The sequence below is a fragment of the Dermochelys coriacea genome, chromosome 4 (genome assembly GCF_009764565.3).
Source record: "Dermochelys coriacea isolate rDerCor1 chromosome 4, rDerCor1.pri.v4, whole genome shotgun sequence".
NCBI lineage: Eukaryota > Metazoa > Chordata > Testudines > Dermochelyidae > Dermochelys > Dermochelys coriacea.
The window spans coordinates 74,808,325-74,952,503 of NC_050071.1; the positions used below are offsets into that span (position 1 = coordinate 74,808,325).

At 38.9% G+C, this 144,179-nt stretch overlaps 2 protein-coding genes and 2 long non-coding RNA genes across 17 annotated transcripts; 3 read left to right on the forward strand and 1 right to left on the reverse strand.

Annotated features, from left to right (window-relative positions):
• Positions 1-8,957: 8,957 nt before the first annotated feature.
• LOC122459835 lies at positions 8,958-26,142 on the forward strand. Of its 2 annotated transcripts, none has more exons than XR_006280790.1 (5): positions 8,958-9,130; positions 10,450-10,544; positions 18,522-18,646; positions 19,284-19,397; positions 26,071-26,142. It is a non-coding gene; the product is annotated as an uncharacterized LOC122459835 (long non-coding RNA). The 2 variants fall into 2 exon arrangements; XR_006280789.1 differs by lacking the exon at positions 8,958-9,130 and adding an exon at positions 12,825-12,934 and having other exon boundaries at positions 10,381-10,544.
• Positions 26,143-39,218: 13,076 nt separating this feature from the next.
• On the reverse strand, positions 39,219-64,680 carry FBXO8 (F-box protein 8). 4 transcript variants are annotated; one of them, XM_043513440.1, is made up of 7 exons: positions 62,036-62,934; positions 60,421-60,458; positions 54,526-54,862; positions 52,562-52,688; positions 42,122-42,240; positions 40,760-40,956; positions 39,219-39,858 (listed from the first exon to the last, which is right to left on the reverse strand). In XM_043513440.1, the coding sequence occupies exons 3-7, from the start codon at positions 54,852-54,854 to the stop codon at positions 39,671-39,673; spliced, it is 960 nt and encodes a 319-aa protein (XP_043369375.1). In that variant the 5' UTR covers positions 54,855-54,862; positions 60,421-60,458; positions 62,036-62,934; the 3' UTR covers positions 39,219-39,670. The 4 variants fall into 4 exon arrangements, with proteins under 4 accessions (XP_043369375.1, XP_038255100.1, XP_038255099.1 ...); XM_038399172.2 differs by lacking the exons at positions 60,421-60,458; positions 62,036-62,934 and adding an exon at positions 64,425-64,680; XM_038399171.2 differs by lacking the exons at positions 60,421-60,458; positions 62,036-62,934 and adding an exon at positions 64,403-64,620.
• An 18-nt stretch (positions 64,681-64,698) lies between these two features.
• CEP44 (centrosomal protein 44) lies at positions 64,699-107,456 on the forward strand. 10 transcript variants are annotated; one of them, XM_038399155.2, is made up of 12 exons: positions 64,699-64,940; positions 65,346-65,706; positions 71,527-71,677; positions 79,329-79,479; positions 83,267-83,413; positions 85,235-85,342; positions 90,405-90,536; positions 91,192-91,401; positions 97,716-97,791; positions 100,199-100,326; positions 100,585-100,622; positions 101,487-107,456. In XM_038399155.2, the coding sequence occupies exons 3-12, from the start codon at positions 71,589-71,591 to the stop codon at positions 101,533-101,535; spliced, it is 1,128 nt and encodes a 375-aa protein (XP_038255083.1). In that variant the 5' UTR covers positions 64,699-64,940; positions 65,346-65,706; positions 71,527-71,588; the 3' UTR covers positions 101,536-107,456. The 10 variants fall into 10 exon arrangements, with proteins under 10 accessions (XP_038255083.1, XP_043369370.1, XP_038255091.1 ...); XM_043513435.1 differs by having other exon boundaries at positions 65,346-65,634; XM_038399163.2 differs by lacking the exon at positions 65,346-65,706 and adding an exon at positions 67,971-68,053.
• LOC122459918 lies at positions 97,800-100,175 on the forward strand. Its single transcript, XR_006280902.1, has 2 exons — positions 97,800-98,213; positions 98,375-100,175. It is a non-coding gene; the product is annotated as an uncharacterized LOC122459918 (long non-coding RNA).
• Positions 107,457-144,179: the final 36,723 nt, after the last annotated feature.

Here is a 144,179-nt window from a genome sequence, read left to right on the forward strand (position 1 = left end):
TTGTTAAGAGATAAAGTTTTTATGCTTATTTTATAAATCATTGCAGAAACTTTGATCATTTCAAGAATAATGATTTCTGTTTATTGCTACCATTCAGTTCTTTAATATTAAATTATCATGACTGGGGTAAGTAATAAAAACAAGTGCTAGAATATTTTCTGAATACAGATAGTTGGATTTGATTATATGCAGAAAGTCAAAAGTTTTATACACAATATTTTTTCAGATCCCTACCTGGTTGGTTGATTTTGGTTCCCCAGTTGGCTGATGCTGTGCAGTCACTTTATGCACTATCTAAGCCAGTCAAAGGAAAACAATGGTCAGAGGTAGGGAAGAGCTGCATGCAGTCCCTATTACAATGTAGAAAGGAAGGTTGTTTTTGACACTTCTCAAATATTTATGTGGGATATAGAGGTCAATACTCACCTATGGTAGTTCATCAAGAATGCTGAAGAGAAGTGTGGGCTATACATCAAAGCTGTCAGAAGGGTAGCAAGCCACCAGTTCTTACCTTTCCTACTCCTAATACTTTTTTTAGTCATTTATGTAAGTAGTCTAATTTTCGGAGGTACTGAGTCCTGAGAAGTTTCATGTGAAGTTAATGGGAGCCACTGATATAAGGCATTTTTTGAAAACCAGACCAAACTTATTTAGGTGACTAAATAGGGTCTTCAGGCCCAGCTTTAGTCATCCATTTTGAAAATGTTGGCCCTGCATCTATAATATTTAATCCTATCTAATGGACGTGTAGGTCATCTTGTTTATGCATATAAATGGCAAATTCTTTTTTAAAATCCTGTTAGCCTCTTGGACTCAGTGATACCCTGTTTCAATGAGTTCCATAGACTGATTATGTATTATGTTTAAAAGGTTTTCTTTTTCAGTTTTAAGTTTATCTTCAGTTTCATTATTATTATTATTATTATTTATTATTAATCAGATTTATTACATTACTGCCTAAAGGCCAGCTGAGAAGGGGACCATCATTAGTTGTTCCCTTGTTCTTGTAATAGGAAAGAGGGGTGAATCTTATTTTCTGCATACCATTCATTAGTTTATATACTTCATCAGCTTCTTGAAAGGTTCTACCAGTTCTAACAGAATTCCCTATTGTAAAGATTGGGAATATTCCAAAAACTAATGGAATCTTACAAACTAGTGGAACTTTTTAAGCTGCCCACTATATTGGCCCCCTGATGGCAGGAAGAAAGTTTGACTTAATAGGTCAATGATCTAAGCCTCTATTCTTATAAACAAATTAATAGCTGTTTTATAGTTTTTAAAAATTCAAGCTCCTTTCTGTCCCTTAATGTAGTTGAGCTATTTTCATGTCATTACTTTAGCTATTTTCATGTCATTACTTTAGCATTTGCCTTCCTAATATCAACAAGAAAGATAAAAATAGACTGCAGTTAACAGAATTCAGGAAGAATTTTACACAGATGGGAAGAACTGTGTCCTTGCTGTGTCTATGCTTTAAAATTAACACTGATCCAAGAAAGACTGGGGTCACATTTTTTAGGATTAAAGACTTTTGTTGTCATCTGACAAAAAAAATATACACAGGAAAAGCTTTTTACTCTCACATTTCCATCTTTCTTAGATTTTGAAGTAGTAAAAATATGCTAGGAATTGTGTACAAAGCCATTCACCTCTAGTTCACCTGTATGGATTTGGCTCAGGTTTGTAGTGGTCAGAAGTTCAATGGCCTCTAGTCATTCTTCCATCATTACCATTGGTGACTGTCAATGATCTCCATGCATTTCCCACTGGACAGGTATCCATATCTCCCAAACCATCACAATCATTAGGATTAGATGGCACCTTTGGGCCCACTCTCAACAAAATGACTAGTGTAAAATAAACATGGAGATTGAACTATTGTCTCTCCTGTCAGAGTGCTCCCTCCACAAAAGGGCTGATGGCTAATGTAAAGAAGTGTGCACTGTTCAGTAGATAAACAAAGGACTTGCGCTGTCAGTTTGGCACTTTTCATACACTGTGTTAAAATGTATTTCCAATTTACTATATTTGCAGAGAAGCAGAATATTTTGTTTGTATCCAATATTAGTATAATAAATAATAGACCGTGCAGTCTCTGTGATGATTTAGAACCAAATTTTCAAAAGTGTTGTTTCTTTACCTCATTCAGTTTTGCCCATGCTCAGCCTACATACAGATATGCTGTATGTATTCTTCTGACTCTCATGTACATATAGGTATGCGGTGCATAAACCAGCATTATACACATCATCATTAGAAAGAGCCAGCTGCCAACAAGGCCAGGGAATTTAGCATATTCTAAAAAAGGAGCATTAAGTATATTTATTTGAGGGATATTTGTAAGAGATGTTATTGCCTGAGAGAGGTATGTAGTCCTGCTTGCTCTCAGCTTTCCAATTCTTCATCTCAGCATCTTTCAAATCATTAATCATGTATATTTATAACAGGTGGAGAGGAGAGGCTTTAAAAGTGCCATTTAATCTGAAGGATGGAAATAATGGTTGGAAAAATGATTGGGTTCATTTTGGACCCTGGTATTTGGGTAGCTGACTTTATTCACTTTAGCCAACACTGTTTTTTACACAGCAATTTCTATAACTAAGACCCAGTGTTGTATGCCCAGTGGTCACAACAACTTGACAGGATCAGGCCTTAATGTGTAGTCAAATTTGTTCATGCTTAGATGATCACACAGTCCCATGATTCCAGGAGTATTTATGGATGACTGTGTTTATAAACAGAACTGATAACGTATTTTCATATTATTGATCTTATCTTTCTAAAATTAACACTTCTTAGATAGAAAGCTATTAATCATTAATAAACAAAGTTGTTTCTCGATTTCTCTATTTTTGTGAATACCTACTTTTATGCTGGAAAAAAAATCTCTTAAAATTTCTGAAGACAATCGTGAATTGTGTGGAAAATTATCTGCACTATGCTGGATACATGGAAAATAAAGTTGTAAACATATTGGGTTATGTATGCTGATATTTTTTGTTCAGAATTAGAGGAAAAAAGATCTGATTATTAAAATAAATTACTCTTAAATATCACAGCTGATTTGTTTATATTTTGCATTTTCTAGGTCTCTTAATTCTATAAATGTCACACTTTTTTTTTCTTTTCCAAACCTTCTAAAAAAATCTGTCTTCTAACTGCTTTGTCACTTCTAAATGTTTGAAAATTTGTTAACAAGGAAACACAAGATCACTTTACTGTTAAATGTGTTACTGAAGTGAAACATTAAAATACCATAACAGTATGTTGGAAGCATTTAATTTTGATAGGCATGATATATAGCTAGGGAAGTAAGTCTACTCAAATAATTATGCTTTCTTTGAAAAACTAGGCTATTTAAAGGTAGATTAGCCAATGAGACTGAAGTAGTAGTTGTCAAATTTTCAGGAAGTAATTAAACAAGCAGAGGTCCTCTCTTTTTACTGGCTGTTTCTGGATTACATAGGGATTATGAAGAGAGACAGGAAAAATGACAGAGCAGGCTAAACAGCCAACCCCCACCCTCACCCCAAAGAAAATTGTTTTTTTTTTCTCAGTAGATCAGCTTTCTCATCTACAAATAGTTAAGAAACATTTTGCAATATTTTGATCACAGGTGTTTCAGAATATGTGCCCTTCTGAAAAACAATAATCAGATATGGGATTTTAGATGCTACACAGTGAAATATGTGACCCCCAAAATAATTATTCCCTGGTTCTTTAGTGGGGGGTTATTTAATTCTCTGTTCTTTTGGTTGGTTGCCATTTGGCACTCTGCCTTTCATTTCAGAAATAAGGTCCCCAATTGTTTCTACAGCTGTTGTCAGTATTGCATAATTCCTTGCAAATTCTGTGCACAGTTTCACATCTTTCCTAGGATATCTCTGGCAATGTCCCCCTCCCCCCGCTTCACGACATTCTGTTTTTCAATTCACACAGTGTAACAGGCAGTAGCTGCCTTTGGGCTCATGGCAAAAGCAGATCTAACAGTAAAGAATTGTTCATCATCATCATCATCATGTTCCCATTACGTCTCTGGCATTTAGGGCAGTGACGAAGCTTCTCCACTCCTGTTTCTAGCAAGTCTTTCAATGGTTCCCCAGCTGTGCCCCAGGTTTTCCAGCTCGGCTTCCACAGCTCTTCGCCATGTTGTTTTTGGGTGGCCTCATTTTTGCTTGCCTTCAGGTGTCCAATTTATTGCTATTCTGGTGATGGACTCAGTTTCCATCTGTAGCACATGGCCAATCCATCTCCAGTGCCTCCTCGCAGTGATAGTGCTCATATCCTCTTTGCTGCACTGTGTCAATAGATCTTGGTTTGAGATTGTTCTGGGCCAAAAGATACGGAGGATTTTTCTGAGGCAGGTTGTATGGAATGTTCACTTGGTTTTTATTCTTTGTTTGCATGGATATAATGATTCAAGAGCCACACAGCAGAATAATAAACATGGAATTATTCATGCCCTTGTTTAAATTCATAGTTAGCTTAGCATAGGTACTTAATCTTGTATAAAAACCTAAGATAGGGCATTGTGACTGCATTTTGGTCCCACTCCTACACTGTGACCTCATCTCTGTTTGGGTTGGAAGCCACAAAAAACATCTTCGGAGGGACCCAACATCACTTGTCTTTGGGCACGCTGGGGCTACCCCTTTCCACAGACCATGTACTCTGTCATCAATCCCCACTCACCCAAGTAGAAGGCCCCCCTCTAACACCACCCCGCAGAGCCATGATGGGGCACAGCAAAGAGAGCCCCCTTCCACTCACACAGAGTCCTTTCCTGAGGTGGAGTAAGTAGGGCATGTCCCCCACAGTGAGTTTCAGAGTGAACACTACATTAAGATGAATGGAGCACTCACACCTGTGATTTTAGACTTTCTGCAAACTCTGACAGACATCACTGCATCAGTTACAGTCAGGTCATGCTTTTAAGCTTTTTTTCACGGTCTTGAGGGTCACAAGGTGGTGTCCCTAATTGCCATTTGTGCTTCCATGACTACTAATTGAGTGGATGGGGCAAATTGTTGGAAGGAGGGATGCAGATGAATAATCAACCTAATTGAAATTGTTGGTGGGCTAGTAGAATAGAATAGCAAGACTGCTCACAGACCACAGAATAACAAGACTCCTCACCTCCCCACAGATCCAAGTTAAGTTTCTATCTATCTAGAAGATTCTTACATGGTCCCCATCACTATAATATCTGAGAACCTCAGTCTTTTATATGTAATTAACTTAACAACAAGCCAGATATTCTCCACATTTTACAAATTGGGAACTGAGGCACAAAGAGACTATGTGACTTTCCCAAGATCACAAGGGAAGTCTGTGGCAAAGCAGAGAACTGAACCAAGACCTACACCCAGCCACTGAGCTATCGTTTCCTCTGTTGATATGTTGATTAAGATCTGGGAGTGCAGCAACTAGACCCAGGAAACTCAGCTGCTGAACTAATTACTGGTGGCAGGGAAGGGATCTCTCTTTATTTCCTAATAGTGGTAAAAAGGCATTTTTCTTCTGTCTTTTGGATGCTTCTCATTTTTGTGGGAGGTGAAGTCTCTTTTTTTTTTATGTTAGTTGTAGCAGTTATGATGTGATGTGTTTGTGCTGTTTCTGCTAGAAACAGACATATGAAACTGCAGAGCCAAGGCTCTCTGAGCATGAGCAAAGTGAAAACCCAGCCATCAGCATATGCTTACCAGCATGACATACACTTGTGGAGATATGGTGCATCAGCCAATGTGTTAGCTAACATCTCTCCTAGGTCTCTGGTGTTATGGAATGGAGCTCCTGTGCTGTTTGTGCAGGAAGAAGAGGCTCTCTACCCCTTTTTTCCTACCCTTTCAAGCACTAACACAAGGCAGGATTTATCCCTAAGATTTTAGGAGTGGATCTTTATTTAAAGAATGCTCAGATAACAATCCTACCTTCTTATTAATTGCCTCTTGATTGAATGTGCCATACCTTACACTACTTGTAGTAAGTTCCTGATTAACAGAACTCACTTTATTAAATAACATTCTGCATTATCAGTTATGGTGATTGGAGGTCACTGTTACAATTTCTTAAGAGCAATAGACAGACTTTTGTTGTCCAAAAGCTCCTATTTATACTATAATTATCTCTATTACAACACTGCATGTTAAGATGCTGAAAGCATTCCCATAGTTAACTGAAAAGCCCATCAGTAAGAATTTAACTGTACAGATTTCTTATCCTTGATAAAGGTTGGCATTCAAGAACTTTGCTCAGGAGCAACTTTCTTTTTAAATTTTCTAAACAATTTGTTTCACCTTAAAGTTTAATGGTTTCTCTGTGCTGTAACTTGATCGTATTTAAGTTGTTTTGTTTAAAGAAAAACTTAAAGTTAAATTGTTATAACTTTTTATGTATTATTATTTTTAAAAGAAAAAGATTTTCAAGATCAGGAAAATTGAAGCATAATGTAATTACTGTACATACAAGTAGTAGCTATTTTTCATAAGACTTTCTATTATTTGTTTAATTTGAACCTGTAATATGTAGATTAGCCCTGAGCCTGGGAGCCAGGTAATCGGCATTCTTTTATCTTCGCTGTCACAGATATTCTGTGTGGCTTCTGGCAAGACACTTATTCTTTCTGTGCTGCCGTTTGCTATCTATACATTTGAAATAATAATACTTCCAAATTCTTTCACCACATGGCATAGCGAGGCTGAATTAATTAACATTTTAAAGCACTTTTTGCTCCTCAACTGAAAGACACTATACAAGTGCTAAGTATTAGAATTACATTTTATATATTACAGTATATACATACTGTATATACTATGTACAACATTGTTTGTGGTCAATCAGATCATAGGCTATAATGATTCTGAAGAGAGACATGTATGTCAAGAAAAGCACACAAACTGTACTCCAAAAAAGTGTATGGATGTGTATACTGTTGGTAACTGCGAATTACCTACAGAAAAGAAATTAAACCATTAAGGTTAAAATGGGAGTTGAACACTTAACTCCCTTTGGCTTCTTTGAAAATCCCAGCCTCAATATATGTTAAATAATGTTAAGGCTGTAACCTTAACCCAAACAATGGGCCCTATATGTACCAAAGAGGGCTCAATCTACATTTCAAATGAAGGTTTTGGTACACAGAGAATGCGGGATAGAAACCAATAGGTAACAAAAGACAAAATGGTGCGCAGATAATTCAGTGAAGCTCTTTTTTTGTGGTGATGCAGAAAATGTCTTACTTGTAAATTTTCCTACAATTTAAAACATAGATGCTTGGGGTGGGTCTGTTACACTAGTTTCTATTTTTAAAAACTGATACAAGAGTAGGGGATTAATCTTGCTCCTTTTGGTTAATTTTACCCTTGACTTTAATGGGAGCAGGACTGAGCCCAAGGTTGAGATGGATGGACAAGGTGGGGCTGTCCCACAAAGGGGGTGAGCCTGTGAATACTTTGCAAACAGAATTCCTTTTGGCTCCAGTGGAAGTTTGGAACGTGTGCGACTTGCAGGATCGGATCAAAAAGAGAAAGATTTGAAAATTGCTTTGTCAGTGCATAATAGTAACATTAATGCAGATTGTAAGTATTCTGGATAGTAGCTTAAATTATATATAATTATTGCAGCATACATTGGAAGAATTGTTTTCCCATAATCATCTATAAAATTATAATTGATTACAATTACTTCACATATCTATAAAAGGGATTTGAAAAAAAAGAGAGAACTATATTTTCGGTTGGCTTGTAGATTAGCATTCTTCTGGATTAGTTGCAGCTTAATGTTGAAATGTAGGGCTACAATCCTGCAAACATTTGTGCATTGGAGTAACTTTATGCATGGGAAGAGTCCCATTTTGTTACCAGTTGTCTCAGTGAAGATATTCATGCACATACATTTTTTTACAGGTTTGAGGTCTTAATGTACAGAATTGTCATAATTATATAGGGGTAAAAAGGGGGTTGGGTAAGAGAGAGAGTATACATATTTGCCTCTCCAGGCGAGATCCTGTAGTCCTGATTCATAGGAAACAAGGAATTGCCATATTGGAGCAGAACCAATGGTCCGTATAGTCCAGTGTCCTGTATCTTACAATGCAGTACCAGCTGCATCACAGGAAGATGAATAAAGCCCTGCAGGGGGTAGTTACGGAATAACAGTCCCCAGACATATTTTCCCCTAACACTCAGTAGTTAGTTTGACTTATGCCCTGAGCAAGACGTGAGAATTTGTATCCTTTCCAAAACATTTGTCTATTTTTGTAACCCTTACTGTAGCATCTCTCAGAGTAGCAGCCGTGTTAGTCTGTATTCGCAAAAAGAAAAGGAGTACTTGTGGCACCTTAGAGACTAACCAATTGATTAGAGCATAAGCTTTCGTGAGCTACAGCTCTAATAAATTTGTTAGTCTCTAAGGTGCCACAAGTACTCCTTTTCTTGTAGCATCTCTGTGTATTCTCCTTATGTACCGAGCTGTTTAGTCCTTTTCTGAAGCTCCTTTGTTCATTGTCATCTTGAGTACAACAGACTAATTGGGTGACAAAGTATTTCCTTTTATCAGGGTTGGGTGGTTGGTTTTTTGTTTTCCCTGGATGTTCCTTTATTGTATGATGAGACAGGGTGAATAGAAGTGCCCGTCTAATTTCTCTATACCCTTCTCTTGTGCCCCTCTTACTCCTATCCCTTCTTAAAGCAATCAGTCTCCGTTTTCCCCAACCTCTCTTCCTATGTCAATTGTCCATGTGTCTAATCCTTTTCCCCCTGGTCACTGAATCCTCCCCACCCCCATTTCTCCTGAATCTTTCTCTGCGGTGGATAGAGCAGAAATAGAGGGTGGAGGGGAAGCTCCCAGCGAATTCAGATTCCTCTGTGAAAAGGCAAGGTTCTCATCCCTCCGTAGTAATCGCACAAAGTAGGCTTCAGCGGCCAGACAGCTCTTCGTTACCTTCCTTCTGCAAATGGGGAAGCGCCGTGAGGATCGGAACGAGCCGCTTCCACCCCAGCAGCGCACGGACGTGCTGTGTCGACACGCCTGCGTATGCGCTGCCAGTTGTCTCCTGTCCTTTGTGTTCTGGTTTTCCTCTTTCTGAAGCACTATTTATACAAACGGCTTTCTTCTTCCTTTCAATTAGGTAACCAAGATTTATTTGCTTGTCTGTTCTATCGTCCATACACGTATTTGGAGTTGTAGCTCTTGTCAGGTTTATTTTTTAAGTTATTTGTTTCTATTCCTGATGAGGCAGCTTTAAATCAGAGGTCAAAAAGAAAAGGAGGACTTGTGGCACCTTAGAGACTGACAAATTTATTAGAGCATAAGCTTTCGTGAGCTACAGCTCACTTCATCGGATGCATTTGGTGGAAAAATTAGAGCATAAGCTTTCGTGAGCTACAGCTCACTTCATCGGATGCATTTGGTGGAAAAAACAGTTTTTTCCACCAAATGCATCCGATGAAGTGAGCTGTAGCTCACGAAAGCTTATGCTCTAATAAATTTGTTAGTCTCTAAGGTGCCACAAGTACTCCTTTTCTTTTTGCGAATACAGACTAACACGGCTGCTACTCTGAAACCAATCAGATGTCAGTGTCACGGAGTCGGCTGTCCTGCTAACGTCATAAAATAAGCAGACCTCTCAATATTTGACTTAATTTGCCCTGTGCGACGTGCGCGGGCTGGAGGTTGCTTTCATAAGAGTTTGAAGCTAGGTGGGCATTAACATTAAACAAACAAAAAACAAATGCCTTTATGCAGCAGGGGGTCATGATAGCCGTCAGCAGAATGAAAGGTTGGATCCCGCTGCAAAATAACAAAAGCCTCAGATCCAGTGTAGCGATGTCGTATCATTAAAATAGAGAACCCCCTCCAGAGCAGAGCTGCTAAAATTCCGGGAGTGGCAAAGAGATGGACACCGAGTTAATTGCCTGTGGCAAGTGTCTTCAGATTTCTGAGACAGGTATAATCAAGGGAGCAGAACAATCCTTGAATCAGAGTGAATCAGTCGATACAATTGTTTAAACGATCTTGAAGATACTAATGTATGCTGGGCTCTGTTTTGATGTGCTGTTGTTTCTCAGCACTTTGGAGTCGATTTAGAGTCAGACGAATGAATTTTCTCTGGGCTGCTGCAGCTGGACAGGGTTTCCTACAAAAGGAGGGAGCATCAGCCAGTGGAAAAAATAATAATAAAATATTGCTAGCAGAGTACCGGGATTTAAGTGCATTTGGAATATCTAAACAGAAAGGAACAGCGTTTGTGACAGCGTTTGGCATAGACTTGGTTGTGTAAACAACTGATGGGTTCCCAGAGTAGGTGCAGATTGTTTTCCAGGAGTGCCATATATGGGAAAAGGAGGGGGGCTTTTGTGCACTGTCAAAATGCAATGAACAAAAGTGTAAGTATGTGTGTAGTGGGAGAAGCTGTTAAACATTTAATTTAATTGTGCGTCATTCTAGGTGACAGAGGGACATTCTAGAGGACAGAGGAGATCTCCAAGGACAGCAGATGTCGCAAGAGAGGAGAATAGTGACAGTGGTTCCAAAGAATAAAGGTAAAAGTGATTTCTCTCGACCATGGTCTCACTCAGAATTTTTGGTATAAAAGAGCTAGCGCGAAAGTGAATTTGCCAGTGAAGACTGTACATAGTGATTTCGTCTAGTGCTAGTGCTAGACAGCTTTAATACTTAGAACAAAACTTTCCCTCCTTTCACCCCACCCAAAAGAAGCACTAACTAAAGTAGCTCCATGGTTTGCAGTCTACAATCTGATGCATCATCAAAACAAGTTTATAGCATAATTGTAGCGTGCAGGGAGCTTGTTAAAGAGCGAAATGTTCCTTCATGGAAATATTATCTACTCTCTATTTGAGCTTGTTTTCCATTTTCTTCTTCTGTCTGACATTTAATGTGATGATCCATTGCATAAGGGACGGGTAATATAATATGGAGCAGCAAGACCAACTCTCATTTTCAAATTGGAACATAACCTTAAAACCTGCTCTAAGTGAATAATGGGGAAGGCATTCAGATTCTACATGATGTCACTTATCTGTAACAGACAGTACTGCTTGCTTCAGTGCTGTTGAGTGTATATTTTCTGATCCTTTGAAGGAGGAATTATTGCCAGACTTTGGGGTTTTTCGGATTCCATGTTCGGATTACCCTAAACCATATAAATAAAACTGGTGGAATCAGAGTACACAATCTTTCTGCTCAACAGCCCCAGTGTAAAAAGAAAAGGAGTACTTGTGGCACCTTAGAGACTAACAAATTTATTAGAGCATAAGCTTTCGTGAGCTACAGCTCACTTCATCGGAAATGCATCCGATGAAGTGAGCTGTAGCTCACGAAAGCTTATGCTCTAATAAATTTGTTAGTCTCTAAGGTGCCACAAGTACTCCTTTTCTTTTTGCGAATACAGACTAACACGGCTGCTACTCTGAAGCCCCAGTGTAGTAAACTCTCCCCCCTCCCGCCCCGCCCTTTCCCTGGGAATTAATGTAGGATTTGAGAGGGGGGAAATAACAAAACCCGGGCCATGATATTTTGAACATGTTAGCTTTCTTGATCTCCGGTTTGGCAGGCGGGCGAGAAGAATACTCTGTTCTGATATTGATTTCTGAGGGCTTGGTCCTGCACTATTAAAGCTTTGCCATTCAATAGGAGTAGGATGGGACACAGAAGCTATACTCAGCAAATACTGAGGCTTCAAAGATCCGAAATGCTACAAACACCGTCCAAATGCAGAATATTCCCCTGCCCCTTCAACGCTGTGTTCAAATATTTTCCTTCCTGAACAACAGAATATTCTCTATACTCACCACACTACAATTAGACTTCAGTAAACAAAATGCTTGACATACATACACATTGTTATTTCCTCCTTTGTTTTCATGGAGCTTCGTTCTCAGCAGCTGTACACGTGGGACACTGGACCCTAGTGGCTGTGATGGGTCCTGATGCCAGTGATTGATGCGCGCCTTGAGCAAATCATTACCAAGAATGGAATTAGTTCTTTATTACCTATAAACATTAAAACGGGAGCAAGTAATAATAAGATCAGGAAAGGAGGCATTGAGAAAAATAGCATGAAAGTACCGTTCAGATACAGTGTGTACTCCAAATACACTTTTAATCTAGCTGTAGTAACGTTTTATTAGTAAATGAGAAGCAACTAGCACCCACATATTTGGCATTAATGAGCCAGTCAGTGGATGGAAAATATACTGTCTAGCTCTAGCTTATGGACGAGACCCCCTGGGTAAAGGGTATTGGTCAGCAATAAAACCTGTTTAGTAAACTGGCTGCTGGTAAAGGAGCGCAAGGATGGAGGATTTGGTTTGCAGAGTAAAATCTTTAGTCTAACAATTGTTATTGAGGGGAAAAAATATTTAAAGTCAGTAACCTCTCTAGTAGCCGAAAAATAACTCCTGACCAAATTGGGACCCCCCCCCTCCTCACCTCTCCCCAAACGCACTCTTCCCTTTTGAATCAAGAAGCTTCTGTGCTTAGAAATAGAATTTCACCCTAAGAAAGCTACTATTTTAAAAATAACAACCAGATCAATTGAGGCTATTTAAAAACGCCCTTTAAAAAGTGTCAGGACAGAAATCTAAGCAACTTGTAGATATTTCAAGCAGAACATCTGTAATGTTCTTATTATCATTGTCAGCTGCAGAGAGTGCATGTTTCATGTTCTCTATGTATATAAATCTCCCCACTGTATTTTCCACTGCATGCATCCGATGAAGTGAGCTATTGCTCAGGAAAGCTTATGCTCAAATAAATTTGTTAGTCTCTAAGGTGTCCTGCTTTTCTTTTTGCGAATACAGACTAACACGGCTGCTACTCTGAAACCAGAGATATTACTCTTTTGTAGCTGATCCTGCGGCTTTTGCAACAAGAACATTATTGCTATTTTATTTGTTCGCAGTCAGACAAAGTGAGCACTGATTAAAGATTTATTCACATCTAATTTCTGCCTGAAAATATTAGACTAACAACAATGTGGGCCAGCAGTTTTTTGCAGGGTTCCCGCCACACGCACATTGGACAATTTAAAATTTGAACATTATTTTACATGTATTTTGCATCCAGATTCGTTGAAAGAATTTAGTTGGTGTCCGTTAAAAATAATCGGTCAGTTTTATTGTGTAAAATACTTGGAGACTTAACAGTTAATTTTGCAATGTTCCTGGAGACCTACTACTATTACTACTACTAATAATAATTAATAAACCCTTCCTATTTTGAAAGCTCTAACTGTTTGGAGGACTTGTGTTTAGAAAATAATTTCGGGCCGTAAATATAAACACCTTCCAGTATTTTCGAACCAGTAGGTTAAACAAGAGAGCACTGGTCTTGTGATCAAAACTATGCCATATAGTTGTCATAATACCACTTTTCTTTCTGATGGTCTATATAGAATTGAAATAGAGTATTGAAGGTCGCTGTTAATATGCTCATAAAGTTAAAAGTTCCCTGCGTGTGTGTTAAACTTTTGAAGTGTAAATATATCTCGGTCGTTGTTCTGCATTACAGAGGCAAATGAAAACACTAACGCTCTTGAGTCTCCGATTCAAACGTGGCCGTGCATTTTACACTTGTTTAAAACCCTTTATTTGAAGTACAGGGGGACGAAAAAGTGTCAACGAAATGGTCTGTAATCAAATAAAGGGGAAAACTATCTGCTTTTAAATGCCCCCCTTGCCCTTTGGGATTATTGCTTTGATCAAAATGAAAAATGTGGCTTGGCTTTGCAAAAATAAATACACACATATATAAAAAATCCCAGTGCACCCCTTCCTAGTTTGCTTTCATTGTTCTATGCCGAGACATTACAGACGATTACAGGTTGGAAAACACATTTGAAAACAGTAAAGTCACATTACGACAAAGCTCTGGGCAGCATTAATGTGATGTTTGGAAAACAGCTGACAGTTGAACCCCCTCCCCCATTGGTCTTTAAAAAAAATAAGGTTCCCCCTCTTAAAAATATAAAATAAAATTCCGCCCTGCTTTCCGTCTTGCAATCAGTGTGAGCATAAAAAGAGTTGTTTGTTCTTTCCATTTATACTCTAATCGCCAAATCCTCCTCCTAGTGGGAACAAATTATCTGAACAAAGTCCACGTGAAAAGATCCTATATTTCTTGCCCATTTAATACTCTCAGACAGCCGGACCCAGCGTATTGCTCCCTAGTCCCTACTCTCATCTGGTGCTCAGCACTAAGCAGGATAAAGGACAGTGCACTTCAAATAGGACTTTTTTAGGGCGCGCAAGGGCTTCACCTTATTGGGCCCCTTATTGTAGAAAACTAAGAATAAAATCCTGCTGTCTTTACTTGGTCCTTACTCACTCAAAGTTCCTAGTTGTCCCAGTGAAAGCTTTAGTAAAGATCACAGGCTCTGGTCCTTTATGTGGAAAAAACCCAATATATAACATGTTTCTTCCTCAGAACCCCAGATGTGCCCTTCCTGCTTTTTTGTATGGGACTGCTGGGAAATTGTAATAATCAAAACTGCATCTTGAAGACCTCAGTATTTGGGGTCCTTTTTTTTATCACGAGGGTCTCCCCCCGATCTGGTAGTGGAGATTTAACTCCTGATTGATCCGATTCGGAGATCCTAGCTTGTCCTTCTCTTCTGTGAAGGTGAAGAACCTTTTCTCCCCTTGCCTGTGAAGGCAGCCCCTGGGGCGGAGAGGGAGGTACTTGTAAGGTTATCTGGTGTCTGGCACCCTGATATGTAGCTATGCTTGCCTGCGATTCCTCTTATCTAAATTCCTAACCTGGAGACTTCAAACAACCCACCCGAATGCAAGAAAAATGCAGGTTTATTTTGTATATTCTCATTTCAAATAAAGAGATAAACACTCGAGACATCGCCAGATTCCCCCGTTCATTTACACAAGGAAAACAAAGAGGAGATGTAATTGGCTTTGATAACTGCACCAGGAGTGACGCTAGAATGCATGGGATGCTTTCGCGGCTTGTTTCTGTTGCAAGTTACACGTGCCCTTTTTGGTCGTCCTGTAAGACAACAGGATCGCAAAGGGGCAGCTTGCAAAAAGCTGCGCGGCAAATAATCTGGTGGCAGTAGCCCAGGTTAACTCCAACCCCAACCGTGCCGAAGCGGTTTGCCCTGCTGTCTCTCCATCCTGCGGCGGGAACCCAGACAGTGATTTACGTGCTGGTGACACAGGCGAAATGACCATAAACCTGATGTTGTTTTACAATAGTTAGACCTGCAAAGGATCTAAGCAGGCTGCATCCCATGAAGTGAGCTGTAGCTCACGAAAGCTTATGCTCTAATAAATTTGTTAGTCTCTAAGGTGCCACAAGTACTCCTTTTCTTTTTAGAGAGGACTTGGTTTTTCTTTAATCCAATCTGCATTTGTACCTTCACAAATTAAATAAACTGTGAAACTCTACATCGCTGGTGCCTAATAGGTCAATTATTTTCCCGAGGCGTGCAAGTTATTTCATGTCTTACACTGAATCTGCAGAGCCAAATAATGGTAAAACACAAGGGAGTTTAGGGGAGAGTTTTCAAAAAGTTATCGTCAATATCACCTGTGAGGGACAATAATTGCAATATAATTTACCCTATTTCCAGCCACTTAAATGGTACTAGTTGAGGCCTTACATTTGTTCTGAGATAAAGACAGAATAAATTGGCTTTACATGTGAAATTTATCTACCGAATAATCTTCGGGGATAAAATATCTTTTACTACTCAATTATGCTGTTCGGATTCTTTTGTGGTTTACATCTGAGATCAAACAGCAGCTCCTAGGGCTCTCCCCTAATCGCAGTGAAAAGATAAATGTGTGCTGTCTGCTTGGAAAAGGAAAATGGTTCCAGTAATTCATTATTGCTAAATTTCACTTTCACTGAGAGGGAAACCAACAGATTTGCATCTCAGACCAATTTTGACTGATGCCTTCAGTGGGATGGGTAAATCTGAATTTAGTTTGTCTGACTCGCCTCAATGACTGAAATGCTCTTTTACCATCACTAGCATTGCACACAAGTCGGATTCATTTTCATTTTTATTTTTGCTGTTTTGCAATTTTCTCCTAATTTGACTGAATTAGTTTCAGTCCAAAGGTTCTGTGCCCCAAGGGGTGACAGGATCTCTCTCTCTCTCTCTCTCTCTCCCTCTCCCTCTCCCCATTATTGCCTTACAGATGAAGGGTGGCTCTTTTCTCATGCGGTGTCTTGTATAGAAAGAGTGCGTTCTCTTTCTATGAGCGGGGACAGCCCGCATTGCATTCCTTGGGCAACCGAACAGTCCACCGGATCCAGTTCTTGGGTGTCTTGTCGCAACTAGATTCCTTCTAATTATTTTCGGGGCAGATCCTCAGCTGGTGTAAACTGCCATGGCACCATTGAATTCAGTGGACGCTTTACGTCAGTTGAAGATCTGCTGAGACTTGAGCTGCTACAGCACTTGTCCACGACAAGATCATAGGAAAAGATGCCATCATGCCCTGACTCCGCGGGGAGAAAAGTGTACAGATCCCGCCGATTTGCATGGGAAATGGGATGTTTTGCCGGAGTAGGGAGTGAACAGGCGGGGCCGGAGAGGAGGCGGCAAGGGAGCTCATTTCAATGATTCCCCTGCACAGGAGGAGCAGCGAGAGGGAGGTGCAGTTGCAAATTGTGATTTCCTCTGAACTGGGAATCGGGACGACAGTCGTGCACGTGTAACTCCATGGATGCGCTGCCGATGAGAAGCGTACTGGAAATCCTTCATTGTTAATACATTTATTCCAGTTTCCATGGCTTAAAAAGTGCTCCAGCTCTCACCACCTAGGAAGATCATAAGACCCTCCAAAAGAGAGAAATATAAAGCGAGAAGTCCTGCACCCTCCCCCCATCAATTAGGGGTTCCCCCTTCTTTATTCTCCGGGAAGTGCCCTGCCGAAGTTTAGAGTTTGAGCAAGGACAGGATGATTAATTTTTCCTGAGTCACCCTTTAAATCTCCAAAGGTTGCTTTGCTTAACTCTTTACTTATGGCAACTTCTCATGTCTCTGATGCTACAGCAGATAACTGGCACAGACCCTCTCCTCTTAAAGGTATAGTACTGTTTGATAGGGAGGCAAAGTTCACACCATTTCAGCAATATTCTGTGTGTCTTCATAGAATCATAGGGGTAGAGAAGACCACAAGGGTCATCAAGTCTAACCCCACTGCCAAGATGCTGGATTTGTTCTGTCTAAACCCTACAGAGGAATACGATCCACAATAATGTAACTCTCCTTTTGATTCTCTTTGGGAGTTCAGATATCCACAGGTAACTTACTTGTAAATTAGTACATTAAATTAAAAAAAACCCCTAAAATATCCTGTCCTGAGAGCCTAAAATATACTTGGGGCATAAGCATTATTCTGCCCACCCATTTAAAAGTTCTAACAATATTAGCATTTTCCCCTCTAAAATGATACACCTTTCTAGAAGAAACACTACATAGAAAGAGCCAGAGACAAGCAAAATGTACAAATAAATAAATAAATAAAATTCTTTATTATGAAGTCAGTCTTCCTTAAATGTTTTCCCTCTGCTAAGGTATACACACACACACACATATTTGAGCAGGTTTTGCCTTTTAATTCTCAGTGATATCTGTATTGGAGAAGACAGGAATTCAAGAATAAACTGCTGAAAAACGTTAAATCTGGGAATTGTGAAATGCTTTATAATATCACTAGAACTGATCAAAGTTTACTGGAGATTCCAGTCAGAAAAGGAGTCTTTGTATTTCAGTCATCTGTAAATTTTACTTTAATTTGAAACATATTTGTAATTGAAGGCTATAGTTCTTGCTAAATATAATTCTCTGTTTTTTCCATTGAGAAGATTCAATGGCAAAGAAATATATGAGCCTTAAAGAAAACTTGTGCACTTCTTGGAGTCAATGAGAGGTTTTGTCTGTGGGAGGACTTCAGCATCAGGACTCGGTTTACCAAACAGAAGTCACAAACCTGTTACGTTTCTTATGGTGTGAAATCACAAGAGCACTGGGATAATATTTTTCCTTCTCCAAATATGAAAATAATTGACTTTGATTTGGGGTTAGAGTAGAGGGCCAGATTTTCATCCAGTGCAAATCAGTATAGTTCCACTGATGTCAACAGGCCTGTTAGTATAAACCATTTTAGGATCCAGCCTATATGTATATTACTCCCAGTATGAACTAAATAATAGAAATACATGAGGAGGTGCTATTCATGAGTTGGTTTTCTCTTATTTGAAGTAACTAAAACTTTCTTTACTTGTTTCAGAGTAGCAGCTGTATTAGTCTGTATTTGCAAAAAGAAAAGGTGTACTTGTGGCACCTTAGAGACGAACAAATTTATTTGAGCATAAGCTTTCGTGAGCTACAGCTCACTTCATCGGATGCATCCACTGAATGCATCCTATGAAGTGAGCTGTAGCTCACAAAAGCTTATGCTCAAATAAATTTGTTCGTCTCTAAGGTGCCACAAGTACTCCTCCTTTCCTTTCTTTACTTGGTTTCCCAGTTGTATATACTCTGAAGATCCTCGGTAATTGCACTGCAATATGAGCAAGAGAGAGAACAAGTGGCACACCCAATGTGAGCTAGCAGGAATAACTGCAGATTTCATGGTTGTGACATCCCCACCAGGTAATGTTTAATGGCTGTAATGTTAGTATCATAAAATCCAACCAATAACATTGTATTCTATACAGTATATTGCTATCACACAAAAATGAAAATGTGAAGAGAAATGGGTTCTTGGGCTAAATTCAGATCTGGTATAAATGTCTTCCACTCCATTAAAGCCAATGAAACTGCACATTGTTCCACCATTTCTGAATCTGTCCCCTTGACGCTACAGGTACAATTCACAAATAAAAAGCACCAATCCCATACACTGTCAGAATGCGATATCTGCTCTTGTAAACTGCATAAAAGTCACACACTACTTCAAAAAATAATTGCTTAACTCCCATTATATTCGTCACAACTAATCCCCAAAACGATGTCAACATGCACGTCATTTTTTTTTAATCTCATCTGCATTGTCAACCAGTTTCCTCAGTCTCTTTCTACATCTGAGGATCTGAGACCAAAATGGTTACCCCTTCGACACATCATATAATTATTTAAAGAGAGCATGTCCTATAATAGTTCCTTTATATCCCTTATAAATTTTAGCTCCCTGTTACAGTGTGATCATGGTCATGTATATTTTTCTCACATGCACCCCAGTTAAATATGCCAGTTTTAAAATCATAGGAATTCCATTTTCTGCTTTCAGGGTCATTAAGTAAGATATGACAACTACAAGCCCCAAAATTCACTAGTTCCATTCTCCAGAAGCTTACTGCATAATTTAGACAGAGATCACAACAAATAATGAAGGCTGATTATGGTGAGTAGGAAGAAAAAATAGAGAATATGTCAAAGGGAATAGGGCTTTTGGGAAAGCATTATCTTACAAGGAAAGCAGTTTACATAAGTTGTTCCTCTTTGAAGATTTCTTGTGTGTGTTGTAGCATATATGGATAGATAGATAGATGTTTTGTTGCATATCGGGTGCCTCAGAAGGAGTGGACTGTGCCACTGGAAAGGTTAGAATTAGATTAGTAAGGATTTGAAGAGGGACTTGAAGGGGAGCAAGTTACTTGGCATTCATGAAAAGGGGGTGCTGTTTCAGGCGCAAGGCACAGCACCTAAAAAGGCACACAGCACTGAGTGGTGAGGGAGAGGAAATAAGAGCTGAGGTATTTCTATTTTTAGATATTTATAGAGGACAGATAGAGTGCATTATTGTAATTTCTGTGCACTGGGGCATGCATAGGACAAGGAATAAATTGAGTAATCAGTAGCAAAAATTGAAACTGTGAACTCAAATGTAGAAATGAATTTGTTGTGTCTTGTTCATTCTTTTTGTGTTCAGTTTTGCAATATTTGAGCAATTGAATTTTACTTGCATGAATGCTTTTAGAGAGCAAATTTTATACACGTATGCCTGAGCTCTTTGGCATAGGACGTTTTAAACTCACATTAGTATTTGCTCTGGAGAACACTCCCTCACACAATTACTTTGTGTGAATATGATGACAGAAAGTTAAATTCTGCATCCAGATAATTGCTCTTACCGTGGTTTCATATTTATAGGAATGATGCCTTGGGGAAGGCCTGCATGGGCCAGAAAGGAAAAGGTTTAACAATGTCTCTCTAATCGTGTTTATTCACTATCTCAAATTCACACTGGCTTCAAACCCTCTTGGCTCCTCCTGGGTATCTAGTTGAGGAACAAAAACAATACCATGTGACTTACATAACTAGTCATGACTAACAAAGACAGACTGGGCATAGCCTTAGGCCCTTTGTTTTCAGCTTTACCACATTTATATGAAAATTTCCCCAGTTTTTAAAAAGCAAGTATTTGGGGTTTACCCACTTTTAACCCAATTTTTGCAAGTACTGTCTGGAACTCCCTGCACCTGTCTCCTCCCTTGCAGAGTCCTCACCGAATGGCACAGTGTAGAGTAACTTCTGCTTGATGTTGGCTGCTGTGCAGAGGGGGAGCAAGCCAAACAATGGGCTGGGTCCTGGCAGCTGGGAGGGGCTCCCTGCCTGTCTCACAGTGGTTGAGGGAGGTGGGTGATAATTTCCAACTGCTTTCCCTGCTGGACAGAGCCCCTTCCTGACACCAGCCCTTCAGCCCAGCCCCATCTATTTCTTCTGTGTAGCAGGGAATGAGATAGGTAAATAGCCAGATTGCAGTAGCCAAGACCATCCGACCACTTAAGCAACAGACCAACAGGGAATAGAAGACACCCATCAACCCCCTGCCCGTTGCTCCTTCATTTTCAGTTTTTGCTGATTTTCATCCATTTTTAATTTTTTTTTTTATAAACACTGATAAATTCCCAGGAAATGTTAAATAAAATAAAAACCAAAAGGCCTTACCTCCAGAGCACTATGGCTACTCTTGTGCCATGCTGCCACTATCATTCCCCCATGTGACCCCCAGGAAGGATCACACCAGTGCAAGGGAGATCCTATGGTTGTGTAAAGCTAGTTTAGGGGCTGGTATGCCACATGTTCTCTCTATTCCCAGACTAGCAGGGGGAAGGGGATGTTGCTGCAGAAATGAGGGATAGGCCCACCTAAGTGATCTGAGGCTGTGTTTTTGACATTCACTAGCCATTAAAGGTTGGCATAAATTAGAGGATCCCTCAGGCTGCTGTAACCCAGCCCAGGAGGAATAGCATGCATAGAGCAGCACCAATATTAGGGCTATGCAAAGGAAAGATTTAAGCTACTATTGCACACTACATTCTGATTTGTGTTCTATACATTCTGGCTGTACCCAAATACCTGGCCCATTGAGTATCAAATACTTCCAGTAAACTCTTTACCATCATTCTCTAAAAATAAAACAACAAAACAAAAATACCAAGAAAAACCCCCCATAACACAACTTACAAAAAAATTAGTCATGTACACAGTTGACTAGTGAGTTAATTAGAAGAAATTACAATATACAGTCACTGCTCTGAGCTGCAGCTTTCTCCTTTTGTAAAATGGGAATGGTGATAAAGAGTTTTGAGGAAAGTACAATGAGAAGTATGGTCCCATCCTGCAAGCTGTTCCAGGTTCTAGAAGAACTCTTGAACTCACCCAAATGGAACTATTTGCAGGATCATGACCTACATCTACAACTTTGGTTCTAAAAGCAGTTAATGTGGTCTAGCTCCAGAAGGACTCAGGCTACTGCCCATAGACTGGTACAAACTCTATTTCTTTGTGATCATATTCCCTGTATATAGGCTTTGCCTGATTTGTTCTCATTTCTTTTTATTTAATTCATTTTATGGGCATTTCTATCACTCTCATTTGCATACTGTGGTCACCTTTTGTAATACAAATCATAGAGGGCCTGATTCAGCTCCCATTGATTTCAGTGGGATCTGCATAGGCACTATAAACCCAGCTGCAGCAAAGCACTTATGCACTTGCTTGATGTGACGGGTTCAATCACAGAAACCCCCTTGGGACTGTCACCTGATGTGCTGAGACTATCTCTGAGCCTGTTTTCTCTGCCAGTTTGTGCCTCCAGAACCCTGCCTTGTTGAGCCAGACATGCTAGCCTGCTGCAACATAGACTTAGGGTCTGGACCATGCACCCCAAAGCTGCAGACTTGGCTGAAAACAGCTTAAGAAGTGCTCCTGTCTCCAGCTCGCAGACACCAAACTTCCAGTGGCATCCAAACCCCAAATGAATCTGTTTTACTCTATATAAAGCTTATACAGGGTAAACTCATAAATTGTCTGCCATCTGTAACACTGATAGAGAGATGCACAGCTTGCTCCCCCGGGTATTAATTACTTGTTCTGGGTTAATATATAAGCAAAAGTGATTTTATTAAGTATAAAAAGTAGGATTTAAGTGGTTTCAAGTAATAAGAGACAGAACAAAGTAAGTTACCAAGCAAAATAAAACAAAACACACAAGTCTAAGCCTAATACATTTAAGAAACTGATTACAGATAAAATTTCACCCTCAGAGATGTTCCAATAAGCTTCTTTTACAGACTGGACTCATTCCTAGTCTGGGCCCAATCCTTTCCCCTGGTACAGTTCTTGTTAGCTCCAGCTCAGGTGGTAACGAGGGGATTTCTCATGACTGGAACCCTCTTTGTTCTGTTCCACCCCCTTATATAGCTTTGACACAAGGCGGAAATCTTTTGTCTCTCTGGGTCACCACCCTTCCTCCTAAATGGAAAAGCACCACATTTAAGATGGATTCCAGTACCAACTGACATGGTCACATGTCCTGTGAGAATCCAAGCCTTCATTCTTCCTGGCCTGACTCACAGGAAGGCTTGCAAGTAAATAGAGCCATTTACAATCAATTGTCCTAGTTGATGGGAGCGATCAAGATTCCAAACCACCATTAATGGCCCACAATTTGTATAATTACAATAGGATCTCAGAGTTATATTTCATATTCCTAGTTTCAGATACAAGAAGGATACATTTATACAAATAGGATGACCATATTCAATAGATGATAAGCTTTGTAATGATATCTTATAAGAGACCTCTTTCATGAAGCATATTCCAGTTATAGTATATTGACATTCATTAGCATATTTCATAAAATCATGTGGAGTTCAACATCGCACTTGAGTCTTATTGGCTTCAATGGGCCTTAACCAGGTGTTTAAAGCTAAGTATGTGCTTTACTGAATAGGGATGGGATTATTCACATGCTTAAATCTAAACACATACTTAAGGATTTTACTGAATAAGGTTATGATTACTCACATGCTCAAAGTAAGCATATTTTCCTATGAATAAAATATGCTGAATTGAGGCTATGTACATTTTGTTTTGCTGACGAAAATGTATATCTGAGACTCTTTACCACTCAGCATCACATAAGGTAGTGTGACAGAGTTCAATGTATTATTTACCGGTCTTGATTGCTGTAAACTTAGTTAATGATTGCTTTAATATTTACCATACCAATGGATTATATGGCATCTTCTTAGTTTTTGTTATAAAAATAAATCCTTTGTCTCACTCTGCTGAGGCCCAGCTGTGGGACATAATGTAGGATGAAAACTCATATTGAAGGATGCAATTAAAATAGTAGATGAAGACTCTTGAAATAATTAATAGCTTTGACATAAGAGATGCTTTATATAAGCACATCACTATTCAGCATTCTAATTGTCGGTTGTTGAGAATAAAAAGGCTTTAGTCTGCATGTGAGTAGAATGGAGATAAATTTGTGTCTAAAATGAAGTACATAGTCCTTATCCACAAGTATCTTTGTGACAATTCGCAGGAATGGAATTTTAATATATTGTGGGAAAATAGTAGCAAGCCATGTATCTTTCACCATTGTAGAGAGAGAGAGATCTTACTTCATTAAAGATAAAAGATAGACAAGAATGATAAAAATAGGGCAAGATCTTGGAGTTATTTCCCCTGGTATTTCCCCAAACTTTAAAATGCTTCTATCTGACAGCATGGAACCATATGGTGGATGGCTTTCATGATTTCAGTATGTTATTAACATGTACTGATAATGTGTACAGTTTGACTGTTAACAAACCTAGTCCAAACCTGCTATGAAGAGATTTAAGACCCAGATGCAGGGTCTGACTTTCCTTCAGGAACAAGAACAGAGGCTTTTTCAGAAAGACTAGGAGATTTGAAAACAAACTGTTCAAGCCCATGCTGAATAATTTATGCCTTGTCCTGTCAAATTTTCTATGGGACTTTTGGGAGTAAAAAAAAAAAATGGGTGAAAGGTGAATATTAGATATATCCCACAGCATAAGAGGGGGAATCATATTTTTACCCCACTTAAGTTCTCAAGCAGAAGCTCTAATACTTTATGATGTGGCTGGTGGCAAATACCTCTCTCGAAGATTCTATTTTGTAAAGATTCATTCAGAGGCCATCTGGTAGTCAGATTGTCAGCCAGAGTGTGCATCATACTGGTCAGATATACTGCTCATTAGAGTGCTCTGTTTGAGCCACAACATTTCCACAACATTCCTACAGGTGACTTGTTACTGAATACAATATGCAAGCCTGGTAATTTATGCAAAAGAGCACCACTGTGTTGCCTGTGAGAATGTGTGTCAACTTTCTTTTGATCAGAAGAAGGGTCAGTCTTATAGTCTGGAACTCCAAAATGTGTGTGTGAGATATGGGTTCTTTTGGCTTTTGATATTGGGTTATCAGCACCCATCAAAGCTGGATGCTCTTACTAAGTGTGATATCACTCACTTTTTCTTTCACATTGGCCAGTGTGACACTGTACGGAATATGTAAGTGCTTTATAATATTATTAATATCAATATTATAAAATTGCAGCCAATCATGCCAGATATGCCATCCAAGGTATCTGTGAAAATGTTATAATTGACCAAGTATGCTAATCTTGTTTATATGTTTGTATCACCTTTGTATTATGAATTATAGATATGTATGGTATATCTCTATTTCCAAACTTGTGCTGTATTTCTTGGTGATACCGTCAGACAGATTGGCATCAGCACTGACCCTGCTGGATGGCCCATCCAGAGTCATCAGCTGTATAAAGAACCCATTGAAAGAAGCTAGGGGTTACACTTTATGACTCATCAGGACTTGTAGGGGCATGCCTCTGGACAGGGGACTCCAAGGTATTTCCATGCCATGTGCTGTGAAGCTTGTGTTTGGGACGCAGGAAGTACAAACCAGATGGCAAAAGGACTATAAAGGGAAGCTGTATCATTTCCATTTTGTATTCGTTCCTGCTTCTTACCTCTGGAGTGACTTTTATACAAACAAGGTCTGAACAAAGGAGTGAATGACCCATCCAAGCTGTGGATGTATTTCAGAGAGACTTTCAAGCCAGCAAACTCACCAATATTGCTAAGAACCTGATATATGGACTTTGAAGTCTCTCTATGTATCTGAGTGCTGTATCATTTAACAACTCTCTTCTAGTTCTTTCTTTTTTCTTTATAATAAAGCTTTAGTTTTAGACACTAAAGGATTGGCTGTCATCATGGTGTTTTGGGTAAGATCCAAACTAATATTGACCTGGTAACATGGCTGACCCTTTGGGGTCAGAAGAACATTTTGAATAGTGAGCAGAGTTTTTAAATAACTTCTCACTGTACTGGACACATATGCTGCTTGGGAGCCAGAGAACTGGAATGCAATAAAGGGGGCTGTGTGATTTCTTTTTTTCATTGTCTCAATAACCAGTGTGGGGGTCAGAAGCAGTTTGTGACTGGTTGGTGAGTTTAACTTCAGTGTTACTCACAAAACTAGTCATTATCTGCTCTCCCTTTTGCAGCCTGACCTGACCTTGGTATTTTCAGTGAGTGCTGCCCCATTCACACAAGGTCATAGCCAATACACTGTTCTGTCTGTATCGTTTCACATAGTTTAAGACCGGAAGGAACCATTAGATCTAGTTTGATCTGCATAGCATAGGTCATTACAAATTTCACCCAATGACCATTGTATTGAGCCCAATAACTTGTATGTGTGATTAAAGCATATCTTGGGTTTTGCAGATCTTCCAGAAGAACATTCAATATTGATCTGAAGACATCAAGAGATGGAGAATCCACCCTTCCCTTGGTAGTTTGTTCCAGGAGTTAATCACCCTCACTGTTAAGAGTTTTTTTCAGAGGGTGCAAGAAGTCTGGTTCTATAGTTACTGAGATTATGGCAATGTTCATCTGCTTATATGGTATGCAAAAGAAACAATCTTCAAACTATGAAAGGAATGCTGTCAGGGGGACAAATTCTTAAATTACTAATCAGCTTTTACTCACTCCAAACACAGAGTGTATAATCCCTACCCATTGCAGACAATGGTAGTTTTGCAATTGCCTTCAGTGGGGCCAGGATTTCACTTGAGTAGGTTTTTTTATGCAGCATAAAAACAACATGGTTTTGTTGCGTTTAATTCCCAGTTGTTAGCATACTCATCCTCTAAAGTAGCACAAATTCTACACAAGATGCTTCAATGTTGCTGTATTTTACAAAGTAATGGACAATCCTTTAAACAGATAAAATTAATAATCTTGCATGGATGATTTTAATGAGATATTCTTGGTATAAAACAAATTATGTGCATTTTATGGTTATTAAATTTATTAGACATAAAGATGCACTGGTTGCAACATTTATTTGTATGATTTTGATATGGAGTACTACAGCTTATATCTGTAATTTAACTTTCCAATACTCATTGTAAAATAATTTTACATTTCTAATTTCTTATGTTTGTTACCCTGTACTCTGAAAAACAAAATATATAGAATACAGTTTGTATTTTAAAAGGAGCAAGATTGTTGATGTTATATATGTGTTGTGTATTCTATGCCATTACCCTTCTCCGTATTCAAGCTCACTACTTTCATGATACCCATAAAAAGTGAACAAACACAACAATCTTGTAACTCAAAACTAATCCTTCTTCTAGGCTTTCCAGGAGTCCAGGACATCCTGTCTTCTCCATTTTGTCTCTTAGGATTCATGTTTATTCTCTTCAGTAACATTAAACATGACTCATTTTAGAGGATCAAGCTTTTATACTGTAAGCATTTCAGGTTATTTTGGGTGAAATTCACTACTATCTAGAGGGCCAGTACAAGGCCTGTTTGGTATTTAAATCCTCAAATTAAGTCTTAAATACTGTGAATATTACACTATGTCTTATATAGCATTGAGTCAACACTTAAATAATAACAATAATGATAAATACCAAGAAAAGGAAATAATATTTAATAGGTTTATAAAAAGGATGGTTGAAACAGAAGTTGCCAAAAGAGTTAGATAACTATAAGTTCTCTATTTTATTAATTGTTTAGACCTTATTAGTAAAGATGAAATTAGTCAATTCTGATCATATTTCTAATTAGACAGTTCTAGTGTGTAGTACTTTTCCTATACACAAGTTTTTCATTGACACATCACATGAGAAATGGAAGGTACCTACCAGTTATAAATATGACAGATGCACTTAATTAAGTGGAGTCCATTAATAAGAGTGTACATGTCATGTTACCATATGAAGAGTCTTAGTCATCATCAAGGAATATATGAAAGGAGAAATAGTTTTGCAGTTGGATAGTTTCCTTGTTTTTCCTTTGTCGCACAGATGATCCAAGCTGTAGAATGCAAATGTAAGTCTTGCAATGAAAAGTGTTTTTGCAATAACTGTGCTGTTTAGGATCTTCTCTGATTATAGAAGGGCCAGATTCACCCATGGTATAAAAGGCCAGCTCAAAGCCCTGTATCGTGCTTGGCTCACATGGGGCTGCATGGGGAGACTGGCCAGCTGAGTGGCTGAGAGAACTGGTCTCTGCAAGGTCAGAACAGAAGGTCCATTTTGTGATGGGTTGGAGGTTGGGAACTGTTGATGCATACACATAAAGATCTAATGGTTTCAGTGCCCCATACAACTGGCCAAAAGGGGCTGCTGTGTGGGTGCCCCTAACCGTGGCTGTGGAATGAATTTTACCTCCCTAGCCTCCTCACACCTCATTCATAAAGAGTCCAAACATGCAGGCTTTGTGTGGGCAAAGTTAAATTTCTGCACAACAGAAAAAAATCAAATCACAGAAGGTGAGAAAAAGAATTTTCTTAAAAAACAGAATGAACAAACAAAAAAGCACCTCCCAAAGAATTACTCATTTTCTTTAAATGTGGTTATTGCATAAGTGATCTTTATAGGATTATGAAATAGATTCTGACCACAATGTTTGGGCATGTATAAATTTGCCTAACTTGGGGCCTTATATGGCAAAACTTGACTTATGGTCAGTAGTTCTTTTGGCTGCAATAACCTACTCACATGAATTAGGGGTTGTAAGGATGAAACTCTCAGATTCATTTCTGATTATAAAACAGGTTGCTCCAGAAAAACGTATTTGAACAAGTTTTTGAACCATATTAGCTTGTTCACCCTTCCTTTTAATTAAAATATAATTTCTGGGATCTGATTTTTTTATATACATTTAAAAGTAAGTTAAATGTCTGCTATGAAAACATTCTAAAAAGAGTATAATTGTATCCATTTTCAAAACCAGACTATTTAAATAATGAATGATGTTCACTTCCTCAGAATGTGTAAATGTCCTAACTTAGAGTTAAACTGTCAACAGCTGAAAGACAATACCATTGACATGTACCTGGCACTTGTTACTCAGGTTTATTTTTTCCTGGAAAGCTGTTTGGGGCGACAGAGTGGCGTCCGGGTTTCCCAGGTTGTTGTGCTGACAAACTGCAGTGGTGGTAAAGGCAGGGAGTCTGACAAAATCTCATTAATCATTTTAAATTAAATCCAACATTCCGCTCCAACACTGCCAAGAAGAAAGCTAAACTTTTACAAATGAACATTCCCTCTGAAAAGATTTGATATCCTGTCCTTGTTGCTCTCTAAATAAATATATTTCACACATACACACAGAGAGAGAGAGAGAGAGAGGAAATAATATTATTTCTAACCTTAAAAAAACAACTTTGGGGCTGATTGTCAGACATGCTGAGCTCCTTCAGGTCCTGCTGATTTTAAATGGAGCTATGAGTGCGCAGCATCCCATCTGAAAAGCAGACCCTGTTTGTTTAGTTACTATTTCCCCAGAATCACAGGAATAAAAACTTTGAAAAACCTGTTAAGCAAATATGGAAATTTACTTTTTTTAAAAAAATGGAAAAACTTCCACACAAGGGTAGGAAATTTTCTTTGTAATGGTTTTATATCCCATCTATTCTTTTTAGTTTGAAGGAGTAAGAAAGGAAAATTACAAACCAATTAACAGTGCTGGCAAACACTATAAAATGATGTAGTAACAGAAATGTGTACATTTCAAATACAGTAAAGACATTTTTTCCACAACTAATGTTAGCTGAAATCTATTATGCTTTTATTCATGCATATTCTATACTAATAAAATATATCTTTAATATATTAAAAGATTTAGATTTTTTTACTTTAGTTGCTAAAATCACTATTGTAGGATTGTAGGTAGATCATACCGTTTTGTAGATTATTGCTTTTTAAACCAAAATGAAACCATAGCATGCCTATGGGAGATGCAGGAAATCCTTCAAGTCTGTCCTTTGTCCATTTTAATAGTGCTTTTGAGATTAGAGCGAAAGATTTTACAATGGCAGAAAGCTAGTCATCAACCTTAATGCTTATTAGTTTTGATACTTATTTGAAATATGTTAAAAGAAAAAAAAATAAAAACCTTTACTTTGATTTCCAACAGTAATTCAATAGAAGGGAAGTAAATCTGATTTTTAAAATACTTACAGCTGTGTAATTGTGTGCCTTTTCTAAATGAAAATAGTGCATCAGTGTTGCCAAGGATTGAAAATGGTTTCAGATTTGCTTCTTATAATGTAGTTCACTTTACAAAAAAGAGTGGATTCCACAATGACAAGCTTGGACACAAAAAAAATCCACCATTATTAAAAGAACAATTCTTGCTGACAAATTAAATAGTGTATATAAATCTATTGTGCATACATTAGAGAGAGGAGCTAGTGATGCTGATTTGGGCATTTCATGCTTCTAAATGCTTATTCTCAAATTGTTTACAATTTTCTCAATGATTTTCAGTATGGGCCAATATTGTTTTATAATTGGTCTCACCTGAAAAGTGATTTTTATTTTAAAGTTTCAAGAAAATTGAACTGGTTTTGACTGGCAATGTCTATTCCCAACTGCAAAATAAACAGACCTATTTTATACTTAAAATATGTTTGGTTTTTTTGCATCATTATATCTCAGACAGCTTCATTTTATTTTAGAATGTCAAATTTGGCATAAATCTGTGATCTTCAGTGATGAATAGTAGCTATGCAAGTTAGTAACAAGTGGTTTTGGAAAAAAAAACAAACCTTTAAACATTAGGAGAGATTGAAGATGACATACTGAGCACGTGCAGTACATCAGATTCTTTGATGAAATAAATACACAACATTCCACACTGACACACACACTAATTTCATCTGGATATATGCAGAACAGTTGTGCTTGTGTCACATTTGAGTATGGCTGAAGCCACCATGGTGAAAGATTTAAAACGTGGTCTCTTAGAGTATGTTTTATAGGGCTCTGACCTGGGTGTTGCTCTGAATCCCCTCCCTCCAAGTCCATAAACCAGAACTTTCACTCAAATTTCGTGGCGCTTTCAACCTGGTCTAGCTGGCAGAGCTGGGCATATGAATTAAAGAGAGGTTTACTCATCCTGTGCAGTAACTGAGGTTCTTTAAGATGTGTGTCCTTATGGGCGCTCCACTTTAAGTGCAGCAGCACCCCCCGCACCTGGGAACAGAGATCTTCACCAACTGTGCATGATGGACTTCACATGTGCACCTCCCCTCTCCCGTGGTGTGCGCGGGATGTGTATATAGTACTGTATGGTCTGACTGCCCCCAGTTCCTTCTCTGCCGCAGAGCTTATGTTTTTGGCTTCAAAGCAGAGGGGAAGAGGGTGGAGAGTGGAGCACCCATAGCGGGACACATCTTGAAAAACCTCAATTACTGAACAGGGTGAGTTACTCTCTCTTCTTCTTTGAGTGATGTCCCTGTGGGTGCTCCACTGTAGGTGGCTATAAAGCAGTGCCCCTAGTTGGAAGGATGGGCTTTGGAGTGACATGTACTGCCAACGATAGGACAGCATGTCCAAGGAGAGTGTGCATAATAGTGTAGTGCCAAGTGAAAGTGTCTGTCGATGCCCATGTGGCAGCCTTACAAATGTCATAAATGGGAACATTATTAAGAAAGGCAATTGAGGTAGGCAACGATCATGTGGAATGTGTTCTGACTGAGGTAGAAGGTTTTCTATCGTGGAGTTTGTAAGATAAACGTATACACTGTGAGATCCATTTAGAGAGGCATTGTTTCAATATAGTAGTGCCTCTGGATCTTTTAGTGGTGGAGAGGAATAATTGTGGCAATTTCCAGAAGGGTTTAGTACTGTCCAAGTAGAAGGCTAATGCGCACCTCATGTCTAGGGTGTGTAGAGCTGCCTCCTGTTGATTACTGTGTGGCTTCAGAAAGAAGCAAGGGAGGTGTATTGGTTGGTTGAGATGAAAAGGTGTTGGGACCTTAGATAAGAATCTTGGGCGTGGTAGTGTAACTTTGCCTTTATAAAACACTGTGTATGGTGGATATGCCAGGAGGGCCATGATTTCGCCCACTCATCTAGCAGAGGTGATGGTGACAAGAAAGGCCATTTTCACTGATAGGTAGATGTAAGAACAGGTTGCCATTGGTTCAAAGGGGGCCTAGTCAGAGAATGTAGGACCAGGCTTGGGTCAGGTCTTGTATATGGGGACAGAGATTTTGAATACCCCTCAAGAAGCGCTTCATGAATGGATGTGTGAAGATGGAGCGACCATCAATGGGTGAGTGAAAAGTAGTGATTGTCACCAAGTGTACTCTAATTAGAGCTACTGGCCAATCCTGACTGTTTGAGGTGTAGAATGTAGTCAAAAATAAGTGGCAACAGAGCCACTGCATCAACTTGGTACATCAGCAGTGAAATCTAGTCCATTTGTGAATGTAAGTGCCTTTGGTCGAGTCATGCCTGTTATTCTAAAGTATCTTTTTGACTGTGTCTGAGCAGGTTATTTCCAGGCCCCAGAACCATGGACCAGCCAAGCTTTGAGGTGAAGCATCTGTGGATTGGGATAGAGAATGCATCCTATGTCCTGTGAGAGGAATCAGTGTTAGGTGGAGAGAGATCAGTTGGCATACCATCATGAGTAGAAGATAAGTATACCAGACCTGTTGTGGCTATTTTGGAGCTATTAGTATGACATGACCTCAAATCATCCTGTATTTTGTGAAGTACTCAGACTAGAAGGGGAAAGGGAGGGAAGGCATAAAGGAATGGTGTGTCCCAGCGATCCGCATCCCAGTCCCGCTGTGGAACAGAATTGAGGGCAGCAGGAATTGTGTTGAGCAAAGAGATCTATGGTGGGATGGCCCCATCAGTTGAATATGGGTTGAAGTGCTCACATATCCAGCTCCCACTTGTGATTGAGTGAGAATGTCCTGCTAAGTGCATCCGCAGTGGTGTTCTGGTGTCCTGGGAGGTATGTGGCTGACGTGAAGATGTTGTTCCTGATACACCAGTTCCATAGTTTGATTGCCTCCAAGCATAAAAAGTGGGACCTTGCTCTGGCCTGCCTGTTGATGTAATACATGCAGGCAATATCGTCAGTCAACACTCTTATGGTATGATGTTTGAGAAGAGGTAGGAAATGTTAGCAGGCATTGCGAACCGCTTGTAGCTCTAGGAGGTTGATGTGTAAGGTGGATTCAATGGACGACTCTGCACTGCACCTGCACTGTGGATTCGATGCATTACACAAACACACAGTGCAGGGTCGAGGTGCTTCCCAAACAATCAGGGAGGCATTGGTGGTTAGGATCATAGTCACTGATGGCTGCAGGAAACGATCTCCAACACAGACGTTGCTGGGCTGTGTCCACCACATTAGTGAATCCAAGATTCATCTCAGCATGGATAAAAGTTTGTGAATTTTTGTGAGGGGAGGTATACGGTACGGAGCCATTGTCTGCGGCTTGAAGACATTGCCTGACCACAAACATGTCTGCTGCCATGTGGCCTAGAAGCTTGTGCAGAGATCTGGAAGCAGACCCGTGTGGTGGATACCAGATCCGTGATAGCTGAGAATCTGCAATGTGGTAGGAAGGATCTGGCTTGTATGGCATCCAACTGTGTATCAATGAATTCTAGCTCTTGTACTGGCATTAGAGTGGACTTTTCTAGGTCACAAGGAGGTCCATTGTTACGTGGATGGCTCGGAGAACATCGATTTCAGGTCAGGCCTTGAGGAAACAGCTGCCCACGTATGGAAAAATGATATCTTGTTTCCTTAGGTAGGCCATGACTACTGTGAGGACTTTGGAGAACACCCAAGGTGCCATGGATAGTCCAAAGGGCAGTACTTTTTACTGGTAGTGGTTGGTGCCCACGACAAATTGGAGAAATTGTCTGTGGGAAGAATGTATGGAAATATGAAAGTATGTATTTTGGAGATTGAGTGCTGAGATCCAGTCACCCTGTTGCAGTGCTGGAATAATAGTGGAGAAGGTAACCATCTTGAAATGTTGCAGCTTGATGAATTTGTTTAGATTGTGAAGGTCTAGGATGAAACGCCATCTGCTGGACTTTTTCTGAATCAGAAAATAGTGGGAGTAGAAACCCTATCCTATGTGCTGGGGAGGGACCTGTTCTATGGCCCCCAGTTGCAGAAGATGACTTATTTCTCCTCATAGAATGGATTCATGAGAAGGGTCCCTGAAGAGGAATGTGGAGGGGTGGTGGCAGGAAGGGATAGATAAGAAGGGGATGGAATATCCTTCCTTCACTATCTCTAGAACCAACTTGTTTGAGGTGATGAGTCTCCAAGTTGGGAAAAACGGAGTTAGTCAGCTGCCAAACTCTTGGAATGTCAGAGATGCTAGGGATGACTGGAACAAGGAAAAACTTCTCGGGGCCTCGACCTCACCTTCAAAATTGTTGGTGCCGGTGCGTGAGAGGTAGCTCCTTGAGGAATTAGCTGTACGTTTAGTCGGAGGCCTTTGTCGATGTTGTTGGGTGTTGTAGTGCTGTTGAAGGGTGTATTGTTGAGTTCAGGATTGCGGGTGAGCTGGTACTTCCCTGAGCATCTCTTTGGTGCTGGCGTGTATATCCTGAGAACACGAAGTGTAGCTCAGGAGTCTTTAAGGGAGTGCAGACAGTTATCTGTGAGCTCTGAGAATAGTTTCTGGCCTTTGAATGGTAAGTCCTCTACTGTGGTTTGTACCTCCTTAGGAAAGCCTGAAAGGTGCAGCCAGGATGCACGCCTCATGACCACAGCAGTCCCGACAGATTGAGCAGTGATGTCTGCAGAGTCTAACAAGGCTTGTAGGGCTGCATGGGCTAGGAGCTGTCCCTCCGATATCAAGGACTGTAATTGCTCCTTTTTGGTCTCTGGTAGATCATGGCAGAGTTCCTTCAATTTGGAGTAGTTCAGATAATTATACTTGGCCATGAGAGCTTCATAATTTGAAATCCTAAACTGGAGTGTGGCTGAAGAATATGTCTTGCATGCAAATAGGCTGAGGCATTTCCAATCTCTGTTTGGATGGCTAGATCAAGATTGGTACCTACGCCCTCTCTCTTGCACCACATTGACCACCAAAGAATTTGGGGTGGGGTGCGAAAATAAAAATTCAGCATTCTTTGCTGGAACATAGTATTTTCTGTCAGCACGTTTTCAGGTCCGAGGGATGGAAGCCGGGATCTGCCACAGAACCTTTGCAGGTTTGAGAAGAGCCTCATTGATCAGTAGTGTGATCTTTGAGGAAGAGGATGCGGAGAATATCCAGCAGTTTATGCTGCTGATCCTTGACTTCCTCCAATGGGATCTTTAGGGAGTCTGCAATCCAGCGGAATAGATCTTGAAAGTGCCTGAAGTCATCAGCAGATGTAGGGGATGGGGCATAATTGCCTTGTCAGGCGAGGAGGAAAAATGTAAAGTTGTGGGAGCCTCCTCTTCCTCCTGTTCTTTCTTCTCAGTTGGTACTGGTGGCAGTTCAACTTCCTGAGGGTGAGACACCAATGGAGAAGGGAGAGGTGTAGGTCTCTGGCTTTGCTTTCTGGGAGGGATCCTGAATTGTGCCCTGTACATGGCCCAAGGGTCCCCCTATGGGGAGTGGCACATGGGCTGCATCCATGGTGGTCCCTGCCAGGATTGGGGGCCCACAGGTAGTCTCCATATAGTGAGGATAAGATGGTGCAATTTGTCCAGTAGGGAACAATGGAGCCCTGTCCTCCTCGTCACTGGGGAAGGGAGAGGCCATCCTCAGCGGAGAAAGGGAGAAATGTCATGAGTCTGGAGAGGTGGGTAGAAATGCAGGGACTCTGGAGTGTCAGATACCAGCAGGTCTTTAGGGTATCTGAAGTCTTGTAGAAGGGGAAGGAGCATCATTGGTGCCATTGTAACACATGGTGGGGAGGGGAGAGTTTATGTCCCTGAAATTTCAGAAGATGGTGCTGAAGACTTGGCTGGTGCCAAAGATTTCTGTGTCAAGGAGTCGGTCATTGCTGGTGACTTGGTCGGTGCCGATGATTTTGATGGTGCTGAGGTCTTACTCTCTGTCAACGGCTTCATCGGTGCCATAACTCCTGCTAATGGGCTGCCTTGGTGCCCAGAGCTGGGGAACGATGCCGAGAGCTGAAGGTCTCCGCAGATAGGATCTTCAGCCTATTTATTTGAGCAAGTATACTCAAATGAACCCCAGAGCTATGTCCCCTGTTGGATGAGGTTTAAGCCACTGACCTAGCCAGGGATGATCTGGTGGGCTGCGCCTCAGAGTGTGAGGAGGAGGAGGAAACCCATTTCTTGTCATCTGCATGATCACAAGATGACTTTCTCTTCACAGGGCATGTGGGGGAGGCAGCAGACGACCTGGCAGAGAGTGAGGGTATCTTTGGGAAAGAATCTGGGCCCAAGCCTGATGCTGGACATCGCATTTTCTCCAGGAGGAGAAGTTTCAATCTAATGTCCCTGTCATTTCTGGCTCTGGGTTTCCGGCAGTGGGAACACTTTTGTGGGATGTATGCCTCTCCCAGATACACACTGCAGGTGGCCATCTGTTATTGAGAAGGTGGCCCCACATGAAATGCACCTCTTAAACACAGGAGAGCCAGGCATAAGGGCGAAGGGAAAAGGCTTCCCAGTTGGGAAGGACAGGAAGTGGGAAAAATGGAAAGCTAAGCTATGAGAAGAACTGCAAAGATAAAGTTAAAACAAAAACATTTGTTTTAAATAGAAGGAGAAAGAAGAAGAAGAAAAGGAAAAAAACTAACTACACTATCAGGTAAGGTACTGTCTATGAGGGAATAGGAGAAGCAAGCTCTGCTAGCGGATTCCGTCCCAGATGAAAGGCACTAGAGAAGGAATTGGGAGCGGTTAGACCACACAATGCTATATATTCATACTGCGTGTAACGAGAGAAAGAGAGGGGAGGTGTACATACATGGTCCGACAGGCACTGCTGGTGAAGATCTCCAATTCCAGGCACAGGGGTGTTGCCAACCTCCAGTGGAGCACCCATAGAGACATCACTCGAAGAAGCAGCCTGGGTTATTTGCAGTGAAGATGAAGATTAAATCTGCTGCTGCTAGTCCTCTAATCCCTCCCACAATTCCTCCTGTATACCCAGAAAGACAGACAAGTTCTCTTACAATTCATGGGGAAAAGAACTACAGAGTGACTTACTGCATCACGAAGAACCATTGGATATTTCCCCAGAAATCCTAGTGCTACTCATGGTGGAGTCGCAGGACCAGGGAAGACACAGGGTGGGTTCTACAAAACTCATATTCAGCTGCCACATAACTCTGTAGGTGCTTAAACTCAGTGCTTAAATTTCTGTAGTAAAAGTTCCCAAAGCACCTATGTTCCTACCGCTAGGCATTTGATCCTAGGCCTGCCACCTCTCAGATCAGCGTGCTACCCCTTGGGCAATGGGATATTCTGATGTGAGACTCCTTCTGTTTCTCCTGTTGAAGTTGTTCCACTTTTTAAATAACTGAGTGATTATTAATTTGACCTGAGAGTTAAAATAACTCTCTAGCCCAGTGGTTAGGACACTCACCTGAGAGGTAGCAGATTCCTGTTCAAAGCCCTTTGCTTCATTAGGCAGAAGGGGGACTTGACCCAGGGAGCTCTCACAGTCCTCCAGTCCCGTTTTATGAAGTTAGGCAGCCTGTGAGCTCACCTACCAGATCAGGCCTACTTGACTCAGACAGTGGAACACCTATCTTTCCCCAGTTCGTGGATCACTAGCAGCAATAGGCATCTCCCTGCAGCCCAGACTTAGACACCTACATCCCAGAGAGGGGAAGGGCGTAGGACACTCCCTTCTCACCAGCATCTCCCAGAGGCTAGCTTAGGTGGCACTGTGCTTGTGTGCTGATTTTGTGGATTGCAGTGTTGTTCCTGTGATTTTCTAGGTGCCTATTTTCTTTTTTTTTTGCATCCAGGCCACTGTAACTTGAGGTTTCTTAGTAGAGTTGAGATTAACCTGTCATTGCTGCATCTGCTCTTAGGTCTTCTGAAAGAGGATGTGCTAATGGACCTGGCATACAGAGAAAAGTAGTCATGTGGTAGAATAGAGCAGTACTGTGGAACTCAGGTGGAAAGACCGTCTGCAATACCAGTGGTTCTTGTGCTCTCTGATGTAGGCTGCACAAGTACAGCTGGAGTGAAGACTTGTTTTGAGGTACTGTACTTGAACCACACCTGCAATATCTGGGTGCATTTTTGTATGTGGATGAGAGATGTATTAGAAATACTATAGGCACTAAATACTGCATTCACCAATAGCAGAACTCTCTTTACTTCAGTTTAAACAGCCCATACACAGCTTGACAGCATCTAAAGAAAGTGGCACGGTGGTTAAGGCAGTTGACTAGACCTCAGGAGATCTGAGTTCAATTCCTAGCTCTATCATGGGCTTCCTGTGTGACCTCATATGTAAAATGGAAATAAAAATACTTACAGATCTCACAGTGGACCCCAGGATAAATTCATTAAATGACTAACACAGATACTGCAGTGATGTATCTCTACATGTATCTAAATACACATCATCAGGAAAGAAAATTAAGGAATAAGTAAACCTTGTGCATAATAAAGAGAAATGCAGTATGGAGAGTTACTTGGCTAACAGCCATACAGCTCCCCATTCATTGTAACAGAAGCTGCAAAGCTAAAAGTACCCTTTAAATTATAAGTTAGTATATAACTGAAACTATGTTCCTGAGTCTAGAACCTGCCTACATGACCACTAGACTAGGAAAAAGGTGCTTTTAAAAATTGAGTTTGCTAATATATCACCTCATGTAGGCACAGTTTAACAACTTCAAAATTGTGTTCATTGGCTGTGTTTATCCCAAATTCTCCATCAATGGAATATCTAGATTGGAAAACTGTTCGAGGTAAGGTTAAGGTTAGGAACAACATGTTAATTAACCTCCATCATGGGCTAGTCTTGACATGCTCCACCTTATCACACAATGAACTAACACAATTGTAACTTCATCTCTGTTATGTGTCAAGGCTGCTTTAAACTTGAATTTTAAAAAAATCAATGTTTCTAGTCTATTCGTCATGTAGACAGGTCCTCAGGATTTGTCTAACTACAGTTTGTGGTCCCATTTTAACTTGCATTAATAACTGACTGCCAATTAACTTAAGTTAGTTAATGCAATAGTAAATGCTAGTTTAAACACTCCACAAATGTTCGGTGTGTCCTGAAACAAACATTGATGGAATGTCATGGCCAGCATTTCTCTTTAACTCAGAAAGAAAAGGAGTACTTGTGGCACCTTAGAGACTAACAAATTTATTAGAGCATAAGCTTTCGTGAGCTACAGCTCACTTCATCGGATGCATCGTAATGCATCTGATGAAGTGAGCTGTAGCTCACGAAAGCTTATGCTCTAATAAATTTGTTAGTCTCTAAGGTGCCACAAGTACTCCTTTTCTTTTTGCGAATACAGACTAACACGGCTGCTACTCTGAAATTTGTCTTTAACTCAGGTATCTGAGAAAACCAACATCATGAAAACAAGAGCAAAGTTTGCAATGTAAAAGGAAGAAATACAAGACTATTTTTAAGAGAGAAAAAGGAAAAACTTTAGTTAAAATATTTTACAATAAAATAATTATGATTATAAATCTCTTTAGTTAAATATTTACACATTACATGGTATTTTAAAAAATAATGGAACTGGTTAAAGTTTTCAAGCAAATCTAATGCACAAATCCACCATCTTGTCAGCTTTAGATTGTAATGTTAGTTTAACATTCATAAATGGCTGTGTCAGACTAATGGCACTGCTTTGTGCAAAACAAACAAAATTAAGAAAAAAATTCAGCAAAATCCTTCCGTTCCCATGGTAAATTTTTTAAAAAAGGTAGTACATACAACACACAGTGTGATTGTATACAGAGGTTAGAATGACCAGCACTAATATAACCCCCATATCTACAAAATAATTAACTCCTTGGGTAGCTTTAGTTTTTGTAAACTACAAATTCTTAGTCCTAGCAAATTGTGCTTTTAGGCAGCCACGTGGCCAATAAGGTAGATGTTGTCATAAAGGTGTCCTACAAAATCTTCACTAATGTTCTGAGCAGCACGTCGTGTGTTTCGGATAAATTCTCTCTTTGACATTTTGTTCTTCACATGAGGGCTGGTAAGATCAATGGAAAGCAGAATCAAAGAGTAGCATAGTACATAAACTGCATCTAAAGAAAAGAGAACATTATGAAGTTATTGTTTACAGAACCATAAGTATGGATGGCACTTTACAGGCAACTAAAATGACCAGTCCCTGTTCAAGGATCTTACAATCTTAAGGGCTTGCATGAATAAATATGCACATGAGTAACTTTACTCACATGAGCAGTCCATTGAAAACAATTTATTACTACTAAACAGTTATAATAATGCAGTGCTAAAGAAACATCCATGAATTTATTAATATTTATATAGTATCTAAAGTGTGCAAAATTCTTTACAGACATGAAGGTAGACTGATCCCTTCTCTGAAGAGATTTCACTTTAAGGCCCTGATCTGGCAACTGCGAGGTACATTCTGAACACCGAAGTATGTGAGCAGTCTCACTGGGTAAAATCCTGACCTCACTGAAGTCAATGGCAAAACACCCATTGACTTCAATGAGGCCAGGAATTCACCCTATTTGCTTCAGTGGGATTATTCACAGGGTGTAAGGTTAAGCTTATGTGTAAGTCTTTACAGGATCAGAACCTATAGAGACCACAGAGATAAAGGGCAGACAAGGGTGAAGGGAAAAGATGCAACACAACAATTTTTTAAAATCACTTTTTGTACATGGAAGTTGTTTGCCTGTCAGGTATGTACAAGAGGAAAAACAGTAAGTCAAAAGGTTTTTGTTTTTTTTAAATTACTATTACTTATCTGTATTACTGTAGCTCCTGACAGGTGTTTGTTTGCTTATTGTGTACAATATATGCAGACCTGACCCTCTCCCAAGACTAATCTTTCTACTTTTAGAAAATTTTAATTGGACCCTGATTTAAACCCACTCTGAAAAGTAAGATTTTTCCGAAGTATATGTAGATAAATATAGACTGATTCAATGCATAGAAGTCCTCTCTTCTTACCAGGGCTAAGGCCAAGTTCTCTCATCAAATCAGGATTACAAGCACAGAATCTGTGTGAGAACTTTGTTATAAGAGTTTCAAGATACTCCCCACGCTCCTCAGGGGCATGAATGTGCCTGAAAAACTCTCTCAGTGCATTTGGCAAGAACTGATTTCTGAAGTTGTGCAGTGTCACAAGGTCATCCAAAACATCTCTCCTGGTTGGGGGGGGGGGGGGGAGACAAAAAAAACATTTAGAGAAATTTCCTTTCTACTGTTTAAACATGAAACAAGGTTTCACAGATTAAAATGAAGATTTCTTAAAAAGTCTGAATTACAGGTATTTTTTGTCATGAGAAAATGAAGAAAAAAATCCAACAATGATAAAGCAAGAATAGGAAACACACGTTCCTCAGACTCCTACCACAGCAGCGTACAGTTCAGCCTAATTCTTTAGATACATTATAATAAAAGCAGTATTTTAAATTTGCGCGCGCGCGCACACACACACACACACACACACAGAGTACAGAGGAAACTGAGGCTGCAACAATACCTGAGAAAGCTAAGGAAACCATAGTAAAAGGAATAAATATACAGTATGTCTTTCTGGGCCTATGTACATTAACAAGCAGTTAAGGCAGTACTCTCTTAAAACCAGGCTCAGCTAAGGTGATATTAACTCATGGTGCATAGGGCCGGCCGCAATGCTGAGCTTCAGTGGGAATGCATGCTCAGTCTATTCCCTGAATATCAAAACAGCTTGGTGTGCAAGGGAAACTTGGAAGCAAGCCAGGGGAGAGGCAAGAGTCACAAATGTACTGATTCAGCGGCTGAAACGTCCCAGCTAGGGGTTGTGGAGCATCAGCATCCAGAATTCCAGTCTATGGTCTACTCTTTTGCACATCTACGATTTCCACACCCCAGTCTAAACATAGTGTCTTGCTGAAAGCCTGGTTACTCATTCTTTGGGGAGGAAAGGTGAATTTCATTCTTAAGAAACAAGAGAAAATATACATAGCAAAATATTAAGAACAACATTCCAATGCTAGAGAGTGCAAAGATCTCCTATGTAAGGTGACATTCCAATTAAGCTTGGAACTGAAAATGTGGAAATAAGTACACTATCTGACCTTTACTAGATAAACACAGTATGCTTATATATATAGTGGTGCATATACACACATGCTAGAACTGAGTAAATGTTCTGTTTTAGGAATAATATATTTTAGCTGAATCTCTGTTTGCGCTCTTAATTCAAATTTTTCTAATTAAGATTATTTTTCATTAGATTAGTACACGTAAGAAGAGTGATTACAGAAAGGTGCTACAGACTGAAAAAAAGGAATATACCATTTTTTCCTCATTACAGATTCAAATTACCTTTCATCAAGATAGATCCTCAGTTTCTTCCAATTTAGTGTTCTTGTACAAAAGATAAACTTAGCTATTTCCTTTGGTGAATCATCCAGTATACCCTTGGACATAAAGTAGTTAACTCCCTGAGACAAAAAAAGGACATTTGTATATAAATTAAATTGGTCTTAACAATTCTTTTATGGGCAAGTATTGTAATGAGTAATATTGGAACATAAGCCTGCTAACGTTTTAGCATAATACTTCCTTTATCCTCCAAACAGCATTTCAACATGCACAATACAATCTAAAATTAATATAAATCAAATGCAAATAAAATTAATGCAACATTATGGTTGAGATTTTACACGTACTAACAGTAGGAAATTCAAAATTACATATCCCACAGCAAGCATAATTTGATTCTGTTTTATTTTCTTTTACGATTTTTCTGTCATCATATGTATATACATGGTGATGAAATTGTTTGTTGTAGGGACCATAATTTATAATTTCCTAACTATGGTGCATATAAAAATCTTGGCTTTTTGCCTTTAATTTATTTTTATCTAAAGCATTGATATCAATGTTCTTCCATGTTTATGGAATCATATTCAAATAAATGCACTATATACATTTAATTAAATGTATAATAACTCAAATAATGCAAGTGTGGTTATTCAAAGTGCAGATCTAGATACACACATATATACATATAGTATATATGTATAAAAAAAAATCCAACAGCACTCTGCCTCTCCCTAATAAAAAAAAATAGTTTAGAAAGTGACAGAATGAACATATACCATATGCTATCTATACAATTATTTATTACTTCTACATTATAACCATTTTTTCACACTTTGCCAAGCACACACTTTTCACTGAGAAGTATGTACATGCCAAATTTGTACAATATTTAAAATCTTTTTGGATGCTTTTCTTGAATTCAGATATCTCAAAGCATGAAAAACTACTTTTGTCATGGTCTTATAATTCAAAAGCAGCTTACTAGATTTTAACCAAAAATTTTGGGGAGGGGTGGGGAGAGGGAGAAAAAAGGAGAAAAATCATGACATATTTAAATGCAGAGCGTAACTTTTTTGGGAAGGGGCTTAAACTCAAATTGCATCTTCAGCAGTAAATATGGCATCACTACAGTGATAATACAATGTTGAAATATGTACAAATGTGCAATCTAATGCATTATCTTAATTTGATTTAGACATGAGCGTATCAGTGCAACTCCCTAAATCACCAAATAAGATAATCCTTACAATTTTTTTTTTCATTATAAATCTTCTGATTCCAGGTACTTTACAATATATTGCAAATTTCCCCTTTTGGGTTAAATTATATCTATAAAGACACAGTGGGGGAAACCAAGCACTTTGTTTATAAGCAACCTTCCCAGTGATGTCAATTGAAGTTTTGCATAAATAAGGAGTGCAGGACTGAGCTTTTAATCTGGAAAGTTATTTTATAAAAAGTGAAACAGTTAAGTAAGACAGAAAAGCTGAACCATGTCAAGCAAACATGAAACTAGAAAATACACCTTGAGATAATGATAAGGGACTTCACTTAAGAGATCTGAAAGACTAGCACACACATACACAACACACATAATATGCTACTTAGCCTTTTTTTTTTTAACTGGTTCATAATTTGTTTTTATATTTGTGGAAATTGTTACCTGAAGTAAGATAGTTCTTTAGTTATAATCAAAACAATGTTTTAAATAAATATATGCAAACAATTTTCTATTAGGAACAAGGAATCTAGGCAACTTTAGGGCCTGATTCAGGTAAGCATCCCTATTCAGGGCAGCATTTAAGCATGTGTTTAAATTAAAGCATGCACTTAAGTGTGTGCTTAATACCCATTGACCTAATTGGGATTTATCTGGGCTTTTTCAAATAGGAATGGCCTTAAACACATGCTTACGTGCTTTTCTGAATCGAGGCTTAAATGGGAAACTAAAATGGATTTTCAAAATGATTAAACAATTGCTCACTGATGCCTCAAGTATTTTGACAATTGCTTAAATATGACAAAAAGCAAAACATCAACACTACAATATCTCATTACATCTTCTGTTTAACTCTTTAACTCTTAAACTTGCATCCTGATTCAGCAAAACATGAGAGTATGTGCTTACCTATAAGCATGTGCTTAAAGTGTTTGGGTGAATTGGCGCCTTGAGGAATATCCTATTTTTAAACAAGCTGTGTCCTCACAGCACTTACTCTTCTTACTACAGAGTGTTACTAAAAGAGGGAGACATTGGACAATCTGAACAGAAATGGATTTACCATCTACCTTCACAATGACAAAAAGTCACCTGTTCTACACAGACAATCTGAACTTGTTCTCCCAGAACTGGGAGATGCTGGGAAATATTTCTGTGCTACACAAGGCTCTTTATAACCAACAGTGTGTTGTTGGTACTCATCATACAAGCGACTAGCTCCTCATTTGACATCCTCCACCCACCCTAGCTCTGCTTCCTTCTTTTATTGTAACTTCTTATGTCACTGCCATCTCCTCACTCATTTCCCTTTCCTCTTTTACACACACACACACACACACACACACACACACACACACACACACACACACACACACACAGAGTGTGATTGCATATTCATTCCAACACAGTAACAGTGACACTTTTGAGTTACTGTTATTTCTCCCCAAATCACAAATAATTTGAACCAAACTTAAATTGTTTCTTTTTAAAGATTTTCCCCATTTTTGTTTGCTCACATTGAATGAAGAATATTTATAAGGACACTGGACAATCTGCTCGCTAAATGTGTCAACTGTTGTATGTTTGTGGCATCTCCATCACCTTCCTCCCCAACAAAATAAATCACCTTTGTTAGATAAGCATGTTCAGCTATGAATGGACACTATTCGAAGGGCATAATTCTACAAGGAAGCTAAAACGAAATGTCAGATAATCCACTTTAAAGTCTCATTGCACTGATCCATCTTAAGGGGAATCCTTGGCTGGAGTAAAGCTAGTCTATTGAGCTTTATGTCACCTGTTTCTCAACAATTTTTGGGTAGGAGTGGTTTAAGGCTAGTGGGGGCACACTGGGGGTGGGGTGGGGTGGTGGAACAAGGACAATATACTCTGGCAATCATGGACTAGTGAAATGGTCCTTAGAAGACCTTTCCAGCAGCCATGATTTACAGCAGTTTCATGGCTGCTCTAAATTGTGTTTGTGGCCAGCTTTGTCCTTTGGCTATCCGCAGGACTGGGGGCTTAGAAAAGGTGATTTAGAACTACCTGTGTCTTCCTTCCCCATTGTGCTGTTTATGAACTCAGCAAAGCCCAGGATGCAATCCTAAATTTAAGAAGGGCTATTTGAAGTATATACAACTAACAGTCATCATTGTGGGCTATGCTTGACTAGGGAGGCAAGTAACTATCAACAGGTTCTAGCTTAAGTTCACTAGTTGTTCATGTCACCCCTTTCTCGTGTTACCAATTATTTTGATGCAGTTCACCAGTTCTCATTTGCATTCCATCTGATCTCTCCCCTTTGTCTTTAGAATGCCTCCATCTTTCCTAAATGATGTCTGAAATTGTGTAGTATCGATTTAATTTTTCTTCATCACCATTCACTTCACTCCATATTACTGCAGTACTCCTGTGGTTGTTTTCTTCTCTACCCATAATATTTTCAATATGCATGTTAAACCTTTTTAGCTACTTTTCATCCTCTGCCTTAGGGGTCCAGCTTCCATCACACGTATACAAAGATGCAAATTCCATGCTGGTTAACCTTTGAAAACTGTCTTTTCCTCAAATTTCGTTTCAGATGTACTCAACATGCCAAAGCTAGACTATTCAAGATTTCATTGGCATACTATTTCTTGTAGCACATGGAAATGGATTAAAAGTAATAGATGCACAGCAGGAGAGTGGACAATTTACATGTGTGAGGGGGCTCAGGTGCTCTTTGAAGCATATCGAGGTGATTATCAGACTGGATTGCCAAGGATGTGTCTTGAAAGAGGGAATATCAGATTGGAGGAATTTATTAGAGATGTCACTCAGAGTTGTAGAGAATTTGGTTACTGGAAAGGGGCCAGTGTCGGACAGCTTTTATTTTTATCATTTGTTTACAGCTATATTTCTTGTATATCTATTATGGTAGGTATCTTGTAGCAGCTATTACAGATAATTAAGGTTGCAAGTGGTTTACATTATAACAGCTCTGTTTTCATATGCCAGTAACTTTCTGCAACTATTCACCTTTTGGGCTGAAGTTTTCTATGCTTATGCCTGATGATAATTTGTTTTGTTTAAAAAAAGTTTGAATAAAATTGACAGTTCTGAGTTATGGGACAGTGAAACACATTTTTGCCAACGGCATTAATCACCCTCCCCTTCCCCAAAAAACCCACCCTAACTATACTTTTCTGATCAGGGTTAATGCAAAAATTGGATAAAGTTTAATGTTTGGCTTACATAGTTCTGAGTTTTGTGTATTTTCTTAGCTTGGGATAAATACGTTTAAAATACAAAAAGATGATTGAAATAAAGAATCACTACTGAGCAGGTCAGTGACCATCTGCTAAGATTTTTAGCACATTTTCATTAACTACTCCCGTATGTGACAGCATGGGACATTCTCTCTGCTGGAACTCATTAGAGAGTTCATGTAGAAGCAGGGGCTGCTGTTCTCAGTCTGCTGCTAACACTATTAGTATGGATTAGTATAGATGCATCATTGATACACATAACAAAAACGACAAAGTATGTTCTCTCCAAGTTTTACTGCACTCTACAATTTTCTACAGATTGTAATCTTTTGCTTTACAAAGTCTCTAAGAATACCAGACTGGGAATCTAGTCCCAGTTCTGCCATTGGCTCACTATGTAAAGCTAGGCAAATTGCCTCCTCTCTGTGTGCTTCCTCTGCCAAAAGGGGATAATAATGTTTTATCTGCCTTTGTAAAGCACTTTGGGATCTATGACTGAATACTATATACATATTAAGTATTATTCTACTGCACTATAGCAAAGATACAGCCAGTATAAAATAAACAGTTGCAGTGTGACTGCTCTCTTAGGTTTCTGCAAGAAGGAGTTATCTTCAGCTAAACGATAGGCCTGATTCTACTTAACTCAGCATGCCTCCTTCACAGTGCCAAGCATTCTCAACTCTCACTGAGGTCAAATGGGGGCACTCATGTCACCCCCATACCATTCACCTCAGTATGCTGTATATTTGAAAGCCTAACTGGGAAAATGGAAATAGTAAATCCAGGTATTTTCCTTTTTTCACTTTTTTTTTTTTTTTTTTTTTTTAAAGAAAAAGATTTCAAAAGCAACCCCATCTTAAAACTTTATGGTGCAGTTAAATTTTTTTTAAAAGTTAGAAAATAGAGAGGTTAAAGCTTCAACAGTAATGTAAGCTCAACTGCTTAGATTGTAAGCTCTTTACGGCCTTGTGTACGGTGCCTAGCACAGTGGAGTCTCTCCCTTACTGGAATTTCCAAGCACTATTTTGTTCTTCTGGTTAAATGTTAAACTTAATACATGACTGTTTATATACTAAAACGTATTCCATTAAACATATTAAAAGGCATAATGTATCCACATTACTATGGATTATTTATATGAGCATATTAAGGTTCAGAAACCAATCAATCATTCAGGAGTCAAGAAATGCAGAGATAATGTTGAACATTCAATTTGAACTCTACCTCCTGGAACATATGCCTTTAAAACACTGTCTTTCAACATGGGAGGCAGAGGAGGTAGGGTACTAAAGTGGGATTCATAAGACCTGGGTTCTATTCCCAGCTCTGTCACTGGCTTGCTGAGTGACCTTGGGCCAGTCATATCCCTTCTCTGTGACTCAGTTTGCCCATTTGTTAAATGGGAATAATATTGACCTACTTTGTAAAATGCTTTGAGATCTACAGATCTATATATCACTTTTTAGCTGTAGATCTTAAAGCATTTTACAAAGTAGGTCAATATATGTATGTTATGGATTATTTTTAGCCTAAAAAAATTAGAAGTTACACAGCTTCCAGAACTTGCAATCAGAGCTTTTTGACTTGACAACTCTTGAATATAGACTTTCTAATGTGGTTCAGCACTCTAGACCACTCTGCTTTTCAGTGTGACATATGCCATTATCCTGCAGTAACCTCTACAAACCTAACTGAGTTAAGCTTAAGAATTTTAGGAGTTCTTTGTATTAAAAATGCAATTTTTAATGTAATATTAAGGGATTGTATGTAAATCCACAGAGGAAGGAAATTACAGCCCTCCAGTAACTAAGAACAGTGAGGGTGGATAGGCAAATTCACTCAGGTTGTAACACCTCCAAAGAACTTCACCACCTGGAGAGATACTGGCACATACTGGTTCAAATTGGATTCTCCAGGCACCAACAAACCAAAACCAAACAAACAAAAAACAGATTTTTTACTAAGTAGGCTGATTTAAAACTGACTCCAAGTCCTCTTTCTGATACAGCAACTGGACAGGACCTTTGGTCCAATGGGGAGCCTAACCCTAAGGGAAGGGTTGGAAGATCTTTGGCCCACTGAGACCCCATAAGACGTGCATACTATTTTTGAGCTGAAACGGTGATGAATTTATGACCACAGGAAATACCCGGGTGGGGTTTGAAGGACTAATCACCATCCAAAGCTTTTGTTGGAGTTAGGGGGTCATCTCTGGTCAGCTTATTAGCATGCATGTAGGGGGTTTCTATGGTTTTTAAATTTTTTTCTGTCATGCTTTTACCTGAGGAATAAATATGCTTGCTTAGAAAGAACTAAGTGTGGTAACTTTACTTTGGCAATTACACTGAGTTCTGCCTCTGATTAGAGAAGTGATTCAGGCCTGCTTAGGAAATCTGTCTTTTGCTGCACAATATAGTATGGGGACTGTGCAGCCTGGAAACGCCCTGGTCAGGAGGGACAGAGATGTATGTCTCCACTCAAGAGAGGTGACATCTGAGGAGCCTAGAGCCTAGCGTGGGTGCCCTTGTGGAACCATAGAGAGGTAATACAGGTGCAGTTGCCCTGAAATCTGACATTCAGGTCAATTTAAAAAATTATAAACTATATACATATGATATTCCACTTCCAATTCTCCTAACTTTAAGGCAGCTGAACATTTTCCTCTAGCTTAGCTTATTCCTTAAAGATGTATAAAACAAGCCAATTTACCAATGTTTTTACCATGAGCTGTTAAATTAACTTTGCACAAGAATTTGGACAGAAACAAATGGGAAAGGGAATATTTTCTGCACATAAGCTTAACTCTAAAACGAACAAAAAACAAAACATACTAATCAATTTTGCTCAAAACTTCTGAAAAAAAAATCACTTCTAAACTGGAAAGCATAGAAAATCCCCCTCACCAACCAAATCATGAATTAGTCTGACAAAATTAAGAGCAATTGAAAAAAAAAAAAAAGAGGAGAATGAGAAAGTAAGCTCAATGTCCAACTTAATTATAGACACACTATACTCACTACAATTTAGGACATTATTATATTGTATGGGTGAAATCCTGGGCCCGCTGAAGTCAATAACAGTTTTACCATTGACTTCAGTGAGGCCAAAATTTCACCTTTTATCCACGAAGGAAAACATTAATAAAACAAGGAATTCAGTAAAGACTATTAACGTTAAGAGTAAAACAGAAATTGGGCATCTTTTCTGAGGCAAGTGTTCTCCCTGCCACCTCCACTTATAGTTTAAGTGCATAACTGTGCCTCATAATAATTTTGGAAGCATACTTTACAATTATGACTATTTTAGAGAGAAAATTAAATCTACCCATTACACCTCCAAACTTTGAGTAATAACTCTGCATGATATGGAATGAGTATTGTGCGGGAAAGTTTCACACACTGTACATTATTAAGAATAATATATGGCAGAAATTAAGTTGGCTGATTATAAAAAATAATTCTCAAACTCTTAAAATTCTTGATACACTTGGAAGTAAAAAACAAAATAGATTTTAGCTATGAGGATGCTGCCAATGGAATCAAAATAACAAATAAGTTTTGCACATGCATAAAGAGGTTATGATACGTGTAAACATGTGGTCAGGCACATCTTTCAGTAGAATGTGGTCACCTGCCATGAATTATGCAAGCTCATGCACACAGTCAATACAGCATATACAGCAGATTTCACAACGCCATGCACACAACAATGGCGAACCAGATAATCCTACCACAAAGTGTGCAGATGCTCTCCCCCACCCCGTGAGCCACTGCTAGCTCTGGAGCTGTTGCTGTGGAGCTTGGTTACCCATTTTCATGACATGGGCGTGGTCCTTTGGAGAATCTTGCTCCTGTGGCCGTAAGTATTCTTATTTTTATAATATTTTAATCAGGTCTGTTACTAAATGTAAAGCAGAGTTGGGCAGGAAGTTTTTAGACACAGGATTTGTAATAATGGAAAGTCATTTCATATCATATCATATATCAGTCACAGTGTCCTTATAGTAATAATTCTGCCAATATCACAGTTGTAATAAAACAAACAAGTGAATGTTCTTGGAACTTTCAGACCCAGAACACTTCCTGCCAGGCTATGGTGCTCCACAAGGAGAGAAGACCAGAAGCGCCTAGGAGATACTATGAAATTCCAGGCTCTCAAGGGACCTGAAGTTGACTGTTCATATTTCAATTGACAAATGGACCACCATGAATTCTGAAGTAGCAAATGTATTATAAAAAAATTTAATATATAAATTAGCCTATTTTATAGAATATTTACAATTATTAATATAAAAATTACTTATTTGTATATAGTACATTTTATTCTGAAGAATCCCAAAGTGCTTTACACTATATAAAAATTACTTTACTGCTAAATTGGAGTGTAACTGCATATTGCAGTTTAGGACAGGAAGCGAAGAATAATATTATATCCAATTAAAATTGCAGGGGGAACTGTACGTAGGCAGAGCTGTTACCAGATTTAGGACTTGGCCTGGCCTTGGTCTAGGGTTAGCACTTGTACTCTTGTAAACAAATCTTAAATATCTCAGTGTAAAGTCTCATTTGTAAAACTTCTTCTCTAGTAGTATCTCCACTAAGATTATTCTGGAAATAAATATATGAATCATTCTTAACCTGAGCTGCAAGATACCGATAACTTCAATGGGAGTCTAGAGTATTCTGCCATCTTCTTGTACTGTATCAAAAGAACTGAGTATTATATTTTGTCATCTATAAAACAGGGCATGGCTTTCAGCAGTCAAAGAAAAAAAAAAAGTGTGCGCCAGGGCAAATGAGATTCAAAGAATTTAAACCAAATCACTTTGCTGTATTGGTTTATATGACTGCTTTAATCATTTTGTCGAGCAATTGTACATTAACATTATCTGTATGATACTGGCATAGTGAATCATTTGTTTTTAAACACAAAACTGATTTATCCAATTATCACTTGTGTGTCTTCATTATATAAATATACTTAGAAAGTGAAAACTCAGTTTTGTTCAGTGTGATTTACCATCTTTTTGCAGGAAATGTTATGCATGAGGAGTCTAATTTTATACACAAGGGAATTTTTTCAAAATGCTGGTGGGGTTTTTACCACGTATATCCTAGGTTAAACCTGGTTCAACTCTCAAATTTCTCCTTACACAAGCAAAGATGTGGCGAGATTGGGAAAAAGCAGAAGTTAATTCATATAACTAATCAAAACCAAACTTTTGTTTAGTTCTGAGATTTATTTAAAATAAATGTACATAATTAATGTAACAGAATGAGTTACGTTTATTAAAAAGGAAGCATTCAGAAAAATAAAAATCAGTTTTATTTACAAAAGTTCAGTCTTTAACAGTTTTGTTCCATTAATGTAATTTTATAGTATATGTTATAGGCAGGGTAAGTTAACAGACATTATTTCAACATTTGCACCTTGAAATTGGAGGACTTCTTATGAACAGTGTCCCCACTATCCTAGATTCAATCGGTGTTCTACTCTATGGCAGGTTTCATCTGCATTTAGGGCTTGATCCTGCTCCACTGAAGTTAATGAGAATTTCGCCATTGACTTCAATGAAAGCTGGGTAAAGGCCATATTACATAATAAGATTTTTTAAACATTTATTTTTGTGGGCATATCACAACCATTTTTGAAACTGCCCAGGGTCTTATTTACCAGGATCCCACCCCCATGTCAGGATGTGGTTATGAATTTCTGACATCTACCTGTTAGACTGCTGGGCAGAGTACTTATGAGTCAAGCAAGTAAATGATATGCCTGGGAATTGTAAGCATAAAAGATCAGTATAGGGCCATACTTTAGTATTCAGGATTCACACAGTACAACACAGTAGCCATTAAAAATCAACTTCTAATGTTGCTACAAGTTCAATGGTCTCATGTACAGTTTTTTTTTAAACTGTAATAAAATTACTGCAACTGTTATTAATGTTAGCAATACTCCACTTACCTCATCAGGATTGGCATTAAAGGTAAGACTGCCCTCATCCAGCTGCATATACAATCTTCTAAAAGAAAACCCTAGAGGTGGATTCTTATTGTATATAGAGCAGTGTCCCCAAGTGGATTTGCACAACCTACCAAAATAGGAATAAATCTAGTAAGAAAATGCTTGGCATATTGAACAATGGGGATAAAAAATATTGAATAGCTGCTCATTAATTGATAACCAGTTATCCTATGCACTAAATGTGGCAAGGTCCTGTGAAAAGTTATATGGGATCATGTAATTAATGACAGTATTATAATCCATATGCACAAGGGAGCTGAACGAAGACTGCACAGATGATGTTAATTCTGGCATTTCCTAACATTTGAGAGCTTCACTTTGTAACCTGAACAACATTCTTACATTTTTTTTTCCATGTAAATGTATAATATACCTCAAAGGAAAAAACAGAAGAGGATTCAACTATACAGTATAGACTGAAGAGCTGATTTCTTTTTTTCTTCCTTTAGTCTTTATGCATACACTTTTATTTTAATGGGAATATCTGTGCCTAGTCTAAGATTTCTATGGAACCAGGACAAAACAACAGTAATACCCAGTCACAATTGGACTTCATGTTAGGTCATGTGAGGAGGCTTGCAAGTTTTGGTATTTATACATTTACACAGCATCATTGGGTGCTAGAAGTGCATCACTGCACCTTTTCACTGTAAAGTATGAAATTGCCAGATGTTTAATTCTTGTGTCCAGGCGTGGTGGTGGTAGTTGGTCCCTTACTTCTTCCTGGCCAGAGGAAGATAAGATGGCAAACTGTTTTTAACAGCTAAAACAAGTTTTAAAATCACACAGAATACGAAACAACCAACCAACCCAGAATGGAAAGGAAAGGCAGAAGGAGCCCATTGGCTCAAGCAAAGTAGAATGGACCATGGCACTATAAACCTGATCCTCAGCCTCTAGAAGCTCAGTCCAGGTCAGGACTCAGTGCTGGCCAGAGCCTGCTTGCAGTTTCAACTACATGTTCATTTAATTTGAAACTGGGTCTTATCTAAGGATGACTCTTATCTGAACTTTGTAAAATCAATTTTTATAGAGTTTTAAATGTAAGTTCTCTATTTTTGATGGAGACAATGGATTCCTGACTTTTCTTCTCATTACTGACTACATAAAGGTGATGTGGAATGTAGACTTACTACCACTGCAGTATGACAATTCTGCTTTACTGTATTAATCCTTTCTCTTTGTTGATGCTTTTCCGTTTAGATTCTATATGCTGAACTTAGACCCACTATAACACTTTGCACAACAAAGGTTAGCATTTTTGTTGTCCGGCACACAGTGGGCAATGAAAAGCACCTGTGGAGACACCAATGTGCTCGAGGGCTTGTCTTTATTTCAGTGCTAAAGTGAGCGTAGATAACTCAAGCTAACTCCTTTCTAGCTTGAGTGAGAATGACAACACTGCAGACAATACTTGAGCAGCACAGACTAGCTGAGTTACCTCTACATTATCAACTCCAGCATTGCAATCACTTGAGCTTCAACCACTTCTGTTGATGCGCCAGCTAGCTCGAATTTAAAGTACCACTGAATCTGAACTATAATATTTTGTGTGTGCATGGGGGAAGCTGGATTAGGGGCAACCCTTGAATTACATTGCAGGGAAGACAAGCCATTAGTCTTCTTTCTGGAAGTGATACCACAAACAGAATGATAATTTTCACATGGATCTCTATTTGCACTGGGCTCAGATTTTCCCGTCAAGTCTGAATTGATCTGGGTAATATTTGTTTGGAAAAAGACAAACAGGAAATCCTTAAAAATATATAGAACAGCTCATTAGCATGAGTTAAACAGTAACTTTTCACATTTGAAATCTTGTTTAAAAGGGTAAACAGTGTGACAACCAACAATCAATCTAGTAATCCTCTTTATCCCATGCAGATGACCCCACATTAACTTACCCTTGCCAGAGAAGCTCATCATTAGCAAGATCCTGCCAGACACAAGAAGCCAGGCAGAGGTCAGTTGCATTCAGATATGACAAAATGGTAAAACTAAGCTCAGGGGGCAGCATTTCCAGGTTAATGAATCCTTCTTGTTCTTTAGATTTTCTTGTTTTCAGCAGATGATAGATGTCAATTCCTCCTTGGGCTTGTTTACGATGGCTTGTGTTTGAAATGCTGTTAGTAGCTAATCTTCTACCATGCTCTCTGGTGAGATAGCCTTGCCCACTGTATCCTTGTTGTTGCAGCTGCTGGTTCCTAGCCACTCTCCACAGCCCCTGACCCATCTGCGAGCCTGTGGGTCATAAAATCCAAACGAAAGGTTATTTAGAAAAAAACCTCAACGGGCATTTTTATGGCTGTTAAGGAAATTAGCTTATAAATTTATAGTTGCATTGGCAATTTATGAAAGGTTTTGGGAAATATCTAATAGGTATTGAGAAGCTGAATAAAAGCAAAGATAGAACTGACTTTCAAATAGTAAGAAAAGAGTAATCTTGTCAATTATGCCATAAGTTTATCCTCTGTCCCCAGTAAAATGAAAAGCTACAGAGAACAAAAAAAGTTAATGAAAACGTAGAAAATAAAATTTGCCAAACATTATTGCAGCTCTGGATAGAATTACAAAATTCAGGGCCTGATTCTGTAAATACTACTGAGCACAATGCCTACTAATAATGCTCCATTCAAGTCAACAGGACTTGCAAGAAGAAGCATGATGTTTGGAACTAGTGTTTTCAGAACTATTTGCAAAATTAACTCAAATGGCCTGTCTGGAAACAATGTAATAGAGACTGAGATTATAATCAAGAGGTAATGATAAATGGCAGTGCACTGTCATGTGGGGTAGTGTGTAGAAAAGGCAGGGATTGGTAGTAAGGTAAAATCTAACAACTTTGGAATTGATTCTAATTTAGGAAGATCTGCAATTATTGGAGAAGACAAAAGAAATAATACTAAGATCAACTACTATTATTAATTTATTTAGACACAAACAATACATTGTTTCTTTGTCTTCAAAATGCTCCAAAAAGAGAAGGTGGATTCATCTTTAGCTCTCATGGTTACAGACACAAAAATTTAATTTTATGTGTGTGTTGCAAACAAAATAAGATTCCTATGTATTCAACCGAGTCCAAGAACTGGGCTTTTTATAGCAGTGGTTCCCAAATTTGTTCCGCTGCTTGTGCGGGGAAAGCCCCTGTTGGGCCGGTTTGTTTACCTGCCGTGTCCGCAGGTTCGGCCAACCGCGGCTCCCACTGGCCACAGTTTGCTGCTCCAGGCCAATGGGAGCTGCTGGAAGCGGCAGCCAGTACGTCCCTCGGCCCTTGCCGCTTCCAGCAGCTCCCATTGGCCTGGAGCAGCGAACAGCGGCCAGTGGGAGCCGCGGTCGGCCGAACCTGCAGACGAGGCAGGTAAGCAAACCGGCCTGGCCCGGGAGAGGCTTTCCCAGCACAAGCAGCGGTACAAGTTTGGGAACCACTGTTTTATAGATATACAAAATACTGTCAGATTTGTAATAAAATCAAGTGCCGACAACTCTGCAACATACATTTGTAATGTGATATGGCTATAAAAAGTCCAATCTTGAGCTGCATTTAAAGAAACATTGTAACACAAATTAGGGAGGTATAGTTCTTCTCAGTATAGCTCAGGTGTGACTGCACCTGGATTAGTATGTTTGATTCTGAGCATTTTACTTAAAATATATTGAATGGGAGTGAGTTCACAGAAAAACAATTAAGATGTTAAAAAACAAAATCAAATGGCTAAGCTGGAGAGTCCGAAGAAATCTAGAAGAGCTAATCAATGTGAAAAAAAACTTTTGAAGAACTAAGGAATGATTAAGACAAGAAACATGGTAAAGGTCTACAAATATCTGAAGAATGTATTCATCATGGCTAGTGAAATTATTTGATGATTATTATGAAAGGGGGTATTGTTAGAAGTAACAGGATGAAACTAAGAAAAATGTAGGCTGAATTTTCAGAAACATCCTGACAGTAAGATCTGTTATGATGTGGAACAGTTTTCCAAAAAAGTGACAGAAACCCCTTTGCTTAGAAAACTTAAAAAATCAGACTATGCTGAAACACTAGAAAATGTCATTTTCTGTTTTCCTTCACTCTCTCAGCTAACACAAGTTACTTTCTTTCTTTCTTTTTTTTTTTTTTTTTTAAAGATTGCAATATATTCTTCTATGGCAAGTTTTAAATATCATGAGATTTAGAAAGGGTGGCTAGAGGACTCTATTTTTTTTTTAAAGGTGGAATTTATGTTTTAGTAATAAAGAGAATCTTCATCACAACACAAGACATTGGTCAAAAGGCATCCAGGCCTTTCTTTTTATCACAACCAACGTTGTACTTGGCTGTGCCCTCTTTTTACCAGCATCTCAGCTGTGCAGCAGTTGTGTATGTGACTTCTTTTCTTACTTATTGCTCATTAGTTATGCTGTAGAGTAGTAAATGCAGCAGATTCTGAAATCTAATTCAGCAACCTTCTAAACTAGACACTTGCATCTCAATGACAAATATTTCAGTAATAACTTGTATTTAATCAAAGGGACAAGGAAAGTAGTTAGCTCACAAAGTAGGCAACACTTGAACTCACAACCCACATCAGGAATATTCTTTGAATGCTAGTATGTTTTAGAACTATACAGTGAAACAGTCCAATTTTTATACTCCTGCTATGATGGCAGAACATAAATTAATAAGCACTCATTCCAGAACTCCGCAGTCTCCTGTTGCTGGTGCACTCTCTCTCTCTCTCACACACACACACACACACACACACACACACACACACACACACACACACACACACACACACACACACACACACACACACACACACACACACACACACACCAACCACACATCTGACTTGTGCATTTGGACACTGGTCTAGTAGGAGCTCACATACACACTATTATTCATATTCGGGTAGCACTTAGAAATCAGAATCAGGGATCTATTATATTAAGGGCAGACATATGATGAAATGACCCCAAAAGAGCTTAAAAAGGTAACCAGTAGGAAACTAACAATAAGAGAAGATGGCAGGAGAATGAGGTTAATGGTCACAAAACTAAAACATTAAAATTATTTTAGAAGCTTGCAAAAGTGAGATATTCAAACTATTTTGTTTTTTATTTCTGCCATTTCTACTTTTTGAACTCTTGAATGCTTTCTATTTCTACTGGAACCTCTGTTCGGATTTTTTTTTCCTGTTTAAACCGCTCTTATTTTTACATAAACACTTTTCTCATTATATATCTATATACACACACATCTTAGTGGGGAGTGGGTGCTTTTAGGAGGCTAAAAAACACCGAAGGAGGGAGCGAAAAATGGGGAAGGAGAAATGGATGGGAAGAAAAAGCGTAGGCATGGAGAAGAGGGAGTAGGTGAGGAAGAGGGTGAAGTTCTTGTGAGGCAGACCAAGTAACTACAATTAAACGTCCATTGAAAAGTCTATTAACTGCAGCTGAAGGAATCTAAGGTCAAAATAACAAATTCAAGAAATTTAGTTTGTATGTCAGGTGTGGATAATGGTGCCTTCCTCCCTCGGTCTTGCTCTTGCTGAGGCTGGGGTCATGAGGAAATGTGATCCTTACAGCTCTGCGATTATGGGGTTGGGGTGGGCTGTATGGTGGAAGACACTTGCCAGAATCTAGTATCTTGTGCCATCATTTAGGCTGAATTTTGAAGGACAAATCAAATTGCCTCAGATCTGTCAACAACCTGCAAGATTAGCTGGCACGCTTAACAATTCCAAAATTGTATTTGAGTGAGAGGATCCTGTCACAATGTCAAGACACTGCATCAGAATGTGATGACCTGTCATGACAACACCAAAGCTATCAATGCAAACATTACATCACTTCCCCAGGCTTTGTGAGAAGGTGTTTGTGAGCAGCAGCAAAGCTTAAAATGAAAAGGAGTAGACTGAGACAAGAAATCTGGTGAGACAGGGACTGGAAGAGGAGGGAAGAGAGACTGGAAGTTGGAGGGAAGAGGACTAGGACTAGCTGGGCAAGGAGACTGGGACTGGGAGCTGCAGAGGAAAGACTGGGTCTCGGAGCTGGTGAGGGAAATGGAGGCAGGGGCTAGAGACATTGGCTGCGGGGTAACACTGAGATTGGACAAAGCTGGGGGAGTGGAGAGAGACTGGGACTAGAAATCAATGTGCAGAAAAAGAAAGATCTGACAAGGATCTGACATAAGGGGATAACTGGGACTGGCTGGGCAAAGACTGGGGCAAGATGCTGGGGAGGAGGGGAAGAAAGAGATATGTGTGTGTGTGTGGGAGAGAAGACTGAGATGGAATATGGAGCCTGGGGAGGAAGAGTGGGAGGCAGTGGGGGAGGGAACTTTGAATTGGACAGGTTGGGCAAGGGTACTGGGTGCGGGGGGAAGAGGCTGGGAGTAAAGAAAGGCATGAAGATTAGGACTTGGAGAGCAAGATTGGGGTGGGGTGGGGTGACTAGGACTGACTGGCCAAAGTGGCTGGATCTGTGACAGGAGCCAAGAGTGGGAAAGAGACCAGACAGGGGAAGGGTGGAGAGGCTGAGCAGAATGGGTCAAGCATGGGAAAAAATAAGCCTACTAGAACACTCTCTCGTAGGGCATGAAATGGAACCCAAGATTCCTGAGTCCACATTTTAGTCGTGTCAGTAAATATATGGGAAATCCACTGGCAAAGTGCATCTCTCATCCCCCTCTAGTACTGGTCCATACAGGAGATCACAACCTACTATTACTATGAGTTACTCCATTAGTTTAAGTGGCTGAGGTCACTGCAGAACATCTAAAGGTTCTAGCCATAATGATGGCTATGTGGATGTCAATATGACAGCACGTAATTACATTTCTGTATCTTCAATTTACTTTTTTAAAAATCTAGGAAATTATATAAAAGATCCCCTACAGTAAAAGATCATTATTAAGGTTGCAAAGTCAAACACTCAAATATTATAAGATGCCTGTGCAACATTAATTTGTCCCCTTTAATTCAATCACTGGGAATTGTGGATGAAAATATGAAGTACTATATAATGCTATAAGTACACTGAAAACTCAGGTCCTATCTGTCTCAAATTAGGCGCCCAACATTAGGGGCTACTTTTGACTTTAATCTCTCAGCGCATCAGTTCCCCACTTGTAAAATGAGGATAATACCATCCCCTCACATCACGGGGTAAATATAAATTAATTGTGTGTTAAGCACTTATATACCATAGCAATTAGCACCATAGAAAAGACCATGAAAAAAATATCAATAATTCTGTCTTCAGAGCAGGTTTTGAATTCAATAAGGCATGGGGTCACACATTGAACAAAAAAGATAAAACATGTTGAACAGCTACTCATTAGTTGAGTACCATTTCCATCACTGTACACAAAAATGAAGTGTAACAGTAATGTGTTTTCAAATGCATATTTAAACTGAAATATAATTCATATATAGCCACTACCATTAATTAATCCAATTTTTCTCTCCACTATTTTAACAAGTTGTTTCTATGAACTATAAATATCACTATATCCAATTAAAAGAAAAAAAAAAAGTCCTCTAGCAAAAGGACCAATCTAGGAAAGACCTGAAGTTGACGACATGAACATTCAACACAGATTTGTTCTTCTAAAAGTGACAGGGTCATCAACATTTACAGGAAGGGCTCCACCAGGTTTTGGGTCACATACCTAATTCAAAGACAAATGCACAAATAGCAGCTAGAGAGAGAAGTCTCATGGATTTGAAGACACTGCTTCCCTTTTCCTAGACAGGTTTTAAAGCAACTAAAAACTGAATGAGATTTGTTTTTCAGCTGTATTAAGTACTTGCCTTCCCATCCCTACACCAGTTTTCTTCTTCTTAAAAACCTTAATGATAAAAGACAGTCATAGGTAATTGCTGTTTGCAAGTTAGAAAGTGAAGATTTCTAATAAAACTAATTCCAGAAGTAAAATTCAGAGAAAGTTGGATTTTAAATTTCCTGATTCTGAAAAATTCTAAGCAGTTCAATATTTCCACATAAAAGCTTCTTAACTAGGTAAATCTAATTTGTTTCCTCACAGAACTAGAACAGCAAGTTGTATATTTCTCAATTCAATAATATGAAAAGTTTTCCCTTCCTTGATTACTCTCTCAAATCTGTTTACTGAGTTTTACTAGACTGGACAACAGATTAAACCAGCACATGACCAACTAATCCTATTGTAAAATATTAAGCACCTACTTTAAAACTGCTTAATCACAGCATGTATAAAGTGACACAATCAATCGCATGCATATGAGAAAACAAGCAATTTACTTCTGCCTTTCTTTGAGAGGAACACCTAAGCTTAAAACCAAAAAACCCTCAAGGTTGTTAGAGGCTTCAATCTAATTCAATAGCAAGTAATGATCAAATTAGGAAGGAATTTTTCCTTCTTAATGTATGTAACGCAAATATAATTGCAACCATGAAAAAAAGTTCCCAACTTAGTGCACGTCAATATTTTAAAGTGGCCAGGAAATAAGTGGGTTGATGGGAAGGGGCTTATCCAAGAGTTTCTGGAAAATTTAAGTTTCATTTAGAAAAAGCAAGTTTTTAAGCTCTTAACCTTGTAATGATAACCTTCTGAATGTGGAGAGAATATAAATGTAAATGTATCTTCCTCACTCTGGAGGTAGATTGAAACAAGAGGTAACAGCTGCTTAAGGCCTAAATCCTAGCCCCAGCACACAACCTAGGCAGTTGTGTTACGGAGCTCCTCTGGGATGGAGACCATTCTGAAGGGTTGAGTTGCTCAGTGGCTATAATCTCTTCCACATGGTGAAGAATAACTGGTGGTTCTGTACAGTGGCAGATTCACCAACTCTGCTGCTTCCTGTCTTGTGATTTAATGAATATTTAATTCACAGAGGCTCTAGAGTGGAGCTCTGTGGTGCCTTGTAGGCTATCAGAACCCTGCCCCCTCTCCTGCTGCTGCACAGTCTAGTGGAACTCCATTTGTTTTGTGGTCACAAAGGACAGAGAAGGATTGACTCTAAGAGGCTTTAACTGTTTCCATTAATCTCTATACGGCATTACTGCTGCTGTCTGTATTATAGTAGCCCTTAGATATGCAAACTATGGGTCCCCTTGTGCTAGGCAGTGTACATGTACAGGTCTTAGAAAATTGGTGTGTTGCTGGACCTGTGGGAGACTTCAGCCATCCCCCATCCCCTGTGTGTAATTTGAGCATTGGCAGCAAGTATTAAACTTGCAAAAATTGTAGATGCAAATGTTAGAGGCTCTTTATGTTCAGAACTTCTGATGGTTTTTTGAGTGAATAGATTACTATACTAACAGATAAACAGTAATGTTAAACTTAAGTTTTAAACCCATCAAAGTCTAATAGCCTCTTGTAGAGTCTAATATATCCCCACCAGTACATATATCCAGTGACCCTGTCCTCTGAGAATATCTTCTGATCTGTAGTTCTTTGAAGCAGCCATTATCTTTATTTTTGCACTTTGTACAGTGCTGAGGATATTGTTGGAACTAAATAAATGATAAAATAATAATTAGATAGCAGGAGATCAACAACACTATTGAGGTGTGAAAAAGGAGAAAGTAGGGTATGGGAGAAGAATCCTCTGGGCTATGAAAAGTGTGAGGAGAATCCCACAAATTAAGATTGCTAACTCAAACTGTCATTTTTTCCAGTATTACAAGATGTTGAAAGACCATTTTTTTCCCCAAGTCCGAGTATTCCAGACAGGTTTACAAGTGAGAAATAAAGAGCATTATCAGAAATAGGGCATGGAATGATCACACATGCTGAATTATCTAGTGGACTTTAACACCACTAGGCAAACTCTCAGTTTTTTTTTTTTTTTTAATACTAGCTTCTAATCCTCTGCAAAATGGATTATCTGTCTAAAGGTAGTACTTGTGTTGCAGGTGATTAAAGCCTTCCCTTTAGCCGTAAGTAAAACATGGAAAAAGCAGCTACACAGGGTTTTTATACACAAAAATCAGTCAACACTCATTTATAATTAAAGAAAATAAACATGTGCTTCCTGCTCCTGATAATCTTTTCACCTCAGAAGTCAGACCACAATCACTTCTAATCAATTTCATATTAGAGAGTAATTGTGGCTGATATCCAAGGATACAAATGCAAGAAGTACGACAGAATATTTAAAAAAGCAGGTTCTTTGTGAAATACTCCCATACTTTTATGGAAAGATATAAAAATCTGTTTAAAAATCAAAATCCTTTACTAAAATCGTACTCATTATAGGAATGATAAAACAAAGAACAATAGGTATTTTAAATTAAATACCAAATGAGCAGATTTCAGAGATACGACAGACTGAGACACATTTTAACTAGCTAAGCACTCACTGATCACCATAAAGCCATAAGATGCAATACATTTGTAACTAAGAGCTTATCTGCCATTTGTTAGATCTGGTGTCTTATTTTTCCCCCCCATCAAGCAATTATTTTCAGTTTTGTAGTAATCAAGATGAACACTTTAGAAACTCGCTATTACGTGATGGGTAAACCCCTTTCTGGGCATAAAAACATCTGAGAGAAGGAGTAAATAAGAGTAAATGTAATTGTATTGTATAAAATAGTAGCCAGTTTAATTTTCTAGTTGAAAGTCTCCATCTTTAATGTTTATACCAAAATAAATCACTTAGGCATATTTCCAAGACCCTCAAAATTGTACAGTGTTCCCTATCTATTGAGACTCTGATGGATTGGCCTGCCCTTGTGAGTAGAGGAAAGCCAATAACATTTGTTTATATATTCACTATTCTATCTACCTTTTTCTGTACAGACTCTATCCCAATCCTGGACACAGCTTCTGTGTGCTACTTTATGGTAAGTATTACATTGCTGGTGTGTGCTGCAGAATACTAAAAGTCAAACCAGGGTCTCATTGATAGAAATACCATGTTGTTTGAACTGTGTGAAACTGCAGTGACATACCCTATAATGCTACTGGCCTGTGCTTACATCAGTGACTGTTTTGGTTCAAGATAAATCCCAGTTCCTTAGAGCAAATTTGAAAATCCCACCACTTGGTGAGCACAAGGGATGCGCACCTTCCCCTCCAGTCAGGTATGCAGGTCATGAAGCATCATTAACATTACTACTGAACATGGATGTCTGGAAGCCAAAGGTGCATTTATTACAGAGTTTTTCAAAAGTTTTTTAAATGACTGTTTTAGTTACTTAAAAGATTATTCAGTTTCCTCATGTCCATGATTGTCAGAACTGTCACTATCTCCTTGGGAAATCCAACGCGCCAACAGCAGCCCCTTTCCCTTGCTGGGGACTCCAGGTAGCCCCCATTCTTACACGTTACTCACACACACGCTGCTCCGAGCAACTCGGAATCACGATCAGCTGTTGTATCGTCACCTATCTGCCCCCGCCTTCAACCCAATAAAGCTCCTACCCATGGACAACAAAGGAATAAAAACCATCACCCCCCCCCCCCCGTCTCCCCCCGCAGCGCCCTAAGGAAGAAGAGGAGGTGGAGGAATTACTCGCCCATAGGCAGCGAAGGGGGCGTGTGCGCGCGCGCTGGCAGGGGGTGTCTTGCGCTGTGCTGGGAGGGAACTGACAGGCGCAGGCACGGAGCAGGCGGGAGTCGGCCGAGCAGAGGCTCGGCGGTCTCCAAGCAGCTTTACGGTAACGTTGCTCCCAGCGCCAGCCGCTGGGAAAGCCGGGCAGGGAAAGTTCCGCCCCTGAGCCAGATTGGCCCTTTCAGACAGCCCCACCCTAGCGCCGACCTCCGATTGGCCGCGGCGCCCATCACTCCGTACCGACCCTACGTACCAAGCTCGGGGGGCTCTCGTACCTCTCCAAGCTCCGATCCCAACCGCCGCCGCGACGAGCCGAGTCGGTGCGTGAGCCTCGCCGGCTGGGAACAGACTCAGGAAGCACTGGGCGCGGGGAGGGGGTGGGCGAGAAGTGAGTCCTTGCGCCGCCGTCGCTGCCGCCGCCCCCTTCTCGCTCCTGAGTTTTGACGTTTGCTGTTGTTGCTGGAAGTGACGTCGGCGCCGCGAGACTTCCCGGAAGCGGAAACTACTGTAGATTTGTGTCTGCAGATTCTGCACAAGCCGAACCTGGCCAGTGCCCAGGGTTAAGTAACCTTCCCTGTCCCGCCCCGCCCCGCCCCGCCCCGCCCGCCAGGGGGAGTCGCCTGGCAACAGGGCCTCGCTGTGGAGCGGACGCGGGCGCTCTAAGGCAGGCAGGCAGGCGGCGGAGAGCGAGCGATGAATCTGCCAGTGCGAATGGGGAGATGAGGTGGGGGCGGTTCCCGCTGCCGGGCTTGAATCGCCGGTAAAATACAAACCGCCGCCGGAAGCCTCAGGTGGGTGCGGGCGCTGAGTATAGGAGAGCGGGGAATCGCTATGGGGGAGTCCTAGGAAAAAAGGGGGTGAGTCGGAGGAAGGGTGGGGGCTTTATCTGTGTGCGACCTCCTCGGCCCCGGCTTCCTGATCCAGCCCGCCTCGCTGGTCCGTGTCTGTTTCAGTCTTTGCCCCTCCCCCCCACACTGGGGGGAACCGAGACTCATGGGGGTGGGGGCGAAGTTTTCTGTGCGTTTTCCCTGGGGTGGGACACGGTCCCTGCGTCCCTCGGCTCTGTTCCGCGGGGCCGCCGAGTCTCTTGGGCCCCGGCCTCTGTTTTCTCTGTAGGGGCTGCAGTCTGCTCGCTCCCGTGCAAGGTGGCTCTGGGTGAGAGGGGGGCTGAGCACTTCCCTTGTGCTTCTCTTCAGCTGCAAAGCACCGGGCTGGAGGCCCTGCTTTTCCCGGTCTTACGTCAGCATCTCCGGAGCGGGACAGTACCTGAGTCCGGGGTCACTGCAGCTTCTTGAGGACTTGCAAGGCAGAAAAAGGGCAACACGTGCACCCTGCTCATGATCAAAACTACTTATATATATGAAGGCTTGTATGCAAAAGGGAGACTGTTGCCAAGAAGAGAAGATTGAGCAGTAGGAGATGGGTCAGGAGGATCCTGAATTCTCAGAAGGACACTCCGTGAGACTCAAAAGACTAATGGGAAAGATGAGGAAACTGAGGGAGGTTCATGAGTACAGCTGTTTGTTTTTGCTAGATTTGTAACTCGTGTGCTTGCCTGTAAGTAAAGTGAATAGTTAAGTTCCTATGCAAAGTCTGTTACTTGCTTTAACTGGTGGCTTATCCCTGAGGAGTTAAATTGTAAACCAGATACCCATGAGGGTAGAGCTCTGGGGATGGCATAATAAAGCTATCAGGGGGGCTTGGGGCATTCATACTGGTCTTTGGGCCTAGGGCAGCTAGACTGTGGGGTCCCATATCCCTAGGAGGGCTACTAGAGCGGGGTCTGTACCCCAGGACTGTGCCAGAGAGGCTGGATTTAGAGACTGAGTGGATGTTGCTCAGACCTAGTAGGCCATATCCAAAGGTTGGGTGCAGTACAGCAGTCTCTTTTCTGATCACAATGGGGAAACTCAACCAGGGCTGTAACAGGCACTCTCCCCAGTTTTTAGCAAGAATTTAATAGGTGGCTGTAGTGTAAAGTCTTATTGCACAAATTTAACTACTTTTACCCAGGTTTTGAAAAAAATGACCAAACATACTAGCTGCTGGAGTTAAAAAAAACGCAACAAAAAAACAAACAAACAAAAAAAACAAAACAGAAGCAGCTTTGCTAGGAATCTCAGCTTTTCTGCCCCACCAGCTCCTAGAATTTTTGTTAGTGTGCTGCCTTTAGACCTCACTTAAAGGACCTCCATCTCTCTCATCAGCTTCTGGTCACTGGTAGGTCTGAAACTTGAATCTGCATCTCCTTTTCCATTCCCTCTAGGGACTATAGGTAACTACAAGGCAAGGCATGAGGGGAGGATTTTAACTACTTTACCCTAACTCACCTTCATGGCCATTGTGGTCGGATAGAGGTCTTTGTTACTTTTGTCCTCTTCCAGAATTTTCTAGCTGGTGGAAAGAGGACTGCTTCCCCAAACTCCCAGCCTATTCTTTTCAGGGGGAAGGAGAGGATGGTCCTCCTGAGTCATAACTCCAGATCCTGCCTGTAGTGCTACCTACAGTTTGCCCAAGTTGCACATGGTTCTTAAAAGTGTCACTGTTGTGCATGAGGTTCCGAATAGTTGTGAAACTGACCAGATTCTTATTAAAGTTACCATGCACCTGCTTGGAAAGCTATAACCACATGAAGAGCCACTGAGACTGCCCGTTTCCAGATTCAGGGCCACAGCACTATATCATTCTACACTGAGTCCATGTTTGGTATGGTGAAAACCTTCTAAAAGGACTAGAAACATATTCATCTAATTAAAGTTTAGATTCTGCAGAAATTTATGATATAGATCTTTTCACTCGCTGAGGTCTCAACTAGTGGATTTTTCAAATCCTGCTTTAACAAATCTACTGCAGAATATTTATTATTTTTTCAAATGACTTCCCTCCCCCCAAAAAAACCCCTTTCATTGATTTGCTTACTTTCTAAATTGCAAATAATCTCCCTCTCTTTACATGAATTAGCAAGATTCTGTTGTATTTATAGTTCCTGAGAAAGTTGCATACTTTTTTGTAGTTTTGTGTAGAGCTTGCCACGCTGATTGAAACATATACAGTAGTAAACGAGCATAATGGGGGAAATGCCATCTTCTATAATTCGGCACTGCATATTTTTCAGAATTTTTCTTCGAACTAATTTTCTCTTGGAAACCTGCCTCACTCTTTTGCTAATTAAATCTTTTCACAAAGCACTGATAGAGGAATCTTGGCAGTTTGCTAATGGATCTTCTTGTGTTCAAATAGTTTATGCAGAATTCTGAAACACTGACCATTTGTTTTCAGTTGGGACTTGTAAAAGTTGGGCTGTCAGCCAGTTTGTACTTTCAAAGTCTAACCATTCTGGAGAGCCAACAAGTTTGGTTGCATGTAATTTCCAAACGCGTACTTGTAGGATGCTGCAAAAGTTCTTCACAAAGCCTCTCTCTAAATAGAAATCTAACATTTAAAAATATGAAGCAATATGAATTTTTTATGAAAAAAGAAATTAGTATGTGATGATTCAGATTCTGTGATCCAAAACCACCATTCAAAATTAATTTCTTTTCAAGATATGTCAAGCAGACATAGCTGCCAACAGCCTCAGATCTCTTTTTGGCACCTAATCTTCATAACATTCTCCTCCCCTCTCCATGTAAGAATTTCCTCTGTTTTTCTGTTTGGAAGAATGTATATAACAGGACTTTTTCCAGCCTCCATATGTTCTACTAGAAGAGTTAAATTGTGGGATTACAGGAATCTTAAATCTTGGTCTTTTCTGTGTGTGTCCCCTCTTCCTTGTGCACAATTTTGAAACTTCTCTGCAAGACAGGCCTTTTTCTCTGTAGGAATCTCTGCTGCAGATCAGACCGAGTGAAACTAATACAAGCCTTAGTTTCTTCTGCGAAAGAAGGCCCACAGATCTTAAACAGTAAGTTGTCAGTTTGCTTACAGCTTGGGCATCAGAGCCAGAGCTGTCACCTGTAGGGTGGGAGTGACCCTGAAATGCCCAGCAGTTTTGCTCTGCCTTCTCAGGTGTAAACAGGCTTTTTCAGACAATGCAGATCAGAAACTGTAACCAAGAAAAGAATTCAATTCAATACATTTGGTCCTTTTAGAACTGTATGGTCTGGTTCCAGGTTTGTAAGAAAGTGTTGTTTTTTTTTTTGTTTTTGTTTTGTTTTTGGCTCCTGGTCTGGCTCTTGTTGTGGCTTTGCTGCGATTAGTGCCCCTGCAGCACTGCTGAGAATGCAAATGTGGTGGACAAACAAAAAGGAAAGATCTTCATTGCCCATTCTTCCTTTATGGAATGTGTAGATGGAGATATCTTACTTTCTGTGGTAAGTAAGCTAGGCCTATCTTCTGAGGCTCAACTATCTAGATATTGCCCAAGCCCCTTTTGATCAGGCTGCAGTGGAGCCAAGTGCACTTGGAGCAGACTTCTAAGGTGGAGAATTGCTGAGATGTGCACAAAACAGTTGTGCCAGTTTGGAATGTTGCAGAACCCACCATGCTCACATCAGCAAGTTGCTGCTGCTGACTATAAACCCTCATGTCGTGTCCCCCCCACCCCTGCTTTCCAAATCCAAACTGTGAAGGGATGGATTTAGAAACAGTTTGGACCCAGCAAAAGCAATAGGATGGCATTAAAGGGCCCATCTCTTTATTCATTTAGCCTATTCCTTCTTCCTCTTTTCCAGTGGTTTGGCCAACCCTAATTTCGAAGAAGGCCCTCCTTATTGGAATTTTTCAAAGAGCTCCTTGGTTGGAGGTTACCAATCCATAGGATTTATTTTCAGGGGCCAAGGCAGTCCTGTTCCCCCAACACAACCAATGAAAAACACCTACTCTGAACATCTCCATGGTGTTGTGGAGTGACCCTTTCAGGGAAATAGAGGCTAAATAAAAAAGGAGAAGTGTTTATCTTTTTCAGGTAACTCTTCTGATGAGACCCACAGATTTTTCTTCCGTTTCCTGAATACCCACATAATTGGAAGGAAAGAAGAACAGGTAGCCTCTCAGAAAGGAGAGAGATTCTCCATTTTCCCTTCAAAATCAGGAAGAAGCTGTCATATCTACCTTGAAAAGAAAAGGAGTACTTTTGGCACCTGAGAGACTAACAAATTTATTTGAGCATAAGCTTTCGTGATCCGATAAGTGAGCTGTAGCTCACGAAAGCTTATGCTCAAATAAATTTGTTAGTCTCTAAGGTGCCACAAATACTCCTTTTCTTTTTGCAAATACAGACTAACATGGCTGCTACTCTAAAACATATCTTTTTTGATGTTCCAAATCTCTGTGTTGGAGTTACTGGCGATGAGAAACTGGCCAAGGCTCGGTTGGCCAGAAAACACAAACCTAAATCTTGCCATAGGAACTTCTGTCTCCATCAGAATTACTGGTGCCTAATATCTTGAATATTAGAAGATCTATAGGTGGGAAAGAAAAAGACAGGAAAACTTCTGCTCCTCTACCTGGAATGAGGGTCCTTTTTTGGTGTTGGAACCCAAGGATCAGAAGGAAAAGACAGGATATTAACCCCAGGATATTTGAGACACTTTCAGTTGTCACAAGCCTAGTTCTTCCCCTGGGACAATCCACCAAAAGAAGAAGGGGGAAAAAAAGAGAAGGGGGTCTGGGTGGGCTCAAGAAAGAGCATGAGATTAATAGGAATTTTTTCCCTTTGGGATACAAATTGGAATTATCAGAATTTCTTTGTATGGATTACTAAAGGATCTTATTGGACCTGAATGGGAAACTTTTGCAAAAACAAGTATCTGGGAAAACTTGCTAAAGTATTCTGTAAAATGCTACACAATAGGTTAGGACTAGTGAATTGATCCAAAGTGGATATGGCCCTCTCCTGGAATGGGCACCTCTGAATGTTTTAAAAAGCAAATCTTGTGGCTGAGGCATATTCCTATGGAATATCTGTCAGCAGCATTCATGTGTTTCTCCTCGGGATGCCCTTCATGTCTCCAGTAGGCAATAGAGGTAGATCAACGATTGTCTCAAGGGTCTGATCTCACAGGGTCCCAGAGCCTGGACTCCAGCCCGAGCCTGAACATTTACACATTAATTATAAAGCCACTTAGCCTGAGCCCGTGTTATCTGGTATGGTCCAACCACAGGTTTTTAACTGCCGTCTGGACTTATCCTCAGATGGAATACAAGCTTTGCTACAAGTCAGGGTAGTCTTCTTCTTATTAAGCATGTGTGTTCTGTGACAGTTGGACTCTCCTGTATATGGCTGATTGATATATAACAGTATCCAAAATATGCTAGAAAGGTTGAAGTGATGTTTGAATAGCAATTTATTTTGTGGATGAACTGCTTGTTACACCAGTCAGTAATTTTCTAGATGATTTTTTTTTTTTTTTTTTTTTTTTTTTTTTTAAGTATTTGGTCTTGGGTTGCTACTGGATTGATTATGGTCTGTTTAATACCTACACTGGTCTTATTTTACTTTTTCCCCCAAAATTTATGATCGTAAAGTGCACATTCCTCACTTAGTACTACAGACATGTCAAGTTTGAAGATTTCAGTCTGAATTGTTCTGAATTTATCAGACACTGAAAAGACATTAGAATAGTCTTCACAGAGCACCGAAAACACTGGGGTTTTTTGGGGGCTTTTTTTTTTAGGCACATTCCTAACTTAAATGGTTTGGATTTTCTTTAAACCTTAAAGGAGAAAATATCTCTAAGTTAAAATAAGACTTGAGACATTCATGCAAAAGGTGTTTTTTGTTGTTTTTTTTTTTTTTGGTTCATCTAGTTTCTTTCTCTGCCTTTCTACATATTTCCCCAAACTGAGTTTAAACTCCATCCCCTAATGGCCAGAGAACTGGTGTCTGCAACACCTTTTTGTATTTTTATTACAGTTAAGTATGCTTTTTCAGGGCTTATGCAGCATTTATACAAGCTTTTATATAAGGTTTTTTGCTTTGTACGCTTCCCCTTATAATACTCTCGTCTTTGCTAAAAAAAAACAAACAAAAAAAACCTTTGTTTCTTTGAAATAAAGATTCATCCAGATCCCATAAGCTGGCTGTATAGAGCTGTCTTCAGACCATAATGATACGACTACCTGACATTGAGTAAAACAGAGGTCTTTGTTTCACTTGAGCAAGCTATTTAGGAAGCAATAACACAACTATAGAATTTGAACTCTGATTTCCCTTTCTAGCAGTAATAATTCTAGTTTACTGACTGACCTGTATATTCCATACTTAGTTTGAATGAGGAAGTACACGGACATTAATTTGTGTGGTACCTTGGTTTAATAGCATATAGAATGTCAGAAATAGGACCGTGTCTCGGGAAGAAAAAACATGGACTTCACTGGTAATCCTATTGTAGTTTATAATTGTCATGTGTTTTTTGTTTTTTTTTTCTTTTTAAGAAAGAGAATATCCTGTATTAAACTTGTCCCAAAAATCTAAAAGAAGAATAGTGTGTGAAATAATGGCAACTGGAGACTTAAAAGGAAGTTTACGCAAACTAGAACAAGGACTTCGCTTGTTAAACTATCCTAGGGACGTGGATTACACAGGGTAAGAAGCAATTAGATATTTTGAATGAATTTGTGTTTATACATCATGATGACCACAAGAATGTAAACAGTTCTGATAATTGTTAATAGAAATTCCACCACAGAGTTAATATGGAAATTATGATCTCTGCATGTGTGTGCTAATGGCAGAGTATGGTAGATATCTAGGCAGATAGAATACACATTTCAAACCATTTAATTATATAGTGTCAAATTTTGAGTGTGCACACTAAGAAATAGATTATTCCTGTTGACAAAACTGATGGAATACTGATGTTTCTGGGTTGAGATTGGGCCATTTGCTATTGTAGGCAGTCATGACTTCTATTAGCAAGTATCTTCAACAACCAGAGATAAGACATTGAAGGGACAGGATAATCTGAAACTGATCAGATTCTTATTAAAGTTACCATGCACCTGCTTGGCAAAGCTATAAGCAGAATTACTACTGAGAATTCTTTCTCAGGTGTCTGGCTGGTGGGTCTTGCCCACATGCTCAGGGTATAACTGGCTGCCATATTTGGGTTTGGGAAAAAATTTTCCCCCCAGGTCAGATTAGCAGACTTGAGACCTTGTGGGGGGTTTTTAGCCTTTCTCTGCAGCATGAGGAACAGGTCACTTGCTGGTTTAAACTAGAATAAGTGGTGGATTCTGTGTAATTTGAAATCTTTGAATGAAGATTTGAGGACTTCAGTAACTCAGCCGGAGGTTACAGACCTGCTTACAGAGTGGGTGGGTGAGGTGCTGTGGCCTACAATGTGCAGGAGGTCAGACTAGATGAGCATGACAGTCCCTTCTGACCTTAGTCTGTGATCTGGTTCAGCCTGCAGGTGTTTTATTGAACAGTAGACATATGTATAGATACTAATATCACCCTTTGCAGCTGTTCAGCATTTCACAATTGAGTTGGGACATTTCTCTGGGTTACACTTTTCTCTGAAGCATTAGGGTAGGGTCTGATGTTGGAAGCAGGATACTTTACGACTAGGTATTATTTACATATCTCTTATGGGAAATATATTAATAGTGCCCCTTCACCAGTGTTGGTAACAGTGAGAGCACTAGGGTAGAAAGACTCTGGTATTTTTATTACTGCCCTCTTCTCAGCGCACGTCTAGAGAGGTAGTGATAAGAAGTGGCACTGCTCTCTCTATACTAGCGCACTCATTGGTAGTAGTTCAGTATTGAGAGAAAGCACTGCAGTTCTTCCCTCACTGTCATCTAGACCTGAGCAGGGTCGGATGACACGGTGATGAAATGCTTGTGCATTTTCTACTGTATCACTACCCCAAGTGCAGCTGAAGTGCTGAGAGATTTCACAGAAAAGGTTACAAGTCTGAGATGCCTCGTTTACACAAACAAGTTATTCTTCTCCCTAGTGAATGGAATCAGTATTTTAATAATCTGTTGAATGTACAATGTCACAATGAAAGTGGTCAGTATTTAATACAACAGTTTTTGCACATTCAGTTTTTCTTGGTATCACCAGTCATTTGTGTAAGTAATTTCAAATCAAGATACACTTCACTCAGTTTGTTACTGAGAGTCATTTGTCCTTTTTCTCTCTTTAGCAATGCTTTAACATCACAGGTGACTTGGAAATGGGAACCATATCCAGTTTAGGACTGATGGCAAGGTCCATGTAAACAGCAGGCATAAACATTATAATTTTGTAACCATTAAATACCAGCTTTGCAGTGAGGGTGTAAGAATTCTGCAATATATGCTGTCCAAATCCAGAGCCAAATATGGATTTTAAGTTACTTCACTAATGTAATTGGATTTTGATATCCCCTTTTTGGTATTCTATAATTTGTGGAACAGGGAGGAGGAGCATTTTAACTAACTTTTATGATGGCTCTCTGAGCTATTGTATGAGGTAAGAAAGCTAGGGAAAAAGTTCTTAGGGCCTGATTTTTATTCTTTCCTACCTCCCAAAGCTGTCTTTTTCTGTTCTCCCACCCTATTTGATGTCTTGCCAGCCTCAGAACAGGCATTTGGTTAGCTCAGAGCTTCTGTATGCAAGCATTTCCGGAGCAACACCCCCTGTAGTGTGAAACTGAACAGGCACATTTCATGCATGTTCCTTTTCAGTTTCACTTGGGAAAGTACTTGTGCTCAAGAGTATAGTGTTAGTGTCTGTGTGACTCCTGGGCACAGTATCTCCACAGGAGTCAGTAAATGGGGGGGAAAAAACAGCTTGTTACATGGGAAGGTGGATCCTAAGCTACTAGACTGCAGATGTGCTATATACTTGGTTGAATAAATGTCACAACACTGTTGCAAAAGCTAAAAAAAAAATAAGCCAGAGTTTCCTTATGCTTGCTGCAGAGCTAGGCACTTAAGTGCAACAGAATTGTAGAGGCCCAGGGTAACAGTAGGGCTATTATGAAAAGTGTAACATGCAAAACTTAAATATTATCCAAAAATCCTCAATGATGCATGCACAAATGCAAGAGAGAGGGAGATTTTTGGCATACTTGGTGATATAATTTGATCCACTGTTTACTAGTTTTTCCTTTAATGCCTTGATTAAAGTTGGATCTTTGCAAAAAAAAAATACACTTCTTCCACTGTGCTGTGGAAGCAATAGCATGTTGCTGAAGTTGTTTATAGTGAATACTTCACATTTGGCTTAAGGAAAGTTCAGCTGGAGTTTTTCATTTAAATTGATCTTAAAGCTAATGCAATTCTTTCATTTATAATCATGTTTATGAATTTTGTACAAGAGGAAAAAGCAGTACATTTTTCTGGAAACAGAGGACTGGCTTTATAAATAATCTTAGTACATTAACCAGTTCCTTAAACTTAAGTGGCTGAATAAAGCAAAAATGTTGTTTAATCCCTTTGAAGTTTTTTAGTTCTTCAAAAATGGAGAGTAAATGTCAGTTAGCATGTCTATTAGAAGATATACATTTTAATATACATAAGGCCTATTGATAAATGTGTAGGGGTAAAAAAGATTTATATGGCTACGCAGGAAGATTGAAAACAATGTTAGTGTAGAAAACATGGTGTATGTCAATGTTCTTCTTTGAGTTGTTGTCTTCATGGATTCCACTCTTGGTGTGCATCTGGCCCATGCACATGAGATCGGATTCTTACGGCCTGCAGTGTGTTTGGGTATGCACCTGTGTTCTATATGTCCTTGCCTGTGCTCCTTCCCCATACCCCAAAAAACGGTATAAAGAGCAGAGCAAGCCCAACCATCCCTTGTTTCTTTCTTACACTATGGCAGCAAGACAGAAACCCTGCAGTATTCAGTTACTTCTCTGTATTTAGCGTTGTTAGTTTTAGTCATTTTTCCCGTTTGAAAAAATAAATGTGTTTACTCAGATATTTAGGTTGTAGGGCCTGCCTCACCCGCTCCAGAAAAAAAAAAAGAAGAAAAAAAGAAGAAAATAATACTGGGGCTCTAGCAATATGGAAGAAGTGAAATTGCTGGCATTTAAAACTTGACACTCTCTCTCTCTCTCTCTCTCTCAAGAGAAATTTCAACACCACTTAATAGGTACTCTAGATGCCTTTGTTTACCTAGGTGAGGAATATGTTCCATTGAAGCTGGTTCAATAAAAGATATTACCTCACTCCAAATTGTTTCTCTAGTATTTCATATATGACTTCTCAAAGTGGATTCAGAAAGCTAGAGAAGCATTCTTAAAATCGTTCCTCATGTAACACTCTATGTCCGCCTCCACAGATGCCAAAAGGAAGAATGCAGTGAGACGTCAGTTCTCCAGTCAGTCCCGCTCCATGAGTACTCCAGTGGGCTAAGATTTCACCCTGAACTTGCACACTATGTCGACTAAAAGGCCTCAGTCGTCTACCTCCATTCTAGCATCAGATATGAGCTGAGGCATAAATTATCCTCTCCAGTGCCTACCAAGTCAGGACACTTGCGAGCAGGTATCTGACTCGTCTTGGGCTCAACAGTTAAAGCATAGTCCAGTGGCCTGACATAAGTCCATCTGGTGTCTCGGTACTGAGTGTTAAACGTGTATCAGTAGTACCGACAAAACGTGAACTTCCCTGGCTCAATCATTGGCCCCTTGGTACCTGGTGTGCAGGTACCAGCTGTACTGGCACTTAAAGCATATATGTTTCAGAGTGATCTAACTGTAGGATTAGTAACGGTGTCAGTGAGGATGCTGATAGCTAAGCCACCAGTTAATGAGTCATCTGTACAGCAAATGAAGGGGTTATCTCCAGTACCAACATCATCCCCTGCCCAATTAAGGAAAATACAGCAGAGCCAAAGCACTCCTTAAAGGATGCCCTTCTCGCCCCCTTTTGAAAGAATATACTCCTTCTCTTCATCCTCATCGAGACTCAGTAGGGAATCCTCTCCTACATAGCTACCCTCTCCCACTTGGGTAGCACAATATCAGGAAGCAACCTGGAACTCGCAGGGAACATCCGTCTTGGTACACCCATCCCAGTACCTATACCCTTATCAGCCTTGGCCCTGCTGGATACCTCTGCATGTGCAGTCATATTCTCATAAGCCTGTAATTTCTTCCCTTTCTAAAGTTAGACTGCCCTTCCCAAAGAGGCAGTATAGACCAACTTAGGCAGGCCAGCTATTGCAGCCTCAGATACAGAGACAGGAGGAGGAAAATGATATGCCACAACATCTACAAGGGAAGGAACAACTTTTCCCTGCTTTAGTTTCCTCATCCTTCGCCAAGGAAGCAGTAATTGGATAGCTTTGGATAGCTTCATGGTGTTCCAGGACTTCATCAAGCATATGGAAAAGAATCTGGAGATATTTCTGGAAGTGGTACAAGAGAAATATGACAAGCTTCTGGAGAGCTTGCACTCTTCCATACCTGGCAGGCAAGCAATGCTGACAAATGAGGAGGAGTTGTAGCCTGCAGAAGACCTTTGGCAGACTCCAGCCACACTCAAGTGTTCAGACAGAAGGAACAAAGTCTCTTCAGATGCCTGCTTAGATAGGCCTGTCCCACAACCATTGTTTAAGTAGGATGACTCTTACCTACTTCTAAGCAAATAGACAACTGCTTGTTAGTCACCAAGAGTGGAATCCGTGTGGACAATCACTTGAAGAAAGGTTACTGTACCTTCAAGACACATTCTCCGAGATGCATTGTCCACCTGGATTCCATAACCTACCTTCCTTTCTGGCTATTACAGAATCCCTGCACCTCCAGGTTTGTGTATTGGTGAAGGAATCTGAGGGATGGTTGGGCTAATTGCCTTTTATGCCCTGAATGGATGGAAGCACACTTCTAGGGCATAGACGTGGCCTCAATTGATGCTGATCAAAAGAATCCAATCTCCTGTATATGGTGTTCATGCGCACCAACAGTAGAGTCTGTGGGCGACAAATCTTCAAAAGACACAGTTTATCTAAGGTAAGTAACCATTTTTAATAGAAGCCCCAAAATTGTAACAAAGGTATTGTAGCTAGATGAGTTCTTTGAATTTTTACTAGACCTCAAGATTGGTCAATGGATTAAATAAGCAAATGGAAAGTAAAAGAGAATTTAGGCTTGTTTTAATAAATAGGTGAGTATTTGCAAGTGTTTATGCCTCTGTGGCCCTAATCCCTTCTGAAAAGTCTTAAAAATTCCATTGGTATTCAGGCTGAGTGCATATGACTTCAATAATACTGGCCTTTAATATACTGATGAAGGAATAGTGCTTTTTGAAACACTTTGTTACCCACATAACAGACTTTTGGGTATTGCAAGTAGTAGAATTCTTGATTACAGTAATTCTTTAATGAAACTGAAGGCAATTCATGTTAGTCTCACTATGATATTCCATTATTGCATTCTGCTTTTGTCTTTGTCACTTCAGTAGTAACTTTCTTTAATTTCAGGTAGGAGAGTATTCCAGTTACACAGTGCTGATAATAGGGCTTCATTAATTCATTGCCTTTGGCCTCCTGCTCATCCACAAAAGGACTCAAACGAGAGAGAGAGAGACTATAAGATGTCTGTGTAGCTGCCTCTAGTCTTTGTGGTCTGCTGAAGCTGCAAGAAATATAAGAATTGAATAACGAAATGCAGTGCTAAATACGGGTGTTAAGCAGAGCTTGAAAAATGTACCAGACCCCTATTATCTGAAGCGTAATCCAGATAGAAGGTAACAGCAAAGGATACACATCAGTTAGAATCAGGGCAAAGTGTTTTCAGTCTGGGTGGAAATCTGGCTTCATTGGATTAGCACCAAAGAACTGGAATGATATAAAGACACACAACAAAAATAAAAAATAAACATTCAGAGACACTATAAAACACTTATTACAATAATAATCCCAGATACAAAGGCTGAGTTTAGATAAAGGTGAAGGACTATATTTCAGTTTGAGTACTGTCTTTCTTTTCTTTTCCAGTATTTAAATGGTAGGTCTAGATTTCTACCCAAAATCTGTTTGCACAAAAAATTTTCACTGTTCATTGTGTCAGTTTATAAAGTGTGGCAGTAAAATCATGGAACATAGTTCAGAATTTTGTTTTATTTAAAATCTATACTTTGTCCCAACAAGCTCAACACCGATTCTTTGTGTGTGTGTGTGTGTGTGTGTGTGTGTGTGTGTTGCATATTTGGATTGGTTTAGTGGAAAATGGGAATAGGTATTGAAAAAGCAATTAAATGGGGTAAAAGTGTCAGTATTCAAGATCAGGTAAAAGTGGTAATTTACACTCTACTAAACACTGGTCTTCGAACACCATATGAGTGTCTTTTTCTATGAGGAATTAGTATGGCTTATGAAATAAATTACATAGTATGTGCCTTCAATTTCCATTTTATAACTTTGAGGGATTTTTAGATCTATTCTTTTCAGGAATTGTCTTTTCCAGAACCAAGTAAAAATCTCACCCTCTATTAAAATTTTGTTTATACCAGGGTTCTATTTCATATAGAGGAGCGCATTAAACTTCATATTCAGTTACTTAAGGCTATAAATTTAGGATTATATGCTCCCCACAGTGCGTAGTAAAATGCCTCCTGATGTCCTTAGGAAGTTTGTAGAGGGATCAAGACAATGATGGGGCCATTATGTCGTAACTAAACATTTGGCTATTTTGTTCAGTGCATTATTGTCATTTATTTCCCAATAACAAGATCTGCTCCCATTTGGGCCACTGTTATTTCTGTCCTTTGTTTCTTTTTTCCCATCCTTCCTCCTTCTCAGTCTTTGTGAGCCCTCAGTTTTCTCTGCATTTCCTTCTGTTCAGCAACTTCCAGTTTCAGACACGGTGTGCTTCACTCCCTCCTATTTCTGCATTCCATCTGCTAAAATGATCAATATAAAATACTTTAGTGTTGACTGTGAAGTATCATTGTATCATTTTAGAGTTGACACTCCAGTATGATTCATAGGGAGAGAGGAGTGAGAGTCAATTTCAGGCTGTCTCCAGACTCGGGCAAAATTCAATGAATCAGGTGATCTTCTAAACATGAACCATGTTTTTATCTCTAAAGCCAAGAGACCTAGAAATTTACTTAAAAAAAAAAAGGGGGGGGGGGGAGGGGGGAAAGGAAGCTGAGCTTCGACACAATTTAGATACATCTTGTGGGCCATACAGATATACCTTACAGTTTGACACTACTGGTTTATACTGATTGCTGATTATTTACTTCCATTTACTGTGCAAAATACTTCTCCTTTTTTTCCCCAGCAGTTTTGTAAAGGGTGATCCAGCTGCGTTTTTACCCATCATCAGTTATTCCTTCACATCCTTCTCAACTTGCGTAGCAGAACTTTTGGTGGAATCTGATGTAGAGCTCACAGCTAAAAGCGATTTGCGTTTTATTGAAGCTATCTATAAGGTATCTAACTTTATGTTCATTGAACAAGAAAAGCAGTTTTAAGTATGACCTGATAATTACACGGCCAAACATTTAATATGCGTCTCTGCTGGCTAATAGAATAATTTTGGAAATGGAAATATTGGTGATGCAATCATTTGGTAACTCCTGCACAAGAAGTTTGTCTAAACTTAGCTGGGTTGATTTGTAAAGCATATTCAAAGTGTCTTCTGTTTGGTGTCTAGAGTCAAGATTTCAGAAGAGCCATGACCAGTATGTGGCAGGTCCAAATTTTGATTTATAACTTAATGAAAACAGTGAAGGTTGATTATTGGCTCAACTTTACTCTTTGGCTGATACTATTATTGTTTGATTTATTGTAGTTGCTAAGACCGCCAGTCATGGACTAGGACTCATTGTGCTGGATGCTGTACAGACAGAGAACAAAAAAACAATCCCTGCCCCAAAGAGCTTACACCAAAGTGTAAGACAAGCGACAACAAATAGGTACAGGCAGATTAATAGAATACAGGGGAAAAAATGAGACAGTAGTGGTCAGAATGAGAAGCTGTGATATCAACACATCAGAAGCCTATCCAGTGTCAAGTTCTTAGCAAATACTGTGAAATATTTTTCTATTAAATGACATCTTAAATCAACAGACTGTAGATATGTAAGCTTACCTGAAACATTCATTCTACAATGTATTGTGCTGCCTAAAGTTGACTGAGTGTGTCTCATTGCCACTGAGGAAATTAAAACCAATTCTGAAGTGTTCATTTTGCAAACAACTGTTCCTGAGTTGTTCTCATGATGTACCTTACACACTGGTGTCTATAACTAAGCTACATGCAAATTTGATCTTTTTGATACTTCCCCAGTAATCTCATCAGGAGTATTAGAAATTCTATACAATCTTAATATTAAGATGCATTAGATTTAAAAATCTAAGAATTACTTGCATCATATCCTGATTATTTTACTATTGATTTAGTTTATAATAATTGGAGAAATTACAATTTGCTGCTTAAAGTTGTTTTATATCAGTCCTCATGGTGAGTATTGAGTAGAAGGAATAATGCCAAACTCTGTGGCCGGAGGGAAGTATGGATTAGAGAATACATTCTGTAGGAAGAACTGTGCACCGTAGGTTACAATAACATAAGGAATATTTAAGACTTGCTATTTCATATATAAAAACACATTTCACTCTTACATGCTAATTAAATGAAAGTGAGCTGGCTAAAGCTCAGCACAGACAAGAATGAGAAGATCATGATTGCTACAGGAAGCAATTGGAGGAGAGGACGGATGTAATATCGGTTTTCTTGCTTGAAAGAGTGTCTGCTATGAGCTAACTTGGTTTGCAACTAGGGATGATTTTGGACACCCTCCCTCCCCATGGTTGCAGTGAGGTGATTCTATAGCACTAACCCAGTCAACTTTTTACAATCTGGTTCTGACTAAGAGTTTATGAATTTTCCTTTTGAATACAGACCTTGCCACTGTTACCCACATCTGTTACTGTAAGATTAGACTTTTGCAATAGACAGTTCTTGATGCTACACCTTAAAAGAGTTTGTAGGCTGAAACTGGTGCAGAATGCAATAGTGGCTCATTATTGAGTAAAACATCTTATTAGGAGCATGTGACACCAGTTCATTGAGATCTGTGCTGTCTGTCTCCAGTTAGGTTAAGGTGTTGGCTATGATCTCTAAAGTCCTAAATGGCCTGCAATCTGCATATCTGGGGGATCCCTTTTTTCCCAGTGGCATACTGCCACAGTTGCAGTCAGCTGTGGTGCTCAAGTGGGATTTCAACTTATAAAAAGAAGGCGGGTTGTGTGTGAGACATTGTGTGTGGGCTCCATGACTCTGGAATTTGCTCCCTCATCTTGGTCCAGAATAGCTTGATTTTGGGTAATCCTCTGGGCTTTCCTCTGGCTTTTGGAGTGTGTTGAGGGTACACTCCTTACATTATGAAGGGATGAAAAGGAACCTTTTTTTATAGGTGCCTGGCCAGTTCTTTTCTGATTGACTGCTTAATGCTTCTGGTGTTACTAACTGAGGGTGTCTCTTCACTGCAGCTGGGACCATACTTCCTTTTTCAGGTAGATGGTAGGTTAGCACACTAAGAGTATCAGTACTTGGGTGGCTAGCCCAAGAGCTGCCCATGCTGCTGCTGCAGCCACGCTGCTATTTTTAGGATGCTTGCTTGAGCAGAGCTAGCAAGTGTCTATCTACCTGTGCTGAAAACATGCTTTCAGCTGCAGTGTACGTGTACCCTGAGAGCTAGGCTGTTAAGCCTGTAAATGCATAATCTTTTTATATTTTTATTCTTTTAAAATTGAAATAAAATCTGAACAACAGTTACTAATTTTTAACCTTGTCTTATATGGTTAGGTAATATTTTAATGTAATTTGTTGCTAACTGGTTTGTTAACATGTGTTTCAATTTAATCTAAGGATTGACCACAAAAATCTTCCCATCAAGTTTATGTTCATAATGTTCTGCTTTAATGAATATCCAAAATTTCTAACCTTTAGATCTTGATTCAAACTGAATCAAATTATCTGTTTTTACAAGGGTTTTTTTTTTCCTCCTCATAGAATTGAATAGACTAATTTGTCAAGTTCATTTTTTTGAAAGTTTCTTTATAGATATATAGTTTTAAACCTTCCAAATTTTAAGTCATCATGTTTTAAACATAAATATGAAAATTCACAGGGATTTCTGCTTGTTATATACAGACTGCAGTATAGGTTTTTCACTGGTACAGAGTATGTAATTATCCTTAAATTATCATGTCGTATACCTGGGTTAAAAGTAGGGGTGTGGTGCCATCTTAGTTCAGACACTTTACAAAGGTGTGGGTTGTGGTTTTTTTTTTTTTGTTTTTGCTTTTTTGGGGGGTGGAGGGTTGGTGGTCTTTTTGTTGAGGGGAAAATACTCAAATGTAGGTTTTTAGCTGGGTAGAGATGTGCTGTCCATTTTAACAGTAAGTAAAAATATGGTTTCAATTCTCATATTCCTGTAAATGCCAGTTATTGTTGAAATAAACATCATACTGATATCAATAGATTAAGAATAAAAATATTTTACTTTTGCAGAGATTTATATTTAATCCAAAGAGGTTCACATAAATGCACCTTTTGTCAAATTTTTTAAGGTGCTTTTGTGAAATTCTGCTTTTTTTATTATAGGAATGCACTTCACTACGTGACACTACACTTCGTATCTATGATTCTGTACATTTTTTAATTATAAGGGGATTTAAGCACTATAATAGATTTGTATGGGACTCTGTAGAATCCCCATAATTGGAAATTTTTTAAAACAAGCTGGACAAACACCTGTCATTGATGGTCTAGGTTTACTTGGTTCTGCCTCAGTGCAGGGGGCAGGATTTGGTGACCAATTGAGGTCCCTTCCAGGCCTTTATTTCTGTGATTTTATGATTCTCTAGAGCTGAAACAAATAAAATTGTTTTTACTGTGCATTCTTATTTCTGGAACTCTTCAAAACTTTTTTCCAAACTTGCTTAGTTATTTAGACATGTATTAGGTTTGGTATTTGTATTGGTTTTTGTTTTTTTAAGGAGTGATTTGATTTAAGAGTGCCTGTTAGATTGGCATATGATGGGAGTTCCAATTATGGGGGCAGCTTAGAACATACAAAGACCAACATGTGAAAAAATTCACTGGCAAAGCTAAGGGGGCAAAAGGGGCAATTGTGCAAAAATATAGTTTCTACAGAACAGAGAATATACAGAGGTTTGGGAAACTAACTAAGTTTTACTCTCTTGCAGCTACTTCGAGATCAGTTTCAATACAAACCAGTTTTAACAAAACAGCAGTTTCTCCAGTGTGGCTTTGCAGAAAGGAAAATACAGATTGTTTGTGACATTATCAGTGCTGTGATGAAAAAGCATAAGGAATTAAGTAATATGAATAAGGTACTGAGCAGGGTGATACTTCAGATATGATTTACAGTATTTGAGAAGAAGATTAACTATATTTTGTAACATATTTCAGTTCAAATGTTGCTTTAACTAGAAAAAGAACTATGATAATGATCACTGAAGTTAGAATGGGGGGGAAAACTGTAAATCAGAGTCCATGCCCTTACAAATTCAGTATGTACTCTCCCAATATATAGGATGTATCAGATATTTAAGTGATTCTGCACTTGTTGCTAGCCAAAGGACCTAGACCCGGGGTTCTCAAACTTCATTGCACTGCGACCCCCTTCTGACAAGAAAAATTACTATACGACCCCAGGAGGGGGGACTGAAGTCTGAGCCCGCTCAAACCCTGCCATCCTCTGTGTGTGTGTGTGTGGGGGGACATAGCCAAAGGGCTTCAGCCCCAGGTGGCGGGGGCCCTGTAACCTGAGCCCCATCGCCCAGGGTTGAAGCCCTCAGATTTTGGCTTCATCCCCACATGGTGGGACTTGGGCTTCAGCCCCAGGAGATTGGGCTCCGGCAAGTCTAAAGCCAGCCCTGGCAACCCATTAAAATGGGGTTGTGATCCAGTTTCAGAACCACTGACATAGACATACTAACGTTTTGTAGTGAACAGAGAAAATTTCAAGCAAAGATAAACAAATTCACACCTATTAACAATAATTTTCATGTACTCTGTTACACTTCTGGATGTAGTGAGAATATCATTGCAAAACAGTTCATTGTACTTCTGGAACAACTGTTAAGGTAGATAGGAACAAAAATTGAACATTTGCTGAATTGGGGTGGGGTATCTTTTTTTTTTTTCTTTTTTTTTTTTAATTTTCTGAAAAATGTGACACTAATAGTACAGTTTGTTCCTTTAAAAAAAAAAAAAAAAAACTTTTAAGGCCAAGCATTTGCAACAAATTGTGTGGCTGTATGTGAGTTTTAGTTGGATTTCACAATACACATTTTGGGTCTTATTTATATATAGATCTTAATATATATCGATTTAGTATTAGGGCAAGTAAGAAATCTAATATATTACTTGCTACTGGGTGTATAGGCAAGTTCTTTTCAGAAAAGAAATTTGAAACTTGCTCCTATCTCATACGAATTTATAGGATATAGATCCTGGTGGCCAAAGTGCAGCTTGTGGAGCCCTCTATGCCCCCCAGTCCCATTCTCTGCCTACTAGACTGGGGGGGACAGGAGGAGCTTGGGGCTTCTGCCCAATGGGGAAGGAAGGGTCTCAGGGCTTCAGCCCCGCAGGAGGCACCTGCCTCCCGCAGGGCAGAATTCCTTAGCCCCACTACCCTGCCGCAGAGCAGGCCCTGTACCCTGGCAGGCAAGCCTGGCTCTCGAACTTCTGAAGATTTCACATGTGGCTTGGAGGGTCAGTAAGTTTGGCCACTCCTGATATAGATAATCATTGCATGTAACACTAGCATTAAGAAGTTCTATTCTGTGCATTTGTAACTTGTGACCCTTATTGCTATAAGGATATATTTTCCTACCAATTTTTTTTTTAAATCCTTGTTAAATACCTTACAAATTTTTTTTCTTTTATATCCATGACCAGGGTAGACCCAGTCTCAAATGTTCAAAATGTGGTTTGTACATTAGATTCACATTCAAGTGTTCGTTTTATCCACTATTAGCATTCTTAATTTAATATTTTTTTCTATTTATGGTCAATATTTTATCATGGAAAAAATCCAAATGTGTTTCATATATCCGATATACAATCGGATCTTATAGTGATAATTTTTAACAGTTTATTTCAGGGGGAAAATGACTGCTAATGTGGGTTTTTTGTTTATTTTGAAGGCCAAATCTCAAACAAGAAAAAAAAACAGGTCTTTAAAATTTGAGTCACAGGCAAATTGTGAGAAACTTCTTGCTGATCCTGTTTGCAGGACTGTGATTTCTCAACAGGTATGAAAATAGAAAGAAAATTGTTTGCTTTTTTATGTATACAGTTTAAGTTCTTTGACACTGGTGATATTAACAAATCAGATTAGGGCTGGTCTGCAGTTGTTCAGCAAGCCAGTATCTTCCTAGAATGTAAGCTTTCACTTAAAATAAACAAACTTTAGTTGTGAAGATAAGTGTAAAAACAAGATGCAAACAGATGTAAAGAATGGCTCTGAGAAATGTGCTCTGCTTCAGTTCACACTGAAGTCTAATGATGACATTTAAAGTATCATTATAATTTAATTTTTATTGGTGATCAAATATGCAAAAAAGGAGAGGGACAAACATAATCTATTGATGGTGGGAAGAACTTGGGCTGTGAATGTAGTCTGAACTCTTTCCAATCTGACCGTAGGTAATACTACAATAATCTGTCATCAGAAATGCTTTTTGATATTCTGCCAAAATCTGAAAATGTCTCTTCATAACACATTTCTCAGTTTAGTATGTTTGATCTACTAATCTGCTACTGAGGGAGGCAAAGAGCTTTTACTTTTATTCTTTGCCATAGAGTTAGCAAAGTTACACCCTGCAGAACTTTACAGAACTGTAATTGATTAGTAAATCCAGACAGTCTCTACTCAATGCCAGAACATAGCACCACTAGCTGTTAAAATCTGTCCATGTCACAAAGATTACCTGCTTCTGGTGTGACTTACCACCTGGTCCTACCCTTTCTGGATGATAAAGTAGAATGGGGAACATGTGGAACTCCTATGGACAGATAATCCACATCTGCTTTGAAGAGAGGAATCTATCAGCCACACTAAAATATGCATTAATCAACTAGCATTGAAGAAACCATTGATTGATGATTGCAGCTCTGCAAACTGTTGACCATTGGTTACCTCCCTTTTTAAAGCATGCTAATTGAGAAGCTAGCAGAGAAGTCTCCAAATCCACCTTTCAGCTGCCAGTGTTCTGGATTCTTTTCATTTCAGCTTTTGGTCAGTGCATAATAGAGGAAAAGAGCTTATTGCTATGGACAGGAATAGGTCTTCTATCATAGACAGAGAAATAGATTCCTACTCATTTTGCTAAACTTCTTGTGACACTTGATACTACTGATCACCCAGTACACCTGTCCAGTCTCCAAGAGACTTCAGGGGAAAATGGAAGTACTCTAAAATGGCTCAGATTCTTATCGTGCTGAAATCAGAAGGTCATCATGGACAGCTGTTCTTCCACTTCCAAAGCCATCACCTCTGGAGTCCCACAGTGCACATGATTCTTCCCTTTATTATCCTGTTGCCAATAGGAAGCCATCAAGGGAATGTCTACACTGCAATTAGACACCTGTAGCTGACTGGGGTTCTGGTCAGTGGGCTGTTTAATTATGGTGTAGACATTCGGGCTTGGGCTGCAGACTGAGCTCTGGAACTCTTCCACCTTGTAGGATTCTAGAGCCTGGGTTCCAGCCTAAGCCCGAATATCTACACTGCAACTAAAAAGCCCCTTGGCCCAATCCCTGCAAACCTGAGCCAGGTGGTACGAGCCAGCTGCGGGTTTTAAATTGCGCTATAGATATACCCTGAGAGATTTCTTAAAACAGGCTGAAGTGCAGGTAGTACATGAATGACACCTAGCTCTACATCTCCTTTATGCTAAATATAAACAACGTTGTCTTCTTGCTTCCTCATAGTTTTGATCCAAAGCCTAGTTGAAAATATCTGGGTAAAGATATATAGAGGGGAAAATAGGGGTGATGTCATTCATAGACCACCAACTCAGAAAGAGGAGGTGGATCAGGCATTTGTATCACAAATAACAGAAATATCCAAAATACAAGACCTGATAGTAATGGGGAACTTTGCTCAGACATCTGTTGGAAAAGTAATAAAGCAAAACACAAAATTTCCAATATATTCTTGAAGTGTAGTGGGTACAAGTGGAATGTAATAGGGACAACTTTTTGTTTCAGCAAGTGGAGGAAGTAAGTGGGGGCAGCCATTTTAGTCTTGATTTTGACCAACAGGGAGGAATTGATTGCAGATCTGAAGATATAGGGCAATTTGGGTGAAAGCGATCATGAAATGGTAAACTTCATAATTCTAAGGAAGTAAAGGAGTGAGAGCTGTGGACTTCAAAAAAAAAAGCAGATTTTTAACAAACTCAAATAACGGGTAGGTAAGATCCCATGGGAAAAATAGTCTAAGGAATAAGAGTTCCAGAGAGCTGGCATTTTCTCAGAGATATTAAAGGCACATCTGCAAACTATTCTGATGCAAAGGAAAGATAGGAATAGTAAGAGGCTAATATGGCTTTTTCAGTAGCTCTTCAATGACCTGAAAATCAAAAAGGAATCCTACAAAAAGAGGAAACATGGATAATTGGCTAAGGAGGAGTACAAAAGAATAGCATAAGCATATAGGGACAAAATCAGAAAGGCCAAGGAACAAAATGAGTTACACCTAAGCAATAAGAAGAGATTCTATAAATTTACATTGAAACCAAGACAAAGCAAAGGAAAAAATACGTCCTCGACTTAGCAGGTAAGGTATACTAATAATGGACAATATCAAGAAGACTGAGGAGTTTAATGCCTATTTTGCTTCAGTTTTCACTAAAGTTAATGGTGACCAGATACTCAACACAATTAATAAGGAGGAAGGAACACAAGCCAAAGTAGGGAAAGAAAAAGTTTAAAAAATATTTATGTAAGTTAAATTTAATCAAGTCACTAAGGCTTGATGAAATTCATCCTGCGAGACTTAAGGAACTAGCTGAAGAAATCGCTGAACCAATAGCAATTGTCATAGAGAACTCATGAAGGAAGGAGATCTCGGAGGACTAGAGAAGGGCAAACACAGTACCTCTCTTTAAACGGGGAAAGAGAGGATCTGGGAATTATAGACTGGTCAGGCTGACTTCGATATCTGGAAAGATACTGGAACAAATTATTAAATAATCAATTTGTAAACACCTATTGGAATAGCTAGCATGGATTTGTCAAGAACAAATCATGCCAAATGAATCTAATTTCCTTTTTTGGCAGGATTACTGTCTTAGTGGATAGGGAGGAAGCATTAGACATGATATGTCTTGATTTTAATAAGGCTTTTGACATGATACCCCATGATATTCTCATAAACAAATTTAGGGAAATGCCATCTAAATGAAATTACTATCAGGTAGGTCCATAATTGGTTGAAAGACCTTCCTCAGAGTAGTTATCAATGGTTTGCTGTCAAACTGGGAGAGTATCCAGTGTGGTCCATAGGAATCTTTCATGAATGACTTGGATAATGGAAAGGAGAGTACACTTATAAGTTTGCAGATGACACCACGCTGGGAGGGATTACCAGCAATTTGGAGGAAAGGATTAGAATTCAAAACAACCTTGACAAGTTGAAGAATTGGTCCAAAATCAACAAGACAAAATTCAATAAAGACAAGTGTGAAGTGCTTCATTTAAGAAGGAAAAATCAAAGGCACAATACAAAATGGGGAATAACTAGTTAGGTACTTGTACTGCTGAAAAGATTCTCGGGGTAGTGGTGGATCATAAATTGAATGTGCATCAACAGTGTGATGCAGTTGCGAAAAAGTCTAACGTTCTGGGGCATATTAACATGAGTGTCGTATGTAAGGCATGGGAAGTAATTGTTCTGTTCTGCTTGGTACACATGAGGCCTCAGCTGGGATACTGTTGAATTCTGGGCACCACACTTTAAGAAAGATGTGGACAAATTGGGGAGAGTCCAGAGAGGAGCAACAAACAATGCTAAAGGGTTTAGAAAACATGACCTATGAGGAAATGTTTTAAAAATCAAAAAACTGACCATGGTTAGTCTTGAGAAAAGACTAGGTGGAGGACCTGATAACACTCTTCAAATATGTTAAGGGTTGTTATAAAAACAACTGTGATCAATTGTTCTCTCTGTCCACTGGTGGTAGGACAAGAAGTAATGGCCTTAATCTACAGCAAAGGAGATTTAGATTAGATATTAGGAAAACTTTTCTAACTATAACAGTAGTTAAACTCTGGAATAGGCTTCCAAGGGAGGTTGTGGAATCCCCATCATGGGTGGTTTTTAAGAGCAAGTTGGAGAAATCGCTGTCGGAAATGGTCTAGATTTATTTGGATCTGCCTCTGCGAAGGGAGCTGAACTTGATGACTTCTCAAGTTCCCTTCCAGCCCTATGTTTCTATGATATGTATGTGACTTCCACACTTGATTATTGTAACTTGTACCTTGTAATGAAGCCACACAGCCTGAAAAAGTTCAACCGATATAAAATGCAAAAGTTCATTTGCTTAGTAGTGCACATTACCTTGAGCATGTCACTTTGGTGTTCTGCTTTTTCCACTGGCTTCCCATTGAGTAGAGAATAGTTCAAGGTCTGTGTCCCCTTCATGAGCCTGGACCTAGCTACCAGTGAGCATGCCCTTCCCTCCACAACTGTGACTTCCCATGACTTCTAAGTTCCGTTGGAACAATAAAATTGTTAAGCAGTAGAGAGAGAGACTTCTGAGCCTTTGAAGTCAGAACATTCAGAGGAGTAGGGCTTGCACTATGGAACTCTTGCAAGAAGTAAGAGACCTTGCTGTGCTCAGAAAGAAATGTAAAACTCATCTTTTGACTTGGCTTTCCCTCAGTAAGTTTACCTAGGGGGAAAAAAAATAAACAAAACCACCTAATTAAGCTATTTTTCTAGAGGAAAAGGAGAGATGTTTCTAACTTTAAATATGTGGGAGGCAATAGTGGTAATGGGCCATGTGATTCTGAAAAGATTATCAAGGATAATTTTGTTTTTGTTTTAACAGTTTAAAATAGGGATTGGCAATCTTTGTCATGGCCCGTCAGGTTTGTTTGCCAGCAGAGTCCAAAGGTTTGGACGATCGCAGTTCCAGGCCAATGGGGGCTGCAGAAAACGGTGCAGGCCAAGGGATGTGCTGGCCACTTGGATGTATAGATAAAAGCAAAATTAATTAAATGGAGAACATTGTACATTTAGATAGCAAGAATGTTTTTGTTGTAATAAATCATACCTGTGGATTATTATTATTTTTACATACAAAGAAACCTCAAGTGGAACGTCACCCAAATAATGAAGTTAATGTGCATGTCTATGATACTGCCATTCCAGTAGATGAAGATAGCGAAGAAGAATCCTGTGTATCTGATGATGTTTTGGAAGTTGTGTGTGAACAAGTAAGAATTTGAATTTTAAAATGTAGAGTTTGGTGTGATAACCTGAGTGGCTTCCAAACATCTTTTTGATTTTTTTTTTTTCAAAATTAAACTTGATCTATAAGTATATAATACACGTGTAAAGAACATTGGTAATACAATTGTACTACTGGTTAAGAAAAAAGGTGAGACTTACTACATCTTATTTATTTTCAATAGTGTCCCCAATGTGCAATGTACTGTACAAGCACAAAAAAGAAGGATCCTAGTCCCATGAGTTATGTTTTTTCCTCTTTTAAAAGACTGTACCAGATGGTCAAAAAACAGAGGGTAAAGGGAGCAGAGGCCCAACAAACCTGTGGGAATAGTCATGTGGTGGTTGGTCTTGTCTTTCTTTATTATTTCAATATAAAGAACCCCCAGTTGCCCCACAACTTCAGAGTCAGCTAGCTGGTTTCTGGCAAGTGTCTCTAATGTGCAAACTTTTTGCATAAAGCAGTTCACAGCCATTTCTGAAGGTAAAAGCATTCATAACTGTGACTCATCACAATGGTTGAAATGACCTAGCGGGGAAGAAAAACTGTTCAGCACTTCTGCAGCAGTTTGTCACGTCTTTCCAATTGTATTTATGCCTAAAATTAGAGAAAGTAAAATCTATTATTGTCCTTATTTCAAGGCCACAGAAGATAATAGTCAAATGGAGCTGTTAAAGAGCCAGCTTGCTGATTGCCAAGAAAAACTTCATAAGCTAAGTTGGATGGAAGATAAACTACATGTTTTAGAAGAGAAACTTAAAGGGAAGGTGATTATAGATGAGAAGGACTGGAATAATCTCCTGAGCCGGGTCTTGCTCCTTGAAACAGAACTGTTATTGCAGTCAAAAAAGGTATATTTTTACCATAAAGCTTCTATTTTATTGGGGAGGTAGAATCTGTACCAGGGTGGATTGATTTTAAATCAGGGTTTTTAATCATATTTAGTATTGGTATGTTAGTTTTTATTTAGTTTATATTTAGTATGTTGTTTGCCTAAAGAAAGGATGATTCTTATTGGTTGGTATAACCATCAAAATATGTTGTTTTGCACCTAAGTATGTAGAACCTTAGAGTTACGAACATCAGAGTTACGAACTGACCAGTCAACCACACACGTCATTTGGAACCAGAAGTACACAATCAGGCAGCAGAGACACCCCACCCCTCCCCAAAAGCAAATACAGTACAGTACTGTGCTAAACGTAAACAACAACAAAAAGGACAGTTTAAAAAAAATTGACAAGGTAAGGAAATTATTTCTCTGCTTGTTTCATTTAAATTAAGATGGTTAAAAGCAGCATTTTTCTTCTGCGTAGTAAGGTTTCAAAGCTGTATTAAGTCAATATTCAGTTGTAAATTTTTGAAAGAACAACCATAACGCTTTGTTCAGAGTTGTGAACGTTTCTCGAGGGGTTCGTAACTCTGATGTTCTACTGTGTAGCCTTTTCACGAAATCTAGTATTACTTTTGCTAAACAGGGAAATACACTGTATCTATGCACATTTAAGCAATTATAACTTATAATTGACATTCAAATTCTTAATTTTTACTACTTTGTTAGAAAACAGTGAATGAGGCAATTCTTTTCTACTAGATTAATTTTTTTACTTGTGATTTGTATCAAGATACATTTAGATGAAAATTGGAATGCAATTCAAAATACACTAAAACAGCTTCAAAATTTGTTTGCTTAAAAAAAAGTACTTAAGAGAAATAATTTTTTTTTAATCAAAACCCATTTTGCATTTAAAATGGAATGGTGAAACACAGGATGTTGTGATAAATGAAGAGTGGGGGTAGCTTCCTTTTATGGACACCCAGCCAGCCAGTTAGCTATAAGATCCCTCTTGGTGGCTGTTCTCTGCTTACTTTACCTGTGAAGGGTTAACAAAGTTCCCCAGGTAAAGAAAAAGGAGTGGGCACCTGACCAAAAGAGTCAATGGGAGGGCTAGAACTTTTTAAAATGGGGGGGGAAAAACCCCTTCCTTGTTTGTGTGTTGTGCCCCTCTGGGAAAGAGGGGAACAGAGGGCAGCAGGAATGCTGTATAAGACTTGAACCAGACATAAAAATTCATCTTCCATACCTAGAAGAAATTATTGAACAGGGAATGTTTACATAGATGCGATTAGGGTGGTAGTTGTTGGCTTTTTTTTTTTTTTTTTTTTTTTTGGCTTGTGGATTTCCTCTGTGCTAACCCCAGATGCTTTTGTTTGCTTGTACCCTTTAAGCTGAACCCCCAAGAAAGCTATTTTGGGTGCTTAATTTTTGTAATTGTTTCTTTTTAAGATCTAGCAAAAAGCCCAAGTTCCAGATGTGTTTTTTCTTTCTTTTTGTTTTTAATAAAATTTACCTTTTTTAAGAATCAAGATTGGATTTTTGGTGTCCTAAGACGTTTGTGCATGTTGTTTGATTAGCTGGTAGCCACGGCTAACTTCCTTTGTTTTCTTTCTCGGCTCTTTCGGGGGAGAGGAAGGGCTTGAGAATATCCCACAGGGAGGAATTCCCAAGTGCTCCTTCCTGGGTTCAAAGGGTGGTTGTTTGGGTGGTGGCAGATTTTACCAAGCCAAGGTCAGAGAAAAGCTGTAACCTTGGGAGTTTAATACAAGCCTGAAGTCGCATGTATTAATTTTTAGAATCTTTGCAGGTTCCTACCTTCTGCACTCAAAATGACAGAATGGGGATTTAGCAGACGTATTATCTATAGTTAGTGAATTGAAGTGATTGTTTTATAGACTCATAGAGTACGTCTACACTCTAATAAAAGACCCATGCCACAGCTGCTTGCTGGACTTGGGTTACGGGCCTGTAGAATTGCTGCATAGATGTCCCAGGCTCGGGCTGGAGGCTGCATCTGGGGCAATGATCTTACCACTTGGTCCCCAGCCTGAGCCCCAGTGTCTATGCAGCAGTTTTATAGTCCTGTAGTCTGAGCCCCGTGAGCTTGAGTCAGCTGACCCGGCCCAGCCATAGATGTTTTTAATTGCTGTATAGACATATCCAGAGATTCTGGTCACCATGTCCTTCAAGATTTTAGAGCTAGTAGATCTCATCCTCGCACCTTGTTTTTATTCGTACATTGGAAGAGAAAAGCAAAGAGTTTCCTCTTCTTCAACTTACTTCTAATGACCTAGTGATTAAACTGAAATTGTTGAATAAATTGAAATGGAAAAAGTGTTCTTTCTGTACTTACAGAAGAGATTACTGCAGTCAAAAGCTAAGTTAGCATTTCAACATATTAAAGTTCCAGGTGACTTGCACCACTTCAGTGGCTTGCCTTTCTTTACAACTTCAGTAACATGTGCTGCTTAAATACTACCTTTTTCATTTAATTTTAAATAGATTTTAGTAAGGTTAAGCCTGATGTAGGTTTTCGTAATTTCAAATTTCATTGTCAAATAGGCTTATTTTTAAAAAGAAAAATGTATTTAATTTAAATTTAATTTAAATTTTAAAATAGTTTTGATTAAAAAAACATTTTATTTACTTTGATCTGTACTAATATTTAGCGATTAGAATATCTACTATTTGTAAGGTGATGTGTTGCCATGACCACATGACAAAATTTTTAAACAAGGCAGAAACCTCAATTTCCTCATGAACCCGCTATTCCTCTTCTTTCCCAATTGCGCGCTCTCCCCCTTTCGGGGCCCCCCGTTTCCCTCTCATCCAAAAAAAAGTTAGTGGCTTATTACTGAAAAGTGCACAGCTATTTCTTCAGGACTTGTGGAACAGCACTGTGCATTGTAATGGAGTTTCCCAGAAGGAGCCTGCAGACCCTGAGGGAACTACAGAAATAGCTCTGCAGTTTATCAATGATAGCCACTGTGTGAGTATGTGGTACTAATACATTTACTGAAGGAATGTAATTACAGTTTGAGTGGTTGCTATTGTGTTATGAAAAAATTCAGCCTGCTTAGTGGCACGTGGTTTTTCTCTTACTCTAACAGTTTCATCCTACCCAGTTGGATTTTCTCCATGTTACTGTAATAATTTATATGAGACAGCCAAAGTACCATTGATGAAGCTGAATACTATTTAATTTCCCAAGGCAAGGTATATCATATTTTGAAAATAGAGAATCTTTTTACAAGAGCTTCTTGAAAAGGTTAGACTTTCATTCTGTTTAGCATTGTCTGGCTTTCACACTAGACATCTTCATTTCTGTTTGTAGAAAAATGCACTATTTCATATCTTCAGGAACATCATCTAGAAACTAGATGCAAAATTAAGAATGAGAATTCAGAGGATGGTTTGCTCAGTACTGTGGGAAACTTGCTTCATTCATTGGGCAAGTTTCTCATTGATCGTCATCGTATTGATTTCTGATTTAGTGGTTGGCATTTCTCCAATTCTTTCACTCCTTGTTGATGACATTAGGTAAACTTTCTAAATGCACATGAGATTTAGTGATGTCACTATACTGGGTATGTTTAACATGCCACAGCAATTCAGCATTTTTCCTCAAGGCAGTGTATTTTTTAACTTTAAAAGCTTTTGAGAGGTAGGGGGTGTATGTGTGTGTTTATAAAAATAAACATATTGAAAAATTTTATATACATCTAATGCTATCTTTCACAGCACAGTATATTTGAGAGTATGTGTTCAGGATCTTCCTGTAATGCTGTAAATTACAGTCCTCAAAATACTTCAGTTATTGTGAAAAGCTGTTGAAAATCTTTGCAAAAAAAAAAATACTTGACCGATGATGCAGTGTCTTGCAGAAGTGTTAGAACGTTGTCAGTCACACCATTTTGTTTGGTTGTAGAAAGTTGTAGATGTCCTTGGTGTTAAACATATAATATGGTTCTCATTCTACATTTATTGAAAATCCATTTTTTATCTAAAAGGGATTGGGCAGGGATAAATGAGAAAACTGCTATCTCTCCATGGTGTTTCAAGATGCTCACTTAATAAAATGTAAAAGAAAATTCAGTGGCTCAAAGGATGAATATGGAGCTTTTCCATTCTAGATCATGTCTGAATTTGTCTCAGGTCAGTAGTGACTGAAATGTGATACTATCTGATGTCTATTAATCAGTCATTTTGGATTTGGTCTTATTTTTCAGTGTCTGTCCAAATTGCACAACCATTGTTAACAGTTTGTTATCCTTACTAGTGCTCTCAGGAAGCCAAGGATTGGATGAGCATAAAGAGAATTGCCCTGTCTTTCACAGGTCACTTGTTGAGGCACATTGTGGTGGAAACAGTGTGAAGAAGCTGGCCCTCAACTAGCCCAGCTGTACCCATTCTGTGGCTTGATAAATGCCTTCTAATCTGGAACTTTTCAGTACCACTAAACCCAATTAAAACAATAGATATTCATTATTTTGCACTGTACTGTGGATTAGACTAGCCTGATATTTATTTGCCACTTAAATATTTTAACAGGAGTACCATTTTTGAAAACTTCTAACCAGATTGTTTTTGTTGTTTGTTGTTTCTTTTTAGTCTAAACTATTGTAAGAGTAGGAGTACATAAACAAGTTTGATTTTAGTTTGTGTGCACCATGGTTGCTTATTTTTCAGTACAGTAGGATCTGGTTCTCGAAACTGTCTTTTGAGAAGCTTTGAAATCTCAAAATAATGGGAACATTTTAAGATCAGGCCCATGCCACTGTCAAATCAGCAGCATCACATATTGCACTGAGAATACCTGGGAGCTCTCAAGGGAGCTGTCATGGAAGGGGTTGGGGAGAGGAAGCCAGTCCAAACTTCTCCCAACTTTGAGGGCAGTAATTACTGTTTGCCCACCCCCAAATGCCCAGGGAGGGGGGTAGGAAAGACAGCTGGGGGCTATGCCCATGCAGAACTTGGGACCCTCACCCCGCCCTCCTCAGGGTAATAGCCTTCTGCTGCTAGTTAATGTAGTTAGCCCAGTATCTCAAGTGGTAGATTTCTGTGTTGTAGTACCAAATGTTCAGAGTTCAAACCTTGCTGATAACTCAATGGTGGGAGGCATGTTTTTGGGGAGGAAGAGGGGGGGTTATACTTTTTTCTTTAAATCAAACTAGGAAATTACGTACAAAAATCTATATTAAAAGTTGGCACTGCAACCTTAATTCTGCCCCTTGTACTTTCACTTTGATACAGACTTCAATTACATGATCATATGCTATTTTTCTACAGGACCCCTACATCGTTTAGTGTACAAGATGGATATGCTAGCAGGCAGAATTAAGGTTGCATTGACAGCAGTAAATCTGGCACTTGCTAACTTTTGAGTTCTTGACTTGTAACCAAAATGTTGTTTAATGTAAGTTTTTTGTATTAGAATGTATGTGGCTCTTAGAATGTACATTTTACATGTGCACACACCCTATTCCATAAATTCATATGGTGCATTATTGAAATGAAAACAGTTCTAGTCCCAGAGGGTTTTCACAAGGGTGGGGGCATCTATCTGCATTGATTAGCTTGCAAGATCCAGGTCTAAAATAGACAAACATAAGTTCATGTTTCTGAAAGAAAAAACAGTAGCTTTCGATGGTCAAGGAAAAACTCTAAAACTAACTTTTTTTATTTTCTTAGCAAATTAATCCTGAAGAAGAAAATGGTCACATTATCACAGAGAAAGGAGATATAGGATTAATATTGACAATGTATAAAATTTGTTTTTCTCACCATTTGTATCATGAGCCATGTGGGTATTTTTAGCTAAAATTTTCAGACTTGATTATCTAAAATTAGACAACCAAATCCAGCAATAGACCTCAAATCAGCAACCTGAGAGTCAGAGGAGCAGAGCACTTGCTGCCACCTGTAATCAGTCATTCAGAGCTGTTGATGCACAGTGTTTTAATAAACACCACTCTGCCTGATCAAACAATCACACCTGGATTGTTAGGCATTCCACTATGAAACTTTTGGGCTCAGATTTTACAGCAAAGTTGGTATTTCAAAAGACGAAATGCTTTAATGAAATGACCATTTTTTATGATATAAATGGGTATACTAATATAAAGGGTAAATTTTGCATGCTTTACTCATAGGAGTTGTCACATAAAGCTACTTCCAAATGCTAGAAAAATGTGGTCAGTACTGTACATAGATATGCATGTGTTCACTATTTGATTATAATTCTCAGTACTCAGATGACATTTAAATAAGACTCGTGGCTAAATTATCTAATTTGTTTGTAAATGGCAAAAACAATTATTGTTTCAGAGTGACTTATCTACAGAATTTAACAATATGAGTGAAGACCATACCTCTAGTAGGAATATGACTCCAGTTTCTCCTGGTGAGTGTTTGCAATGCTCTTTACTGAAAAGGTTTTCTTTTAAGTAGCTTTTGCTAACCTTTGTATAAAATTGTGTCAGTTAGGATTTTAAGTTGTTTTAAATGGATACTGTCAACTTGAAATATAGTTAGTTTTTTTGTTTTTGTTTGTTTGTTTAAGTTCAGCTGTTTCAGGTACAAGCCAGCCCCTGAAATCACCTTGTTAGTTTGGGGGCTTTTATGTACATTTCCTATTTGATAAAATGTGATGTGTTTTCTCCTCTCTCTCCTGTGTTGCTGTGTCTATCCTTACAAAGATAATCAATTATTAGAGAAAAATATTTCTTTATTTTTGTTTATAGTAAGCTCAAAAAAGTGATTTTTTTTTTAGTTGATATTCAGAGATTATCCTTTTTTTCCCTTTAACAAACTGTAGAATACTAGGTTTCAGAGTAGCAGCCGTGTTAGTCTGTATTCGCAAAAAGAAAAGGAGTACTTGTGGCACCGTAGAGACTAACAAATTTATTTGAGCATAAGCTTTCGTGAGCTACAGCTCACTTCATCTGACGCATTTGGTGGAAAATACAGAGGGGAGATTTATATAGTAAAAGTAGTGGGTAGTGGCCAAGTAAATTTCTGAAGATGTACACAGCAAGCTTTTGAAGCTAACTAACTCCTAAATACAAAGGGACCCAGGAAAAGATACTTCGTGTTATTTTCTCAGGTAAATACTCCCCTCTGGGCAGCCCCATCACTGAGGCCAGGGAAGTAGTGGTACAAATGTGGAAAACTGAATCAAATTTTTCACTCGCTCTTTTACTTAGACTTCATCCATATTGCCTCTCCCTTCTTCCTCAAACTGTGGTTTGCCTTGCCACTCATCCAAGTCTGATCCATCCTTAGTTTCCTAATTCTCCCACTTGGTCTTATCTGGTAATTATACACTTAAAGCACTGAGATGCGCCTACAACTTAAACTTCCCCTTAAAGCGTTCTGTGCAGGAATATATATTACCCAGCATGTTAATGGTACTGTCTGTAGTTCCATAGTAGCAGCCATGTTAGTCTGTATCCGTAAAAAGAAAAGGAGTACTTGTGGCACCTTAGAGACTAACACATTTATTAGAGCATAAGCTTTCGTGAGCTACAGCTCACTTCATCGGTCATGAAAGCTTATGGTCTAATTAATGTGTTAGTCTCTAAGGTGCCACAAGTACTCCTTTTGTCTGTAGTTTAAAATCTTATCTTTTTCTTAATGAGTCATAGCCTTAATTAATTTACACAATTTTTGTAGACAGCAGAGTAAAGATAAGATTCTCTGACTGTGATGCCTGGTAAGTGAAGTGGCAATCTAAATCTTATACACCATTTACCTCTGTAGTATTTTTCTAGATTGTCCTCCATATCAAGCTTGTTCTAACACCCACAATTGTTCTGTCAAAATATCTAAATTTGTGTTAGAGGGCTATACAAGTTTGAATTTATTTACCTTATCACATGATATAGATCAGCTGCCATCTGGAGCTTTTGAGATCTACTACTAAATAGTGCAGTTTACAGTGTTGTTTTCTGAATGCAGAACTCAGGACTTGTAACCTGGATCCATAGACTGTAGCTTTAATTAAAAAAACAAAGCCAAAAAACCAAACCCCACCTTTTTTTAAATGGGAATTTTTGCTTTCCTCGGGAACACAGGTTTTTAAAATAGTTACATAGTTACATTTTTTTAAAATGTAGGATAGCATCAGGCTTTTCCTGATACAAAGGATAGGGATTTTCTAATGTATTTGATATGTTGGCCTAGCTCTGCTTTTATTGAAACTGGCACTTACTGCTATACAAATGTTTAAAGCCTGGCTCTGCTGAATGAATACTAGCCCTAGATTATTGGAAACTGACTACATTTTTGTTTGTATTTCAGTTGTTTATACTGTAAATCACTTACTGAACAGAAGAATTAAAAACATGTTTGGAAAAGCTTTTCATGTTATAGTAAAATATGTTTACAAAGATAATTACTATATTGCTTAAACTTTTTTTTAAGTTTAAAAGATCCCACAGCTGTATGAGACAAGTGGTTTATAGTAAGAAAACAAATGTGAGCTGTCTGAAATTATTATTGAATGTTTTGCCTAGTAATTGTACTTGCTTAAGTGTTTCAATTGACCGTAATCATGACAAATGCAACATTCCTGGATAATCTTTGTTAGAATTTCTTTTTTGTCTGCATCATACTGAGTATACTCTGTTCATGTTATTTTAAAAGAATATGAGAAACCCATCTTGGACCTTTACCAGTAGCCTTTTTCTTTCTAAACAATGCATTCTCTTCTGTTATTACATACTGTAAATCAAACTGTTCGATAGCTGACCCTGCTGCAAGAGAGCAAAAAGGCAAAGGTGACCTTAAAAATGAATATTTCTCCACAGATATTGAGAGGAAGGAGGAGATGCCAGAGAGTCTTCATCAGTCGTCTGGATACAGTTCACTATTATCCACAGACCCATCTCCCAAAGCCGTAACCATTAATTATCATGGTTTGACAGAGATTTCAAAGGTAAGTAAAACTGGCAAATGCTTAGTTGATTTCCTTTCTAAGGTCAAGAGAACAAGCATTAGTTTTAGTTGTATATACTACTGGCAAAAAACAGCAGAACTATGCAAAACTTCATCTAGGTCTGTCTCATAAAAATCCTTTTGATATGTAAACAGTGCTTAAAGTAATTTTTTTGCATGAATTCTCCAGGTTAAAAGTCCATTTCTGAAGATTGTTGGCTTTGAAGAATTGCCTAAATATGTTGCTTTTCAATTGCAGGAGACAACAAGACAAAGAATGGAAAGGATAAGTAAAATGTAAGTAATAGAAAAGGGCAGCAGGAATTCATTTTCCAGTAGGGAATTGTACTGGACTAAGGCATATATAGAATGTGCATATGTGTTCCAAACCTCAAAGGTCTCTACATCAGGTGTGGCATTTCCTTATGACTCCACTGGATAATAAATCCACTTACAGTTCTGTGTTTGTGGGATGAGTCACTGTTTTGGTTTGTAACAAGCAATATAATGCATTCTTAATGGTATTAACTAGGGATTAAAGTGTTTAGAATTTGGTTGACAACTAATAGGAATATTATCTGTCTTTTGATAAGAATTTACTGGAACTACATAACACTTGTGTTCAAACTTTGAGGTGAAATAAAAATGAAAAGAGCTAGGCCAGACATCACATAAAGATACCTCGGAATAATAAGTAGCATCTACTGCTGGTTCTGAGATTTGTAATGAAAATTTACAGGTAGAAATAACTCATTACACTTGCTGAAGTAAAATAAAATGCATCATCACAGCGCAACTGTTGTTCAACAAGATTTCTGTATCATATAAATGAATTACTTCAGGAAGCTGAAGTCATTAATCTTGTCTGCCACTTTGCAAAAACCTAAGCTTTCAGATGATGACAGCCTTTTTAAGGCTAATTTGAGATATACAAAGTGCAATTATCTCCTCCATTAACTTTATTTTTGTGAATTTTGTGCCTTCTCTATGTATATTTTTTTTAAATGTCTCTCAAATAACAGCAAATCTAATAGCCTGACCAGTGTAAAAACAAACAAACAACAAAAAGTCAGGAATGCTACTTTGTTACTTTAGCTTTATTAATTAGTAGTAAAAATGTTTGTTTTAGTCTGTTTTAACCAATTTTAAAAATATTTTTAGGATTGAAGAAACTTCAGAATTGCTGAAAAATTCAAGTAACACATCGTAGACAATTTTCTGTCTAGACTTCTGGATCTCAAAATTATTATGTAAATTTGTACAATTTTAAAGTTTATTTTGAATATATTATCAGTTTTAAGGACTATAATTGTTTTAAAAAATTTTATTTTTACTTGAAGAATAAATGTTCTCATACCTTTGTCATGATTACATTAATTTTAACATTTTGCTATAGAAAATTGCATTTTTTGTGGAGTCGAAGTCATTACAGAAGTGTGTTTTTGTGTTGATATTTGTTGGCAATGTGCTAAGTAATACGTTTTTTAAAGTGCAGGCTTGAGGACCATGGTTTACATCCTGTTGGAAACACTCCAGCTGGGACTTGCATATTGCACCCAAGAGACTTTCATACATACCATCTTGCCATCTGTACTGTTCAATAAGACTTCATGAAAACTTAAATGCACATATTGTAAATGTGTACCTTTTTTGTTTTGTTTTTTTTAATTATAAATTTTCATGGTTAGTCAGAAAGCACCCCAACACATTATGGCTTCCATTAACACTGACAAAGTGAAGGTCATTTGGATCCTAAACACTAAAATGTGTAAGTAAGTCCACAGACTTTGACTATGCGAGATGTGGTGAGTGTTTTAGTGCTCTATTACCCAACACATTTTAAGACCAGCAGCACAGATGGAGACCATACAGTGGACAAAGACATACAACATTTTTATGGTTTGAAACTATATAAAATTTCTCTTTTGAGACACAAGTAGATGTAAGACTTCCATAAACATGATATAGTCAAATCAAAGGTGTCAGTGTGGGCTGGGTAGAGAGATGGGATTTCATCCTTGTTTTCTAAATTACTGGGTATTTAAAATGTTATGCAAGAAACCTTTTTACAACATGCTGTAGCTATCCATATTACTTTGATTCACATGAAAAGATCAAAAAACGACATTGCAACAGCTGAAGATATCAAGATTTAAATGGTATAATTTTCAGATGGAGCATCTGTTTGCTCTTCCTTTTTAAAAATGATTTATTTGATGATGATGATAATAATGAATATGTTCCTCCATAAATGTGATTGATTTTCATTTTACATATCCAAAGTGAGTAACATACAATAATCTGTTGTTTAAGGACTTAAGCTTAAGGACATGAACACACTTGTAATAAAACTCCCATTTTTTTCCAGTATACTTAACTTGCAGATTCCCTGGAAAGCAAGCTTTACACTCATGATGGCAACTCTAAAGTTTTTATTTGGAAATCCCCTTGTTCACAACCCACTACTCCACTATCCTAAAGAATAATTTTTTAAATTGTTTCTTCTAGAGAGAAGAAAAATTTCCTACTGATCTGAGATTGTGTGTTGTGTGCAGTAAACAGATTATAGCACCATCTTGTGGTGCATATTTATACAAAGTATTTTCGCAATTTAGAATAAAATTGTTTTGATACAGAGTACCGACAGTCACTTTTGCTCTGAAACAGTAATGACAATGTTTTGAGTATCGACTTTTCATTGTTTACTATATTGTATTGAAACAGGCTTTTAACTGGTAATTTAGGGTGGAAATTAGGGTACAAACAAAGTGCATTGCGTGTGGTTTCCATAGTTCAGTACCAAAAAACCCTAATGTTTTGTGCTGTAGTGTGGAGAAAGAGGAGAACAATGTTAAACAAACATTTGTGTTCAGGATTTAAGAAGTTGTTGCATACTTGATGCAGCTTAATATTAATATTAAAAGAAACTTTTTGTGTCTCTGACAAAGTAACATGCAATCTAAAATATTCCTCAATATAGTACTGCACGTTTCAAAATACACAATTGTCCAACACTTTCCAATTTTCAAACTTAGCATATTTAGACTTTCCTTTACTAGGTTCTTAGTTTTCGCTCGAGGCCATTATCGTGGGATGACTTTTTTTTTTTTTTTTTTTTTTCCTGTAACACACCTGAGTTTTGTAAAGTGCTTTGTGATTCTTGGATTGCAGGTGTTGAGAAGTGCATCATATTATTCCTTATTTTGAAATTTTAGGATTTTTTTTCTGAGTCGGAAGAAACTATACATGATAGAGAATGTTCATCTTTTAACAGTCTTTACATGTGTCTGCACTAGAATTTTTTGGTAGAAATCCATCTGTGGAAACTTTATAGATGGAGCACTGGCATTTTTACTATTCGATGGCTGGGGTGATAAGCTCCACTGTTAGCAGCAGCAACAGGAACACTAGCATAGATGAGCAATGCCACTTTATCATTGTCGTGACTAAAGGTAAAAATGCTAGTATCCCATGTATACTAACACACTGGTAGATCTCCATGACTGGTAATGAAACAGTTGGCGATCCCGCCCCACCCCAACGAGTTAGACATTAGAGAATGTTCTTCCTAACAGCTTTTATCACAACTAGTTTCTTTCAACTTGTCTACCAAAAATTCCGGGGTTTCAAAATGTGGATGTTTTACATGACTACCGTTTTTATCTATTTACTGTGCTGCTATTCACACTTTTAAAGTCCTTAGAGATGCTTCTTTAAAAGAGAAGAAAAATCAGTCCACTGCAAAACAGGCACTCCTTTCCTGAATACCTTTCTTTTAATTTATATAATTTAAATAAATTTAACTGGAGTGTCTCTCTCCCCATAGATCATACAAGAGATCCCACCTTTCAATTCTTATGACATTCATGATCATGCAAGGGATAATGAAGCATAATTGTATTAAAGTGGAACAATGAAGCAGGAGCTCTTCCTAAAATTGCAGTTGATTGGACTGGGTTTTAAATCTTCTAGTAAATGTGAACTGAAACATGCATGCTTGTTTGAAGTCAGTTTAAAAAAAAGAAAAAAACAAAAACAAAAAAAAACCCCAAAACCAAAGCAGTCATCCGGTATTTTTTAAAAATTATTTAGAACACGCTTAGCTTGTGTAATAACCATAAAAATCTGACAGTTACTGAAATGTAATCTGAGTCGCAGCCCTTTTTGTTAATCTTACTTGGGGTTGCTGTAGAGGGCTTCTTGGGTTTTAATATTTCAGTGTTGTGAAGCATAGCTAGTAAGGAAACCATTGCAATATATGGCTTTAGAATGCACTTTTGGCTTTATCATATTGGCTTAGTTAATCTAATAGAGATGTCAGAAGTAATATCTCGCCAAGGTTCTGACCTAACTCCCCTAGACCTAAATGGTCTCAATACAGTAATGCTTTTTGGGGGGCAGGATTTAATTCTTAATTCTCTATAGTAGCTGTGATCTGTGCATATGTGGGGGGTTTTTTAGTCACCATTATTACTAAGTATGTCCCACTTTCTTGTTTTTATGCTGTTTCTATGAATTACATTACACTGGTCCTTGGGGAGAAATATATTTCTTTCTTGTATTATTGAGTAGCTCACCAGCTGGTCAGAAATATGCTGGGCTTTTCAAAGCTGAAATGTTTCATGAACACACACAAATTTTGAAGAAGTTTTCATGGGGAAAGTTTTTAGGCTCCAGGGTTCTTTGGTCACTTTTAACCAGAAAGAAACTAACACGCTCCGTAGCATGATGATGTTTAGGCTACTGGCATGGGATGTGGGACATACAGGTTCGAGTCCTTGCTCTGGCTGATTTTAGAGGTTTTTTTCATCCAAGATCACTCCGAATCAGGCAGAGCAGGGACTTGAACCTGGTTTACCTACATTTCCAGCCAGAGCCCTAACCACCATTCTGTAGAAGGTGAGAGTACACTCGTCCTCGGCTCAGGTTTCGAACCCACAGTGGATATTTTGACAGAATTCTGTTTTTCAAAAACATTGGAAAGGTACCTGTTTTGTTCCAATGTGGAATGAAAACAAATTCTGAACCCTAAAAAGTTGCCATGAAATGGAATTATTGTCTCCAGGTGGCTCTACTGAGGGGAGAGATCCTTTTTATATACTTCATCTGCTAGTGTTTGATTTCCCCATGGTGTAATCTTCTGGAGTGTTTGTTTCTGTAGCATTCCATAGATGATGCGTAGGGCTCATGTTGTGAATTCTAAGAAATGGGTATTATGCCACTCTTTTTTAACCTATTAACATGGTGCAGCTTTGAAAAAACACTCCAGTATACAAATGCTCTCTGCTTCTTAAGCACATGTGAAACCTGTGTCCCTGGCAGGGTGTATTTGTTGCATTGGAATTGCACTTTTAATTTATCATTGTTTTCAGTCTGAGAAAAAAGGCACTTTATTTTCCCACTGGAGTTTTTTCCCATAACTAAAGTGACATCACTGACAAAGCTAAAATTCTGGTGCAGTAGAGCTGTTTTTGCCTGCGATCTTGAGGGGATACATGTTGAAATTGGGACCAAAAATTGATGGTAATTGGGCAGTTTCAAATGCAGTAAAAGAATATGGCTTTTGGTGGCACACCCTTGGGCCATCAGAAAGACAACTGTGGCCGTATTGTATTTGTAATGATTTATACAAGACATAACATAGTGTTTAATTGTTGACTTGCAATAAGTCACCGAACGTATATTTTTAATAGATATGTTCCAAGACTGTCCACAAATTTTAATCTGTATATTTCTGTTCTAGTGTAGGTCAGAAAATTGAATAGAATTTAGTGATAATTTGTTTGGGATTATTTGTGAGCCTTGAGTATTGGTCAACAACTCTTGATTTCAGGCAGAGAAAAGCTGGAAAAAGCTTTTCTTGCAAAGTCCTGAACTTGGCTTATAGAAGAAAATGTATTTCTTTGAGTCTCTGCGAATGTGGCTCCCGCCCATGTTGTATATACACCTGCTGCATCTGAGTGGGATCCACGTACACAGAACATCTTGAAGAATCAGTTACTATAAGGTAAGAAACTGTTCTTTATAGAAGTATTGAAACTTTATATTTGAACTGATCAAATGAGAGCAAATGTTTGCTTGGAAGACAGTATGAAATGGGATTATCCCAACCTTAGATATATAGGGAGGTATATGTAAACTAAATCCAGCAGTTTGTTTTATGCCAAATGTGTAGCAGTTTGACTATTATCAACATATCAAGGAGTATAGGTGGAGTTCTGATTTGCGTGTGAATATATTATAGTAGTGCATTTTATTTTGATAACAGGTATAGTATGATTGGGCTTGATTTTACAGAGTTTCCATTTCCATATTTTGCTAAGTTAAGATTCAGAATTGCATAGTTTTCAGATGCATGTCCTTGGATAATTAATCTGCAGTAAAGTCTGTACCTCAGTTTTCACCATCTTTAAAAAGAAGAGTGATTCCTGCCTGTTTGCCTCATGGGAGCATTGTGAGGATTGATCAGTTGTTTGCATTATGCTTTGAAAATGTGTAGTACTGATAATTTCTCTAACATTGTAGGTATAATTTTCAGAGTTCTTTAATTTAAGCCAATCAATTCCTTTCCTTATTCATTTATTTAGGCTCCATTTTATTCTAGTCTTAAAAGTTCAACTGTTTTTTGAAATCCTCCTTTCTAAGTACTTCAAAGTTTTATCAGTACTGTAACAAAATATGGAAGCTGTTGCTGGATGGACTTTTGTTCGTTTGTTTGAATTTCTTCATCAAACTAATATTCATCCTGTGTTATAGTGACACCGAGACCTTGCAAGACTATAGACTTAAATTTTGCTCCTTTCTTTTGTCTCACACACTACTGTTAAATCCTGCATTTCTGTGTCCACTTCATGCTATATAGTTCAAAGTGACTGTTGATGTTAAGAGTTGTGATTTTTTTTTTTCCTGCCATGCATCCTATTTCTAGCAATGTACTCTTTTTCACTATTCCATAGGTCCATCTGTCAAAGTTCCTGGAAAAAATCATGCTCAGCAGCCAGAGTTGTGCTAAGTGCTTCTCAGTGCCAAGGTACACAGATGCCTTGAACAGGTTGTGTTTTCTAACAAGAAAATCCTCAAACCTTGACCCCCAGTTCAGAATTTTGCAAATGTATAAAAATTGGAAGACTTTTTTTTTTTTAAAGTTAAAATGGCCATTGTGCAATCTTTATACATTGTTTTGTGGTCTTAAGTAACAGCCAATTCTTTATTTCTGATCTGTCCTTGATGATTTTTGCTCCTTTTTTCATGAAGATGTTCTAGCAGTCAGTGTTAACAGCTTAACAGCTTGTGGTTAAGCATCAGAATGAGATTAAGAAAAGGTTTAATGAATTTTAAAGTGATTTCAACTTTTGCTGTTATTATACTGCTTTGATCCACTGATCATTAATTGTCCTCACTATTAAATATCCACACATGCACTATTCTCTAGTAAAGCCTTGTTCTTCATATATTACTGGCCAACAAGGATGGCATGTTCTCTTCCAGTCTGACTTTTTGCCCCTTGATATAGATAGACCTAAATGTTTGGTTTAAAAAACAAACAAACAAAACTTCTTCTTTAACATCAGCCATTTTCATAATTCCCAAAATTCAGCCATTATTTTCAAACTTAATGCTCTATTAAAATTTACTGAGCCATTGTTCTGTAATAGGAAAGTATGACAATAAATAGTCATCAAACAAATCTAAACATCTTTGGTTAGTAAAAATTATCTACTGAAATAAATAATTAGAGCATTGAGTGAATTATTCTAACACTTTTATTTCACTGTAACCATTACAGGTTCCCCTATTTAGTTTTACCATGAAACTGTCCCTTGTCAATTTGCAGCACATGCACACTTTTTTCATTCACTCATTTCATTTTATCTTAACCTCAATTATTTTGTAATAAGACTGTCATTGGTGCAAGTCCTTGAAGACTTTTACATGTTTCTTGCCCCTGTTGCCTAACTTCTGTATCTTCCGAAGGCTTGTTGTTATACTTTATGAACCCTTTAATGGATGCCCAAACTGCCTTGTTCAAATGTGAAACAGATTCAGTGGGCAGTAGGAGAGCAACTCTCATATTTTTTTGGTTGCCCCAGCTAATGAGGACCAATAGATTTATAGTGGATATTTCATAATCTGACAATAAACTCCTTGAATAACCTTGCTTAAGACATGGAGTAGTTGAAATCTGATAGATATGACTTGCTTTTCCAATTTATTTAGCATTGCAGCTCTCAATAGATGGGAATGTGGTTCTTAGAACCTTGAAAAGTGGCCTTTCAGTAAAATCCTCAACAATAAGCCCCACTTAATCTTAAACAAACCAATCACTCAAATAGTCCATAGAATCTGACCCCCCATCCTTTTTAATTTGCCTAGTAGATACGTAGAACTTGAGAGAATAACTTAAGAAATTTCAACAACTTCTCTAAGGCACAGTCTACAATAGAAGAGGGCAATTGTGTTCAAATTACCATTTCACAATACCGTACAAACATTGCTCTCCTTAAATCAGGTTTTGAAAGTGCACGAGTTGCCAGCATGGCTGATGTCAAACAACATTTGAAAATGATTCTCAGAAACCAAGAGTTCAATCCTTAGTACGCTGAGTTTACCACTGGTCAGCTGAAATGGCCTGGCATACCTGAAAGTAGCCACAGGGCTTCTCTAAGTCAGCCAGTGGTAGTGGTTCTGTAGGGACTGTTGCACTGGCTAAAGATCAGGCAGAGCACCATAACCTACATTTTGGCATTCCCATTATGGGTAGAAGGGGAATTCTCAACTGCCCCTTCAGATTAGATTTTTACTGCTTTCTGCTGCTCCTGAAGCAATGCAAAGCGGCCAGGACCAAGGATCTGGTTCCATGTTTTCAAAAATCAGTCTGCAATATAGTTCTTAAACCAATTAAAACATGGTTTCTTCACTGGTGGGCAAAGCAAATCTGAAATTAGTTCCAAAACTTTTGGAACATGATTGTTGACAGAACCTAAAGTGAATGAGATTCTACTCTTATTGCAGCTATGTAATGTGGATAATATAGGGCTGTAACACACCATCAGTTCTTAATCAGAACTTCCATCACAAATAAGCTGTCAATACTAAGAGTGTGGCATAGTAAGAGTGTAAGGTTGGTTGGTTTGTTTAGTAACATGTAACAAATCCTCACAGTAAAGATTTAGTTATTCCAACAATATAGTAGTTTTATGTCAGAAACAAAAGTCATTTTAGTCCCTTTTGGTTCTTGACAATCTGCATTTGTGCATCTTCTCCCACCCCCATGGGAACTAGGAAAAAAAATCCAAAACCTATTACTAAAAATGACATCCTGTACTGAGTAAACTAAACCTGTTGTTCAAAAATAATGTTTAAACCTGAACTTTTCAAGTCACAGAATTTACTAAAGGATCATTCTTTGTTATTGCCCCAGTAATAGTCATTGTAGAAAATTAAATAAAGTTGACTCTTACCACAAGTAAGGCTCTGGAAGTGTAGGTTGTTCATCTCAATGAAGCATATAAATTATAATTTGAGTTTCCTATTTCAGTGTAGTTTATTGGCTAGCTTAGACAGAAGCGTCTACCATAATTTAAACAGTTTAGTCTTTAAGTTACATTTTTTTCATACAAGATTGACATTTGTGGCTTTTTCCAGATAACAGTAGCCAACACTCTTCTCAGGGAAAAGATTGGCTGCAGTCATTGTATGCATAAATGGTCTGCAGTTGGGTCTTAGTTTTTAGTCTTTTCCTAAACACAGACATATTTCTCAGCAGCCTGACCAAACTGGTTCTTGTGTCCAGGAAAATCCCAGTATAGCTTATAGAAAAATGAACTGCTAATAAACGTGTAAAATGAAGTGCAAATTAAACAAAACTCTCTAACTCAGGGGTAGTCCATATTTTTAATTTTTTATGTATATTTCTGGCATTGAGTTTTGGCCAAATTATTGTTTCTTGTGAGATATAGCTATAGATGCCCTAACCAAGCAGCTATAATTGGGGGGAAATTGAGTTTTCAATTGAAATGATTTCTTCCACAAATTTTGGTGGTTTTTTTTTATAGACATATAGATAGCAAGCTTGTATGAGAACTCCAGAAAAATTAAATAGCATTATAAGTGTTTCAGATAGAGATTAGGCTAAATATAACTTTAGGCATGACAAATTTGTCATTGGGTAATGGGGGGAGCAAGCAATCTTGTTAATTAACAAAAAATTTAGTGTTCTGTGTATAATAAGATGGATTTTATTTCAGTTACATTACCAGGAATCACTTAAGAGGAGAAAGAGCTACTAAAGACTTGGGGTTTTTTTGGTTGGGGTATGTAATGTATTTACAGTATACTGTTATCACAGGTTCTGGTCTTTATTAGTTCTATATATATGCTGGTAAGATAAGCCGTAGCACAAATACTAATACCTTGTATATGAACACTTTATATTGTATACCAGGAGAGCAAGGCTTCCTGAGTAATCATCTTTTGCTTTTGAAAAAAAAAAAGAGAGAGAGAATATGTTAAATACCCACTTATACATCTCTTTAACATTAGCTATGGTGCTTTAGTCAAATACTACTCCTTTTTCCTTTCTTTTGACCCAGTGTCACTAATGGACAATACAGATCATGTCAGCCGTTTAAGCTAGAGTTAGGTAGACACAGATAATATTCCATCTCATGTATTCAATAGTCATGATTGTTAGTGAGGATAGAACTATGACCTTTAATTCTAATACTTAGTTGTCAGTGGTAGTAAGGCCTATGTCCTCTCGGTGGGACAACCACTGCAGAATAGAAGCACACTTGTCTTTTCACCTTCCCTTAAAATACCCAATGCCTACAAATTAACACCCACTCCAATTTCTTGTGTGTCAAACTTCTCCTCACAGTAGAAAAGGGAGGTTGATAAGACTGAAATTTATCACATTGATGCACTGAATAGGTCAACACATTTCACAGGCCTTCTGCTGCTGCTGTTTAGCAGGTACCTCAAATAGTCTTCAATGTATTGGCTATTTTGAGGTGAAACTTTCTGTGTCAAATAACTTTGTTTTATGACAGGTGTAAGAGAGATCACCCATACAGTATACATCTTTTCCTCCTGATATTTCCTTCCTTTTTAGAAATGCAGCTGTGCATTCTTTTCCCCAAATCTCCTCCATTGGATTCTATCTGGAATATATATTTGGGGATTAGGAGTTTCAGCTGTCACTGGTATTGTTTCTTCTAATACTACAGCTATTCCTGCTGATTGGTATTGTCCCCACAGCTCCTTTAGGTCTGAAAGTGCTTTTGCAGGGGAGAAGGAGAAAAACAGATTGTCCTTGCCAATGTTCTTGGAGTCCATAGGATCATGGTCTACTCTAGGTGCACATTCAGTAAAAATATCCGATTTGTTTAGGTAGAGTTCATGTACAGGATAGTACGCTAGAAAGATTGGTTGGCAGATCAAAAATAGTTAGATTAATCCTTTAACCTTCCTACAACTGTATTGTCCTAATATGTAAATAAGCAAAGAAATTCCTCTAAGTCCTCAGTCCTTTTCTGAATATTAATTAAACTAAGTAATTCAATTTCATGCTCCCCTCCCCACCCGTTTTACTGAAGGGAAAATTTATAATGCAACATTTTACTCTTTCAGGTGAATACAATGTTTTTTTCCTTAAGATTATTTTTTTGCTTCGTAACTTCTACTTTTTGCAGGAGTAGAATACTGTTTGTATGATTGGCTGAGACTGTTTCAGTGCTTTATGTAATTCCTATGAGACATGGAGAGGAAATAAATAGGATCAGTCAACTGACATCACTTAAGTGATTCTATTGACATCTGCTCCACGTATATTGTAGAAAGTATAAAACCATTTGGGAGATTCTTCGGTAAAAGGGAGGCATGAGAGGGTTTTCTGTTGATGTATCCAGCACATGAAGTTGAAGTATTTTGATCATATTTCATGAATAAGGTTGCAATCTGGAAAAGGTATTGTTGGGAAGAATACCAGGAAAGCTATAATCCAGTGCATTAGCAAAATCTTAACTAAAGAGATTTATAAATCAGCCTTGTGGAAGACACTGTGGAATAAACATTTAAACAGTGAACCCTGAAATCTGAATCTGAAAATGATTCTGACCGACATATGCAGTATATACATTCATGTCAACTAGAAACTGATATATTTGGATGGTTATTTGCATAGGAAATTTTATAAATCTGTATGATGTCATCTATGTGTTTTGCATTTCTCCTTTCTATTCTGGTGGCAAGTAATTGTAGTGTAACCTCTTAGTTTCATCAAGTGTCCAGAATTCTCTTTAGCAACAGTTAAAGCTAAGGGTGGGATTTTCAGAAGCACTTCTCATTGGCCTAACTCTGCTTCCATTGATCTCAATGGGAATTTTACCAGTGGCTTAAATGGGAGCAGAGTTTAGGTCAGTGCTGAGTGCATTTGAAAATCCCCATCCTAATAGAAGTTGATATGGAAACAGGGAAGACTCTGACTTCTTAGTTTCAATACGTGTTATAAGTGAAATTCTTTTAATTCCACTTTTTGTCATTGACTGACTGTTTCTGCTGGTGATGCTCCTTTCCTTGGAAAACTGAAATTTTCCTCTGCACTGCATCTACAAGTCTGCAGGTGAGATCAGCCTTGATCCGCCCTTTTAGCAACATAAAGGCTGCTCAGTCAAAGTTTGGTGCCAGAACATCGTAATAAGAAAGGTAGCACTGCACATGGGTCAAGTTAACTGCTGCTATAAAATGAAATTGACAGCACCTTCTTATCTCTAAGCTTATTTCATTCTATCCTGTTTCATCTGGACCACATTTTATTTCTTCTTACTAACTTTTTTTATTTCTATCTCTGCTTGCTAGGACTTTTTTTTTTTTTTTTTTTGGAAAATGATGGATATTGCATCATTTTATGGTGATGTGACTGTCTTCCATCTTTTCTGAGACACTGGCAGAAGGATAAACCCCTAAAGATAGAAAATGTTAGTTTCAGCACATTTTAAAAACTACTTCTTGTATCGGAGGGGTAGCTGTGTTAGTCTGTAGCCACAAAAACGATGAGGAGTCTGGTGGCACCTTAAAGACTAACATTTATTTGGCATAAGCTTTCACGAGTAAAAAACCCCACTTCTTCAGATGCATGGAGTGAAAATTACAGATACAGGCATAAATATACTGATACATGAAGAAAAGGGACTTACCTTACAAGTGGAGAACCAGTGTTGACAAGGCCAATTCAGTCAGGGTGGATGTGGTCCACTCCTCGTTTAGAGACCGCTCCCCAACCTGAAACAAATGCTCACCAGCAACTACACACCACAGTACAGAAACACTAACCCAGGAAACAATCTCTGTAACAAACCCCATTGCCTACTCTATCCCCATATCTATTCTAGTGACACTATAAGAGGACCCACACATCAGCCACACCATCGGGCTCATTCACCTGTACATCTACTAATGAGATATGCCATCGTGTGCCCAATGCCCCTCTGCCATGTACATAGGCCAAACCGGACAGTCTGTATGTAAAAATAAATGGACACAAATCGGACATCAGGAATAGTACCATACAAAAGCCAGTAGGAGAACACTTCAGTCTCACTGGACATTCAATAACAGATTTAAAAGTAGCCATCCTTCAGCAAAAAAAAACTTCAAAAGCAGACTTCAAAGATAAACTGCAGAGCTACAATTCATTTGCAAACTTAACACCATCAATTTGGGCTTCAATAGGGACTGGGAGTGTCTGGCTCACTTCAAAAGCAATTTTCCCTCACTTGGTATTGACACTTCATCAATTATTGGAAGTGGACAACACCCATCTGATTGAATTGGCCTTGTCAACACTAATTCTCCACTTGTAAGGTAACTCGCTTCTCTTCATGTGTCAGTATATTTATACCTGTAATTTTCACTCTATGTATCTGAAGAAATGGGGGGTTTTACCCACAAAAGCTTATGCCCAAATAAATCTGTTAATCTTTAAGGTGCCACTGTACCTTTTGTAGATTCTCTTTCTTAAAAGAATTTGCTCCATATTCAAAATTTTCCATTATGCTTTATTCAGAGACCGCCCACGTTTGGCCCAGCCTAGATGTGCTTGCTTCACATGTGGCAGGCCCTTCTATTTCCCTCATGGATGATACTATTTCCTCTCAAGAAGTATCTTCTTGTACTAGTAACATTCAGGAAACAAGCACAGGGATCTCCAGTCTTCAGCTTCCCAAGACACACCTTTTTTTCTTCATTTATTGACCTGATCCTTTTTCCTATTCTAATTGGACCATATCTTATGTCCAGAATACTACAATTCCTAGTGATGGAGGAGTCCGTGTTATGTGGGCTAGCAGGATTCCTCTCTTAATCAAAATATATGAGAAACTAAGACTTTAAGCACTCTTAGGTGCTTAAGCAACTTACTACTTAGAATTCTTAGGAAGGTAAAACAAAAATTCCCAAGAAGTTTTCCAAGAAGGCTGCCATGAAAAGTAGAGCCTTTTCCATGGAAAATAAATTGTCTTGATATCACCCCTCACTTTTCCCTTTTTCCTTTGCTGGGTCAGAATTGGATTTTTAGCATGTTAGTTCTATACAAACTTCATCAACTAATGACAAATATTATTCAGAACATGGATATTAAATAGAAATTGTTTAGATCCCCTTAAAATGAAGACTCTCTTGTTTTCCCTTTCCTAGTCCCTTGAGGATGGGATAGACTCTGAGAAGAAAAAACACTCATCAGCCGTGTGTCACAAACAGTACAGAAGGACAAAGATGATAAATTTTGTTGTATTCTCTCAAGTGGTTACTCCTGTTTTGTCAGTTTCTTAAGCCTTGGCTACACTTGCACGTTATACCGCAATAAAGCTGCCCAGAGCACTCTAACTGACTCCCCGTCCACACTGGTAAGGCATGTAGAGCACTCTGACTCCCTGGTTAGGGTGCTGCTGGTACTCCACCTCCCCAAGAGGGATAAGGTTTGCTGGGTAAGACGCTACAGCATCAGTGTGAATGAGGAGTTACATTACAGTGCTCTGATTGCCCTCCGGAAATGTCCCATAATCCCATTAACTGAAGTGGCCTCTCTTGTCTTTGTTGTGAACTCCGGCAGGAATGAAGTGGCCCCTTTCAAAGCTCCCTTTCGGAGTGCCGGCTGCTTATCAGCTCTGAGAAAAAACAAACAAACAGCTAATGTTTGAGTGAGTGAGACAGAGGTGGGGGAGGGAGGTGGGGTCTGTACTTACAAGACAGCGTGCTGACACACTCTCAGCACCCCAAAAACCCACTCTCTCTCCCCCCACATACATACAACACACTCCACCGCACCCTCTCCCCATTTGAAAAGCACGTTGCAGCCACTTGGATGTTAGGATTGCTGCCCATAATGCACCACTCCCAATGCTGCTGCAATTGTGGCCATGCCAGTGCGCTTTCAGCTGTCAGTGTGGACAAACTGCAGCACTTTCCCTACTGCGCTGTATGAAGGCTGGTTTAACCCAAAGTGCTCTACATCTGCAAGTGTAGCCAAGCCCTTAGGAAAATAGTGACTCCCCCAGAGTGCTGCTGTGATCAGTCATGGTACATATACTTCACATAGCTCGAACCTCAGGGATAGCTCTTACAGACTTGAGTAATTAATTTGTTTCCTTAAAGTATCTTTAAGCTGTGGTTAGCCCTTTTCTTGCTTATGCACATCTTAGTTTGAAATCAAACATGTTGAAACAAAAAAACACACAACTCAAAAGGCTCCAGTTCTCATAGGGCTTGTAATCACTACAGGTGTAAGTCAATCTAAGTTACGCTACTCCAGCTATGTGAATAATGTAGCTGGAGTTGATGTAGCTTAGGTCAACTTACCCTGGTGTCTTCACTGCTTTGTGTAGACGGGAGACACTCTTCAGTCGACTTCCCTTACTCTTCTCAGAGAGCTGGAGTTCCAGGTCAACCAGAGAGCGCTCTGCCATTGATTTAGCGGGTCTTCACTACACCCGCTAAGTCAATCCCTGCTGCATCAGTTGCAGCAGCAGCGATCTCCCTGTACTGGAGACCAGCCCTTATTCTTGATGTTGCATTAGCTGTTTCATATTTCTTATTGTTCTGTGATTTGTTCAACAGCAGCTAGACTGAGCATTGGGCCAAGTTTATGGCAATGGACTCAGAAACTTGCCTCACTTAGAACACTGAGGCTGTTCAAAAATCCCTTTTGATGAGATCATCAAGGATTCCACCAACTTATATAGTTAATGTTGCCTGAGAAGAGCTAGGAGAAAAGGTACCATTGCAAATTTGAATGATTAAAGTTTCTATCAATAGAGGCAATCATTTCAGCCCTTTCTTATGGAACTAATCAAAATATTATTCAGATATTTTGTGATGGGTTGGGTCACAGAGACTCCCTTGGGACTGCCACCTGATGTGCTGAGACTACCTCTGAGCCCATTTTCCCTGGCACCTTGGGACTTTAGTACCTTGCCTGGTTGTACCAGACATATTAGCCTGGTACAAACACAGACCCAGGTCTGAACCATGTCCCCCAAAAGCTGCAGACTTAACTGAAAACAGCTTAAGAAATGCTCCTGTCTCCAATACCCAGATACCCAGTTCCCAATGGGATCCGAACCCCAAATAAATCTGTTTTACTCTGTATAAAGCTTATACAGGGTAAGCTCATAAATTGTCCACCCTCTATAACACTGATAGAGAGAGATGCACAACTGTTTGCTCCCCCTGGAATTAATTCTTGCTCTGGGTTAATTTATAAGCAAAAAGTGATTTTATTAAATATAAAAAGTAGGACTTAAGTGGTTCCAAGTAATAACAGACAGAAAAAGGTAAATTTACCAAGCAAAATAAAACAAAAACATGCAAGTCTAAGCCTAATACAGTCAGAAACTAAATGCCAGTAAATCTCACGCTCAGATGTTCCAATAAGCTTCTTTCACAGACTAGACTCCTTCCTAGTGTGGGCCTAATCCTTTCCAGTGGTACAGTCATTGTTCCAGCTCAGGTGATAGCTAGGGGATTTCTCATGACTCCAGCCCCCTTTGTTCTGTTCCACCTCTTTTTTGCACGAGGTGGGAATCCTTTGTCCCTCTCTGGGTTCCCACCCCTCCTTCTAAATGGAATAGCACCAGGTTAAAGATGGATTCCAGTTCAGGTGACATCACAAGTCACTGTAAGACTTCATTACCCACTTGCCAGCACACAGGTATATAGTAAACAGAGCCATTTACAACCAATTGTCCCGGTTAATGGGAGCCATCAAGATTCCAAGCCATCATTAATGGCCCACACTTGGCATAATTACAATAGGACCTCAGAGTTATATTTCGTATTTCTAGTTTTAGATATAAGAATGATACATTTATACAAATTGGATGACCACACTCAGTAGATTATAAACTTTGTAATGATGCCTTACAAGAGACCTTTTGCATGAAGTATATTCCAGTTACATTATATTCACACTCATTAGCATATTTTCCTAAAATCATATGGAGTGCAACGTCACAACATTGTCAGCATAGACCAGAGGGCCTAACCCTCAACTTAACTAGGAACCCATAATGAAGGGCAGCTGCTCCAAGCTTCTATACACTGTAGGCTCCACCACTTCCTCTATGTGTAGACTAGTTACATTAATGACAAAAAGTCTCTCAGGAAATAGCTGAGCATATTACACAGGATTCATTTGATTTCTTTTCCTTTCATAATCAAGTAGTCTTACCTCACATTCTGAGAAGAAAGCAGTGTACTTACAAACAGATGAAACTTTCTGTTGTTCATGCTCACCATCCCAATTCTTGCTTCCAATCACTTCTAAATCAAATACTCCAAGTATTTATTTTCTAACTTCCTAAGTAACCTGGAAGGTTCAGGCCCACTTTAGATCTGTCTCCTTCAACTGGTCAATGTAAAACCCTCCATTTTGAATAGATAGTCGTCTTTTCACCCAACAAACTTCCTATGAGTGCTTCCTCTGCTTTACTTTTCTAAAAGTATATATTTTGTAGGCTGCTGTTCCAGCCTCTTCTCAAAGTGCTGGACTATTGCCTGTATGTCTTCCTTCTTTTCAGCCTTTGAATTGCTCCTGGAGACTTTTCCAAACCTATGGCAATCTAAATGTTGAGGATCAAGGAAATCCAAGGATTTCATAGGATGCTAGTGCGGACTTTCCATCACAATCTCAGTGGTCTTGTCTTTTCTCCCTCTTCCCTCCCCCCCCCCCCCAAAAAGTGTGTCACTGACAGGATGGTAGGTAGTAAGGTCTTCAATATAATGATGATGTTTCATCAGCAAGGGGTTAACTACTATTGTTCGTTTGAATGGAGCTGTGACCCTTCGCTCCCTAAGGAAAGCACAAAGAATTTAATCAACCTGGACCCATTATTACCTTGGTCGTTAGCTCTAACTATCCAGGTTGTGTTGGAATTCAATTTGCAGATGGCAGCTTTAAATTTTTTCTAGACTATCTATCTAGAACAAAACAGGCTGAGTTTCAGCCAGAGAACAGCCAAAAGTAGCGTGCCTGTCATCTAATGTTTTCTACTTTTCAGATGAGGCCTCAAACAAGACCTGTGAGGCTGGTAATAAATGATTCACTTAAGCCTTTCTTTAAAAGCCAAATATCCATCACCACAGAACCAAGAGTCTAAGAACATACCTCCAATCCTTCCCTGGGGTATCTATATGTCAATATAGCTCTATGTGCACAGCCAGCTTCTAGTGGCTATTGAAATGGTGCAATTGACAGGAGATAGCAAATGTCCAAGTAAGGAACCTTAAGGGCAGAGCATATAAACAATCTGTATTGGCTCCTCCCCAGTAAAATAAGGTATTTTCAGCACTGTGAGTAACCATAACCAAACTCCTGAATCACCCTATATAGTACAATTAGAAATCCTAGTCAAAACCAGGATCTTTATACAAAGCTCCTACTGTGCCCAAGAAAATAAAAGGTCATTGGTAGATGCAAAAGAACCAGGGCCATCCTTGGGTATATGTGGCTGCGTAGGACACCTGAAAATTTGGGGCAGCCCTGGGTCTTAGTGTCCACCCTCCAGCATCTTCCTATCCCTGATTTAGTTCTTAAAAGTGAAAAAGCCTTCCAGCCTGCTGGACCTATTGGCACAACATTGAAACTGTTAAAGAGCCATTAAAGTGCTAATGAAGCCATTTAACAGGCATTTGCCAACCCCCAGGTATAGACTGTCAGTTTCTGAATTTACTGACAAAAATAGTTGTGCATTACTGTAATATTCACTCAGAACATGTTAGTCTCCAGGACCTTAGTTTAAATTTTGCTTTAAAAATATTTCATTAGTGTGTTGCTGAAGATTATAAAATCACATCTCTAAAAAGTTCTTGCATAGATTTTTAGATGCACTATCTGAGTATTCATCTTTAGCCTTAAATGCTTGGAACTTCAGACATATAGATTTTTAAATAAATCCTTCAAAAGACCACCCTTATCTAAAATACACATTAATATAGTACAAAAATCTTGCTTCCAAAGTCTTCCTGTCCTTTCTGTCCATCCCTTTCTCCCTTCATCTCCCACCCACACTTAGTTGAAGAGAGCTCTTAAACGGACAACAGCCCTTTTCTTTCAGATAGCTGGACAAAGGAGCTTCCCTTTCTTTACTAATTACTATTTGATTAACTAGTTTTAAGGGAATCCCTCCAGCAAAATCAGTACCTTAGTAAGATATAAAATCCTTTGTTATGCCTAAAATCTTTGGAAACATTTTTTAAAGTTGGTGAAATTTCATAACATGTATTATGAAGATCACACAAAGTAAATTAGTGTTCCCTTTTTCTAAAGGCAATGAACATTGGTATGAACACATTAAACTTCTGTGACTGATTAATTTAAAATGTTTTTTCAGTGAGTTAAATATGTAGTAATCTGGAGTGATTGCTTTATGAAGGCTTAAGAGGACACTTAAAATATAAAATCACCTTAGAAATACTGATGAAGAAAATGTAAAACACAGAAGAGCTGCATCATGTATTCCATAATATTTAATGTTGTATTCAGCAGGAGATCTGACTTGCCCTTACTACAAAGTTTTTTGCAAATAAATCTCTGACAAGCTTCAGGGTATATTTTAAAAAAAAACAAACAAAAACAAAAACCCGTATGACTGACATTTTTTTATTCTGAAGTTTAGTGCTCTTAATTAGGTATCTTATGCATGTCTAGTCTTCACCATCTGGCATGCAGTGGAAAATATGCTGCAATTTCTTTCTAAAGAAAATGGAGAAGAAGCAAATGACATTTACAAAAAAAACACCTCATTTGGGTTCAGGGATTTGTCTGGAAGGGGTTGAGCAGGGAGGGGGAGGGAGACAGTGGGGAGAGGGCAGGGCCTGGGTTGAGTGGGGGCAGAGCAGGGGAAGAGTATGGGTGGGGCCACAGGCAAAAGAGATGGGCTAGGGAGCTAGTCTCCCCAAGCGGCAGCTTTACCCATTGCTCATGACAGCAGGTAAGAGCAGGTTGGCTCCTGCACACCCAGCACACACTGCAGCCTCCTTAGGCAGGGGCTGTATTCACAGAGCCGAATGCGCTGGCGCCGTGCATTTTGCATGAGGCAGAGGGTACGGGGGTCTCTTCAGGGAACTGTGACTGCGCCGCCGTGAGGCGGGCTGGATGGCTCGGTATGCTTTGCTGCTTCGTCCCTCCCCGCATGGGCTGCAAGCCGAGGCTGCCATTGGGCATGGGGCACCAGTTTAATAATACTGCATACGGCCCCGTTAATCCTAAGGATGGCCCTGAAAACAACCTCTGGAACTCCTTACTAAATCCTGTCCCTGCCAGGGGGTTCATCTTGTGCACTGTTGCTAAATCCAGTCCAGCATGACTCACTCCTGCTAGAAAAGAATTTTAGCATAAATCCTCCTATGCTCCTGCACTCAGTTGCTGTGAATGGGCTATGGCAGGACCAGATCCTAGGTATTAGAGCCATGATGGAGACATGGCCTCAGGGAGGCAGCTGATTTTAAAGGCTCCCACCCAACCCTAAGCTTTGCTCGTCCTCAGGTAGTGTATTAGGTATGGCATAGCTTTATGTTCACAGTTACTTTGCCCCCTTTCTTTGTGTGTGAATGTAACCTTGGTCAACACCCATGAGTTACAATGTATGGCACATTAGAGGTTTCAATAGCTCTCAATGCAAAACTTGTGTGGCTGTCATCCAAACCTTGGGATGTACAATACTTTTAACTAGTTTTCCATTGTGTTTGACAGCTGTCAAGATTTAAAAAAAAAATTAACTGTCTAGTATATCTGCAACATTGTTCACTCAAATATATTAAAACAAAAAACCCACAACCAGCAAAAACACTTACTTCACTGTTACAACCCTTCATTTTAGTTATCTGTGGTTATGATTAGGGCTCCGTGTTTGTCACGGAGGTCACGGAAGTTATGGATTCCCTGAACTCCGTGACTACTTCAGTGGCCAGCATGGCTGACCCCAGGTCGCCTGAGCGACTGGCTCCGGGGCCAGCTGCTCAGGTGGCCATGCGGACAGCCACACCGGCTGTTGCTGGTGCGGCTTTGCAGCCAGCCGCTCAGACGGACCCATGGACTAAATAGTAGCCTTAGTAACCTTAGTTATAACCCCCTGCATAGAGTCATTACTATTAAAAATGTAAGCATTTGCCAACTTTTACCATACAGCAACCTAGATACCACAGATTTTCCTTACGTGCTCACTCGCGCGCGCGTGCGCTCTCTCTCTAATATATATAAAACGAGTAACTATAACCTTGCATGGTGACAGGTTTCATAGTGGTAGCCGTGTTGATCTGTATCAGCAAAAACAACAAGGAGTCCTTATGGCACCTTAGAGACTAACAAATTTATTTGGGCATAAGCTTTCATGGGCTAAAGCCCACTTCATCAGATGCTTTGTTGTGTGGTTGCTGGTGAGTATTTGCTTCAGGCTGGGGGGCTGTCTGTAAGCGAGGACTGGCCTGTCTCCCAAGATCTGTGAGAGTGAGTGATCGTCCTTCAGGATAGGTTGTAGATCCTTGATGATGCGCTGGAGAGGTTTTAGTTGGGGGCTGAAGGTGATGGCTAGTGGCATTCTGTTACTTTCTTTATTGGGCCTGTCCTGTAGTAGGTGACTTCTGGGTATTCTGGCTCTGTCAATCTGTTTCTTCACTTCACCAGGTGGGTATTTTAGTTTTAAGAACACTTGATAGAGATCTTGTAGGTGTTTGTCTCTGTCTGAGGGATTGGAGCAAATGCAGTTCTATTTTAGAGCTTGGTTGTAGACAATGGATCGTGTGATGTGGTCTGGATGAAAGCGGGAGGCATGTAGGTAAGTATAGCGGTCAGTAGGTTTCCGGTATAGGGTGGTGTTTATGTGACCATCGCTTATTAGCACTGTAGTGTCCAGGAAGTGGATCTCTTGTGTGGACTGGTCCAGGCTGAGGTTGATGGTGGGATGGAAGTTGTTGAAATCCTGGTGGAATTCCTCAAGGGCTTCTTTTCCATGGGTCCAGATGATGAAGATGTCATCAATGTAGCACAAGTAGAGTAGGGGCATTAGGGGGCGAGAGCTGAGGAAGCGTTGTTCTAAGTCAGCCATAAAAATGTTGGCATACTGTGGGGCTATGCGGGTACCCATAGCAGTGCCGCTGACTTGAAGGAATACATTGTCCCCAAATGTGAAGTAGTTTTGGGTGAGGACAAAGTCACAAAGGTCAGCCACTAGCTTTATCGTGACATTATCGGGGATACTGTTCCTGACAGCTTGTAGTCCATCTTTGTGTTGAATGTTGGTGTAGAGGGCTTCTATATCTATGGTGGCCAGGATGGTGTTTTCTGGAAGATCATCAATGGATTGTAGTTTCCTCAGGAAGTCAGTGGTGTCTTGAAGATGGGTAGGAATGCTGGTAGCATAGCGCCTGAGGAGAGAGTCTACATATTCAGACAATCCTGCTGTCAGGGTGGCAATGCCTGAGATGAAAAATCCCTGAAAAAGCACAGGAACAAATCTGCAGACACACCCCTAGAACCCTGACCAGGGGTATTCTATATGCTACACAAGATCCATAAACCTGGAAATCCTGGATGCCCCATCATCTCAGGCATTGGCACCCTGAGTTTTTGGTAACTATAAGGTGTCTGGCAAATCTGCTATTCAAAAATGCAAATGTGTGTAGGTGGTACAATTATGTTTTTGGTGATAAAGTACTGTCAAATGTAGGTTATTTTCATATTACAATCCTCTTGGTGAAAATGCTGTAAAAATTAGTTGCCCCCCTAATAAAACTACATTAGCAGTGATATTTATGAGATGACAACAATGGAATGACTTTTGATAACATAGTTATGACTGCTTTTTTTTGGAGGGGGGATGAGTAGGAAGTGGAATGTTTTCTGTATCTACTCGGGAGAGAGATGTTGGGAGTGTAAGTAATGTTTTTATGAGAATCTATATTTAACACACAGGTATAAGGTTAAATATTGATAAGAGCTAAAGCTGTCTATGATAAATTGGAATAAAATGTTTGACATCCATTCTATTGTTCAAAATTGACTTTAAGGAATTAGTTTTAAATTAATAAAGTCTGTTTTGTATTTCATTTTTGGGTTTCCCCCATTTTATAATCACATAAAAGCAGTCAGTAACCAAGTCAGTCAAGTTGCTGATGCACAGTACAAGAGTCAAGCCTATACTCTTCTATACCATGTTTAGCAGAGTGCTTTTCTATCTCCTCAGTGAATAAGTTTTACAGTATATTACCACAGATGGGGAAGTTGTTATTATTATTGTTGTTATTATTATTATTTATTCACATATGTGGTTAGCATCATTATTTTGCTTGACTAGAACTGAATCATATGGATAACAGGTGCCAAATTTACAATAGGCCCCCAAATATGCCTAACTACTTTTCACAGAGTTGAACAAAAGATTGTTTAGTAAAGCTTATATATAGCATAGCTGTGCTTATCTAAGTAGTAATCCAGTCAGTGGTAAGGCCCAAAAAACCTAAACTAAGAACAAAAAACTGACTGCAATTAGAAAATCTGATATTAGATTAACTTCAACACAGAGCTTGCAATATGATGGTAAGAGGTATAGTCTGGAGTCAAAAGGAGGTGAGCAAATAGGAATATCACAAAACAAAATATGAATTAGATATTTTGACAATTTAACAAGAAACAAGCTGGTCTAGGTTGTTCCTCAGTTTCAAAGTCCTGACAAGTCAATGCGGGGCAATATTGTGTATTACCAACAAAACTGACCTATTTTTTGACTGTCATACATATACCACAATTCTCAGAAAATATCCCTGTAGTAAAATATTTAATTTTAGTGTTAGTAATTCTTTAATTTCTTAATCCATTGTGAATATTTTGCCAGCTACCCATCTAAACATTCCCAATTTCCCCAATAGAAAGTCCTATTAATTATAACCTTTGATTGTTCTGGAATAAATATGCTAAGTAAAGAAAGGTTTTATGCTGGACAGACAGTATATGGAGATTATTCAGTCGAGCACATACAGTCTGTTTTAGCATCGTGTTTTTAGGTCATTAACATTAATTTTCCTCCCAAGTAGATGGACCCAAAGCATGTCACCAAGCCCTGTACCTTTGTGGATGCCTAGAATGTTGTGCTAGTGATTAACTCATTTGCTATTTGAAGCAATCAGTCAAGCTAATGAGAGAAGGATTTCTAATTCAGGGGCAGCAGGCTTGGACCTAATTGAAAATGGAAATATGATTAGTGGGCACAGGTTTGAGGGAATTTGTGTTGGGTTTGGCAGCTTAGAGGTTTTCCATTCTGCTTTCAGGAGCAGTGCTTGAAACCTTCACTGCTTACATTTGTTATACTAAAAGTGGCTTGCACTTGCTAAAAATATGTAATTTTTGTTATACAATATACTGCAGCATCAATATTGACATAAATTAGAAGACTAATCGCAGATTCTAAATTAAGCGGAATTTTGACTCGCCTTCTGTGTTTCATCCAGCTCAGTTTGTGATTTGGATGGTGTTTAGCTCTCATTTATCATTCTTGCATACCTTTTCACAGCTGGACTTTCTAATCTGATTTTAAGGTTCATTTGATATGCTTTCCCAAAAGTAAATATGTCAGTAAATTTTGTTTTATTTTATATACTCATTCTTAAGAGAGTTTAACTTAATACAAACATGTACCACACTCAAGAAATGTAGCCAGAGTTGGGCAAGACTAGAATCATTTCAGATTATGGAAAGTGATTTAGAAACACCTGGATCCAAGATTTATATCATGCCTAAATCCTGAAGTACTCTGGTTTTATAGCTCTTTAGAGGAAAGGCAGGAACTACATTAACACTTGTTAGTGTAACAGCTAATGCATTGCTGACTAAAACTTCAAAAAAGCTTAAGATTATGTCAAATATAAAAAAAGAGAAGAAAATAGGGGTGTGTTTTGTTTAAAAAAAATTGGAGTTATACATTGTCTTACACGTTTGAAAAGTTTAAATGAACGAAAAGGCATTTTTGGATACTTTACATTAATTTAAATAAAATATTTTATTTTGGCTTAATACTGAAATAATGTATGGACTTTAAATTCTAAGTCCTTTCAAAATATGTACTTAATAGATTTTTCTCCACTCATAATTATCAGGAGTGTCATCCTGTTCATATCAGAGTTTTACAGGAGTTTTGCCATTGACTGTAGCAAAAATCGACTGAAGCCACCACGTTGCAAACTTAGACCTAGACCTTAGTATGTAAAAACCTCAGCATATGTGTAACTCTACCTGAATAGTCAAAATCATTGAGATTTCTCCATGTACTTAAGCCTTTTCAGACTTGGACCTTAGATGTGTTGAAAAGTTGCACCATGAATGTTTCAAAGAATGTCTCAGTTTAAAGACTCTACAAACCATACTTTCATGTTCCATTACTTTGACTAGATTGAAGATGGCCACTGCATGTGAAAAACATGGCAAGCTGACTTCACTCAAATTTATTGGAGCTTTACCACATTATAATAATACCAGCTTGTGCTCTTTTCTCCCCCCCCCCCCCCCAGCAAATTCCAATCGGTCACAATTGTCATTCACTACTGACAGCACTCCAGCCAAAATAGTTACACTTTTGTTAGTCATAAATCATACTGTCATTTCTCAAAAGAGCATAAAATCATTCCACCAGTACATCTGTTAAGAATATAATGCTGTTCTTTCTCAGCAGCAGAACACAGAAGATTTAATGAGAACAGAAACCATTTAGAGGTGTCCACTAAGGCATTTAGATATTCTGGCTAAGAAAGATGATTCACTTCCTGAGTGATATATAAATATGCATTGAAAGAATCTCTTCTATCCAAGCAATTTTCTATATAAAATAGAACAAAAATTGTTTAAAATATATGCAGGAACTTAAAAGTAATAAGTATTTCTACAGTTGTTTGAAATGTTTGCACATAAAGTGGTCAATTCTACTATTTTCAGAAAAGAGTGACACAAATCCACTTTCACAAGTTCTAACCATACTTTCAGTGAAAACCAGGTTTTACTGGTTTGGGGGAAAATAACTTTTTTGTGTAAAACAACCACAAAAAGACTGCAAAATTAAATGAAAAACAACATTTTATGGCCATTGTTTCATGCTTGGAAAACTTTTACAAAGTTTGTTCCTGCCCACTTCCCCAGCTATTTTATGGTGCAAACCCTAGAAATATTTCCCTCCTACAAGTTCTTATTAGGGTACAGACAAAGATTGAGGACAAGTCTCCTCTAACTAGTCTGTGGTGGTTTTTTTTTTTACTGCCTGAAAATCCCCATGATTAATTTATACATTCCTCTCCCCCGATTCAAGTCTGGTTTGACTGTGCTAAGAATAACTTGTCTTCTACAGCCAACACAACATCAGCTTTGTTTCCAGCTTAAAGAATTAGTACTAGTTTAAAACTTATTTTGTCACTGGAAAAACTTTTTTATATTTTTCATAAGGTGTAATATTTCAGGTGCTGATATGTTTAAAAAACCTCAGCGGTGGTTTTTTTTTTTTTTTTTTTTTTCTTTCAGGCATAGATTCAAAAACTTTTGAAATATTTCATTTGGTCATAGTCCAGACAAGTCTGTTTTTTCCATTCTCAATCACTTTTTTTTCATAGCCATACAGCTCCCAAACTATAACACCAATTGAAGATTTGTTGGCGTGACTATGCAGAATTACACATTCAACTTGTATAAATATTTAATCCTTCTATTGAAGGTTAATTCATTTCTATTCCATTATGCAACCTATCGCTTGAATACTAGCTCTTGACTTGACAGTTGGGCTAGTAGTGGAATCCACAGTAAGAGTTGGCCAGGAGTGCAAGATCAAGAAAAGAAGGGGATGCATAGTTAAATGCCATCGTGCAAAGCAGTCTGTGTCCATAATGCACTGTGTAGCTACACATGTGAGTGAAAGGTTCTGGCAGGGGGAAGGCGTCAGGGAGCTGCCAGAACCTTTCCTCACTGCCTCCCACCTGCCAGAGCCTTGACCTGCTGCTGGAGCCTTTCCCTGTGGCAGGGAAGACAGGGAGGCAAGAGGACACTACACTGCTGAAGTAGCAGTGTAGATGGGTGGAGACACTTCTTAAGTTTGTAGAGAGCCACGGAAGGTACGTACCCACAGGGTTCAGACGTGTCTTTACTCACCTAAGGAGTGCCTCACAGTCTACTATTTATATCAGTCCTGGCAGGGACATGTAGCGTATATACTGTAGTGTATGTACTGTCAATGCTGCTGAATGAGTGTTCAGTGTGCAGTGTAGACGTACCTTTACATAACCTAACTCCAGGAGTTGGGACTTTAAATAATACCTTAAAAGATGCCTATCCAAGGCTCTAGGTACCTTAACACATTATTCATGCTGCTGAGATTTCATTATATTAATCATTTTAACAGGAACTCAGCCAATCAGACACCTACAGAAACTCCTTTCCACCCGTTCATTGTACTAGGAGCACACCCCTCAGCCCTATTGCAAAATCTTATCAAACAGCTATCTTTTGTAGAGTGCCTAGAAGGTCATCGGTTTTGATGTAGTTTGGACAAAGTGAGGAGTAAATTCTGGAGCCCTCCCAGAAAATGGGTTGGCAGCCACCTCTTCCCTCTCCCCCTGCTCCTTTTGTAACAAGGGGAATCTAGCTTAAGCACAGCTGTGGCAGTGTAGCATTGAAAGAGGCAATTCCTAAGATAGGTGGGGCCCTGGCCATTAATTTACATATTAGAGCTTAAAATCATCACTCACTTCCAGTATTTTGTCATTTTAGGGAATTTTAGTTTTTTTTAAAAAAAAATCTTCTCCCTACAAGGGCTATACAGTGTTGTGTATGGTACCAAAGAATCCTGCTTGTATATGCAGACAGAGAAAAAAAATATTTTAGAAACTTTTAAAAAAGTTTTTTAAAAACCATTTGGTAAAACATGGGGCATGGCCATATGGGATAGTATAAAGGGTTTAGGATGACCTGTGTAACTCATTCATAGCTTTGTGATTTGTGAATGAGAGCTGTCCTAAATTCATGCCAATAAATCTTCATACACAACACCATTATATATTCCCTCTCTTTTTCTGTACATACATGTATGTACATATGTGTTCGTGTGTAGATTTAAGATGTGTATCTCGATTTCCATTTTGGGACTACAGCCAACAACATACACTTTTGAATATATCTTTTTTATATATAAAATCTCTGAGCCTTATCACAACAGTACTAAGTCTCATGAACCGTCACGCCCCTACTGCACCTTTTGCAAACCAATGCTTCATATGGCTTGGCCTCTAAAGAGTTTCACTAACTTCATATTTACAGGTCTTGTTGTAAACTTTGCAAAATGGCAGCAGGATGCCACAAAAATGATGTTGTATACAAAATTTAATGTGTTGCTACTTATTTATAAATTGTACAAGCATGTTCTTTTTTTAGGGTAAAAAGCTATTGGTAAGACAAATTCAGCTGTTTCAACCAGTTCTATTAAGGAAGTGAGTCCTGCATGCAGTAGGAGATTTTTGTGATACAAAGTCAGAAGTATGTAACTGAGAAAATGTATCAGTGTGGTAATAAGAGAAGGTAAGTCCTTTGAATTTCAATGTCACCTTGCTTTGAATGTGCTTGTGCCATTCCTGTTGTCTTCATTTTTCCATGCCAAATGCCAGCTTCATAAGCATCGCAGAGTTTGAGGCAATTGATCTGTATGTGTATACATTAACATGATATTTAAAGCCATAAGATACAGTAAGAAGCTAAAAGACTGGTTTGGAGAGAACTTTTGGACTTCTGCACTGCAGGAAATTGCAAGCTTGGTGTTTTTATAAAACATGTTCAATTGTAAGGATCTGCTGCTATCTCTTGGAAAAATACAGTTTAGAAATAATTGTTTCTATATGTTCTCTGCTTCTCTTTGTAATTTTATTATTCAGGGATGTTTTAAGAGACAAAATCATGGTTTTTCACTCAGTTCATCTTCCCCTGTTACTTACGTTTTTTAGATGTCCTAGTTTTTTTTTGAGTGACATCACAGTTACTTGCTGTGATGATCATGATATCACAAAGAGAAGACTGTAACTTCAAGTGCAGAATAAGAAATGGGCTCAAGATGTGTTAGGCCTAAACTTGATCCCCAGATCTGAACTTTGGGCAACCTCACCTCCAGATGGGGAGCTAAACTTTAAGGCTTGGGCTGTCTATAATGCCCTGCATCAGAACTCCTTATGCCCCTAAAGAATCAGGGAAGTTGAAACTCAGATCCACATTTTGTGACTTAATCCTGTTTTTAAGCTAATTTCCTGTACATTTTTCTAAAGCTTTTGAGGAAACTATCATCTATTAATATAGTTTACTACATTTACATAGCGCTACATACTTACACTGCACTCTGTCAACAGTATTTTGTTCCTCAAGTGGTAAGAAGTAGGTAGGAGAGCACTTGTGAGCACTTTTTGAGAATGACCCCAGATTAGCAATGATTCTGAATGCTCTTAGACCATGATTCAGTATAGCATCTATATTCAGGAAAGGCACTTAAGCATGTGACTAATTTGACTAACTTGAAGTCAATTGGACTCAAACTCATAGACTTTAAGGTCAGAAGGGACCATCATGATCATCTAATCTGACCTTCTGCACATTGCAGGTCACAGAACCTCACCCAGCCCATTCCTAAAATAGAGCCCTAACCTCTGTCTGAGTTACTGAAACCTTCAGATCATGGTTTAAAGACTTCAAGTTACAGAGAATTCACCGTTTCCTGTAGTTTAAGCCGGCAAGTGATGCATGCCCCATGCTGCAGAGGAAGGCAAAACCTCCCCAGAGTCTCTGCCAATCTGATCTAGGGAAAAATTCCTTCCCGACCCCAAGTATGAGTATGTGGGCAAAACCCACCAGCCAGACACCTGGGCTTTCCCCATCTAATGTCTCTCCCCATCAGCGCTCTCCCCATCTAGTGTCTCTTGGTGGGCCATTGGGGATGTTTGCTACTGGCAGTCGTAGATGAGAAACATGTGTAAGTGCTTTCCTGAATCAATGCCTCTGTCACAAGATAAGTACAGAGGAAGGCGGATGAGATCATAAAGAGGGTTATAAAATAACATCTTATAATATGGTGATGGGAGGAGATGGGATGGACCAGTAAAGAAACCTTAGAATGTGACGGTCCTCCTGTATGGTACATACATGCATTTGTTATAATCTTTCCCAGGCAATCTTGCCTTATTAAGATTGATAAAAACTTTAACTATTTAAATGATAAAGAACAAATAACAATGTTCACCAGTGATTGCTTTTACTTGTAATGAGCATGCCTTGCTCACCAACCTTCTTGTGTCATTTAATGTGCCCCTATTAACTTTTTTATCTTAAACAAATGTTCATGAGCATAAGTACATACTTAAATACATCCAAAATACTAATAAAAACCCTAAATATAAATGAGACACGAGTGAATATAAATGGAAACAGATGAATAAATGAAGTAGACCCAGAGCTGTCATCAGACCCTTCACAATCACTAGATTTTTTTTTTTCACCTGCTCATGTGGTGCTTGCCCTTCATCTGCTGGCAGTGACAAAATACTTCATCTCTCACCAGTTGTTTTCCTACCATCTTTACATGCTTTCCCTGAGAGCTTGTAACTTTATTATTCTAAGTCCTGTTAAATGTACTAAGCAATGTAAAGTGGTCACGATTTAAAAAGTCAACATTTATGTGCTGCCAATAAGGAGGAGCTCTTTCAAAAGTTCTCTTTGAGCTATCCTCTGGAATTTTGCCAAACTGATGAATAAATCCTATATGTAAGGGTTCATGTGGGCTTACAGAGTGGAGGGCTGAGGGACTTGGATTCTGTAAATTTAAAATGATTTTTTAAGGAAGGCAATGCCACTTGGCAAACATTCATATTAAGCAAAAAGAACGAGAAGTACTTATGGCACCTTAGAGACTAACACATTTATTTGAGCATAAGCTTTCGTGGGCTAAAGCCCACTTCATCAGATGCATGCAGTGGAAAATACAGTAGAAAGATAAAAGGAGTACTTGTGGCACCTTAGAGACTAACAAATTTATTAGAGCATAAGCTTTCGTGAGCTACAGCTCACTTCATCGGATGCATTTGGTGGAAAAAAAAGTTTTTTTTTTTTTTCCACCAAATGCATCCGATGAAGTGAGCTGTAGCTCACGAAAGCTTATGCTCTAATAAATTTGTTAGTCTCTAAGGTGCCACAAGTACTCCTTTTCTTTTTGCAAATACAGACTAACACGGCTGCTACTCTGAAACCAGTAGAAAGATATACATACAGAGAACATAAAAGAAAAATGGGGGTTGCCATACCAACTCTAATGAGAGTAATCGATTAAGGTGGGCTATTATCAGCAGGAGGAAAAAAAAACTTTTGTAATGATGATCAGGATGGCCCATTTCAAACAGTTGACAAAAGTGTGAGTAACAGTAGGGGGCAAATTAGCATGCGGAAATAGTTTTTAGTTTGTGTAATGACTCATCAACTCCCAGTCTTTATTCAAGCCTAATTTAATGGTGTCCAGTTTGCAAATTAATTCCAGTTCTGCAGTTTCTCGTTGGAGTCTGTTTTTGAAGGTTTTTTGTTGAATAATTGTGACTTTTAGGTCTGTAATTGAGTGTCTGGGGAGATTGAAGTGTTCTCCGACTGGTTTTTCAATGTTATAATTCTTGTTGTCTGATTTGTGTCCATTTATTCTTTTGCATAGAGACTGTCAGGTTTGGCAATGTACATGGCAGAGGGGCATTGCTGGTCTTCTTGTCAACTGTTTGAAATGGGCCATCCTGATTATCACCACAAGTTTTTTTTTTTCTCCTGTTAATAATAGCCCACCTTAATTGAATACTCTCATTAGAGTTGGTATGACAACCCTCAATTTTTCATTGTGTGTGTGTGTGTGTGTGTGTGTGTGTAATTATATATAATCTACACACACACATCTTCCTACTGTATTTTCCACTGCATGCATCTGATGAAGTGGGCTTTAGCCCACAAAAGCTTATGCTCAAATAAATTTGTTAGTCTCTAAGGTGTCACAACTACTCCTTGTTCTTTTTGCTGATACAGACTAATTTGGCTACCACTCTGAAACCTGATTCATATTAAGCTGCACTTCATTGACCTTGTTTTTGAAAAAATATTCTATTGATGGTATAACAATATTGAATATATCTCATTTGAAATAGAAAAGTATGTGTATCTGAGGGCAACAGAAAAGATACTGCAGTGGATTATGGGAGTAGCCTCCCCCAGGAAATGTTTTTGAAAATACCTGATGCTTAGTGCAGTCTGATCCCATTACAAAGACAAAGTATGTGTTTGCAGAGTTTGTGTTCCAAGGAATCTCTGGCAGGAGTGATTTAGCAGTGTGGGGAGAAGGGGTTATTCAGTTGAGGGCATGGAAAATTGCCCCGCCCATCTCTTCAGTTTAGTAGCAAAATTTTAGCAAGGAACTCTGTATTTTTATTTCTGTAGCATGTTGGGGGGCCATTATTCTAGGTGCTAGACAAACACAAAATAGAAGGTGGTTCCTGCCCCAAAAGATTTACATCTAAAAGACAAGACTGATATAGACAAGTAGCAACATGCCAAAAGGACAGAACTTTTTTGTCTCATAGTTTGTCATGCTTCCTGTATGTCTAGCCACTTGTTGTCTGTAGTTTTATACCTGGATTGTAAACTCTTCAGGGTATGGACCATCTCTAGGCATTACTGCAGTATAAAGAATTTTTGCTTAAATAGGAAAACAAATTGATAGGATCCCAGCCCCACAGCCCTCCACTGGGAGGTGGGAGGATGTGGAAGGGGGCAGCTTTTGAAGGAGTCCTTGTTGGCCAAGGAAAGTGAGGCATCTACACTGAATTTCATGGCATTGCTCTCTATCTGTAGTACATTAACTTTTGAACACAGTATCTGATCAATGCCAAAATTTCAGGGAATGATCTAGGCATCAATGAGAAGAATCCTTTTGAAATGGTGAAATTTGGAAAACCAGGAAAGCCTCATTTAGAGGAAAATCAGGCCCACAGAGAATCTCTCTGTTGGAGGCAGCTGCTTAACTTTCTGTGTTGGGAGATAGACTCCAAGTTAAAGACAAACAACAGAAATAAGACCCTTACAGGGAGGGTTTGGAAGTGGCAACCAGCCAGGGAGGAGAGTAGAGTGACATGAAGGAGAAAATGGGGAAGACTGAGGGTGGGAGGAAGAGTAGGGCCCAGAGAGGTTTGGTGGTGGTGGGGAGCTGGGACCTAGAGGAGACTGTGAGGGAAATTATAGGGGAAGCAGCAAGGACCCAGAGGGATCCAGAGTGAGGGGACAAGGGGAGGATGAACCTTGTGTTTATCAGCTCAACTTCCACAAATATTGACTCTGGAAGTAGAAAGTCCCTGTGGAGTGAGTGAGTGTGTGTGTGTGTGTGTGTGTGTGTGTGAGGGAGAGCCAATCCCAGCCAGGGCTTTGGGAAAGAAGGGGAGGAGAATTCTGGTGAGGGAGGGGTGTGAATACGTGGGAAGGGTGATGGAAGAAGGTTAATGAGAAACAGAAAAGTAAAGGACAAAGCACTCTACAACCTAGTCTGAAGGACAACCCATCACTCTCTCAGATCTTGGGAGACAGGCCAGTCTTTGCTTACAGAAGCAAATACTCACCAGCAACCACACACCACACAACAGAACTACTAACCCAGGGAATCTATCCTTGCAACAAAGCCCGTTGCCAACTGTGCCCACATATCTATTCAGGGGACACCATCATGGGGCCTAATCACATCAGCCTCACTATCAGAGGCTTGTTCACCTGCACATCTACCAATGTGATATATGCCATCATGTGCCAGCAATGCCCCTCTGCCATGTACATTGGTCAAACTGGACAGTCTCTACGTAAAAGAATAAATGGACACAAATCAGATGTCAAGAATTATAACATTCAAAAACCAGTTGGAGAACACTTCAATCTCTTTGGTCACTCGATTACAGACCTAAAAGTGGCAATTCTTAAACAAAAAAGCTTCCAAAACAGACTCCAATGAGAGACTGCTGAATTGGAATTAATTTGCAAACTGGATATAATTAACTTAGGCTTGAATAGAAACTGGGAGTGGATGGGTCATTACACAAAGTAAAACTATTTCCCCATGTTTATTCCCCCCCTCCACTGTTCCTCAGACGTTCTTGTCAACTGCTGGAAATGTCCCACCTTGATTATCACTACAAAAAGCTCCCGCCGCTCTCCTGCTGGTAATAGCTCACCTTAAGTGATCACTCTGGTTACTGTGTGTATGGTAACACCCATTGTTTCATGTTGTCTGTGTATATAAATCTCCCCACTGTATTTTCTACTGAATGCATCCGATGAAGTGAGCTGTAGCTCACGAAAGCTTATGCTCAAATAAATTTGTTAGTCTCTAAGGTGCCACAAGTACTCCTTTTTCTTTTTGCCCAGACAGACTAACACAGCTGCTACTCAAACCTGTAAACCCCCAGGATCCCTATCTCTGCCCCCCATCCGTATTACCCCTCCCCCACTCCTTACACATCGCTTTCTCACCACCAAATTTCATCAAGTAGAGGACCTTTACCCCTGCTGCTGTGACACAGATCACACGCAGGCAGCAGCTTCATATGTTGCTCTCTCATTGGATTTACAGCTTGGCCCACAGAAGCAGCATAGTTTGCAACTCTCCAGTAATAATAATTAAAAGTAACAGTCTAATTTCTTTCCATCTTCCCCTTCATGTAACAACCCCTTTCCTGTCTCTGTTCCTGCTATGGTATCATGATGTTTTCCTGCAATTGCCAGAGTGATGTGTGAGATACTTCATATTCTAAAAGGAAAAATTGGGAGGGAAAGGCAGGATTTTTCAATGTTTTCCTGCATTGTGCTAGCAATGTGCAAATGTTGCCTTTAAATTGGCAGTCACAGTTTATGGGGTTGTGTGTCAGCTTGAGATTACTTTATTTTGTAGGCAAAAAATGTCTGCTAAGGAAGTTTTGAATATCCTCTTTTGAAATAATACAGTAGAACCTCCGAGTTACGAACACCTCAGGAATGGAGGCTGTTTGTAAATTTGAAGTGTTGGTAACGTTTAACAAAACATTGTGGCTGTTCTTTCAAAAGTTCACAATTGAACATTGACTTAATACAGCTTTGAAATTTTACTAGGCAGAAGAAAAATGCTGCTTTTAACCATCTTAATTTAAATGAAACCAGCATGGAAACAGTTTCTTACCTTGTCAGATTTTTTTTTTAACTTTCTCTCTAGTTTTTGATAGTTTATGCTTTACACAGTGCTATACTATATTTGCCCTTTATGATTTCTGAGTGTACGAGCTCTTGACACTACTCAGAATGCTCAATAAGGTGGATAAAATCACACCATTCCTTTTATTATGGATAAGGTAAGTGGAGATGTTTTGCCATGGAATCAAACAAATGCTACCACGCTCTGACTGGACTACTGGACTATATAGTGAATGATGTTCATCTATGAAAGCCAGTCACATGGTGACTCCTAGACTGATCCTTGGCTACACTAAATTTATTTTAGTTGTTCTCTGGGTGCTGGATATATTTAGAGACAAAGAAATACCCAATAATAACACAAGGGGCATCGTTCTCAGTTGGCTCCTATGTACTACTGTAATACAAATAATAAGGTGCACCATGCAGGCAAAGTAAGGACTGAAGAGACCTTTGTGAAATATCGAACCAGTGGTCTTTAGTGCTGCTTTGTTCTATTAAAGCTTTAAATATACATGAAAATACTCATTTATTATTAAAAGCTGTTGGGTCAAGTTCTGATCTCTTACACCATGCTTAATCTGGAGAGCAACTGTATTGACTGGATTTACACAAGTGTCACTGACATCAAATGTGATCCATGTATTGAGGATTAACAGCTTCCTAACATGTTACATTTTACACAGGTTCATAAGGCATTCTTTTGAATAAGTACCAATTCCATCTTGGTTCTCGATTTACTGTATTAATAGTTGTACATTTCTAATGAAATTATAATTACTAACCCTAACCTAATATATAAAACAGGTCACTAGTACCTTGCACATAATTAAGGGTGTTATAATTAATGAACAGAACAACATCTAAGGGCATACTAATTTTTTTTTCATTAAAATGGCCTCTTAGGTTATCTTTAAAGGCAAAAAAAAAACTTACTCTGAGCCTTAATTTAATTGAAGTTTTTTTTAAAAAAAGTAACCTTTCTGTTTCTGATCTCTGTACCAGTATAGCCTGAGAATTCTTAGCTCAAAAGAATGGTGGTAGAGACCGTGTCTGTAATTTCTTTCAGAGATAAAGATGTTGAATTCTGTACACATTCTGACCATTTGCAGAAATTATAACCCATTTGCTACAAAAAATCAATAGAACACATAACTATTTGATCTATGCTTTCTATCCCAACTCTTTGTGTCACATTGTATGCACATGTCTGTATATCTATCCAGGATCTAACTACAAAGGAGCAGATGCTTCAGTTCATAAAAACACATTCACTTAAATTTAGAGTGTCTCAGTACAACTGTACCCTTAACAATAATCTATACCTTAATTTTAGCCATACCATTAGTTAAAGAAATAAATAGCTCTTAGTTTAATGAAGTTCAGTCTATTACTCTGTATAGTGCTAGCACAATGGACTCCCCATTCTTGTTAAGCCTTTAGGCCCTACTGTAATAAATATGATTGATAATTAAATATTTCTTGGGAACTAAAGGCACTATACTTAGTTCTCTTCATCTGTCTTTTAATGGTTTCTACATAATGTGCTTTAAAATAAACTAGGTTTGTAGCTTATGTCATTGCTTAGGAGAAGATTACTACAGTATAGGACTAATTTTGCTTTAGCAAATTACAAATGCCAAATGGTTTGAATAATACCTAGAAATAATATATATAAAAATGGAAGACAAATACATATAGGGAAAATTTACCAGTAACACAATTTAGAATTAAAATAATCACTTCAGTTTAAACAGCTTCATTTGAAAATGTTTATCTCCTTTATATATAGGAATGAATGTTCTCACCTGAAGTCTGATCCTGCACCATTGAAGTAAATAGCAAAATTCCCATTAAGGTTAATGATGCAAGCTCAGACCCCATAGCACCCAATTCTGTTCTATTAATATCTTTAAAAATATATTTAAAGAATCTTTTATTTCTACTGAGTCAGAGAGTGATACTTCCCTCCAAAACATGAGTGCATGACATCATGTTACTTGTGAATTGGCTGCAAAGCTGGTTGCGAATGCAGAGTCACTTATTGTGTGTGTGTGTGTCTCTGTCTGTCTTTCTATCTGTCTCATATAAATATGGACATGTCTGTGTGTATATCAGTTTACACTGGCATATCCCAGGGCAAAAATTGAGGGCCTAATGTAACCTGAAGTATTTAGCCTACCTGGTTTATACGGCTATTCACAACATGATCCATTTTTATCAGTTTTAAAGGTAGTTATTTTCACCCTTGATATGTGCATATAAAACTTTTATGAGTGTCAGTGAATCTGTGGAAGTTATACACTTGTACTGTGGGGAAAACAGGCCCAAAAGCCCTTACAATTTGATGCTCAAGTGATATGGAGAAACATTATGGACTAATATCAATTCCTTATTGAAAAGAACATAGACCTGTAGCTCTTCCAGGCACAAGTAATTGATAGCTCTGAGAAATTAGTGATTTCTGATGTTCAGTTCTGTGGTAATAAAATTAGATCTTCTATAAAACTGGGTTTTAGGGACTTAATGACCATCAGGAGGATATTGCATGTTGCAGACCAGTCATTTGCAGTGTTGATATGCTACCCATATGTCTCAATCTGCAGTTATGGGACCTCTGAGGCTGTATAACAAAAGTCCTTGTTCTTGCAGCTGCTGGGTAATCTGCCTCCCTGCTGTGTGTACAGCAGGCCCTACAAAATAGTTTTGGCAATTAACTCTTAAAGCGCTATACAATACTAAAACGTAATGCTCTTCAGAACCTCTCAAGTATTTGTTTGTTTGAATGAACAGGTTCCCAAAAGTATATATAAAAAAAAAACTTGGGAGTACTGTGATCTGTAGATATTTATTGGTCTGGTATTCTTGATTTCAGACACCATGGGAATGGGTGCAATATAAGAATCTAGATATGTAGAACATATATTTGGGGGGGTCTCTATTATAGCAAATCCTGTCCTGTTACTATCCCTTATAGATTACTAGAGGAGGGTGAATAAAAAGATAAAAGTATTAATATTAAAGATGCAGGAAATATTCCAAATTTCAATTTTTTGACAATTTTTTGTTAAACTCAATTTTCAATGGAATTTTTGATTGAAAAACCTGAAAGTTTCCATCAGCTCTCATTACTATATTGTAACACTGCAGTTTATAATGCATGTAAGAACAGATGTAGACATAAAAGTAGGGACACTAAGTAGGTTATCTTATGTTATGTTCTTTTGATTTAACTCACTTTTATTCAGGCAATTATAGAAGAGAACAATTATTGGAAGATAGAACACTAACTGGTCCCTAAAGCTAAATAAAACGTAGAATAATAGATTCTGACAACCTATTTAAACCTGTAAGTGGACAATACAGATGTTCTTGGGAAAAAAAACAGGCCTGTTTAGTATTCTGGTCTCTCAATGGTTGAATTCTATATAGTCTAATCCACGTAGTTTCTTGTACTACGCTCATCACCACCATGGTATTTGAGTGCCTAATTGAGTATTGCTGCAATCAGGATTTCAAGTGCCTACTTAAAAAGAAAAGGAGTACTTGTGGCACCTTAAAGACTAACAAATTTATTAGAGCATAAGCTTTCGTGAGCTACAGCTCACTTCATCGGATGCATCCGATGAAGTGAGCTGTAGCTCACGAAAGCTTATGCTCTAATACATTTGTTAGTCTCTAAGGTGCCACAAGTACTCCTTTTCTTTTTGCGAATACAGACTAACACGGCTGCTACTCTGAAAAGTGCCTACTTAAAATGCTTCTTTAGAAGAACAGGGTTCTATACAATCAATCCCACCATCAATCTGTCTGAACTGAAGCAACATACCTCAGGACAGCAGTGCTCAGTCCTGCCTCCACTTGGTATTTTTCAGGTGCTTTATATTGAACTACTAATTGTTGATGGAATAACACCAATGGAGAATTTGGTCTTTTGTTACTGGTTTCCTAAGTAGCTGATTTATTTGAGCATAAGCTTTCGTGAGCTACAGCTCACTTCATCGGATGCATTTCGTGGAAAATACAGTGGGGAGATTTACTCACACACACACACACACAATATGAAACAATGGGTTTTATCATACACACTGTAAGGATAGTGATCACTTAAGATCACCCTATATCGGAAACCTACTGACTGCTATTCCCACCTACATGCCTCTAGCTTTCATCCAGGTCATACCACACGATCCATTGTCTACAGCCAAGCTGTATGATATAACCGCATTTGCTCCAACCCCTCAGACAGAGACAAACACCTACAAGATCTCTATCATGCATTCTTACAACTACACTACCCACCTGCTGAAGGGAAGAAACAGATTGACAGGGCCAGAAGAGTACCCAGAAGTCACCTACTACAGGACAGGCCCAACAAAGAAAATAACAGAACGCCACTAGCCATCACCTTCAGCCCCCAACTAAAACCTCTCCAACGCATCATCAAGGATCTACAACCTGTCCTGAAGGATGACCCATCACTCTCACAGATCTTGGGAGACAGGCCAGTCCTTGCTTACAGACAGACCCCCAACCTGAAGCAAATACTCACCAGCAACCACACAACAGAACCACTAACCCAGGAACCTATCCTTGCAACAAAGCCCGTTGCCAACTGTGTCCACATATCTATTCAGGGGACACCATCGTAGGGCCTAATCACATCAGCCACACTATCAGAGGCTCGTTCACCTGCGCATCTACCAATATGATATATGCCATCATGTGCCAGCAATGCCCTTCTGCCATGTACATTGGTCAAACTGGACAGTCTCTACGTAAAAGAATAAATGAACACAAATCGGACGTCAAAAATTATAGCATTCAAAAACCAGTCGGAGAACGCTTCAGTCTCTCCGGTCACTCGATTACAGACCTGAGGGTGGCTATCCTTCAACAAAAAAGCTTCAAAAACAGACTCCAACGAGAGACTGCTGAATTAGAATTAATTTGCAAACTGGATACAATTAACTTAGGCTTGAATAGGGACTGGGAATGGATGAGTCATTACACAAAGTAAAACTATTTCCCCATGTTATTTCTCCTCCCCCCCCCCCCACCTCATCCCACACTGTTCCTCAGATGTTCTTGTTAACTGCTGGAAATAGCCTACCTTGCTTGTCACCATGAAAGGTTTTCCTCCTTTCCCCCACCCTGCTGCTGGTGATGGCTCATCTTAAGTGATCACTCTCCTTACAGTGTGTATGATAAAACTCATTGTTTCATGTTCTCTCTGTGTGTATATATAAATCTCCCCTCTGTATTTTCCACCAAATGCATCCGATGAAGTGAGCTGTAGCTCACGAAAACTTATGCTCTAATAAATTTGTTAGTCTCTAAGGTGCCACAAGTACTCCTTTTTCTTTTTGCGAATACAGACTAACACGGCTGCTACTCTGAAACCTAAGTAGCTGATGACATTTGTCATTCCTGGAGGCTCCAAATCATGGTGCCCGTGGGATCTTCCTTCACCAGTATGATAGAGTGCAGAACAATTTTACAGACATATTCTGCAAATTGAGAAACAAATAGATTTAAAATAGCAAATGGGAGGCAATAAGGGATTAAGTTAAGTAGGAGTAGAATATTTGCAGATGCAGTTGAATTTGTGTAGTAATTTAACTTCTAGGAAATAGGTGCATTCATACTTGTATGTAGTAGAGAGCATATTCTGTTAGTAGGACCAAACACTGGCTGTCTTACTCAGGTGATGTGTATGCATTTCTGCTGAGTTGCATGCAGTGAGTAGGTTTAACATCTCCGAGAGACCTAAGGATCCTTTGCAAGGCTCCTACAGCATCACCTTTAAAACACTACTGCAGCCACTGCAAAAGATTCTGGGATACCTTTTGGAACTAAATGTGCCCACTGCAGAAGGAGAAAGCTAATGGTATAAATAGGTGACTGGTTTGATGGAAAGAATGGAAAACTTAGGATTTCCCTCCCCAAATATCACTGTCTTCACATAGAGGCTGTTTTCTATAGCTCAGTTGCTAGAAGGTGGTGGAGCACTACCCAGAGTTGGCATCCTGGATGCCTTTTTATATGAATTTATTTAGGTCTAAATCTGTACCTGAAGCCTGCAAGACCCAAGTCCTATATTTTCTTTCAGCATATGGGAGCAGCAAGATTCTCTTTTTTATTTAGGATATTTGATGAACTCCATAGATTCAGGTTTATAAGGGCTTTGAATCCAAACCAGAATTTCTTTGGGTTTAACCACCTTCCCACAATAGGCCACTTCCTCAGAGGTAGCGTTTGCATGTCTGTGAGTTACATTCATGGTGGTCTTGCTGTTGGTTTTAATTTAATTTCAGTTTTATCACTGAGGTATCCTTAGTATTTTATCTGCTGCCAATGTGCTGGAGTTGGTGATTTTACTGTAGAATGTTTACTATCAGCAGTCCAAACTCTTTAGAAATATTACAGTATATTCAAAAACCATGTGGAACATGATAGTATTCATTAGAGATTCAAGCATCATTTATTATGGTGATTAGATATCCATATGTATTGCTCTTGATGCTATAATATATGGTAATTGATATTATTATATATTTTATTACCAAGGAAATTTCATACAGTTATTTCAAAATGGCAGTCTATTATGCTCTGGCTATTTGTTCTGCTATAATATGTAATGTAGTTGAGTACATATATATCTACAAGACCTTCTTCACACAATGTGGTGTTTTCTCAATTTTTAATCCTCTTTCGGAACAGAGGTTGAAGGGCAGATTCTGTCCTCCACTAAAGCTTTACACTGCTCTGGAGGCATAGAGGAGTATTACAGGCAGCAGAACTCTCCCTTTCCCTTGAGAATACCCCCAGTGCAAAAGCAGCACAGAAGATAACATGGGTCTTACCTTGCGCCTCTCCCCGATTCTCCTGCCTTGCAGATCTATGCATAGGAGCATACTGGGGGAGCAGTTGGGATTGGGAGGAGCAGCCTTTTGGTAGCTGTGGAGAAGTAGGAAGCTGCTAGTGCACTGAGACCACAGTGTACCCTGCTGACCAGTGTTGTCTCATTGTTTCCTTGTACTTACCTGTTGGTCTGTCTGTCTCCATTTGTTCTCTTTTATAATTAGATTGGACTCTCTTTGGGGGAATTTTAGTTCTGCGGTTGTACAGTGCCTGGCACAAAGAGGTCCTGGTCCATGATTGAGCTTCTAGTTGCTGATAATACAAGTAATAAGTTATGGCAGATTCTACCCTCACTTACATCAGTATAAATCTGAATAAAATCTGTTGATTTCAGTGGCTGATGTTCCCCAAGACAAGTACAAGCTGCTAAGAAAATGAAATCTTCATAAGTCCCCAAGGAATTTTTCTGTCAGGGAAGAGGAACAGCATCACTACCAGTTGAAGGCTTTGTCTATACTAGCACTTTTGTCGCCAAAACTTTTGTCAATCAGAGGTTGAAAAAACACCCTCATGACCGACAAAAGTGCTGGTGTGGGCAGCGCTATGTTGGCAGGAGGCGCTCTCCTGCAGACATAGCTAACGCCACTTGTTGGGGATGGTTTAATTATGCTGGAAGGAGAGCTCTCTCCTGCTGGCAAAGAATGGCTGCATGGGCGACCATACGGTGGCACAGCTGTAGCAGTACATCTGTGCTGCTGTAAGGTCTGTAGTATAGACATAGCTTAAGAAACAAGGTGTGTGTGTTCTCCTCTTTCTCACCCAAATCCATAGGACTTGAGGGAACTCCTGGAGAAAAGGGGCATTCTAGAATTCCTTTATAAATTTACTTTCTTATAAGTAGCTGGTGCCATGACTGGGCTTTGGGCAGTCAGACCCAGTGGTCAGAGCCAGTCAGAGCTGGGAATTGAGCCAATAATAAGAGCTAGAGCCAGAGTCAAAGGCCAGCAGCCAAGGGAGAATATCACCATAGCTGAATGTACAGTTATGCAGTAGTTCTCATGATCAATGCCCGATTTGCAATAGCAGTATACTATAATATGACCCTCTCTCTATGTATAAATGTGTATACTCTCAATCTCTCTCTCTCTCTCTCCCCCTCCCCCGCCCCCATCCCCCTCATATGCCAATATTATGATACCTGGAAAGGTAAATGA

Bases quoted from the DNA above. Each gene is read 5' to 3' on its own strand.
- FBXO8 (XM_038399172.2), bottom strand. From the start codon at position 54,854: ATGGGTCAGGGGCTGTGGAGAGTGGCTAGGAACCAGCAGCTGCAACAA. The intron at 52,689-54,525 runs GTAAGTTAATGT...CTATTTTGGTAG, and splicing joins GATGAGCTTCTCTGGCAAGG to GTTGTGCAAATCCACTTGGG. The intron at 42,241-52,561 runs GTAAGTGGAGTA...TTTTTGTCTCAG, and splicing joins TTAATGCCAATCCTGATGAG to GGAGTTAACTACTTTATGTC.
- CEP44 (XM_038399155.2), top strand. From the start codon at position 71,589: ATGGCAACTGGAGACTTAAAAGGAAGTTTACGCAAACTAGAACAAGGA. The intron at 71,678-79,328 runs GTAAGAAGCAAT...TTTTTTCCCCAG, and splicing joins AGGGACGTGGATTACACAGG to CAGTTTTGTAAAGGGTGATC. The intron at 83,414-85,234 runs GTACTGAGCAGG...TTTATTTTGAAG, and splicing joins AATTAAGTAATATGAATAAG to GCCAAATCTCAAACAAGAAA.